We start from the raw sequence: 144,179 nt of genomic DNA on the forward strand, positions 1-144,179 counted from the left end.
ATACACTAATTGAAATGAAGAACAATTTGAAGGGAAACAACAGTAGAGTGAATGAAGCTGAGAATCAGATCAGCGATTTGGAACATAAGGAAGCAAAAACCAATCAATCAGAACAAGAAGAAAAAAAAACCAAGGGTAGTATAAGCAGCCTCTGGGACAACTTCAAGATATCCAACACTTACATCATAGGGGAGCCAGAAGGAGAAGAGAAAGAGCAAGAAACTGGAAATCCATTTGCAGAAATAAGAAAACTTCCCTAATTTGGTGAAGGAAATAGACATGCACATCCAGGAAGCACAGAGAGTCCCAAACAGGAGTCATGCAAAGAGGCCTACTCCAAGACACATCATAATTAAAATGCCAAAGGTAAAGATGAAGAGAGAATCTTAAAAGCAGCAAGAGAAAAGCAGTTAGTAACCTACAGGGGAGTTCCCAAAAAATGTCAGCTGATTTCTCACAAGAAACTTTGCAGGTTAGAAGGGATTGGCAAGAAACATTCAATGTCATGAAAACCAGGGACCTACAGCCAAGATTGTTCTACCCAGCAAAGCTATCATTTAGACTCTTAAGGGCACATAAAAAGCTTCCCAGAGAAGAAAAACCTAAAGGAGTTCATCATCAACAAAACCATTATTATACAAAATGTCTACTTTTTTAAGAAAAAGATCAAAACTATGAATAATAAAATGGCAATGATACAAATCTATCAACAGTCGAATCTAAAAAATAAACTAAGCAAAGAAGGTGAACAGAGACAGAATCATGGATACAGAGAGGGTTTTGATGGTTCCTGATGAGAGGGGAGTGTGGGGGCATGGGTGAAGATGTGAGAGGATTAAGAGATACAAATAGGTAGTTACAGAATAGCCATGGGGATATGAGGTACAATATAGGAAATGGAGTAGCCAAAGAACCTGTACGCATGACCCACGGACATGAACAATTGCCTGAGGGAGTGGTGGGTGCTGGGTGGAGGAGGGGCAAAGAGAGAAAAGTCGGGACAACTGTAATAGCATAATCAATGAAATATAATTAAAAAAACAAAACGAAGATATACTAGTCTCCAACAAGCCTATTAACCGATATTTAAAAACTTCTCTGTATCCCATCCTACTAGATTGTTTTTAGTTGTATCTCTCCAGTGTTTATTAACTGATGAGTAACGCCTATCTGTTCACCGGTGACAAAGGTGCATGTCAGAGTAGTTTTTCTGGAACAGTACCTAGTTCTCTAAAAGTTAAAAGATGTTAGATCATGAGGATATTTAGGAAAGGCACTTCAGGTTAGTAGACTATGTATTAGAAGGTGGAAAGTGGTTGAGAGAGAAAAAAGAAATGTTGGCGATAGCCAGAAGAGAGGGCCTTAAGATGGACAAGAATAGTCTATTGGAATAAAGAGAATTATCTAGTCTGCTAAGACTGATAATGAAGAGGAAAGAAAGGGTATGGGAAAAATATTTATATATTCAGAAAACTAAAAATGGAACTGCCTTTTGACCTGGCAATTCCACTGCTAGGATTGTATTCTAAGAACCCAGAAACAACAATCCAAAAGAACCTACGCACCCCAATGTTCATAGCAGCACAATTTACAATAGCCAAGTGCTGGAAGCAACCCAAGTGCCTATCAGTACATGAATGGATCAAAAAACTATGATGCGGGGGAGAGAACCAAGATGGCGGCGTAGGTAGACACACTGCGCCTCCTCGCACAACCAGAACTGGCAGAAAATTGAACGGCAAGGAAGTTCGACACTAAGGAGACAAAAAAAATAAACATTCATCCAGACCGGTAGGAGGGGCGGAGACAGCAGCTGGTGCGAGAGGACTCTTGTTGCCATGGTGGGACCGAGACTGGCGGAGTGTGGGACGAAAGGGACAGGCAGTCTGACGACTAGCAGACCCTGCAACCCCACATTCACGCAGATAAACCGAGAGGGCTGGATTCAGAGTGGTGAACAACGGGGCAGGCAGAGCGGCGGGTGGCAGACCCCACAGCCCCACATTCACGCATAGATAAACCAGGACGAACAGCGGGGAGCGAAGCAGACTGCATAACCCAGGGCTCCAGCTCGGGGAAATAAAGCCTCAAACCTCTGAGTGAAAACACCCGTGGGGGTTGGGGCAGCAGCAGGAGAAACTCCCAGCCTCACAAGAGAGGTCGTTGGAGAGACCTACAGGGGCCTAGAGCGTGCATAAGCCCATCCACTCAGGAACCAGCACCAGAGGGGCCCAATTTGATTGTGGGTAGCAGAGGGAGTGACTGAAATCCAGCAGAGAGTGGAGCAGGCGCCATTACTCCCTCGCGGCCCCTCCCCCACATACAGAGGCACAGAGCAGCGACAAGCGTTACTCCACCCCTGGGAACACCTAAAGCTTTGCCCCTTTAAGTAACAGAAGGACCAAGACAAAAAAAAAAAAGGCCCAAATGACAGAACAGATCAAAGCTCCAGAAATAATTCAACTAAGCAACGAACAGATAGCCAACCTATCAGATGCACAGTTTAACACACAGGTAATCAAGAAGCTCACAGAATTGGTTGAATTTGGTCGCAAATTAGACAAAAAAAATGGAGGCTATGCTAAGAGAAACAAAGGAAAATGTACAGGGAACCAATAGTGATGGGAAGGAAACTGGGACTCAAATCAACAGTGTGGATCAGAAGGAAGAAAGAACCATCCAACCAGAAAAGAATGCAGAAACAAGAATTTGGAAAAATGAGGAGAGGCTTAGGAACCTCCAGGACATCTTGAAATGTTCCAATATCCGAATTATAGGGGTGCCAGAAGGAGAAGAGGAAGAACAAAAATTGGAAACTTATTTGAACAAATAATGAAGGAGGCAAAGGAAATAGACTTCCAGGAAGTCCAGGAAGCTCAGAGACTCCCAAAGAAGCTGGACCCAAGGAGGAACACACCAAGGCACATCATAATTACATTGCCCAAGATGAAACAGAAGGAGAGAATCTTAGAAGCAGCAAGAGAAAAGGACACAGTTACCTACAAAGGAGTTCCCATAAGACTGTCAGCTGATTTCTCCAAAGAGACCTTACAGGCAGGAAGGGGCTGGAAAGAAGTATTCCAAGTCATGAAAGGCAAGGACCTACATTCAAGATTACTGTATCCAGCAAAGCTATCATTTAGGATGGAAGGGAAGATAAAGTGCTTCTCAGATAAGGTCAAGTTAAAGGAGTTCATCATCACCAAGCCCTTATTATATGAAATGTTAAAGGGACTTATCTAAGAAAAAGAAGATAAAAAATATGAACAGTAAGAATGACAGCAAACTCATAGTTATTAACAACCACACCTAAAACAAAAACAAAAGCAAACTAAGCAAACAACTAGAACAGGAACAGAACCACAGAAATGGAGATCACATGGAGGGTTATCAACAGGAGAGTGGGAGGGGGAGAGCGGGGGAAAGGTACAGAGAATAAGTGGCATAAATGACAGGTGGAAAATAGACAGGGGGAGGGTAAGAATAGTGTAGGAAATGTAGAAGCCAAACAACTTATAAGTATGACCCATGGACATGAACACTAGGGGGGGAATATGGGAGGGAGGGAGTGGGCAGGATGGAGTGGAGTGAGGTGGGGAAATGGGACTACTGTAATAGCATAATCAATAAATATATTAAAAACAACAATAAAAAAACTATGATGCATTTACACAATGGAATACTATGCAGCAAAAAGAAAGAAGGAGCTCCTACCCTTTGGGACAGCATGGATGGAACTGGAGAACATTATGCTAAATGAAATATGCCAGGCAGTGAAAGACAAATACCATATGATCTCACCTTTAACTGGATCCTAATCAACAAAACAAACAAGCAAGCAAAAATATAAACAAAGACATTGAAATTAAGAACAAACTGACAGTAACCAGAGGGGAGAGGGGAGGGGATAATGGGGGGAAAGGGTGAAGGGTTTACAGGAACAACTATAAAGTACACATGGACCAAAACAAGGGGGGGTGGAAACAGGGGAGGGAGGTGGGAAAGGCTAGGGTGGTGGGGAGGGGTGGAGGGAAAAGGCAGAAAACTGTACTTGAACAACAACAAAATTCTAAAGTATTTAATAAAAAAAGAATATATTTATAATAATGAGCTAATTCCTAGTGTGATGATAGTTGATGGTCTCTTCTCTGGTGCAGTGGTGAGAGCCAGATGTACATTGTTAAAAGCACAGTGGGTGGGAGAGATGGAAAAAAAAAATGAAGATAGTTGCTGTGGACTGGAGAAAGCAATAATGGCACTGACTTACAGATGATACATTGTGGCTTCAGCTGAACACACAAATTTTTAATGAATTATGGCTATGATTTTCTTTCACAGTGGGCCCTGACATGTAGAAATCTGTGGATTTGTAGCTGGAGGGAAATTAGCAGACTAGGAAAGGACAAAACTGAGAAAATCCTAGGGTTGGTAGGAAGACCAATTAGAAAATAACTATGGTCTGAGAATGCAAGAAGGGTTGAGAACCTGTATACATTCATTCATTCATTTCACGATCTTTTATTGTGAATCCATTGCTTACTGGTTGTTGCTAAGTTCTGTAATATAAAATGAATGAGAATCTTCCCTGGAGTTAAACATTGAATATCAGCAAGGTCGTCACTAATTGCTATGGAATACATGTGTACAAATATGCTTCGGAAGAGCAGGTTCTAAGTGGTGCCAAGTCTGTCTCACACTTGGGCAATAAGAGTAATAGAGAGAAGCTTAAGTTATTCAGACAGGAGGTAGAAGCAAACAATCAAATGCTATACAACAGAGAATAACTATTGACATAAATAAAGGCCAAAGGTGGTAAAAAGTGTGAGGGTTTGGGGGTGGTACATGATTATGGAAGAGATGTTTGGGATTCGGGAGATCTGAGAGTCCGTTTTCAATCTGGTCATTGGAGAAATGCTATTCCTTGAGGTTGGAGAAAGGTTATAATTTGGTGTGGTGAATAAACTCTAGAACCTTTTCCCATCAGCTTCCATTCATCATATGGACTGCAGGCACCTACCTGGAGGAGTCAAGCGAGCTGCGGGAGTCAAATGAAAGGATTAAAACCCTTGGCTCAGCAACAAACTGGCAGGGACCCACATCCATGTAGTGTGGTTGTCCTAGGACCACTATTAATATTTTTATTGATGCTTTTGGAAGGATGAATCAAGACCATCTAGATTAACTTGGTGAATAACACAAAGGCCAAAAAGAAATACCTGACTTGTGTCCTTGGTGATTATTTATTGTTTAGGTGTTCATTGCCTATCTTCTTCAAACTGGGTTCTAAGTTCCATGAGGGCAGGGACTTTGCCTGCCTTGTTCCTTGTTGTTTCCCAATACCTAGAGCAGTACCTGCTGCACATAATAGCTTCTCAGTAAGTTGTTTTATATTGCTTACACAATCAATGGATTGTGTAATGGATTGGGATAAGTGCCGTGACAGCGGTATGCACTAGTGTTATGGCAGTAGAACATGAACTCGGCCTTGGGGTTTGGGGACGCCTTCAGAAAGAAGGTGGCATTTGAGCTTGGAGAGTGGGTAGGACTCTGTGAGGTAGAATGGAAAGAGATTCCAGAAAGTATTCCAGAAAGTATTCCAGAAAGGGTGTAACACCACAAATAAAGGCAATGTATATGAAGGGCATGGTATGTTTGGCAGACAGTGAAAGGTTTATTTTTTGAACATTGATACTTTAAAATGTGGATGGTACTGGTGAACAATAAGTTTCCTTCCATACAAATGTACCTTACTTTTGTAATAGCTGTGAAACAAGGACCACAGGGGAATGCGTGTAAATTAAATTGTTTTTGAAAGACTGTGGAGTGAAATTGTTTTGTCACGTGGGTAAAATTGCCCATAGAGAATCTCTCCTGAAAAGCTTTTCCCTCCAAAGCGGACCAACATATGGTCTTGGTCTGGCTTTTTCCAAGAGATTTATTCAAGGAAGGAAGTATGAAGAAGCTGGTGAGTTGAAAGAAAAGATAATAGTGGCCAATGCTTTTAATAATGATAAAAATTAGATCAAGGGTTTAACGTTATTTAATGCAAGGAGGGAACATGATAAATGTTCACCATTTAAGGATTATCACTACCCCAACCTTTCATAAAAACAGAATAGTGGAGATGGAACGTGCAGTGACTTCTATTCAGTGAATATCTACTGTGTAACAGGTGCTTTGCAGACATTGCCTCACTTAATCCTTACAGCCTCCCAGAGAGACAGATAACCACCCTCGGTTTTACAGAAGAGCAAACAGAGGTGCAGAATGGCTAGGGAAGCTGCTGGGGTGGTAAATGGCACTGAAATCAAGGCTGACCTCTAACCTCATCCTCCTTCCCTGGCCCTATGCTGCGCTAACGTAAGAAGGTGTTTTTATTATTATTATGATTATTATTATTATTATTATTATTACTATTATTATTTAAGGAAAACGTTCTTCGTCAAACATAAAATACAATACCAAAGAAAGACACATGTCTGTGTGCGAGTGTGTGTAAATACGTGAGTTCTGGGCCAGGCCTACTGCGCTGTGAAGCAATGTTTCCCAAACAGCCCTACACCACGTTGTCTATAATTCATCCATTATAATTAACCCCGGGGTTAAGGTATTGTTTCTGAAGCCCTAGTTGAAATGCAGATATGTGACCTGGGAGGGCTGACACGATCTCTCAATTACACCTAATTAAAGAGCTGGCTCTTTGAGAACTCAACCCGGCCGGTCTAGGCATCGGTCAAGGCGGGGCTGCAGGGGCACCCCCGCGGGGAGGTCCCCAGGCACAGGAAAGCTGACGGGTGGGTGACTGATTGGGGGAATCACTGTGTAAGTCTGCAGAGGTTGGGACTGAGCCAAAAACAAAAAAAAAAAAAAAAAAACAACTTTGACTTTCATACAATTCTCTGGGGACAGAGCGAAGAACACACCTTGCCCTCTCATTCCGGGACTCTTCTGGAATCCCACTGGCGAGTGTCCTGAGGTTCAAGGTCTTCGGTCCCTCGCGGCTCCGGGGGCGTCCACCCAGGAGCAATTAAACTGGGCCACTGCAGCCAGCTCCCGGCCCTCCGCCCCCGGCCTCCGGGGCCGCAGATTTAACCCTTTCCGCACAGACTCCCGCGCGGGGCCCCGCGCTCCCCGCCGCAGCCCCGCGCCCGCGCCCAGGCTGGGGACTGGGCATGCTCAGTCGCCGCCCGCGTCGGGCTCCCGGGGAACCCTGTGCGCGCCCTCGCTCCCCGGCGGCCGGCGGTCGCCTCCTCACCGCCAGCGGTCCGGCGCGCTCCGGCCTGCTCCGCCGCACGCGACCCAGATTCCCGCCCCGCCCCCGCCCCTCCCGCGCCCGCAGCCAGTGCGGCAGCAGCGGACGCCCCTTTCTAGCCTCCGCCGCCGGGACCGGCCGCGTCGACCGCCGCTGCGGAGCGCGCAGCCGGAGCGCCTGAGGAGGGCGGAGATGGAGACCCGACTGCCGCGTGCCGCGACCCGCTGAGCTTCCCGCCGCCGCCGCCGCCGGAGCCCGGTGAGTAGCGGAGCCTGGAACCCACCCTAGAGGAACCGAGGGGCGACGGGGCGAACGCCCTTGGGGGAGCAGAGTGGTGGCGGCGACAGCGCGAGGCGCCGCCGTTCGAGCTGCGCTTCGTCTGGGGCGAAGCAGAAATGTGCGTTGGGGACCGAGACCTGAATGAAAGTGCACCCTCTCTTAGAGCGGGGGCTTTGGGGTCCTACCACCTTCGTCCTGTGCCAAAATTAACCCCCGCGGAGCGGCAGGTTGGCGCGGGAGGATGTTTGGATCTCAGCCCCGGAGCGGGTCACCTAGCAACTGAACGCCGAGGGCTCCGAGGAAGGCATTCTCCGCACAGGCCAAAACGGGAGGCGGGACGCGGGGCAGCCCCGTCCAGGGCCTGGGTGCCCCTGCCCCGCGGAGATCGCCCCGCGCGGCTGCGGGTGGGCGAGCCGGGAGGAGCTGTCCGGGCGGGCGCGCGGCTCCTGCCCCAAGTGCTGCGAAACTCCTCGCTAATTCCAGCATCTGTCTTGCCTGGGCAGGTGGAATTGAAGGCGCGGACGGGGGCGACTGCCTGAGCGCTGTCGAGAGCGGAATAGTGGATGGAGTGCGGTGGTGGGGTGTGCTGTTGTGAGTGCCTTTTTTTCCAGGTGTGGGTGCGGGCTGCTCCTCCTCACGGTGTTTCTGCTCTACCTCTCAGTGGCGAGTCCGGTAACACACCTTATGAATATTTTAGGAAAGATCTCGCAGGCTCGCTAGCTTCAGATCAAGTTTAAGGAATATGTTTGTCAGCCTTTCTCTTCTACACGCGCAGGTGGAAGCCCCGTGCTTTGAGCTTTCCGAATTTCATCCCTTTCCCACAGCAGCTGGCAACGACGCTACTAGCCCCCAGTAAGTTTTAGACTGGAAACACATTGAGTGTCATTTGGAGAGACCGGCTTTGGGCAGGCATCCAGACATTGTTCTGCATCTCTGCAGTGTGTGCGTGTGTGCGGTAGCTTGACAGCCGTCCTTAACTCGAGCTGCCAATATGGTGGCGGGCAGGTAGTGAGCTGGTGTTGGGATAAACGCCTTAATTCATTATCGTCTTAGGATATCAGGTAGTTAGAGCGGGCTCGGTCATTCTCTCCCTAGAATTCGTCTCTGGGCCCAGTCTAGTTAAAATTTTGAGAAAGGCACACTCTCTTGTATCCCTCTGCATTGGGAGGTATTTATTTCTCCTCGACTCTTTCATGGGAACAAGAAATGAATGTCTTTTCTGTAATCACTGTAAAGAACACTGAAAGAAAAACGCATTAATGTGGGGAACTTTCAGGATTGGAACAAGTTGTAGGGCCTGTTTCCTTCCACTCCGGGTTTTAACTCCCATTGCACCATCACCATTAATCAAGTACCCTGGCACACAGCAGGTTTTACTCAATGGTACCCCTTTGCAGAAGAAACCTGCTTTTTTCTCCCTTAGTGAGACAGGTATGTCTCCAAACAACCTGTGAGGAATTCCTCTGTTGGCCAAGATTTCAAGCCTCCAAAATTTACAAGATTCTAAAGGAGGCAACTCTTTCCTATTGCCAGCCCATACATGGTAAAGGCGCTTGGATTTACAGATGTTTCGCATTTAGGGGAGGCTTTTTCCAACAAAGAACGATTGCGGTTACATCACAGGCTCCACCTCCAACTGTCAGGCTGCTTCTCCCCAGCCTGTTAGTGTGGACTGCATATCTCCCTGTGCTTGATTAATGAAGAAGGGAAATTCCAAAATGAAAGGCTTATTTATTTCCCTTATTGTGTTTTGCTGGTTTGATTAAAAATATGACGTTTTTGAAAATGGTTAATTATTAGTACATGTAGCTAGGACTTAACTCATGCATAATAATAACTATGAGTATCAGCTTTCCAAGAGATATTCTTTTTGCTAAAATTATTGGTAGATGGTGTTAGAAGGGAATTGTATGAAATAGAAAAATAAATGAAAAGTTTACATAATAAACAGCTTTTCCTAAAAGATGTGACTGATATGCTCAGAGAGGTGCCCAGCTGCATGCACAGACATAAAATCAGTCCAATCGAGAAGTTTGCAGAGCTTGGATAAAAACCTCCAGGAGCTCTAAAGCAGTATTCCTTGAGTTCTCTGAGAATTTGTAGTCACTGGCAGAGCCATGAAATTTAGCAAATAAAAATACAGGTTGCCAGTTAAGTTTGAATTTCAGAAAAACAGTAAATAATTGTTTTTAGTATAAGTATGACCCATGCATTATTTGATACTTGCATATACTAAAAAAATTATTCATTTATCTAAAATTCATCTTTTACTGGGTAGTCTGTATTTTACCTGGCAACTCTAGTCACTGGAAATTTCTCATTCCTCTTCTTTGGGTCACTTCTGGGTTGAAAAATAAAGTGGAGCAGAAATGATATGCTGTTTTGCAATCTGGGACAAGCTCGGTGCTGGTTCAAGCTATTGAAAATAGCTCATGCTTAAAAGTAAGTAGTTCCAGTTCAACACATTTTTCTTGAGTACCTCGGCTTGCCAGGCTTAGTGAGAGGCACCAAAGATACAAAAATGAGTAGAAAAAGAGAGGGAGTCTACATCATGAGATGTGAGACTTGCTATGCCAAGTATCTGTGGGTCCACAGGAGTCTGAGAGGGACATTGAATTCTGCTGAGCAGCTTTTGACAGGTCTGGTCTTGAATAAGAAAGTGAGATCTTATCCTGCAAGGAAAGGAGGAGGACAAACCCATGCATTCATTTATACTTCATGGAGTGGGGCTGCAAGTTGAAGGATTTTACCTGATGGCCTCAGTTAGAGGACAGAGTGGCCTGCTGAGAATGAAGGAAGTGAGAAGGGGATTCTAAAACAAAGGTTTTAAATGGTTGCTGGTGGGAATGGAAGAGAGAGCTGAAAAGGGACAAGTGTAGGGATTGGTAAGTGGTACTTGAATGAATGTATCTCATTGCATTTTAAAAAGCAGCTGTTCTGCCTTTTGACTAATACCCAGTGTTCCTTTATGATTTTGCTACCATCCTGGTTTCCTCAGGTAAAAGGCCAAAGAATACTGGAAAACAGTATTTTAAAGTCTTCTATTTTTAAATTAAAGTAGATCGTTAAATGTAATATTTGAGATGCTGATGAATATTCAGTTGCTTGTGGCACAAATTTCTGAACAAAATAATCAGATGTTTTGGTTTTAGCAAACCTACTCCTTCAAGTAGAAAAAGATATTAAATTGCAATAACCTCCTGATTTTGTCCAGCTATTCTTAAGGAAGCAGATTCTGATGATGGAAGGAAAGTAGATTTTATAGGAATAGCACTATGTAAAAATGATCATATGCTTGTAGCACCAGAGAGCACCTATTGAGAATGTTCCAAGTGCAATTAATTTTTTAAAATCTCACACCAGTTACATTTGTGTCTTTGAAGATCCAGCAGATCCTTTCACTACTAATCAGCATAGGATGTTTCTTGAAAATCAAACCAGTATAGTCCATGTAGAGAACAGTTCCTCATTTCTTGAATATTCCAGTTTGCCAATTTCAAGCAAATGACAATTGAATGCCATTCTAGATTGCACTTCTGCCAACAACTCTTAGGGACCATCTACAGAACAGCCTCATATCTATGTGTATGGCTAAATTTCCACTTTATATTTTACAATACGTTCTTAAAATCATGAAAATTACTCTGTAATAAAATGTATAATGAAGTAGTTAATTAAGGTCTCTTATCAAATGATTATCCTTTAAAATACAGCAGAAAACAGTTCTTTTTTAAAGAAGATTGATTGATTGACTTTTAGAGAGGGGAAGGGAGGGAGAGAGGGAGAGAAACATCAATGTGTGGTTGCCTCTCATGCACCCACAACTGGGGACCTGACCTACACCCCAGGCATGTGCCCTGACTGGAATTGAACCAGCAACCCTTTGGTTTTCAGGCCGGCACTCAATCCACTGAGCCATACCAGCCAGGACAGAAAACAGTTCTATTTCAGGTATTTGTACTGTTCCTCCTTATAGTCTCTGCCAAACATGTCCTGCCTTATAATTCTGGTAGTTTATGAGGAAGAAAAAGTGATCAAAGACATTGACGTTGCTAAAATTTCAAGGCAATTAGACTATAGGTTTTATTTTCAGTGGGATTTCACCTGGATATGATTTGTTAAAGAAAGGCTTACTGCAGTGATCTGTAATAACAGCGTATGGACTATCACCCAGAGAGAGCTTTAACCAAAATTGTGTGCTCAATTCACATTCTAAGTCCTCAGTAAATACTCTGAATTTAAAGAATCTAAAGACAGTATGTTCTTGCATCTCAGGAGCTTTTAAGCCTTCAGCTCACTTATGCTAACAATGAGGGAGTTCTATTATACATCGGTTCTGTGCTCTAAAATGGAAGATATGCACACTTTAAAAAATAATATTGCACCAATAACTCCAATCCTCTGTCTATAAAGTAAACTTTAGTTGTTACTACTGTTCTAAGGGATAAATAACTTCATTCTCAATGCAACTAGACAATTTGTATACTTTCTATGATGCTTCAGATGCCAGGAATAAATTACAATTTGCTGTGTTTGATTTTTTTTTTTTTTTGCTTTTTTAGTGTAAAGCAAGAAGATTGTTGTAAATGCTTAAGGAGAGCTCATTAAGCCCCTTTAAAAAATCAGTCTCAAGCAAGCTAGTGCCTGTAGATTCAAAGGTCTTTATGTAACTTTAAACATAGTTTCCATTTTAATTATTGGAACTAGGACTTGGTTAATTAGAATGCTTGGTACAGAGCCTACTTGAGGTATTGTAACTTTCCTTCCTATTTCCCTTGTACACATACATGGTGAAAAGCTGCCATGTGTTTTGAAGGTCTCCTTCATGATGAAACTAATAATTTATTTATCCCACAGCTGCTTTTTGGTTTAGCAGATATCATCTATGACATCATAAACTCTGTCCCCTAATTTATTTTTATATCTCCAGTTGACATTATAAGTATTGTATGAATCAATCACTGGAATGTATTTACTATGCAAATACATTTCTTCCTTTACCCTTTAGAAATAGAATAAATGTTTTACCCTTCAGAATTTGGAAGCCAGATTTCCTGAAGATTCTATATTCCAGTAGAACGTTTAGATTTTAATTTCAGATTTTCTTTGGTCTTAGAATCCATTTAAATTAAAAAGAAACTTAAAACAGTTGATTCTAATCAAGAAGTTAAATCATACATTTTCTTAAAATGGTAAACATTTATCAAAGCTGTTTTAATTAAAATTTATATTATGTACATTATTAGTCATAATTTTAAAGCTAATATTAAAATACCTAGCACAGAATTTTTATTTTAATATTCTGTCTCATGTATATTGTATATGTAGCCCTATATGAGAGCGAAGGTGAAAGTGAAGACTTACAAAACAGAAGGATTGGGTTATGGTATTTGCTTCATTAAAGAGTTCTGTGTTGTAGCAAAAATTCCTCCTACTATTCCTTTAAATTGTAGATAACCTAGGGTATTTAAAATAGAGCCAGACAAATCAAATTTCTACATCTACACAATTCTTCTGGGACACATCTGTCAACTAGGCTATTGAGTAATCTTCGTGGGTGACTTGCAGAATGAGGTCTGGGATGTGCTCTAATAGCAGGGTTGATCTGTTGTGCCCAAAGGATGTTCATAGATGTGGAAGCCAATATAGAAGGTGGCTTCTGTTGGCCTGAGTCATAGCCCTTCCCTTGACCATAACATTTCTACAATTTTATTAACAATTCAGATACACTTAGATCATATATATATCAGGTTTGTTGATATCGCAAAGCTCAAAGCACTAGTGAATTTGGATGGCAATCGTGATTAAACTTGATATCCCTTATCCCATAGCAAGGGCTAAAATTAAGATTATATTTTAAAGAGAATACATGTTGGCTTCATTTAGATCCACACTCCCAATGACAGCTGCTTAACAACAGTTTGGGCTGTAAAAACTAATTGTAGTTCACTTGAGTATTAACCAACAGTACAAAGGAAATTAGTGCTGTCTTTGGTTGGATTCACAGATGAATAGAGTCCATATCAAAAAGGTCAGAAACAGACAATATAACGAACTGTACTGAATGTAATGCATTTTGGGCCACCCGTCAGGAATATAATAAGAGGGAATGCTTTTACTGGGTAGGAAGTTGGCTCGTATGACCTTAAAAATACCTCCTAAATCTCATTATGCAGTTTAAATTGAGCTCCCAGGCTTATACACGACTCTGCCAATGTCTACTTCAGCTTAGTCACATTTATGAAACATGGAACTATTTTACATCTTTTCTTGATTTACTTAATGATTACTCCCTAGATAATTAATCAGTCATCAATTAGGATAAATGCATCTACTCTGTGAGCATCACCGGGTTAAACAAGCTATTTCCAGTTATCCTTTAACTGTCTCAGATCATACTTGAAATTAGTTCAAAACTATATGTATTTTGAATAGCCATAACATAGGCAGGTGCCCAGGTTCTGAAATAAAACTGTGTAGTACGCCTAATCAAATTAGACAAAGATGAAAGGCGAATGTGTTCGCTCTGTGTGCTCTGTGTGCTCCACTCCCTCATTACTCTGCATTGTACTGTGCCTTTCAAACATAGCTGTTTGTAGTTTTGAGTGGACACTTGTCATTCCTTTTGAACACTGCCTTCTGAACCCCTTTCCTATGTTGGGGGCTCTCTCACATTATGAAGCAGAGCTCACTCCCCACTATAGGAACTAAAATCGCCAGAAGCTTTCTTTCCCAGACATCTTTGCATCATAGCCACGGGCCCATGACCCCGACTCTGCCCCAGATATTCCAGTCAGCAATGCCCCTTGACCAGTGTGAGGGCAGGGGGGTAATCAGTGGGTCCAGCTTCAGAGTCTGGACCTGGTGGCAGCAGGAGGGGTATCTATACTGGACCAGCACTGTGTCATCATTCCAAAAGTTATTTTTGGTTATATAACCTCTAAACCCAGTTCTCTAACCCTCCTGGAGATTCTGTGGGTTACCTTTAGAACAAAGTCTGTTCTGCTTAAATAGGCAGAGCTAGTTTCTGGTTTGTTGTGATTATAAACCCTGACTAATACAGGGTGCAAGCCCATGCTCACATTGACATGTTACTCACTAGGAACTGTTGAGCACAAAGCACTCTGAAAGGCACAAAAGGAAATGTTTATTTATTCTCTGAGTATTTCTGGAACAAGTCACTCTGCTTGGCAATGGGCAAAGGGTGAGGAACACAAAGCTGTTATTTCCAAATTTGTGCTATGGGGACAAGGAGGAGGAGGTGGGAGGGTGGGAATACCACTGGCAAACTAAGATGGAGGCATATATCTTTACATGGATCTCCTGACTTAGTCTAGGGATGAATGGTTGTGATAAGAAAGGATACTCTTCTGGTCAAGATGGCAGCATAGGTAAACATGGCTTGTCTCTTCGCACATGAAAAAACCACATCAAAGTTACAACTAAATATAGAACAACAATCACTAGAAACATCAGGTTGAGTTGAACGGAAGTCTGACCACTACAGAATTAAAGAAACCACACCCACTCAGACTGGTAGGAGGGGTGGAGATGTGGAACAGGCTGGTCATACATCTACATGTGGTGGATAAAAATTTGGGAGAGATATCTCAGGAGCAAGGAGTCCCAGCCCCACCCTGGGTTCCAGTGCCAGGAAGATAAGTCCCCATAACTTATAGCTGTAAAAACCAGCAAGGACTGAGACAGTGGAAGACACTGCTTGAGTCCCAAGAACTTCCTCTTAAAGTACCTACACGTGGACTTACTCAGATATTCTCCCTCTGAGCTCCAGCACGAGGGAGGCAGCTTAAAGGCACCAGTGGCATACAGGGAGGAACTGAAGTGTCTGGCATTAAAGCAAGAGCTGAGGGACAGCTTTCTCCCAGACAGAAAGGCAGACAGAGACCATTGTCCCTTTTCTGAACCTTCCCCCCACACAGCCATATAGCCAGCAGGCAGGTGCGGTATCTAAGACTCCATCAACCTGGCTAACAATGTTTGCCCACCCTGGAGATCCCCTGAGGCTCCATCCCATTCAAATTATAGGTGTTACAGTGCTATTCCATATCACTGGCTGGTCTTGGATCATGTTTTACAACCTCCTAAATCCTTTAAAATAAGCAACAGCTAGCCTTGGGGAGCCCCTAGCCCCCATACCTCTTGTTAAGTGGCCCAGGCCTAGCACTAGCAGCATCCAGCCTAGAGTCACAGCTTGGCTTTGCTTGGGAATTTCCAAGCCCAGCAGAAGTAGCAGCCATCTCATATTCCTTTATAGCTCAGGAAGGGTAGTCTTGGGCAAAACACAGGTGGGGGCTGACCTTAGCTGGCACCACCCAGGAAACCCCAGGGCCAGAGAACCCAGTAGACAGCTACAGACCACATCAGAGCACCACCACCCTTCCCCTGCACAGCTGATCCTCCACAGAAGGCAAAGGTAGGTAGTCAGTGGTCAGAGCCAATCCTTGCAGCTGACTGGCCTGAGGAAATCCTTCCCATTGATCTGCCAGTAGCAATCAAGTCTCAACTACAAGAAGTGGGTATACTCAACCCATATGAAAGGCACACCACGAGTACCCAGCTTGGGTGATAAGGGAGGCTGTGCCACTGGACCCTATAGGACACCTACTACATTAGGCCACACTACCAAGACATGGAGTCAAACCATCTGTAGCTAATACATAGAAACAAACTCAGGGAGGCTGCTGAAATGAGACAAAGAAACATGGCCCAAATAAATGAACAGATCAATACTCCAGAAAAAGAACTAAATAAAAGGGAAATAAGCAATCTATCAAACACAGAGTTCAAAACACTGGTTATAAGGATGCTCAAGGAACTTAGGACTTCAGCAGCATAAAAATTATCTAGTCAGAAATGAAGGATAAACTAATTGAAATGAACAATTTGCAGGGAAACAACAGTAGAGTTAATGAAGCTGAGACTCTAATGTTATAGAACATAAGAAAGGAAAAAATCAGAACAACAAGAGGAACAAAGAATCCAGAAAGTGAGGGTAGTGTAAGCAGCTTCTGGGACAACTTCAAGAGGTCCAACATTTTGCATCAAAAGGGGAGCCAGAAGGAGAAGAGAAAGAGCAAGAAACTGGAAATCCATTTGAAAAAATAAGAAAACTTCCCTAATTTGGTGAAGGAAATAGACATGCACATCCAGGAAGCACAGAGAGTCCCAAACAGGAGTCATGCAAAGAGGCCCACTTCAAGACACATCACAATTAAAATGCCAAAGGTAAAGATGAACAGAGAATCTTAAAAGCAGCAAGAGAAAAGAAGTTAGTAACCTACAGGGGAGTTCCCAAAAAATGTCAGCTGATTTCTCACAAGAAACTTTGCAGGTTAGAAGGGACTGGCAAGAAACATTCAATATCATGAAAACCAGGGACCTACAGCCAAGATTGCTCTACCCAGCAAAGCTATCATTTAGACTCTTAAGGGCACATAAAAAGCTTCCCAGAGAAGAAAAAACTAAAGGAGTTCATCATCAATGAAACCATTATTATATGAAATGTTAAAGGTACTTTTTTAAGAAAAAGAAGATCAATACTATGAATAATAAAATGTCAATGATACAAATCTAGCAACAGTTGAATCTAAAACAAAAACAAAAACATGGATACAGAGAGGATTTTGATGGTTTCCAGATGAGAGGGGAGTGTAGGGGCATGGGTGAAGATGTGAGAGGATTAAGAAGTACAAATATGTAGATAGCCATGGGGATGTAAAGTACAGTGTAGGAAATGGAGCAGCCAAAGAAGTCATTCACATGACTCATGGCATGAACAATGGAGTGGGGATTGCCTGAGGGAGTGGTGGGTGCTGGATGGAAGAGGGCAAAGTGGGAAAAATTGGGACAACTGTAATAACATAATCAATAAAATATAATTTTAGAAACTTTTTAAAATTTACAGAAATGAATGTTATACAAACCTAACATGTAAATAACCTTATAAAAAGAAAGGATACTTTTGGGGGAAATACTGCCTTTCATCAGTTCCAAGATGCAAGTATTTTTGTTTTAATATTTATGAAATTAGAACACACTGTTAGAATATGTCTTGTATTTTTAAAAAAGATTTTTTTAGAGAGAGGGGAATGGAGGGAGAAAGAGAGGAAGAAAGACATCAATTGGTAGCCTATCCAGAACCCAACCTGCAACCTAGGCATGTGTCCCGATCTGGCATCAAACCAGCAACCTTTCACTTTGTGGGATGAAACCCAACCAACTGAGCCACACCAGCCAGGGCAGAGTGTATTTTGCTACAATTGTTACTTTTTTTCTCCTCATCCCATCCATCATATTTTACCAGACCTACATGTCACTGATACACACCATTACATTTTTTTTATCAGTAAGAAAAAAATCTCGGCAAGTAATATTTAAAAAATGATGATGCCTAACATCATATTGGGAGCTCTAGAGTAGAAAATTTAAAAAGACCCTCTCGAGAACTAAGTCAGTCATGTAAATACTGTGGATTAAATACCAAATACCTTTTCATTGTTGTTAAACAACAAAGCTGTTAAACAGCAATAGATTTACCTCTAGCTTTTGTTTAATGAACATATTCAGATGCTAATCATCATCGCCTTGCTTGGCTATAAAAACACCTTAGTATACTTACAGAGATTATCAAATTTGTGGATGTCACCTTTTTTTGGCAAGTTTTTTATTTGAAAATTTAAAAAAATATACATAAGTAGACAAAATAGTATAATGGATCCCAATATTCAATAATCATCAACTCATGACCAGTGCTGTTTTGGTTTCTAATCCTACTCTCTATTTACCCTTATTTTATTTTGGAATATCCTAGACATGTATACTATCATTTGTAGATATTTCAGTATGTATCTCTAAAATATAGTGACTTTTCAAAGATATATAATCACAATATCATTATTACTTCCTGAAAAAATGTCTGTAACTTGTGGCATCTTTTTAAAATAAATTTTCTTTTCATTTTTATTAAGTATGTGGAAGTTTTTAAAAAGAAACTCAACTTAGATCCACTCCAGTATCCACCGATTTCTTTTTAAGAAATTTATATGACGCTGGTAGGTCATACCTCAGCTCTGTAATACCTACCTTAATTTTCCATTTTACAGATTTATTTAGATTATGTTCTAAAGTTGAAGATTTGCATAAAGAATATACTGCTGTTCTTGCCATTTCCAAACCAATCTTCAGTAAAGTCATTTCTATTCCTTTATTATTTTTGTTCACAAAGGGAGGATTCATAATTACAGTATCATTTGATTTGGGCATTTAATCAGATAATGAGCACATATCACATTGAACTATGTCAACAACTGTTAACTGAAACTGTTGCACTTTCCTATTAAAAATATTCCCGGTGCATCTTCATCTGTGTCAAATTCACACAACCTGCAACGCACAGCCTGGTCTGCTACTGTTCTAGAAGTAGTGTGGGCTTTCTGAACCCATCCACTTGTCACAAGCATGACTCTGGTTCCTTGAGCTGTAGTGTTTCTTTTCCTGTTTTTTAAAGTGTGGGTTCACAGTGTTTAAGGGTACTGGAACTCAGGAGGCTAGAAGTGCCACCCTGTCTGTGTCATCTATTTTAAATTTAAGTTTTTGTTTTTAGCAAGGTAATACTTGTACATCATTTAACACAGCATGTAATTAAAAAACATTTTAATAAAAAATAGCAGTCCTCTTACTTTAATCCATCACCATTCCAGATTTGTTTCTGAGAAACACCCACTTTAATTCTTTTACCTGCTTCTTCTTGTGTTTTCTACCTTCCTTCTTTTTAAATAATCTGCTTATGCTGCTATTTCCCAATATTTTTAAGTATCAGATCCATTGATTTTTTTCTACTATAGAAGTGAAAATTTAACTTTTATGCCTAATCTCTTTCCCTTATACACATATATTTGTCTTTCCTCAATTCTCCCAATATCATTCTTTTTGATTAAATAAATATTCCATGTTTAATTTGACAATGTAAATTTCATTTATACTGATTATATTTTCTTTTTGTACAGTTTTTGTCTTCCCAATAATTAGTAATTGATCTGTTCTTATTTGCTTGTTTTTCTATTATGCATATCATAAAATTATCCCCAAGCCCATAGAACTGCAAATATTTTCTCTATGCATTCATCCATGACAAATAATGTCAGTGCCAGTTTTTTCATGGAGACATTTTTTCCTTAAGCCTTATTCACCATCATTCTGAGAATTTCTTTCACCTTTCTCCAATATGGAATCTTCTGATTCCTGGGTCCAATGTCTTTCTCATTTTCTACCTTCATTTTGGTGGAATGCTTCTCTCAGAAGCTCCTGAAAAGGTGTGTTTGGAAGGTATACGGAAGGCTTTGTATGTCTGAAATTTTCATCCTTCTTCCCTTACACTTGATATTTTGGCTGGGTATGGAAATCTAAATTGGAAAGAATTTTTCTCAGAGTTGTTATTCTTGCTTCCATGTTCCTATTGACAAATTGGATACTTCTTGTTCTTAGCTTTTTTATTTCTTTCCCCCTCTGGAAACTTCTACATTGGGAAATTTCATCATAACATACTTTGGTGAGGATCTTTTGTTATTTAAAGAGCTGAGTATCTGTGGGCCTTTTAGATCTAGAGACTCATGTTCTTTAGTTCTTGGAGAGTTTCTTGTATAAGGTACTCATATGACCTTCTTAGCAAAATATTTCACCTAACACATACTACTATAAATAATATGTAGCCCCTGTTGTAAAAAGATAGAGATGGAGAGTTTCATACAATCAATAATCAAAATTTTGTCACACATCTGCAAAGAATCCATAAAACTGTGACATGTTAGTTAGGAACGCTTGTCTTGGAGTATAGTCTGGTTCAGTATGACATGGTTGAAATTTGTTTTCATTTGAGACAGCTCAGACCTTCTACACTGGCTTCAGAATGGCACACTAGGTTCCATGTATTAGGTCTGCAATATTCCCAGCTCCTTAAGAGCAAAGACTAAGAGCAAAGTTTTACTTGTGTCTCCAGTGCTTAGAAAGAACTGAACATAATAAATGCACAATAAATGCTTATTTACTAGCATTAAGAGCTGAGGTCTTTTCCTACCAACTGGCTGTCTAGCCTTTGACAAGTCATCGGTTGGAGAAGGTTGAGCTAGGCATCCCCAAGAGAGCTGTAGAGGAAGAAAAGGGTCAAGAATGGAACATTGGGGAGCTTCTGGCAAAGATGGAAGCATAGGTAGATATGCTTTGCTTCCTTACACAATCAAAAGAAGGATAACAACCAGTTTAAAACAAAAAACAACCAGACCTGCCAGAAAATCAAACTGTACAGACATCTGACAACCAAGGAGTTAAAGAAACATTCATCCAGGTTGGTAGGAGGGGCAGAGATGGGAAACCAGGGAGGCAAGGATGTGCAACAAAGCAGCAGCTGGCAGACAGGGTGATCCCACATTTGCGTGTGCATAAGCTGGGAGGAACAACTGGGGAGCGAGACAGACCACACAACCCTGGAAACTAAAGCTTCAAAACCTCTGTCAAAAATTGGGGGTTGTGGTGGTAGGAGAAACTCCCAATCTCAGGAGAGTCCACTGGAGGGGCCCACAGGATTCTGGAATGTACACAAGCCAACCCACCTGGGAATCAGCACTTGAAACAGCACAGTCCACTTGTGGGAAGCAAGGGAAGTGAGTGAGAGGAGGGTGAGAGCCAAGCAAGCAGCATTGTTCCCTCTCTGACCCCTCCCCCACATATAGCATCACAACTCAGTGAAGTGGGTTGCCCCTTCCTGGCGAATACCTAAGGCTCCACCCATTACAATGTAACAGGTGGGCCAACACAAAGAAATATGGCCCAAATGAAGGACAGATAGATCAAAACTCCAGAAGAAAACTAAGTGATGAGGAGATAGCCAACTTATCAGATGCACAGTTCAAAACACTGGTAACCAGGATGTTCACAGAAATGATGGAGTACAGTTGCAAAATAAAGGAAGAAGTAAAGGTTATGCAAAGTGAAGTAAAGAAAAATATATAGGGAACCAATGGTGAAGGGAAGGAAACTGGTACTCATGTCAAAGCTTTGGACCAAAAGGAAAAAATAAACATTCAACCAGAACAGACTGAAGAAACAAGAATTCAAAAAAATGAGGAGAGGCTTAGGAATTTCCAGGACAACTTTAAATGTTCCAACACCTGGAACACAGGAGTGCCGAGAGAAGAGGAGGAGCAAGAAACTGAAAACTTATTTGAACATATGATGAAGGTAAACTTCCCCAATCTGGAAAAAGCAATAGACATGCAAGTCCAGGAAGCTCAGAGAGTCCCAAAGAAGTTGGACCCAAGGTAGCACACACCAAGACACATCATAATTACACTACCCAAGATTAAAGATGACAGAATCTTATAAGCAGTAAAAGAAAAGGAGACAGTTACCTACAAAGGAGTTTCCAGAATAGTATCAGCTGATTTCTCAAAAGAAACCTTACAGGCAAGAAGGGGCTGGAAAGAAGTGCTCAGTCATGAAAGGCAAGGACCTACAACCTGGATTACTCTATCCAGCAAAGCTATCATTTAGAATGCAAGGGCAGATAAAGTGCTTCCCAGATAAGGTCAAATTAAAGGAGTTCATCCTCCAAGCCCTCATTATATGAAATGTTAAAAGGGCTCGTCTAAGAAAAAGAGGAAGATCAAAACTATGAACAGTAAAATGACATCAAACTCACAACTATCAACAACTGAACCTACAAAAACAATTAAGGAAACAACTATAACAGGAACAGAATCACAGAAATGGAGATCACATGGAGTGTTATCATCGGGGAGGGGGTGGGGAGAGATTGGGAGGAAAAGCTACAGGGAATAAGAAGCATAATTGATAGACACAAAATAGACAGGGGGGATTAAGAATAGTATAGGAAATGGAGAAGCCAAAGAATTTACCTGTATGACCCATGGACATGAACTAAGTGGGGGGAATGCTGGAAGGAGTGGGTTGCAGGGTGGAGTGGGATAAAGGGGAGGAAAAAATGGACAATTGTAATAGCATAATCAATAAAATATACTTTAAAAAAGTGGGGGAAAAAACCAGTGGAACATAGGAAAATGACCACACTTAAAAGGCGGGAAGAGGAGGAGTGGTAGATAGATGGAAAACAGGAGAACATGGAATCATGGAAGACACAAATGCCTTTTCAGAAGCAGCATCACATGAAATCATGTCAAATAAAATAAGGACAGGGCCCATACTCAGTTGGTTAGAGCATTGTCCTGTACACCAAACAGGTTGTGAGTTCCATCCCTGGTCAGGGCACATACCTAGATTGTGGGCTTGATTCCCAGCCAGGGTATATATGGTAGGTAACTGATCGATCAGTGTTTCTCTCTGACATCAGTGTTTTTTCCTCTCTCTCTCCCCCCTTTCCTCTCTTTTTAAAATCAATAAGCATATCCTCAGATGGGGATTAAAAAAGATAAGGACAGGAAAATGCAGCTTGGACTAGACCATACTGAGCCTTCAACCTAGCATTTATATGCCCATTTTTTGTGTAATAGGGAGTATTTACCACTCCTGAGATGTTTATTGTCAGAGCTGTCTTTGTAGTATAAGGACGTTGTCTTGAGCCCTGTGTATATGTGAGAATGTGTATATATGTGAATTGTATGTGTATTGAATTACGTTGTATGGATAATTAGATATTGTGACAGGGGAAGGAATCTAGAGTCCAGAGACTATGCAGTAAGCGGTTGGGAGGATCTCCTGTGAGGCTACGAAGGACGTGAGTTGCTCATATGTAATCAATCGATAACATATCCTGGAATTACTTAATTAACCTGGTTTGACCTGAATGTTTGAGTCAGGGAATAGGAATTTTCCAGTGTGATTTGCTGCAGGCCTTCAGTTCTCTTTGTCATCAACCATTGGATTCTTCTGCAGAAACAAAGCCTGGAATTTGGAAACGAGTAGGCTTCAGTCTTACTATATTTCATAAATTCTAAGGTAATTTTTTAACATCACTGAAACAAGATGCATCATAGTTCAATTAGCACCATTTTATTCTTTCTTAAGGGCACATGACATAATAGTGCATTTTACCATTGATGACATGGATGGAATACCATTGGAAAGAGTAAAATAGCACTCACTCAATTGAAAACTATTTTTTATTTGTTTTACAGCATGACTTTTTGCAGAAGCCCAACCTAAATGGTCTACTTCTCATAAGTGAATGCTGTTATCTCATCTGTGATGTCAGGGTCAGCAGTTACCTTATGAGCAGGGCACCCTGCTTGCCTCCAGGCCCCTGGGAATGAGCCAGTTTGCTTGGACTCTCCTGTCAGATGTTTTTTAGATAGATGCCCTCACTGTGTTCTGATTCTATGAAAGTGAAAATTTTGCAGAAAGAATCAGTTTAGATTGGTAAAACCATATTTGTTTATTATTTATGCAAACATAAGTACCATTTTTAAACTAAAATTTATAATTGAGAAGGTACGACATCTAGATTAAGGATTTTTGTGAAAAAGGATTAATATTTGGATTTTTCAAATTTCCTTATTCTTTTCTAAAGACGAATTTCATCAATCCTACTCTCCCCACCTTTGCTCCCACCATGAAAACAGTACATTCATGCAAGTGAACACAGTGAAAACCAGATCACTGTACCTTTAAAGCAGATCATAAGTATATTTGCAGGCAGTCCTGAGTTCTGTGGCTGGTGTGGACCTCCATTGCTATAAATCACAAAAACAAACCCTGGATGAGTATTTTATTCCTGAAGAAGGGGGAAAAAACCCTTCTTGGTTGTCATTTTGGTGAGTGTCAACAGATTATTGTTCAAACTAATCACCAGGGAAGGAAGAAAAGAAAATTCTGGAATATGGCCTCAGGGAGATTGTTATACATGAGCATTATACCTCTAACATGACATGTTGGATAGCTTGTGTGAAATGTAAATGCATAATTTGAAAGATTTGTCATTTCTTGGGAATGGTAAATTTACATATTATTTGTTCTCTCCCCTCATGTGCATACCTTTATAACAGCAAATTTCAACCTTTTTCATCTCATGCCACATAAACTCATTAGTAAAAACTCTGCAGCATGCCAAAAAATATATTATGTTTTTTGCTGATCTGACAAAAAAAGGTATAATTTTGATGTATTTATACGAGACGGCTATTGCTGTGCTGGCTGTTGTCATTTTTTTATTTGACAATATAAGCGAAAAGAGGCCAGTGTCCCTGACTAGTAAGGTATTGCATGTTTTAAAAATTTTTGCAGCATACTGGTTGAAAATCACAGCTATATTAAATATATTTTATATATGTTTCAAATGCTCATAAAAAGCCTTAGAAATATTTCTTTCCCTTCTCTTCCCTCCCCTCCCATTTCCTCCTATTCATTTCGTGTTTCATGGGGTAAGTCTGATTGTATTATGTCCTTTGAAGACCGAGTCCCTCATCTGTTTAGGTTTCCCTTGCATTAACACTGTGGTCCTTAGGTCTCAATGAAATATGAAGCATGATGCACAGTTAACCAATATCTCAATTTGCTAATTCAGATTTATTTATTTTTTTAATAAATAAATAAATTTTGAATCTGATATGTGGTCCACCTGATTTAAAAAGACTGATCTTCTTTTGTTATTTTGTGGGCCAACTCAGCCAGAGCCCAGCCCCTTACGTTGCAGGTAGTTGAGTAGCTACTTCTTATTCAAAAGCCGCCTGTGCCCTTGCCTGGTGTTCCCACAGCAACATGCTTCCTGATGAGAGCTCAGGGTTGTTCTAGAGAACTTTCTCTAATTTCTTGAAAACCATCCACAGACATCCTTACATGCAGAGCACAATAGCGAATTAATGGGAGCTATAAGATGAATTCATCACATCTTTTTTTAAATATGTATTTTATTGATTATGCTATTACATTTGTCCCATTTCCCCCCCCTTCACTCCCTTCCACTCTGCACACCCCCTCCCACCCGCATTCCCCCTCTTTAGTTCATGTCCATGGGTCATACATGTAAGTTCTTTGACTTATACATTTCCTATACTATTCTTAACCTCCCCCTGTCTATTTTCTACATATTATTTATGCTTCTTATTCCCTGTACCTGTTCCCCCTCTCTCCCCTTCCAATAACCCTCCATTGATCTCCATTTCTGTGATTCTGTCCCTGTTCTAGTTGTTTGCTTAGTTTGTTTTTGTTTTTGTTTTAGGTTCAATTGTTGATAACTGTGAGTTTGTTGTCATTTTACTGTTCATATTTGTTATATTCTTTTTCTTGGGTAAGTCCCTTTAATATTTCATATAATAAGGGCTTTGTGATGATGAACTCCTTTAATTTGACCTTATCTGGGAAGCACTTTATCTGCCCTTCCATTCTAAATGATAGCTTTGCTGGATGCAGTAATCTTGGATGTAGGTCCTTGCGTTTCATGACTTGGAATACTTCTTTCTAGTCCCTTCTTGCCTGCAAGGTTTCTTTGGAGAAGTCAGCTGATAGTCTTATGGGCACTCCATGTAGGTAACTGTGTCCTTTTCTCTTGCTGCTTCTAAGATTCTCTCCTTCTCTTTAATCTTAGCTAATGTAATTATGATGTGCCTTGGTTTGTTCCTCCTTGGGTCCAACTTCTTTGGGCCTCTCTGGGCTTTCTGGACTTCCTGGAAGTCTATTTCCTTTGCCAGACTGGGGAAGTTCTCCTTCATTATTTGTTCAAATAAGTTTTCAATTTCTTGCTCTTCCTTTTCTCCTTCTGGCACCCCTGTGATTCAGGTGTTGGGACATTTAAAGATGTCCTGGAGGTTCCTAAGCCTCTGCTCATTTTTTTGAATTCTTGTTTCTTCATTCTTTTCTGGTTGGATGTTTCTTTCTTCCTTCTGGTCCATACCATTGATTTGAGTCCCAGTTTCCTTCCTGTCACTGTTGGTTCTCTGTAGATTTTCTTTTATTTCACTTAGCATAGCCTTCATTTTTTCCTCTAGTTTGTGACCATATTCAACCAGTTCTGCGAGCATCCTGATTACCAGTGTTTTGAACTGTGCATCTGATAGGTTGGCTATCTCTTTGTCACTTAGTTGTATGATTTCTGGAGCTTTGATGTGTTCTTTCATTTGGGCCATTTTTTTTTTTTTTTTGCCTCATAGCACCTGTTAAGTAGTAAGGGGTGGAGCCTTAGGTGTTCACCAGGGCGAAGGAACCCTCATTGCTGGGTTTTAGTGCTGTATGTAGGGGAGGGGTCGGAGAGGGAGCAATGCCCCTTGCTCCGCTCTCTGCCGGTTTTCAGTCACTTCTGCTGCTTCCCACAATCAAATTGGGCCCTTCTGTTACTGTTTCCCAGTGGGTGGGTTTGTGTGTATTCTAGGACCCTGTGGGTCTCTTCAATGAACTCTCCTGTGAGGCTGGGAGTTTCTCCCACTGCTGCCTCAACCCCCACAGGTGTTTTCAACCAGAGGTTTGAGGCTTTGTTTCCTCATGCTGGAACCCTGAGTTTCGAGGTCTGTCTCACTCCCTCCCCGTTCCTCCCGGTTTATCTGTACACAAATGTGGGACTGCCCACTCCACCAGCTGCCGCTTCCCCAGTCCACCAGCCCCTGCCTTGCAGTGAGTCCTTCACTTGCTGCTTGTCTCCACTGCTCCTAATGGTCTGGGCAAATGTTTCTCCTTTAACTCCTTGGTTATCAGACTTCCGTACAGTTCTATTTTCTGTCAGTTCTGGTCATTTTTTGTTTTTAAATTTGTTGTTGTCCTTCTTTTGGTTATGCGAGGAGGCACAGTGTGTCTACCTATGCCTCCATCTTGGCCAGAAGTCTTTGTATGTCTTTGAATTCATCACATCTTAAATCACCTTGGCTTCAGTTATCAGAAGTTTTGGCCTTTGTCAGAATAGTTGCCTTTCTCTTCCATTTTACCTCCTCCACCTAGATATAGCCATGGCTGAAAAAGGGTAGAAAAAGAGAAGCATATATCAGTTTTTTCAGTAGTCTGAAATCACTACCTGACTGACAGGGATGTCACTATTATGATTTCATTATACTCTAGCAGGGCACAAGTATATACAGTGAGACCATTCAAAAGGAAAACTGAAATTTCCACACAGGTTAAGATAATTTACTTGGAGCTTATTATCATCATCACAAAGTTTTCTCAGTTGCCTTTAGAAAATATTTAAAGTGTCATAGTATAGTAAAGACACACGATAAATGGAATCGAACCAAATTAGTAACAAGTTTTCTTCTGATACCCAAAGAAGCTTTGGGGCAATCTGATTTTTAGGGGAGAAAACTATAAAAATTATTGTTTATAGATTTTATGGTTCCACATATTATTGTTTTCTTTTTCCCACCTAAAATGAGACTAGTCCGAACTGAGAAAATTAAATCAATGGCAAGTAATTTTGATATTGCTGATCTTGAATTTATCATCTGCAGAGTAAAGTTGTGTGTGCTTCCCTCCTGGAACTGCTAAATAAATTTTTTAGTTTCACTACTGCTAAAAAATGCTGCCCAAACTTTTACTTTTTTAATCTAGATTCAGGGGAAGGAAAGTAGAAAGTGTTTTCATCTTCTGATTATTATTAATCGCACTAAATTGTATTTTGAAGTTGACCCATTTGAATCATTTTCTCCTTGTGGTGTTGTAGCATGGAAAGAAAACAATAACAACAAGAAGAAATTAGGGAAATCTAAGAGAAAGTGGAACTTATTTTGCTTTTCAGTGAATTCAAGAAAACTCATTCAGGTTAGTATATGTCTTCTAAGTAGATTTGGAATACTTTTCTAACCAGTAGATATATTTTATATTTGGTTAAAAAAAGATAAACAAATATTTTTTCTCTACAAAGGAAAAGGTGTAATGTATTATGAAAGTTAAAACATAGAGGTAAAGTGAAAGAAAAATAAGGGAAAATGCTGATTTGAAGACCCTGTCACTCTGACTAATGACTCGGAGTAATTTGGGGAGAATGAAAGCACCACACTAATAGCAGAGTGGACCAGGAGCTTGAGTTTCATTAGATTTTCTAAACTCAAGGGAGCACTAGATTTACACGGGGCAGGGGGGTAATATTTTTACTATTAATTATTTCAGAATTACACTGCCAAGGATTCTTATCTCCTTGGAAATGTGGCCTCAATAAGAATATTTAAAACCCACACTTTTAGGCTCTATAATATAACTTCTTTCCATGAAATTTTATTGTTTAAAAAAATTCAGATCTCTAGTACATTTGCTTCAGGAAAGGAAAGAGGTTAATTTTTAGTTAGCCCTTCAGACACACTAACCCTTGTTAGACAAGAGTCCTCCAGCTACCTCCCAGAAGAGCACTCATAGGTTTTGAAGAGCAGGTATACACCCAGGCCTGGATTATTCCCAGCACTGCAGTTTAATTTGAACTGAATACACAGTTTATTCCCTTTGTTCTTAAGTTAATTCTACATTTTACCTCTGTGGTTTCCAGAGGCAGCACAGGAGAGTAAATGATAACACTGCCTCAGGAGCCAGGCTTCAAGGGTTTGAACCCCAGTTCTGCCCAGCACTAGCTGTGTGACCTTGGAAGCTTGCTCAGTTTTCTCAGCTCTAAAACAGAGATAATTTTTATTCACTTCATAGGATGACTGTTAAGTGAGTTATAAATAAAGGCCATAGAACATTGCCTGGCACATAGTAAGCACTTTGTAAATATTAGCTATTATTCACAAGACCTTAAGCTGAGACTAATTTTTTTAATTAAATTTTATTTTTAAATATGCGCTATGAAACATTTTTTTTAAAACAGGGATAATCTCAAATTAGGCAGATTTTAAAAGTGGAATAGAATTTACTCCATGGGTTGTCTTTTATTTATGTATTAACATTATGAGTCCACAAGCATTTTGCTTATTACAGGGGATGCAGTCCCCTGTAATTCAAATTTAGAATTTGAAGGGCTACATAGAAAATAGCTTTTCTCATGTCCTGCAGGGATTAAGATTTTAAAGAAAGGAGTTCTGTCCCCTCTAATTCATTCCCAGGGATGCTCAGTAGATAGATCAGTTTCTAAGACATAGGGTCACCCTGTGGTACTTAATAGAAGAGCTGCAGGGGACCTCTTACTCAAAGGAGGCAGGGCAGCTTCCCTGAGGCCAGGCAGATGCTTTCAGAAGTAGCAGACCACTCCCTGCTGCCCGTTTCCTCCCACACACAGCACTGAAGTGTCCATTGATCCCTGGAGGTGTTTGATCCATCAGGCACCATCATTTGATCCTTCCCATGGGAATAGGTCAGGGCGGTGTCCCTGTACTCACAGAAAGAAATTAGTACAGAGAGGCTGAGTCAGGAAATCCAGGTTTATTTACAATCAGATTCTTTATTTTGGTTAAAAGGGAGATCTGTCTGGGTTGTTTTTCCTTTCAGTGGGGAGATTTTTAGTTGGCTTTATTAGTGGTATTAAAGAAGTGCATTTCTCTAAAGGTGTGCAGAGTTCATTTAAACAAATCCGAATTGAGCCCTCAGTGTGCTAGACGTTGTATAAGCCCCTGGGGCTTCCCAGGTACCCTCTGGAGCTTGCAGTGCAGAGAGTAAAGAAACATGAAACAGATCACTGTAGAACAGTAGGAGAGATTTTAAACACAGCTGATAATTCCGATGTCCTCATGGTTACAGACCCCTCGGAGAGAGGCAGTTACAGGGAAGGGACGGCACTCAGAGCATTTTCATGTTGTCCTTGCATGCTGTGAAGCAGGTAGCATTAAAGTTCATGTCTGACCACAAAAGAACTAAACTTTATGTAAATAATACCTCAATAAATCTAAATTAACCCCAAAGTTAGTATCTACATTTTTCTTTATTTTAAATTTTTTTTAAATTTCTTTTTATTGTTGTTCAGGCAGAGTTGTCTCCACTTTCCCCACCACCACCCTCCCCCACCCCACCCACCCCTACCTCCCACCCTTAATCCTACCCCCCTTTGGTTTTGTCCATGGGTACTTTATACCTGTTTCTTGACAACTGTTCCCCTTCTTTCCCTCGTTTTTCAATTAATGAGACAGATATAAACACAGCAAGTAACTTACATTTAATCCAGTTAATGTCAACAGGCTCTGTGTAAAATACTTGAGCATTCTATCAGGGCTACTGTCTCGTTAGAGCATTGGGCAGGCAAGAAGGAAACTCAACTTTTCTCTGAACTTAGGCCCTTCCCAGCCACTTGAGAAATGCTGCTTCGGCTACGAAGGAGCTCTAACAAAGAGTAGATGAACTCAGCACCAATCACGGAAAAACAACTCAAAGGACATTTCTTATCAGTGTGAGTGGCTCAGAGTGTCATTCGTTGCACACCAGCTATGATTTGTTGCATGGTCCTGTCTTTTACTATCTAGTTAGCAGTAAATAAGACATTAACAAATGTGCCTGGTTTTATTTTTATTTTTTTATCCTCACCTGAGAACATTTTTTCATTGCTTTTAAAGAGAAAGGAAGGGAAAGAGAGAGGAAAGGAGAGAGAAAGAAACAACAATGTGAGAGAGAAACTTCGATTTGCTGCCTTCTCATATGCACCCTGATCAGGGAAGGAACCCACAACCCTTGGGTTATTGGACAACACTCCAAACAACTGAGTCACACCAGCCAGGGCACAAATGTGCTTCTTTTAAAACAAAGCTATATTTTAAAATAAAGTAAGCAGTAATTCTTTTTGTTTTTATATCAAAAATATTTAGAGAAGTTATTTAATACCCAGTGAGCAGTGAGTTAAATAGTATTTGCACAGGCTCTTGTCTAACACCCAAAGCCATTCTTGGTGTGTCCTATTTGGGGGACAATTAGAATTAATTGTTGTCTTTGTTTCCTGTTTGGGAGACAGTAAATTGGAACTAATTGTTATTTTCTTTCCCTTCACTTTTCCCATTCAATCAGTAAGTCCAAGTGATCCTACTTTCCAAATATTCTCTACCCCTGTTCACTTCTCTCCATCACCACTATCATTGTCCCACTTTAAGTCTTAACTTGCTGACATTTGTTTTAACAGTTTTCTAAATGATTCATTTAACAAAATGACCTTTTACTTTAGAGAAGGATATAATAAGAAGGCAAAATAGTAAACTAATAATGAGTACCTTGAATGTGTATTACATGCCTGTAATCCTTTGAGCAACCCTACAAGGTGGTAGTAATTATTTCCCATTTAACTGGAAGAAAATGAAACCCTAGAGAGGTTAAGCAGGTTGTCTAAAGTCACTCAGCTCGTGCTAGATTCCATATGTGAACTCTGTCTCCAAAGCTTGTGCTCTTAACCACCATGCACACTTTCTGCCATATTTGCCCAATTTTCTTAAATTGTAAGGCTCCCCTGTGCTATAAAATATGTTGCATTACCCAGCATAATGCTGTGCACATAAGCGGTGAAAAAAATATTTTTTTAATGTATAGACTCAGGAATCTCTATGTAGAAGGCAAGAAGCTGAAGTATTATGTTATTTCATTTACCCCCATCATTATTAAGTGGGTTTTTTTAGGTAAATGAAGTTTTCTATTTAAATAAACTTAAATCATTTAAAGAGTTTTCTTAAAACATTGGTAAAGTCTTTCTGAAATGCATTCCATTCTTTATGGCCTCAGTACTATGACAATTCTAATTTAATATTATCCTAATGACAGGGAACTAGTGTTATGAACAAGTGTGTATATGCTGCTACTTTAGTATTTCCTTCTGTGCTCTGCTTTTTTTCTACTTTATTATTTTATTGTTTATTCTATTACAGTTGTCCCAGTCATTTTTCCCTTTTGCTTCCCTCAACCCAGCCCACCCCTCTCTCCCACAGTCAGTCCCCTCTCCATTGTCTGCATCCATGAGTCATTCATACATGTTCTTTGATTAATCCCTTGACCTTCCTACTACCTTTCCCTCGTCCCCTCCTACAGCTATGAGTCTGTTCAGTGTTTCCATGTCTCTGGTTCTATTTTTCTCATTATTTTGTTCATTAGATTCCAGTTATAAATGAGGTCATATGATATTGGCCTTTTACCGACTGGCTTGTTTCACTTAGCATAATATACTCTAGTTCCATCCATGCTGTCTTGAAGGGTAGGAGCTCCTTTCTTTCTGCTGCAGAGTATTCCATTGTGTAAATGTACCACAGTTTTTTAGTCCACTCAATCTACTGATGGGCACTTGGACTGTTACCAAAATTTGGCTGTTGTAAACAGCACTGCCATGAACATAGTGGTACATAAGTCCTTTTGAATTGGTGTTTTGGGATTCTTATATTCCCAGCAGTAGAATTCCTAGGTCATAAGTCAGATCCATTTTTAAATTTTTGAAGAAATTCCATACTGTTTTCCACAGTGGCTGCACCAGTCTGCATTCCCACCAACAGTGCACTAAGGTTCCCTTTTCTCCACAACCTCTCCAAAACTTGTTGTTTGTTGATTCGTTAATGAGGGCCATTCTGACAGGTATAAGGTGGTATCGCATTGTGGTTTTCCTTTTTTCCCCCTGAATTTATTTATTTATTACCATTTTAAATATATTTTATTAATTATGCTATTACAGTTGTCCCATTCCCCCCCCCTTTATTCCCCTCTGCCCTCCACACCCCTTCCACTGGCTTCCTCCCCTGCCCCCCTTTTTTTCATGTCCATAGGTCGTACATATAAGTTCTTTGGCTTCTACATTTCCTTTATTATTCTTACCCTCCCACTGTCTATTTTGTACCTACCAGTTATTCTACTTATTCCCTGTACCTAATCCCCCTTTCTCCTCATCCCCCTCCCCCACTGTTAACACTCCCTGTGATCTCCATTTCTGTGATTCTGTTCCTGTTCTCGTTGTTTCCTTAGTTTGTGTTTGGGTTTTTTTGTTTTTTTGGGTTTTTTTTAGGTTCAGTTGTTGATAGTTATGAGTTTGTTGTCATTTTACTGTTCATGGTTTTGATCTCCTTCTTTTTCTTACATAAGTCCCTTTAACATTTCATATAATAAGGGCTTGGTGATGATGAACTCCTTTAACTTGACCTTATCTGAGAAGCACTTTATCTGCCCTTGCATTCTAAATGATAGATTTACTGGATAGAGTAACCTTGGATGTAATCTTGCTTTTCATGATTTTGAATACTTCTTTCCAGCCCCTTCTTGCCTGCAAGGTTTCTTTCGAGAAAGCAGCTGATAGTCTTCTGAGTACTACTTTGTAGGTAATTGTGTCCTTTTCTCTTGCTGCTTTTAAGGTTCTTTCCTTATCTTTAATCTTGGCTAATGTAATAATGATGTGCCTTGGTGTGTGCTTCCTTGGGTCCAACTTTTTTGGGACTCTCTGAGCTTCCTGGACTTCCTGGAAGTCTATTTCCTTTGCCAGATTAGGGAAGTTCTCCTTCATTATTTGTTCAAATAAGTTTTCAATTTCTTGCTCCTCCTCTTCTCCTTCTGGCACCCCTATGATTCAGGTGTTGGAACATTTAAAGATGTCTTGGAGGTTCCTAAGCCTCTCCTCATTTTTTTGAATTCTTGTTTCTTCATTCTGCTCTGGTTGAATGTTTATTTCTTCCTTCTGGTCCAAACTGTTGATTTGAGTCCCAGTTTCATTCCTATCACTGTTGGCTCCCTGTATGTTTTCCTTTATTTCACTTTTCATAGTCTTCACTTTTTCCTCTATTTTGCGACCATACTCAACCATTTCTGTGAGCATCCTGATTACCAGTGTTTTGAACTGTGCATCTTATAGTTTGGCTGTCTCTTCATCGCTCAGTTGTATTTTTTCTGGATCTTTGATGTGTTCTTTCATTTGAGCCTTTTTTTTTGGTCCCCATGGCCTCTCACTAGTAAGAGGCAGAGCCTTAGGTATTCGCCTGGGCAGGGCAACCCTCATCGCTGTGTTGTGGTGCTGTATGTAGGGGAGGGGTCCAAGAGAGAGCATTGCTGCTTGTTCTGCTCTCTGCCGGTTTTCAGTCACTTCTGCTGCTTCCCAAAATCAAATTGGACCCTTCTGGTGCTGATTCCTGGTGGGTGGGTTTGTGTACATTCTAGGACCCTGTGGGTATCTCCAACAAACTCTCCTGTGAGGCTGGGAGTTTCTCCCACTGCCACCTCAACCTCCAAAGGTGTTTTCAGTAAGAGGTTTGAGGCCTTATTTCCCTGCAGTGGAACCCTGGATTGTGCAGTCTGTCTCACTCCCCAGTTGTTCCTCCCGGTTTACCTGCACACGAATGTGGGACTGCCCACTCCACCAGCTGCTGCCCTGCTGGGTCCACCAGTTGCGGGCTTGCTGGGAGTCCTCTCTGCCCAGCTGCCTGTCTTCACCCCTCCTAATGGTCTGGATGAATGTTTCTTCTTTAACTCCTTGGTTGTCAGATTTCCATATAGTTCATTTTTCTGTCAGTTCTGGTTGTTGTTGTTGTTTTTTAATTTGTTGTTGTCCTTCTCTTGGTTTTGCAAGTAGGCACAGTGTGTCTATCTACACCTCCATCTTAGCAGGAAGCCACATTATGATTTTAGTTTTCATCTCTTTGATGGCTACTGACATTGAGCATCTTTTCTTATGTCTTTGGGCCATCTGTATGCCCTCCCTGGAGAAATGTGTATTCAGGTCCTTTGTCCAATTTTTTTGGTTTGCAGAATGTTGCCCAATCCAGTGAACCACACCAGTCAGGGCTCCTTTGTCCATTTTTTAATTGGGTGGTTTTTCTTCCTGATGTTGAGTCATATATGTCCTTTATGTATTTTGGAGATTAAACCCTTGTCCAGTGTATCACTGGCAAATATATTCTCCCATACAGTCAGTTCCCTTTTCATTTTGATGATGGTTTCTTTAGCCATGCAGAAACTTTTTAATTTGATGCAATCCCATTTGTTTGTTTTTTCTTTATTTCCCAGGGCTATGGTTTTAATTAACCATCTATCTTTATGAAAATGAAGCCCAAATCTTTGTCTCCAATGGGAATTTATCTCCTGACCTTTAGATCTGTGTACTACCACTTGACCCTATAAATTCAAAATGCTCCCAAAGACTCCCAAATACACCCAAACCCCAATTCTCCTCCTTCAGAATTCTGTGTTTTGCTGAAAGAATCTATTGTCTCACCCATCTGTGGCAGCCATAAACATGGGTATAACATTTGACTCCTCCTGTACCTTCACCAAGCAATTCCCAATCAACCAACAACAAACAGTCTTACTGATTTTACTTTCTAAATATATCTCAAACCCCATAACACTTCTGTCTCTGTAAATTGCCTTATCCTGCATTATTATGTTTGCCTAGACTATTATAATGACCTTCTAAATGATGTCACTCCCAATAATTTTAACCCAATTTATTCTCCATACTACAATCAGGGTACATTTTTAAAAACCTCACCCAAGGATAGGTTTATTGATTTTAGAGAGATGAAGGGAGAGGGAGGGAGGAGGAGAGGGAGGGAGAGAGAAACCTCAATGTGAGACAGAACCATTGATCCATTGCCTCCCACACATGCCCCAACCCGGGGTAGATCGCACACAGGCTAGGCGTGTGCCCTGACTGGGAATCAAATCCAAAATGTTTTGGTGAATGGGATGACACTCCAACCAACTTTATATCAGTATGGAATCTTAGATACTTATTTTATACTTTGAGTTACAATCTGATACTACTGTATTTGGAATTCAAATCATTCCGGCTTTGACTGTTAGGATTTCTTTCAGTTGGCTCCTGAGTTATTGGACATATCTTGTCTTTTATTGGACACTGCTCGTCTTTTGAGCACTTCCTTATTTCTGGTACAAGAAAATACTTCAGGATCACCTCGTATATTCTCTGCCCTATCCCTGTAATCAGCCATTTCTCCAAGGAGCTCTGGTTCCTTATATTTCAGAATATTTTAGAAACTATAATCTGGGCTTTGGGTAGACACTAACAGTTTTTAGTTAAAATTTGGATTTATCTTTAAAAGCCACAAAAGTATATAGAATAATGTATATTCCTACTACTGAAAATGAACAAATGTTGTTTTTTCCCTTTATTTTGCTTAAGATATATTTTAAGAAATAAAACTTATCAGATTGAAGGCCAGTTTTCCCTTCCCCAATCTTAAACCTCTCCCTGTCTCCCCAGAAGCAACGACAATTTTAAATTGATGTGTACACTTCTTTTTCAAGCATGCATGGAATATTTACAGAAACAAACACGTGTTAAAGAAAAGACTGGCTTTTGGGTTGAGTGGCCAGTGTTTTCTGGGCTGTTCTGGTTGATAGTTTTGTCTCTTCCCTCAGCCATTTGTCCATACAACTCAGTCTCTAACATTGCCCTTGCAGCTGGTGTTCCATTTATCACTTCTCTCCTGCAGTAAATTGTCTCTGCTATTGTTTCCAGCCTCTCTTTTCTCTAGTCTGTTTCATCCCAGCTTTGAAGGCAGTTTCTGGTGTCCTCCTCATCAAAAGGGAGAAGACAAATAACCTGGTATTACAGACTTTGTAATAACTTTTTACAAAGCAAATTGTAAACTGAAGAGTGCTAGACAAATAAAAATCTCACTGTTCTATTCACAGTGCAAAAAAAAATGGTGGGAGGGATGAAGCATATTATTCATTTGCTTGGAGTAGTTGGCTCTTTAACAGCAATTTTTAACTTGAAGACATTAGCAGCTGCTTCTAGGTATTTTGGGTTCTAATTTGAAAGTTTGGGGCTGACAGATTGAAGATCATTGGGTATCTGGAATTTGGGATCATTAATTTTATGGTTCTTCATTTTTATTTTATTTTTTAATAAATACTCTTCTTCCATATATAGTAATACCCAAAATAGAGAAAAAGCTTACTATTGAAGACTTGCTCATAAAACAGATCATTTCTCCAGCAAGTGACTTAAAATGAAAGGCTAATTGCTAATTATGAAGTGAAAAGCTTTAGCTCTAATCTCCATTCATAGAATTGAGTTTGCTTCATGGACAGTTTGGTTGTTAATGCCATATATGTAACGTTGTCCACTTACTAAGGTAAACAGAAATTGGGGGGTTGGGATTTCCAGCCCCCCAATAGTAAATATATCTAATTTCTTCCCACAGCTTGCACTTATTTTGACAAAAGCAAACCTGAAAGTAATTACTTGAGGACCATTTGGATAACATCTGGATTATCAAAACAGGCACAATGAAGCACTTTCTGAGGTAAGTGTTTCTAGTTCCGTAGACAAGCCCTCTAACATGGAGAAACTTCTTTGCCAATTACGGCAGTATTTCTGTTCACTATTTGTGATCCAGTAGCCAAGTCTCACACTGTATTTTGGCTAAGAATACTTTGGTCAGGAGGTTCCTCTGCTAACTCCGTGTGCACATGGATGCTGAAAGAGAACACTTACAAGTGATAGATCACAGGCGATTACAAAAGCATGTGGGCACAACAGCACGGGGCAGGGAGTGCTTCAGGTGACCATGATGTTATGTGTCTCTGAAGAGTGGCATGCTGCTGGCCTTCAAGTTGAGGTCTGAGGATTAGTAGTCAAATAATCAATATCACTTGTGTAGAATCATTTTCCTGAAATAAGTCATTTTAAATATCCCTTAATTTAGATTTTGGTTGGCTGGCCAATTCATACAGGTCGTTTTTAAATGTTCCTTTTTGGTAAAAATAGACATTCCAAGCTTCTGCTCTTCCTGCCTCAGTGATGTCCCTGAAACCTGCATTAATTGTTGACTCCCTAAAGACGGCTGTGCCGAGTACGTGTTGGGGTGATCTTGTTTTGTTCTGAAAGCCACTTGGCTGGATCTGTAATTTTAATTATTTCAAGAGTATTGACCACTATTGGGACCACTATATTGACCACAATATATTAATGAAATTGTCAAAGAATTTTTACATTATACTAAAATATGACAAAAATAAACTTAGTCTTGCCCAGAAAATTAGGGGGAAAAAAACACACTTTCCAGAATATTGAGTTTCTTTCCCTCAAGATGGAGGCCTGTCTCTATTATGCATTCTTGTCCCTTGCACTGGCTTCTTTTCTCTGAGCAAATAATTCACGAGCTGTTTCTTTTATGTAATGTTTTAATTCTTTCAGTGGCTACAATTTAAGATTTTTTGTTTTCCACTGGTTTTGTTTCACCATTGTTTCTGAAGCAACTAGATCAATTTGTGTGGGATTCACTGTGTTTTGGTGCAGCTACTGATGTTTACTGGATCTTGCAACTGTGAAGACCTCCCTGGAGGTCACTATTAAACTGTTCATAGGTATTAGCATTTATAAGCATACACTTTAGCCTGTTTATCTCAGCTGAGTAAAGGACAGCATTTGAAAAATCACTAGATTTGCCAGCAAAGTATTGGATCTGATAGGTTTTTGGTTGCCATGGTAATAAACCCATCTGTTTACACATTCATGAAAAATTGGTATGGATGAATCCTGCATGTAAATGTGGTGCATTTTAGTCACAGAATAATGTTAACTGAAAACTCTAGTGTTAGATGAAGCTTAGACATCAGGAGCTCCGTTCATGGAAGGGGAGATGGTAGTGGTCAGGTTTGTGCCAAGACGTGTGCTACTGGGTTTCTTCAGTGTCTTACTGGCTTTAGAAAAATTCAAGCAGCCTCAAAACCAGCCATTTTAGGAGGAATAGGATCATTTGTTTCTGTTAGTTTTTTGTTAAATTGAACAGGTGTAACACTGTTTGGTGCAGATGATGGCATTTTAAAATTAAGTTGTATTTGATGGTATAGAACTGGTATGGGGAGAATCTTCCACTGTAATTTCACGTAGACTAGCAACAAGGATAATGGAAACAGCACATCTGTCAGTTATGTGTTTTAGTGCAAATTTTTCTCTTTTAACTTGGCACATATATTTTATAAATATTACTTGACAGTGTTTATGTGAAACTGAGGCTACAGTAATAGATTACACATCAAGAAAGAAACTTGAGGGTTTTCATTGAGCATTGGTTTTGATAATAAAAGGGAACACAGTCATTGCCCCTCAGACGATTATTACTTTTGGCTTTAGTTTTTGTTTTTAATGCTGTTAATTAAGTTATGTGTGTGTATGCATTATATGTTATATGGAATTTGGAAGGTTAAGAGGGCAAGGAGTAATAATCCTGCATTACAAGTTGTATCAGATAATTTAAATTGCCTTTTATTCCCTGTAGTCCGTCCCTACAGATGTTGGACAATTTGGCAGTCTTTTTATTTGAACCAAAGAGAAGGTTATGCAAACATAGCCTGGATAAATCAGGTGTTAATTCCTGAACTCAGCAAATATATTATGTAGAATAAGGAATTGACTTTCACTGAGAAAAATTCAGCATTATTTAAAAGCCCACAGAGTGATTAAGCTGTCAGCTTCTGAGTTGCTCCAGAATGAAATGCTCCATGTACAGCCACAGAAGAAAGGAGATTAATCATAAAGAATCTAGGTTGTGGGAAAGAATGGATTTTAATCCACATTTACGGTACCCACATGGTACCCACACTCTGCTCTCTCCAGCTTACTGTTACCATCATTTACATTAATGGTATAGCTACTCAGAGTATAAAGGAGTGAGAATATATTTGATGTTTGTTTTTTAAAAATTACATGAGGTATTAGAAATAAATGCTATAGATTAGTACCGCTGGCTGAAGGATGTATTTTGAATTGACAGTAGAGATAGGATATTAGGTAAGCACACCATAGTCATCCAATATGCCTTTAGCCAGGGTCTGCATTAAAAGAAAACCAGGGTTGAAATAGAGAAGAAAGTGTGTCTCTGTATTATCAGAAAAAGAAAGGGCCCTTTTTAAGCCCCAAATAGAACTGAGGCATAGGGTTTAGTTTATATATTTTATTAATTTTAACTCAGTTGATGTATATAATAAGAAGTCCTAAGACTTATACTGAAGATCTTTTCCCTTGATAGGATTTACTTATTGAGGTTATATTTTTAAAGCCACCAGACATTATTAATTTTGAAAATTTCTAATACAGGGAATCTTTTCAGTCACCCATGTAAGTAATTGTTTCCAACAGTCCTGGCCTCAGGATCTCCGTTTCTTGGCCATGGACACTCCCCTGCCTACTTTTCTTCCTGAAGCAGGAGAGAAGAAAAGGAAGTGTCTGCCAAACTCACACCTCCAAGGAAGACACTGAGCAATACAGCAGACTTGTACCCAAGATCTGGCTGTGAAGCAACTGAGAGGAAAAAAGTATTTTTCTATTATAATTAGGTAAAAAAGGCTTCCAATGAGCAAAAATATCTGTAAATTGAGTTTTAGAAGTTATTCACCCTGCCTTAACATCTCAGTCCACTGATTCAGTCAGTAAGCATTTACTGCTAACAGTTGCAGTGCTGTGCCACATTTTAAATTATTATTTTCTATTAATAACAATTGTAAGAAACTAGTAATTAATATCCCATCTTACAGTATAGGGCACACAGGCTTAGCAAAGTTAAGTTACTCACCCAAGGCACACTCATATTTGAATGCAGGCCTGTCTGACTTCAAAGCTGTTTCTCATTTTTTCTGCGTTGTTACTTCTTCAGTGTGTGTCTACTGTGGCTGTGGTGGGCAATGCAAAAGTGAATATGAGGTGGTCTCTGCTCCAGGGTAACATACCTCCTGGTAAGGAGATGAGGCACACACGTGCAAAACTAAGACATGAAAAGGAATGTGGTTAGTGACAGTCTACAGACATTTTGTGACAGCAATATTTGGGGCTTCACTGAGGTGATATTGAGGGAAGAGGAGGACTAGGATGTTCATATTGTTAAACAAGAATAGAAGGTGTGGGAGGTGGAGAGGACACTGTCAGCAAAGCCTGAGAAAGTGTGACCAGCTGCCACAAGCAGCAAGTGGTTCAGGTTTGTTGATTGTAGACCATGTCAGGGTGAGTAGAAGATAAGATGCAGCTATCAAGTTAGGGACAGTTCTTGGACACCTTTGTAAGCACAGGAAACCTAAGGTAGACCTTTAAGAGATGGAAGAATCAGATGAAAAATCATTTTCCCTTGCACCATATATCTAGCCTTGCCACAGAGCTAGAAATCTAGCCCATTCCCTTCACCTTACAAATGGGAAGGCAGAGGCCCAGAGAAGCAAAGTAGCTTGTCCACAGTCGTACAGCTCATAGCGGCAAGTTGACCCTAGACTTAAAGTCAGACTTCCAGACACTTCCCTTTTTAGTTAGGCAGTATTTCCAGTCAGCACCCACCAATTTCCATTACTGTTGAGGAGTAGAAGGTTCAAGGTCATATAGTTGTTCCAGGATTTTATTAGCATTACTTGAGGCATTAACTGAGCTTATGAGATGTAGAAGCTAAATCCTGAAAATGGCGTTATGGTCCCAGCATCCAAATACCACTCTCACTCTAGACTGATGCATTTATTCATAACTTTTTCTTTTTTAGGGCACACACACACATATATGTATGGAATCCACACTGTATACACACAACTACACATATATCTACACATACACATATTTTAACTTATTTTGTTCCCTGAATTTAAACAAAAACTTTGCACACTCTTGTTGAAACATGTTAACCTGAATAGTTTTCCAGGCAATGTTCTGTAGGTGACCCCACCGCAGCCTGCCCATTGCCATCAAGCTGCCATCACAGACTGATGTATTTAGAGCTTGATCACCAGCACCCCGGCTCTCCTGCTCCTTGGTTTTCCTTCAGCTTTTCAGGGACAGCCCCTGGACACTTCACTGACCATTCAGTCCCTCCCACAGAGCATAAGATAAGTCAAAGCCCTGGACACTCAATAAATGTTGGTTTGAATTTCATTCCTTTAACTACTGTATTTTTCACTTGGTTCGGAAGTGAGTAAGGCACGCTGATTTTCCTCCCATTCTCGCCTCCTTGTCAGGATAATCAGGGACTGGCTGTACTGTCCAATCTCAAAAGAAGGCACTCTCTCCTCTGCCTCTGTCGCATTCTAAGCAATTTCTTTTATAGAATTATCACAGTATTTGTACTTTTTGCATTTTTTGGTCATTTTCCTAACTAGAGTATAAATTCCTTTAGACAGAGATGGCGTGTGGTTGTGATAAGTTCTTGACTCATGGTTGCTTTTCCCTCACCATAATCCCCACGCTTTTCCTCCTATACTACAGCCAGTCTTCTCGTTTTGTATTTGTTCAGTTCAGTGAAGGAATGAGTAAGGTATTTTTCAATGATCACTTTCAATTTTTTCCACAATGCATGGGAGGGAAGTATAAGGGGACTAAATGGTAATGGAAAAATGTAATAAAGATTAAAGTCTATCTCCTTCAACTACTGTAGGTCTTTAACTCAACAGAAATTAATTTATCCATAATACTGAGAATATCCTCTAATCTGGTCCTGATGATATGTGTGTGTGTATACACACGTATTTTTAACTACATTATATAGTGTATCTATAATACTAAATAAAAGACCCATTCCTTATTCCCCAATAGAGGTTTTTGAGCTCATTATGGATGATTACTTTATTTTATTTATAGATTTATTTAATTTTGGCTTTTCAAAGTATTTCTATTTATGAAGAAGTTTATATTTCATATTACATTTAAATATTTTTTAAATGTCTAAATGTAATGTGTTTGCTGCTTCCTTTATAAATAAGTCAATTAAAATATTATCCAAATACAAAAAATATGATTTTTAAAAATAAAAATTGTAAAATGTATGTATTTAAACATCAAATTTTTAATTGAATTGTGATATAATTAATAAATTAAGATAAACCTGTGCTTCCTTTTCTTTGAAAGAAAAAAGATAAGCCATTAATTACATTTTTACTGTCAGCTCGTGCTCTCTAATTCCTCAGAAAAAATTTGCCTGGAATGTAGAAACAGTGCCCTTTGCTAAAGCAATAGAATTTGGAATCATATCCATGATAGATTTACACCCAGCACTTTTCAAAGCCAGTGTGGTCTCTTCGGATAAAGAACAATGGAAAAGACTGCAGGGCCCCCACATGCCTGGGCACAATGGAGAATATATACTCGTCCTTCCAGAGACCCACAAACAGTTTCTTTGTGTGATTTCACAATTCTAGTTCATGTATCAAGTCTTCTGCAGCTTCTCTTTCCAGTAGGAAGCTCATTATAGAGAGGGTTCCATTTACTAGGCTATTTGGCAAGTAAATTTCCACTAGAAGGCTAGTGCCCCTAATTAGAAACTTCAGTAGAGCAACTGAAGTTTTTAAGATAAAATATTAATATATTTGACCACAAAACAAAATTGGGCTCTCATCAGAAGTAACTGAAATTTTTTAAAAAGTAATTTTAGAAAGTGAATGAAATGCTAGAACTGTTGAGCAATTTGCTATTGTTCTTCATGGCCATTTGGATGAAAAGTATTTTGTTTAGGAAACTGTGGTTTGAACAAAGAACTGTGATTATTTTGTACATTTCTTATTTATTACAGGATTTCTTCAAGCAAGAATTAACTTTCATTAGCAAATTCATTGGAACTGTTCAAAATAAACCACTTTTCTCTTTATTATCCCAAAAGAAGATGTCAGAGTCACAAATTTAAGATGATGGAGTAGTGTTGCATTACAGGTATCCACACCCCTTCACCCCACAGGCAGGAGGCCACATGGTTCTAGGTGCATCTCCCGTTTCAGAGGTTCCATCCCTGCTGAATGGATTCTTCTAACAAAGCATAAGACAGGGACTCGTTTTTATTTGGTAGCAGAGATGTGATCCATTTTGAATAATTTACAGTGGGTGACTATTCTGGTTCAAGCTAGAGAATGAATGTTAAATAATAAAAGTGATCATATTGTCTTTAAGAAGCGTACTGCTGTGAGCTCAGCCATAAACTTCACTCTGCAGCATACTGGTAAATGGCAGTAAGAGAGTATATTGGAAGTAGAAAATGTGTAAAGAGCTCTTATTATTACATAAGAATCTACCAATGCTTAAGCAAGTCATTCAACTTAATTTCATTTTCCTTCCTAGACTCTAAGTTCCTCCTGAAGTAACTCCTTTTGGAATACTATCAAAAAAAAAAAAAAGCTATGATTAAACAAATGGAAACAATACAAAAAACTCTGTCTATTCAAGTAGTTATTAAAAATAGGAAATTGTGATCAGTATTTTCTCCTCATAGTATTGAAAATTTGATTGTTATTCTAGCAAATGTAGCACATCTTTTCAGTAGTGAGTTGAGAATCTGCCAGCAGAACTAAGAAAATTAAGTCTAGTGTTATGAAGAAAAAAAGCAAAATATTCCCCTAATTAAAACTAAGCTTATTAGTTTGATGATTCAGGACAGGAGTTAAAAACACAGCTACAGGATTTGGAAGATGGCGGCAACATAGGTGGGAGCGGAAACCACTTCCACTCAGCGCCAGGGAAATACCTAGCTGATCTGAGGAGCAGAGCGAACAGCCAACAGTACTCCAGCATATACGAAGATTAGAGACCAAAGATAGAGGACATTGAAAGATCTGACGGTGCGACAACAAAACCTGGAGTGCTGAAAAGACTAGAGTTAGACCGTGTTAAACACATAAACGTCAGCTCAAGACCAGTGAGCACAGGAGAGTAAGGAGACAGCACCACCGAATCCCATTGGCATTCTACCATAGAAGTTCATATCATAAACCCAGGGATTCAGAACAAAGCAATTTAAGAAGCAGAGGCCAACAAGAAGAGCCTCACAAACAATGGGAAGACAAAGAAACAATTCCCAAATGAAAGGAAAGGAGGAAGTCTCAGAAAGAATGCTAACCGAAAAAGAGGCAAGTCAACTATCAGATACTGAGTTCAAAGCAATGGTCATCAGGAAGCTCACTGAGCTCTCTGAGCTCAAAGAGAACTACCAGAAACTACAAGGAAACTACAATGAACTCACTGCAAACTATATCAACATGAAAAAGGAAATAGAAAATATCAACAAGAGCCAAGAGGAAATGAAGAATACAATTTCTGAATTGAAGAACACAGTAGAAGGAATTAAAAGCAGACTTGATGAAGCAGAGGATCGGATCAGCGAGCTGGAGGATAAAGTAGAAAAAAACACCCAGAAGGAGCAAGAAAAGGAAAAGAGGCTCAGAAAGAATGAAGAGGCAATAAGGGAAATGCAGGACAACATGAAACGTAACAATATCCGTATAATAGGAATACCAGAAGGAGAAGAAGAAGAGCAAGGGATAGAAAACCTGTTTGAAAAAGTAATGATGGAAAATTTCCCTAATCTGAGGAGAGAAAAAGTCACCCAAATCCAGGAATCACAGAGAGTCCCAAACAAGAGGAACCCAAAGAGACCCACTGCAAGACACATCATAATTAAAATGGCAAATTTCCAAGACAAAGAGAGGATCTTAAAGGCAGCAAGGGAGAAAAAGGAAGTAACATACAAGGGAGCCCCAATAAGGTTAGCAACTGACTTCTCAATGGAAACGCTCCAAGCCAGAAGAGAATGGCAAAAAATATTCCAAGTAATGAGAACCAGAGGCCTCCAACCAAGACTACTTTACCCAGCAAGGCTCTCAATCAAGATAGAAGACCAAATAAAGAGCTTCCCAGACAAAAGAAGTCTAAAAGAATACAGCTCCACCAAACCAGCTCTGCAAGAGATGCTAAAGGGACTGCTTTAAGGAAAGGAAGGAAAAGAGAAAGACAGAGGAACACAGGTAGGAAATAATGGCAATGAATAACTACCTATCGATAATAACCTTAAATGTAAATGGATTAAATGCTCCAATCAAAAGACATAGAACAGCTGAATGGATAAGAAAACATGACCCACACATATGCTGCCTACAAGAAACCCATCTCAGGACAAAAGACTTACACAGACTGAAAGTGAAGGGCTGGAAACAAATTTTCCAAGCAAACGGACAGGAAAAAAAAGCAGGGGTAGCAATACTCATATCAGACAAAATAGACTTCCAAAGAAGGGCCATAAAGAGAGACCCAGAAGGTCACTTCATAATACTCAAAGGAAGAATCCACCAAGAAGACATAAACATTATAAATATATATGCACCCAACATAGGAGCACCCAAATACATAAAGAAAATCTTGGAGGATTTCAAGAAAGATATTGACAGCAACACAATTATAGTAGGGGATTTTAACACCCCACTATCAAAAATGGACAGGTCTTCCAAACAAAAGATTAACAAAGATATTGTGTCACTTAACAATACCCTAGAGGAAATGGACTTAACTGATATATACAGAGCTTTTCATCCCAAAGAAGCAAAATACACATTCTTTTCAAGTGTCCATGGATCTTTTTCAAAGATAGACCACATGATAGGACACAAAGCAACCCTCAACAAATTCAAGAAAATTGAAATCATATCAAGCATCTTCTCTGACCACAAGGGTCTGAAACTAGAAACCAACCCCAAGGGTAAAAACCCAAAACACTCAAAATCATGGAGACTGAATAGCATGCTATTAAACAATGAATGGGTCAAGAACGAGATTAGGGAAGAAATCAAAAACTTCCTGGAAACAAATGAAAACGAACTCACAACAACCCAAAACCTATGGGACACAGCTAAGGCAGTCCTGAGAGGGAAGTTCATAGCAATACAGGCCTACCTTAAGAAGTTAGAAACAGTTCACACAAACAACCTAACCCTACGCCTACAAGAACTGGAGGAACAACAACAAAGACAGCCCAGAGCAAGCAGAAGGAAGGAAATAACCAAGATCAGAGCAGAACTAAATGACATAGAGACTAAAAGCACAATTGTAAGGATCAATGAATCCAGAAGCTGGTTCTTTGAAAAGATAAACAAAATCGACAAGCCTTTAAGTAGGCTTATCAAGAAGAAAAGAGAGAGGATCCAAATAAACAGAATTAGAAATGAAAGAGGAGAGATTACAACTGATACCACAGAAATACAAAGGATCGTAAGAAATTACTATGAAGACCTATATGCTAAGAAATTTGAAAACCTAGATGAAATGGACACATTTCTAGAAAAATATAATCTTCCAAAACTGACTGAAGAAGAAGCAGAAAACCTGAACAGACCAATATCAGCAAAGGAAATTGAAGCAGTCATCAAGAAACTCCCATCACACAAAAGCCCTGGACCAGATGGTTTCACAGGAGATTTCTACAAAGCATTTAAGGAAGAACTAACCCCTATCCTTCACAGACTATTCGAAAAAATCCAAACTGATGGAAGACTCCCAAACTCTTTTTATGAAGCCAACATCATCCTAATCCCAAAACCAGATAAAGACACAACGAAGAAAGAAAACTTCAGGCCAATATCGCTGATGAACATAGACGCTAAAATTCTCAACAAAATATTAGCAAACCGCATCCAGCAATATATTAAAAAGATCATCCACCATGACCAAGTGGGATTCATCCCAGGGATGCAAGGATGGTACAATATTCGCAAATCAATAAACATAATACATCACATCAACAACAGCAAAGACAAAAATCACATGATCATATCAATAGATGCGGAAAAAGCATTCGATAAGATACAGCACCCATTTCTGATAAAAACACTCAGCCAAGTGGGAATAAAGGGAGCAGTCCTCAACATAATTAAGGCCATATATGAGAGACCTACAGCCAGCATCACATTCAATGGACAAAAACTTAGAGCTTTCCCACTAAGATCAGGAACAAGACAAGGATGCCCTCTCTCACCACTCCTATTCAACATAGTATTGGAAGTCCTAGCCACAGCAATCAGACAAGAAAAAGCAATAAAAGGCATCCAAATTGGAAAGGAGGAAATGAAACTGTCACTGTTTGCAGACGACATGATAGTGTACATGGAAAACCCTATAGACTCCACTCAAAAACTACTCGACCTAATAAATGAATTTGGCAAAATAGCTGGATACAGAGTCAATACCCAGAAATCAAAGGCATTCCTGTACACCAACAACGAAACTGCAGAAACACAAATCAGGAAAAAAATCCCATTCGATATAGCAACAAGAAAAATAAAGTACCTAGGAATAAACCTAACCAAGGAGGTAAAAGACCTGTACTCAGAAAACTACACAACACTGAAGAAAGAAATTAAGGAAGATACAAACAAATGGAAGCATGTACCATGTTCATGGATTGGAAGAATTAACATCATCAAAATGGCCATACTACCCAAAGCAATTTATAGATTCAATGCAATCCCTATTAGAGTACCCATGACATATTTCACAGATATAGAACAAACATTGCAGAAATTCATATGGAACCATAAACGACCTCGAATAGCAGCAGCAATTTTGAGAAAGAAGGACAAAGCAGGAGGTATCACAATACCTGATATCAAACTGTATTACAAGGCAACGGTAATCAAAACAGCCTGGTACTGGCATAAAAACAGGCTCATAGACCAATGGAACAGAATAGAGAGCCCAGAAATAAACTCAAATCTATACGATCAATTAATATTTGACAAAGGAGGCAGGAGCATAAAATGGAGCAAGTCCTCTTTATTTCTACAGCTCGAGTCATTTTGAGACTTTGAACAGTACCATGAAGTAGTAGGCACTGACATATTAAAAATAAAAGTCAACATAAAATACAAATTCACATGCCAGAGACATTGTGGAAATATGCATGATTGGTGATGATATACTTCATAGTCTGTTGAGGTATTATTGGAGTGAGATAGGGTGTGCAATTAAAAAACTTTGATTAGCAAGAGCCAAGCACAAACTTGTCAAAAGGTGGAATTTGGGGAAGGTTTAAGTCAGAGGCTGGAGAAGAACCAAAGCTCAACATGCTAGTCAGTGGGCTGATAAGGAGGCCTTCTAGCAAGTCCAAGAAGTGTTGGAATTGGTCAGCAGAGAAGACAGGGAACCACACAACCAAGTCCTCAAGGAGGACAACAGTACCTAAAGGAGAGCAGAGGGAAGGAGAAAAGAATGGAAATATGGAAGAAATAGCCAAAGTGGGGGCACTAAGGATGCGCTGGAAGTGAACCAAGGTGAGCTGAGAGGCTGTCCGCGGTGGCAGAAGGAGGACAGTTGCTGTGGCCCATTCTGTCCCAACGTCTAAGGGAGAAACAACTTCTAGAAACTACTTTAAAGCTACTGATTTATTTTTAAATTGTTTTTAGGCAAAGCTAGGAAAGGAAGGGATTCCTGTGCCTTGCACTTAGTTTGTTGGAATTCTTATTTACTAGGATAGGGCATTCTGGAGCTGCTTGTAGTCATATAAGTGTGTCCTCATAGGCCTGGGCTTACCTCCCAATGATGAGTTTGTAGCTACCTCAAATAAAATGACATGGGGTCAGACAAATGGAATAGTGTGTAAACCAGAAGTCTAATGGCTGATTTTCTTCTGGGCTTCTTTTCTTGCTGGTGGTGGCTGCTTTCTGTTCTCTTCCAGAGTTCTAGTGGAAGGGTGCTGTCTTTTGTTTTTGACAGAATGCTGATCCAGGTGTGCCTGTATTTTTACTGTAAATTTTTGTGGCGCTGCCTGAAATTTGTAATGAGGAAGCTGACCGGAAGATGTGAACTACAGCGGATCTGTTACAACACCAAGCCTGGAGCTTCTAGAACCATGAAGATCGGTAAGCATGAAACAAGGAAGTAAGCAAAATGTAGGCCTGGTGGCACTGAGGATACAGTGTTTTAGTTCAGCATAGTAATTTTAAACCAAATGTAAAGGATAATTTTTAATGATTTTTAAAATTATCTCTTTTATAGAAACATCACTGAGGGATTCAAAAAGTAAGGTAAGCAAAATTGATTATATATTTTTCAGCAACTTTTCACTTGGAAGCTTCCCTCCATCATCAAAAAGTAAAAATTTCAAGAAACAAAATATACCATTTGCTATAAAAACTAATAAAAACTGAGGTGGCTGTCTCTATGGAGTACACCCATGCCTTTCCCTATCCCCCTTCTTTCCCCTGGACATTCTCTTTCCTCTCTTCTCTCTCTCTCTCTCTCTCTCTCTTTCCCTCCCTCCCTCCCTCCCCCTCCTCCCCCCACTTCCTCCCTCCCTCCCTCTCTCCTAAGAGAAAAAAAAATCTGAAAAGTAAGAATTGCCTTTGCTTTTAGCATGGAAATGGCTACTGCATGTGAATTTTTTAGGCAGATGTAAGATATACTTACTACCCCACTGTTGAATCATCCTTTTCTATACCTCTTCCCAAATCATAAAATAAATATTCCTTGAAAATAAGAGTGACATTAACTCTCAATATCCAGATCATTTAACTTTATACTCAGGATTTTCCAAGAAAATCAAAGAAGCTACTATTCTAGTTTTTATAGCACATAGTAAAGCATCCACATAAGAGAGAAAACCTATTTTTTCAAGATTCTTGAATATTATTATTTAATTTTGGCACCCTAAGACTATATCCCCCATGAACGTCACTCAATCATAGACATAATGCCCAGTAACAATGGAAACCAGGTATGGTGAGAGAGGAAAAGAAAGTATTTCAATGTAAGTAGTTTAAAACAGATGAAAATGGTAAAAAAAAAAAAACCCCATTATTTCTATTTTATGTTATTACCTTAACCAGGAAAATTGCACTACCATCATCATGAAAATGTCAAATTTACTAGAATTAAAATACTAAATTTTTTTTAGTTTTTTAAACTGAGATCAATATTTACTCTAAGTTTAGTTTAGTATCTTCACACAGAAGCTTCAAACAAATACTCGAAGCCCCTATCTAAATAGACCCCACTTAAACTCTGGTGTTCATGACAAGGAAAATGATTGAGACATGTTTTCCAGCTGTTGCAGACTTCAGTGGGTGTTCACCCTGATGCTATTGAAAAAACTATAGAAGACATCATGGAACTGAAAAAAATTAACCCTGACATAAATCCACAGTAAGAATTATTTTTACTATTTTGTAAATATAGAACACAAGTCATGGCTATGCATTTATTATTTATATAATGCACTTGCTGTTTCTCTCTGTCTGCCTCTCCCTTTCAATCTCTCTCAATCTCTCAACCTCCCCAGTCCCAAATCATCTGCAATGTTTTGACTTTCAGATGAAGAATAAAGAAAAAGGGTGCCTTTTTCATGTTTGTAAATAGCAACAACTTTGAACTTTTTGTGATTCATGCTTATGCTTTGAGGTGCAGAGAACGTAAGAAATAAAATGGATGCCTCTGGTATCAATTAAAGGGAGTCTATTTCATCAACAGCCTCTTCATGCAGTTCAAATTGCAAATGTGCCCAGGCTGATTATGCTCCATCAGCTTATGACAGGCTGAACATCTTGGAGACAGTTGCTACATGCCTGTCAAGAAGTCAGGCATGTGTGGGAGGGAGAGATGGTTTTTATATGAAGACTTTAGAACTTGGTACTTTATTCATCTCATCTTGGAAGTATTAAAATGCACTTGGCAATGTACATGACATTTAAAATTAGCTTTATATTTTCCATTGGGAAGAGGAATTTTTCAGTAAAAATTTAGGTTAAGGATATTGGGTAGAATAAATTCTGCATGCAGATATATTTAGAGACAGTTTCGGTAGGTAACTGTCTTTTAGATATTCATGAGAACTTCAGGTGTTGTCACTGAGAAAGGCTTTTAATTGCCAAAGACTGGGAGCTATAGTTAAGGGAATTTCTGAGTTCATTTTACATATGTCTGTCTCTTGGAAGTATTCTAGGTACTAGCTAATTGGGTCTCATCACAAAACTCCATTTCTATGTGGTCTCTATAGCATTCTTCTGCACATGCCAGCTAATTAGCTGCCTTTTTCTTATTCAGCCATTAAAGGTGATTTAATTATGCAATAGAAGTCTTTTTGAAACCTTTTGACATACATTTTATTTCTCTGGAAAGGTGATAATAAGACAATTTATTTTAAATTAAGTTGAACGAAAAATTTAAGACTACCATTAGGCATGAAGGATCTACTAGACTTATAATCACATTTAGAGATTTTATTAATTTAATAGCAGGTCTTTTCTGTCGCTTCTGTGAAAGTTGTATGTTTCATTCAAGAGCATTTCCTTGCCATCTATTCTTTTGATTGTCTTTAGGAAAATAAAACCTTATTGGTAGTAGATTATATTTTACTATTTTTTTCCTATACTGACATTCACAAAATGTGATTTTTTTAATTTAAATAACTTTCTGGAAAAAATAAGAAATAGAGAGGGCAAGGGGAAATATTTTATAATTTATCAAGCCATTACTACTATTAACTTCACTTTGTTTTAATTACATTTTTTTCAAGTGCTGCTTACGCTGCTGGTAAAAATTACTACAGTAAAAATTGAATTTGACTCTCTTGTTCTCTCTTGTTTCATTTTTCCCCCTTTCCTCTTTCCCTCAGAATTAACTCTTTTCAGTCCTGCACTGTTTTCCTGGGTGACCAGTGCCACTGTTCACTTTTCCTATATTAAAATACCCAATTTAGTTTTTGGTGCTATGGTAACAAGTAGGGATAAGGGTCATTTAATTGAACATTCAGTTTTATGTAAGTTTAGTATTCTGGGTTATCTGACACTGCCCTCTACATCTGGGGTAAGTACACATCCTAAGACATAATTTTCTGTTGCCCCTACTTTAGTCTTAATTTTCTATACATCTTATTCCTCTCTCCCCCCAAAAAAGATGATGATGACACTGTCATTGTGATTATAATGACCATCACAACAAGAATGTTCAAACTTAGTGAGTGAATCAGGGATAGGAGTATATGGGAGAGTAACTCTTGGGTTAAATCATATGAAATTGCCAACATTCAACTATTTTGAATCATAAAAGCTAATGACTGTAAAGAATCTAGCTGAAATAAATAAATGTGAAATAAATATTTCCTTTAGATTTTAAAATGCCAGCAAATGAATGTAGGAGAATAATTTATGTGACTGTAGTTTATATGAAAAAAGAATCTTGGTGATGAGTTAGCCATCTGTTTAATAAACCTGTTACGTGACTTCTAAAAGAAACCCTGTTTTACCTTCTAAGTTATAGGCAAGAAACAGCATTTAGACAACAGGAATTAATGATCCTCCAGGTGTCACGCTTGCCAGCTTGCTTTCTGTCCCAGCCATGTGTTGTAATGGGACTGTTAAACACGTACATTCAGAGAAGACTGAGCAACACAATAAAACACCTCAAAACTATGCTGCATGAGAAGGAATTGAAGGAACAGAGGTTTTTTGTTTTTAACCCTGGAGATGAAACTAGAAGAAAGAATCACTATCTTAAAATAAATAGACATGGGAAATGTGGAAATACATTTGCTCAGAGAACAGAATTTGAGCCACTTGGTGATAAGGAAAGTGGATTTTGTTTCAGCCTAAAAAAGTGTTCAGACAACTAGAGGAGTTGAAATGGAATGGGAAACCTTGTAAAGTAGTGAGTTCTTTCTCTTAGCATTGCCTTATCTGTTCAGGAATGCTCCCAAACAGAGAGGTATTTTTGTTGTTTTGAAAATTTTTTGCTCCTAAGCACCTGAGAGCTATTTCCTCCCTCTGCCACTATCTCTAAACACCCCCCCCAAAAGTGTTCTGATATACCTACCTAGCGGGGGCTACATGCTCCCTAAGAACTCATTATCACCTTTGTTTTCTACATTTCACAAGTCACCTGCATAAAACGCTCCCATGTTTTTTAAACCACATTGTTGCACATGGCTTAAGAAAAGGCCAGAATGAGAGGGAAGTTTCAGCCAAGTTCTACAACTGTCCATGAGTTTCAGTAAGAAATTGTGCTTCTGTTAGATCCTATTTGGGCAATTTCCTATGTATTGAATGAACAGGAAAAGTCCTGTTGTGCATATATCAAGTGAACAAATGCCAAAGTATGTTTTGTCTTTCTTCATGTGTGTTTCTTCTTTCTGAACACCTTAGGTTGGGAATCTCTCTTCAGGCTTGCCTTCTGCAGATCGTTGGGTACAGAAACCTTATTGCAGATGTGGAAAAACTGCGCAGAGAACCCTATGATTCTGATAATCCCCAACATGAGGAAATGCTTTTGAAGGTTAGTCCTCAAGCACATTCTAGGCCTTTGCTTGGGTCAGCTAATGTCTGCCAAGCCCCTGCTATGTGATAGGCATTCCGTCATCTATTTTCAGAAGTTAATTTAGAAAACACTTTAGATTACTAGTTTAGTTCTAAAGGTTGATTTAAAATTTTTCTCTTAATTTTTTAATTCAAAATTCAGTGCTTTGAGGTAATGTTTTATTAATGTTTCATAATATACCATCAGGTCATATAAGATTCCTAAGGTCTTGTTTTGATAGCCAGAAGGAGTATTTAGAATTGCATATTAGTCTTCCAATACACCAGATATAAATCTTTATCTCCTCTTCTAATACTCTGCAAGTTACATGAATAAATAATCATCAATAAGGTCTTGGGTAATTTCCCAAGAGGGCTATTACTGAAGCAGAAACCAACTTCATCTTCTTTGATGTCTATTAGAAGTCGTAAGTGGAAATCCCAGGTCACTCTTTGACAAAGGCTGTTTCTCCTATGGCTTCCAACACAGTTAAACAATCTAAACTTGAGCCAAATGTGAAAGCCCACAAAAATCACCTCTGATGCTTTCTCAGGTTACAAAAGAAAATTGGCTTTGCATCTAAAGTCTCACATGGATTTTCTAATGAAAACTTTACTTCTAACATCTGAACCAGAAAGAAAAGTAGGCTTTACCAACTAGTTCATTGCCTGTGTCTCATCCATCTTTGTGACCCCATGTCCAGAGTAGTGCCTAAAATTTAAAAAGGCAGTAACAAAATTGGAAGAAAACATTTGTTTAGCTGCCCTAACTTTATTTTATTGAAAAATGCCAAGGCTTCTGGCCAAGATGGAGGCGTAGGTAGATACACTTTGCTTCGTTGCACAACCAAAAGAAGGACAACAATCAATTAAAAAAAAAAAAAAAACCCAAAAAACGAGAGCTGCCAAAAAAAATCTAACTGTGTGGAAGTCTGACAACCAAGGAGTTAAAGAAGAAACATTCATTCAGACTGGTAGGAGGAGTGGAGAAGGGCAGCCAGGGTGGAGAGGATGTGCTTCAAAGCAGCAGCTGATGGGCCCGGAGGGCAAGGCGGCAGCGTTGCCGGAGGGCAATGGCGGACCAGGTAGTCCCACATTCGCGTGCAGATAAAGCGGGAAGAACAACTGGGGAGTGAGATAGACCACGCAACCCAGGGTTCCAGAACCTAGGAAAGAAAACTTCAAAACCTCTAGCTGTAAAAACCTGTGGGGGTTGCGTTGGCAGGAGAAACTACCAGTCTCACAGGCAAGGTCGTTGGAGGGGCCCCCAGGGTCCTAGAATGTACACAAGCCCATCTACCCTGGAATCAGCACCAGAAGGGCCCAATTTGCTTGTGTGTAGCGGGGGGAAGTGACAGCAAGTGGGCCGAGAGCCCAGCAAGCAGCATTGTTCCCTCTCTGACCCCTCCCCCCCCATATAGCACCACAAGGCAGCAAAGTGGGTCATTCTGCCCTGGCAAATACCTAAGGCTCCACCTCTTACAATGTAACAGGTACACCAAGAAAAAGAAATATGGCCCAAATGAAAGGAAAGATCAAAACTCCAGAAAAAGAACTAAGTGATGAAGAGATAGCCAACGTATCAGATTTAGAGTTCAAAACACTGGTAATCAGGATGCTCACAGAAATGGTTGAGCATCGCCACAAAATAAAGAAGTGAAGGCTGTACAAAGTGAAATAAAGAAAAATATATAGGGAACCAAAAGTGAAGAGAAGGAAACTGGGACTCAAATCAACAATTTGGACCAGAAGGAAGAAATAAACATTCAACCAGAACAGAATGAAGAAACAAGAATTCAAAAAATTAGGAGAGGCTTCGGAACCCCTGGGACAACTTTAAATATTCCAACATCTGAATCATAGGGGTGCCAGAAGGAGAAGAGGAGGAGCAATAAATTGAAAACTTATTTAAAAAATTAATGAAAGAAAACTTCCCCAATCTGATGAAGGAAATAGACATGCAAGTCCAGGAAGCTCAGAGAGTCCCAAAGAAGTTGGACCCAAAGAAGAACACACCAAGACACATCATAATTGCATTACCCAAGATGAAAGATAAGGAGAGAATATTAAAAGCAGAAAGAGAAAAGGAGACAGTGACCTACAAAGGAGTTTCCAGAAGACTGTCAGCTGGTTTCTCAAAAGAAACCTTACAAGCAAGAAGGGGCTGGAAAGAAGTATTCAAAATCATGGAAAGCAAGATTACATCCAAGATTACTCTATCCAGTAACACTATCATTTAGAATGGAAGGGCAGATAAAGTGCTTTCCAGCTAAGGTCAAGTTAAAGGAGTTCATCACCACCAAGCCCTTATATGAAATGTTAAAGGGACTTAACATAAGAAAAAGAAGGAGATCAAAACTATGAACAGTAAAATGACAACAAATACAACTATCAACAACTGAATCTACAGAAACAAAAACAAACTAAGCAAACAACTAGAACAGGAACAGAATCACAGAAATGGAGATCACATGGAGGGTTAGCAGCGGGGAAGAGGAGTGGGTAGAATGGGGGAAAAGGTACAGGAAATAAGAAGCCTGATTGGTAGGTACAAAATAGACAGGGAGAGGTTAAGAGTAGTATAGGAAATGGAGAAGTCGAAGAACTTATATGTACGACCCATGGACATGAACTAAGGTGGGGAATGTTGGAGGGAGGACTGGTACAGAGCAGAGGGGGATAAAAGGAAGGAAAAAAATGAGACAACTGTAATAGCATGATCAATGAAATATACTTTTAAAGAGAGAAAAATGTCATACAAGTTGTAATTTTAAAAATGTATCCTGTTGTGTTTTTGTGTGAAGGAGTATGTGTTTTTGTGTATGTAAGCACTTAAGCAGATGACTCATTTGTCTGTACTAATTACTGCTAGATCTGATGCAAAGCATTAAAAATTAAAGAAGCCTCATTCTTAACAATAGTTTTCTTCTCCTTCCCTCTCTTCTGCTTAATTTTAGCTAAGCTATTGACTGAGCTTCATCTTTTATTGCCTCATTTTTTCATTTATAATACAGGTAGTAGAGTTCAATAAAATAATCTCAAGGTGGGAATTAAGAGGTGAAAGAAAGAGCCCTAACCCACGTGGCTCAGTTGGTTGGGCGTCATCCGCAAATCAAAAGGTCCACAGTTTGATTCTGGGTCAGGGCACATGTCTGGGTTGCAAGTTCAGTCCCCAGTCGGGGCAACCAATCGATATTTCTTTCTCTCTCTTTCTCCTTCCCTTCCCCTCTCTGTAAAAATAAGTAAATAAAATCTGTTTTAAAAAAGAGGTGAAAGAAAGAGAAGTTGGTATAATTAACAGACTAACCACAAGCACCTGAACAATTTGTTAGAATGGCTGAGGTGCCCACTGAATCAGTGACGTTTGGGCACTTGCCATGCACCATCCTAGTTGATCTGTTGTATGTGTGCTGGCACATAGTAGGTTTTTAACAAGTAATGGGTAAATGCATGAATTATTGTAGTTCACTAGATAGTCAAGAACTTTTGTGATGTGACTTATCTGTTAACATGACTTAAGCACGTATATGTGATCATTTTTTATTGTCACTGCTATAAGATGTAATGAAAGTGATGGTTCATGTTTACTTCAGAGGTGAGCAAACAATAATCATTTTAATCCAGCTCTGATTCACACAGCACATTATAAGCCAGGACGGTCTACTTCTGTGTTAGGCACTTTGAAAAAAAGCATCTTTTCTTCCCTTAAGTGGTTTGCAATCTAGTTAGGGAGATATGGCGCATTTGTAAATATCACTAAATCTTACTATAGAGCTCCCCACAAATACCTGTTGAGTGTTTTCCATGCCAACTGCCTTATTCTAGTCGTTTTCTCCAACTTGGGCCTCTAATGCTTCCTTCCTCCCATCTCCTTAAATACTACTGGAGTGATTATCTAGTCATGTCATTCTCTATGTTAAAAACTTCAGGCTCCCTATGTATAAATAGTAGAAAGCCCATGCATCTTAGCACACATTCTGAACCCTTTCCAATTTATTTCTTTAAGCTGTTTTCCTACATCCCCATCACGTACAGCGCATTTCCACCGTGCTCTGACATTCACCCTGGCCCAGAATAGGTTGTGCCATCCCCTGTGCCCAGGTATTTGTTCGTGCCATTGCCCCTGTTACCTATTATTTTCACAGCAGAAGCTGCTCAAAAATTTTAAGTCCTTACTCACTGAATTTAGAAATCTTTTCTATCCTCCCCAAGCAAACTTAGTAGTAGGGTCTCTATTCTCCTCTTTATATAAATCACAAGTATGATCATAATAAAATCAGTAATAATAAAACATTCACTGAGTGTTTAGTATGTGCCAGTCTTGTCAGTAAGTGTCCAAATAACCTTATGGTGAGATACTGGTATTAACCCCATTTTTAGGTGAGGAGGCAGGCTTGGCAGTTATGTGACCACCCAAGCTCACACAGTTAGGAAGGGTTCTACCCTGCTCTGCCCCACTGCCTCTTGAGGGAGCCACCATGTCTTGTTCACATTTGTATTTCCAGAGTCTGGCCCATAGTTTGTGTTTAACTGTCTGAGCTTAGGGTTCTTCATCTTTAAAATGGCTAATATCAACTGTGTTACCTACTTTATAGAATTGTTTAGACAAAGGGTCAGCAAATTAAGTCTGTGGGCCAGCCCTGGCTGGGTGGCTCAGTTGGTTGGAGTATAGTCTCGTGCACCAGAGGGTTGCAGGTTCGAGCCCCAGTCAGGGCACATAACCTAGGTATAGTTTCAATCACCGGTCAGAGTGCATACTGGAGGCAACCAATAAATGTTTCTCTCTCACATCAGTGTTTCTCTCTTGCTCTCTCTTCTCCCCCTCCCCCAACTTTCATCTCTCCCTAAAAAAAATCAATCAACATATTCTTAGTTGAGGATTTTTAAAAAAGATAAAGTCTGTTGACTGATTTTGGCCAGCCTCCCTTTTTATTTATTTATTTATTTTTTAATTGTTATTCAGTTACAATTATCTGCATTTTCTCCCCATCCCTCCACCCCACCCCAGGCAATCCCACCTCCCTCCCCCACCTCTACCCTCCCCCTTGATTTTGCTCTTGTGTCCTTTATAGTAGTTCCTGTAGACCCCTCTCCCCACTATCCCTTCCCCATTCCCCTCTGGCTATTGTTACATTGTTCTTAATTTCAATGTCTTTGATTATATTTTCTTTGCTTTTTTCTTTTGTTGATTATGTTCCATTTTTGTGAGTAAAGTTTTGTTGAAACACATTCATTCATTTGTATACTACCTCTGGCCACTTTTGTACTACAATGGCGAAATTAAGTAGTTGTAGAAATGACCATATGGCCACCAAAGCCTAAAGTATTTACTATCTTGCCCTTTACAAACAAAGTTTGCTGACTCCTGGTTTGGAAACTTTCATATATTGCTATAATGTTTAATTGCTTTGATTTGTAAACATAGGAGACCATTATCAGTGTTCCTACTTAAAGGATAAAAAAAATTTGGATTTTATGATCATTTAAACATAGGCTGGAATGAAACTGAATAGTATCACTGTATATTCATGTAGCACTATCCATATGAGTTATTCAAATGGACATTTCTATTAAATATTTATAATGAAATTGATAATAAAAGAAAAATTTTATGGGGATTCATGGCTTAATAGGAAAAATATAACCCAGAATTAAAAGATGTTCTCATATTGGCAAGAGATAGTCTCCTGGAGACTTCAGTGAAAAGCTGCTTTTGAATGACTGGGTGGGTGAATGGCCTTGCCCTTTCTGTTCTGTGGCAGACCCGAGACAAGACAGAAGTGTTCAAATAAGCTTGCAGTAAAGGTTCAGCGCAAAAGAGAGCAGAATTAAACAGAGCATGGGCCCTGATGGATAATAGTCTGATTCAGCATGCTGCTTCCACGTGGTAGCCTGTCATCTGCCAGAAAATCCCCCTTTTTAACTCTAATCTCCTGCACTTGGCAGGTGGCTTTGTAATAACTCTACTCCCATCTCACAGTCTTAGATGGCCAGCTCCTCTGAGGCTCCGACCAGAGGCCCACCACTTAAGTTCAGATTTCCAGTCTGCTTCCAACGTGTAAGAAATCACCTCCCACTTCAAGAGCATCTGGCCTCTTACTCTTAATTTTTTCAGATACTGGCCTATCTATCAGAAAAGAATCCAGTAATTCAAGCATTCTTACAGGAAATATATACATGGTAGCATTTTGCATGAGTTTTTTTAGCATAAACAACTTCCATTTACCAAGAAAGTACCCTTATTAAAGCAGTTAGGATTAAGAACTTAATAAAGGACACTTTTTAGCCATTAGTCTAGTCTGTCTTAACTTATAAAATTATTAAAATGAAATTTCTTTTAAAAGCATTTTATTTTTTAAACTTTTCACTCTCCCAAACTGAGTATTCCCCCAATGAATGAGGTTTATAACTTACCTGTAGAAATAAAATGCTTGCTTTTGCTCTTTTATTTCACTCACTTGATGAAACCAGATATATTTAATTATGTAGGGCTCTGAGGTTACTTCAAATTATTATCCACATGAATGTGATGGGATTTACAATCTGTTTCCTTTTTTTTTATTGTTGTTCATGTACAGTTGTGTCCATTCCCCCCCCCAACTCCCCCCCACCCCAGCCATCTCCACTTCCCACCCTTGATCCTACCCCCACCTTTGGTTTTGTCCATGGGTCCTTTATACAAAAAATGTTTTCTTTTCATTTATTTTTTCATTGTGGTATTAACCAAATTAGTTCCTCAAGGAATTTTTAAAAGAGACCTTTCTTTCTAATTTTTTAAATACTCTTCGGACGAACTCAGAAGTATCTCCTGTTTTGATGAATGCACTGGCAAATTCTTATGTGGATAATAAAAGAGATTTCTTGTGCCGATGTTTCATATTTTGCTTTCAAGTATGACATAATTTACTCTGAAATTTTTCTCTCACTCTTAGATTGAATTTACTGGTTATGCTACTAAGATAAAATATTGTATCCTTTGAATAACACATAATTTTGGATTAGTACCTAAAATAACTTTGACGAATTACAACTCTTTTTTGTTAGTATTTCCTGTCGTTGAACATTGTTTTGTACTGTGTCAGATATGTGACATTTCACTGTAAAGCAAAGTGTTTATGTATTCCTGTTGTGCTTAAATTTTAAAATCTACATAACATAGAACAAACAGTTTAGAAGTTGAATTATGTTGAAATAGTAATAAGGAAATTTTACATTTATTTTTGTCTCTGTAGTGAAAATATAATATAAAATATTATTAATATTCTTAAAGGCAAATTTGCTTACATGCTTATCTCTGTTTATTAGAACTAATAGAGCATTACATATTTGTACAGCTGTGATTGTCTCACTTTCTCCAGTAATGATATGTGTTAAACATATATTTCTATAGAAAACTTAGAAAAATAGAACCAATTTCTTAAGCAGTGGAGAACATGGTGCTCTGAATTTATATTTGCCCATTAATATTTGTTATAAATACAAATTGTTATAATTGAAACATTTTTAGGTAACTCTTAAAGATAATAATATATTTTGAGGTTATTCATGAACATTACTGACCTTCTTTTGTTTAGCTGTGTGACGTTTATTCTCACCTCATTCTAGATGAACCCTAAGAAATAAAACTCAAGTCTGTCTATTTTTCTTTTTGTTAGTAATGCTGCTAAAAGGTTTGCTGTAAAATAAGCATTTTCTAAGGATTTGAATAATGCATGGCCTCAAAATTTTCCCTGTTCTCTCCTTCCCTTCATTATTTTCTATATTTTTGGAGATCTCCAAACAGCTTCTGTGGGAGATAAATATCTGATTACAAATTAAAACAGAAATATTTAAAACACTAAAATATGAAAGCACATATTCCATTGCTTTCAGTGGGGTGATATGGTCACATGTCATACAGTCTCTGGAAAATCCCACTATATATTCATGAGAAGAAGAGAACGAAAAAACAAAAACGTATTAGTTTTATTATGAAATAATTTTTACCTCCCAGACCCTCAGAAAAGGTCATGGTGTCCCTCCAAGAGTGTTCATACAATATTTTGAGAACTGCTATTATAGAGAATTGAAAGATGGTCAAATCTTTAATTGTAATATGTTTGCATGTATTCAGCTGCTGCAGAGTTCCTCCTAATGATGTTGTTTACAAAATCTGAGCCAATAGGAAAGAATATTTATGTGTGTATACCAACAGGCTAAGTTTCCTTCTTTATTCCAGCTGTGGCAATTCTTGAAGCCCAATACTCCACTGGAATCTCGGATTTCTAAGCAATGGTGTGAAATTGGTTTCCAAGGTGATGATCCTAAAACAGATTTTCGAGGAATGGGACTTCTTGGACTGTACAATTTGCAGTAAGTAAAATGAAGACCGGGTAAGTATGAAAGTCGTCTTGTCTCCTTGTCTTGAAATGACACAATGGAGTTATTAGGTCCAAAAGCCACTTCCAGAAAGACTCCAAGAAAACATTCAAGTCCTCTGAGAAATAACTCAGGTTTGGAAAATTTAAAAAGCTACTACCGTCTTACTTTTATCTGGCATGAATTTTACTTTTAACTTCATGGATTCTTTTAAGCAAATCTCAAATTTATTTATTTTATTTTTTATTATGAAAAAATTTAAGTATATACAAAAAAAGAATATTATTAAAGAACTCCCCTTTTACTAATCACCCAGATTTAGTAATTATCAAGGTTTTGAAATACTTGTCATGTTTGTTTTTTGGAAGGTAGAAGCATGTTAATGAAATTTTATACTGTTTTTCATTTCACTCTTAAGCTGTAAAAAAATCAACATTACCTTCCATTGACCCAAATGCCATCACAGCTAACAAAATTAACAATATTCCTTCGTGTCCTCTATGTTCAGTCCACATTCAAATTACCAGTTCTCCCCAAATCTCTTTTTAAAGCTGGTTTGTTCTAATCCAATTTTAAATAAGATCTCCACATTGTACTTAATTATTATGTCTCTTGGACTTTTTTAATTCAAGCAGTTTCTCTCCCTCTGCCCTCTCCCTCTGCCCCCTCTGCCCCCTCTGCCCTGTCATTAACTTGTTCAAGACTCCCAGTCAATTATCTTGTAAAATGTCCCATGGTCTAGATGTGTCTGTTTGCATTTATACCCATCCCTTATATGACCTGAAAATAGTAGGTGTTCAGAAAGGCATGAATCAGGTTGGCATCACAGTGAGAGGCCTGCCTTGTCCCCACTTTCATTCCCAGGCTGAGATGGGCCAGAGGTATCACAGTCCGGTGGCCGCATTGTAAAGTCCCCATTAGCCCTTTGTCTAATCACGTCCTCCTTCAGTGGTCTTCACTGAACCAATGACTTAATTATGCAAAAACTTTCTCTAATTCATTATTCTTCCCATAGTTGTTGGCTGGAATTCTGTGGAGATTCAGTTTCCTTTATCAACTATGGTTATTTGGTTTCTCTGAAATACAGGCAGGACAGATGTTCACTAAATAAGTTGACATTTTTTAGCATGAGGACTTGGTGCCCTAGTTCCCATGTTAGTAATCGAAAAACTTTTTTAGGCTTCATGTATCCTTTGACACATCCTATTAGTGAGAATAGTGATACTATTTTTTGAAAGAAATTAAGCCTTACTCAGTCATTTTTTTATGGCACCCCATTTCCTCCCTAGATCTTTACTTTTATATTAAATTTTAGAAGTTTTATAATCACTCATTATTGTATGAAATTCTTTAAATGCTACCCTATTAGAGCCCTGGCCATGTAACTCAGTTGGTTGGACCATTGCCCCGTACACCATAATGTTTCAGGTTCAATCCTGGGTCAGAGCACATTCTTAGGTTTAAGGGTCGATCCCTGGTTGGGGTGCTTATGGGAGGCAACCGATTAATGTTTCTCCCTCTCCCCCACTTCCTCCCTCTCTAAAATCAATAAACATATCCTTGGGTGAGGATTTAAATAAACAAATAGATACTACATTGTTATGTGATATAAATAAACAAAAAGTATTGATAAATTTGATGACAAAGGTGGTGTTACAAATTAATTGGTAAAAGATGGCTTTAGAATAACTAGAGCTAGGACTTTTGGCCTTCCAGTTAGAAAAATTAAATTCAATCTATACCTTACTCTGTGATATAAACCATAAAAGAAAAATCAATAATCAAAAAATTACACACATTAAAATTGAAAACTTCCATAAGATAAGCTACCATAAATAAAGTGAAAAGACAAGCCAAGACTGACACTCACATAAATTATAAAGGATCCATATCCAGGACTATATTATTCTCTACAGGGTTATTTGTCTTTATTTGAGGACATTTTTACATATACTGAACCAAGAAATATGAACAGACAAGACATAAAATAGGAAACCTAGACGACCAACAAAAGTGTGAAACAGACTCAATTTCATTAATAATCATGGCCATGTGTTGTGAGGGAGACTCTGTCCAGCAGAGCTCCCCCAGCCACTGCGGATGATACTAAATCTACCAAGACATGATCTGCTTGGGGAGGAAAGGTGGCCAATCTCTCAGAGGAATAGGCCTTGAGCCTGTTCCTCAATGGGCTTTTACTGGGTTTAATTTGCATAGGAATACAGGATGTATAGGTAAAGTTCATCTATCATTGTCAGGCAGTAAGGATCAAACAATAGATAACATTCAAAGAACTCTGAGGGCTTATTCTGAGTCAGGGTCAGATAGATAGAGTGATGCCAAACGGCCATAAAACTTTGGGAAACAAACTCATTTTATGCCTGGACCCTTATCATTTAAATTGAGTGTATTCTTAGCAAAGCACATTTCACAGGATTTTATGCAGTCTTCTTAGGTCTGATTGCCCCAGAAACCGCCTATTCCAGCACAGGGCCACACCCACCTCTAGCATTGTTTTAGGCTTAAGTCAGGTGGAGGATTCAGGCAGCCAAGAGATTAGGAGACTTTTTACAGACAGAATGAGGACTCAGGCTATGACAAAGCCGAGGGGTGAGGGTCCATCACCCCTTTCCTATAGTCCCCTAAGTCCTTCCCTGATGGCCCCTTTGTGACTGTGCCTGTCCTAGGTTGCCCCTCCCTTGAGGAATCTTACCCATCATTGGCTATACAGCCATCCTCCAGGGGCCAAGCAGGGTGAAGTAAAGGGGGCAGAGGTGGTGCCCCTGATGGGAGAATAAGTTTTGTCTCCTTAGTGGCTTATGGTCCCAAGGTCTTTTTACTCAGCTTTAGCCATGGGGGGTTACAGCTTCTGAAACCAGGCAGGGAGGTTCCCAACAATATGTATTAAATTTGCTGACTTTGGTTTGAAATTTTCTGAGACAAAATTCAAGAGCTCATTTTATTATTTAGATTTATGCAGAAAATATATTCACATGAAATTAAATAACATGGTATAGTTTTATTTTCTAGAAAACTTCATTTCCCCCTTTTTCCCCAGAATAAAATTTTATTTATAGCATCTCTAAGCTCTATATTTTCCATTGTTCTCAGAATTCAAATACCCCATGAATACTCTCCAAGAAAAATGCCTTTGAAACACATACTCTATCCTCTAGACTCCTTTCTGTGCCCTTGGCTGTCACAGCCCCTCACCAGGTCCCTTCTCTTTTCTGCCTCCTGAGGGGCCTCTTTCTGCCCCCTCATTGATAACCCCTCTTAATAATGATATCTTTGGCTCTCTGGGGGATGGCAAAGTTCATAATTACATTTTCAGACCTACTAGAATCATTCCTAAATCTATATTGAGTTTTACAACTACTTTATTATACTGTCATTGTATTTGGAAAATTCTAGGGAAAGCTGTTCTCTGGAGAAGCTGAGACACATGATAATCTTATGCTAGTGTCCATCTCTGAATCCAAATGGCCTCAAACTGGATTAAAATGATGTATTCAACAGGCATGGAGTTAACGGTTTTCTTTCCCTCCAACTGTAGGTATTTTGCGGAAAGGGACAGTACAGCTGCTCAGCAGGTCCTCTCTGACTCTCTTCATCCAAAATGCAGGTAATTATTGAAAATAAAACATGGGTTATGCTTTGTGAATGAGGTAGAATTAACTTCATCTTCTACACGGATCTGTTGATGAAACTCTTAGAAGTCAACCCACCAGAACTGAGGCTTAAAGCTCCTTCAAAGCAACCCTCTGACAAATTCAGAATAGGATGGTTAAAACTTCGGGTACTTATTTGCATTGGCTATACATGCGAAGGGTTATTAATTTAGCTAGCATGAGGTAGATTCCCTTAATTACTATAAAGTTCTGCCTTGCAAATACTATGGAATGACTTGCATTTTTAAAGTATATTTGCACATTTACACATTATGCTATATGATTGCCTTAGGGTTCTCTGTACAGATTTTTTTGTTGATATTAAATAGAATCATAGGCCTGAAATATGCTGTTTTTTGTGAATTAAACTGATATAACCTACCAAAAAAAAAACCTTCAGGTACTTATGGGATTGAAGATATAAAATGGAGCTGTTAGAGTGAGATACGTATTTAAAGGGACTGATAACATCACTGGTGTCCAGGAAGACTGATGAGGCGGGCATAGAAGAAGGAGAGAGCAGAGTCTGGAAGAAAAAGTTCAGAAACAAGAGAGTATGATGGGGGAGTAGAGGGGAGAAAAAGTCGTGAAGTCGGGGGCTCACTGAAAAAGCCTGGAGTTGCTCAGGCTTTTTAAAAAGTAAAATTCTAGATTCTAAATTATTTGCATTTTCATTTACTTTTCTACATTTTTTTTCTTTAACTGATTACATGAAGGGATATCACTAAAGAGGAAATAAGGTATTTTTTCTTTGCTTTTCTGTTTTATTGCTTTTATTTTCTTTTGAAATATGTATGAACAATAATTTTTAAAGAAATGTAAATTCAAGAAAATTTTTCCATAAGCAAGCATTTCCTATCTTTTAATTTAAAGTAGTTTTTTATATTTGGGCTCTGTTTTAGGGAGAGAAAAACTGGGTTAGACCAACCGGATAGAAAATGTCAAAAACCTTTTCTACAACCATGGCTATACCTGGTTGGAGAAACGTTTTGAACACATCTAAAGGCTGATCACATCTCCACACATGCTCTGACCCCATCTACTCCCCAGAGAGCGACATTTTATTTGGGAATTATGTTGCAGAGAACGAATTTGCTCTTCTATTAATGTATTTCTCATTTCATTATTAAATAAAATAGTTACATATGCTTTAGTCATTCTTCTTATAAGGAGTTCTGCTATTTTGCAATTATAGTTTTGTATCACTTTTTTCTCCTCAGCATGCCAAGTTCCTTGTTAGTTTTCATGTTGTCTGACGAAGTCCTAAATTTTATTATTCAGAAATTCAGAAGCAGGTTGACTTTGGGGCCCCCCTCCCACCTTACTATTATACTTATTCTAGCTTCTGTTGACTAAGGTTCATTTAATTACACTATACTTCTCCAATTTATGTTTATAATATTTCACAAGATTAAATTATTTTCTTTATCTTTCATTTACTTTGGAAAAACACTAAAACCACTTAGCTCTTTCTTGATATAGCACATGGTTAAAATTGAGCTATTTTAACTTTTAACTAGGTTTTCTGCATCGCATGTTTCTGTAATGCAGAGAGACTCTGAACTCCCTCTAATCAGACTGACCTCGGGGTGTATGTGCACCACCAGGTGACATTTCCTGGAGGAGCATCGGCCAGGAGACATGACTCCTCCATGGCCCTTGGGAAGAAACAATAAGCTTAAAAAATATTTTTGATTAAGCATTGGAGAGGGATTCATTTTGTCTATCGGCCGTTCTCGAGAAAGGTTTTATAGTTTCATCTGTGTCAGCATCAGAGAGGACTTGGTGGTTCGTGGGATCCCTCCTATTAAGGAGAGACTAGCGTTTGCATGTGTGTGCACACGCACACAAGGCGTGTAGATAAAACTACCATGCTTTGTCCCTCAAGCTACAGTAAAATTGACTAAGTGGAGTTCAAGCACCGATCACTTCAAATTGTTAGTAAATGTCACTGAATACAAATCAGAGTGTTTTGAAAATGTTACTGTCCTTCACTAGCCTCTGCAGGAATTATACATTGACCGATTGTGATATAAACATAGGTTCTGTCAGGCCCTGGATATTGCGGGTGTTCAACAGGGAGAAGCCTATGTGCACTAGGAAAACTCTCCTGTCTGTCTTTCAGCAGGCATTATATATTATTATTCTTGAAAACATCCATCCATTGAGTCCTGAAGTAACTTGAGGGATAAAAGTAGGTTCGAGTTTAAAAGGAGAATTTTGACTGTTAGGTTTTTTGTTTGTGTGTGTGTGTGTGTTTCCTGAAGAGAAGGATTCATTCTTTCAGGGCCAGGATATTGTGTAGATAATCAAATGAGTGGAGGTCATTTGGCCTTTTCTTCTATTTTCAATGCAGATAGAGATTTAACATATATGGAGAAATTATCTATTTACAAAGCTTTGTTAAAGAGAAAGTAGGTGCTTATAAATTAATTTATACAAAGTTTCTTAAGTTTCAAACAACTCATTTTAATTTGAATAGGAGTCTTTTAAGATAAAAATCTCTGATGCCTCTTTGGCTGGCTAGTTGGTTGGTTGGCAGTTACACTTTAAAAAGAGGCAGCATGTTTTTGTTTTAACACGAATTAAAGACAGTTACTTTGAATTATAGATAATCATTTACAGAGTAGAAAGTATACATAGTTAAATATAAGCTTTGTATTGTGTTTTTGTGGTCTTGTGCTGTGTGTATTACGTGTTTGTCTTTTAACACAGTGTTTGCAGTGTGTATAGAATATTCCTACTTGGATGGAAGCTAAATGCTCATAATAACTCTAGTTTTTAATTTTATTTAGTTCAAATGATAATCAATTCTTTAGTCTGGTCACACTGAATGAAGGTCCCATTAGCCACAACGAAGAGCGGAGCATGGTTTCTACTATAAGATGTTAGCCGCAGAGTGGGGTGAGGATGGGGGGTGAGCAAGTACACACAGTAATGAAATGCAAGGCAGTGTTTTCAGAATGCTTCTATGAATAACCCTTTCTTCAAACAGTCTTATTCAGAAGCTCAAATTATAAAATGGAAGGAAATGGAACCGCTGTGGTTTAACTGTCCTAGCTTAACCAGAGGAAATACCATAGCACTTATTGAAACAGAATTTTTTAAACCCACATAGTATTCTCTCCTCCTCCCTTCCTTCTTTCATTCCTTCCTTTTGTTCACTAACTCAATTATTTATCGATAAATATTTATTTGGCATCTATTGTGTGCCAGACATCACAAGCAAGGCTGCGTAGGATAAATGCCATGAGATAAAACCAAACATGGGGAATCGGGGGAGAGTGAGGTGGGACCTAGTTAGAGGGGAGGGGATACCAGAAAAGGTTTCATGGAAGCTATGTCATTTGGTAAGTAATGATAGTTTAAAAGAATATAAAAGATAGCATAAAAGAATAGTGTTTGGCCTTTAGGGCTGTCTCCCACTGCTAAACTAAAGTGAACAGGGGATAAGTATCACGGCTTTAAATAATTCCATTTCTGAGCTCCATATAAATTGAATTGTAGCTTTTTAATTGATGACATTTTCATTGGTTTGTGTTTGATAACTGAGTTACAAACATCTCTGCATTTAGTCAACAGTTTTAACATGAATATTAAAAGAGAACAAGTACCAATTAGAGATTAAATCTTATTATTTATTCATTCACTCAGCAAATTCAGCAAAGCAGAATGGGAGCAGAAAAGGATGGACAAAGCAATTGGGTGAGTGTGGGATTTCATAATAAAGACTGTCAGTCTGAAGCAGGACAAAAATGTCCCAAGAGCCCTGTGAGAGATGACAAAAATGAAAATCTACTTGTTCTGATGAAAATATATAATCCAATTACATTTGTAAAAGAATCTGTTATGTTTATGGATATCTTTGTATTTGTATGATTATGTATAATTACTTTGCCTGTCGCCAACTGCAAGATTTAGAAAGTTATAACCATATGGAAATCATTTTCAGAAGTCCTCATTTAGAATTTATTTGTTAGTTTTCTTTTAAGGATTTCTATCAAGTATCAGGCTACTAGATAAAAATTTACTTTATATGTTATTTATTTTTATACTTTTTTAAGATTTTATTTATTTATTTTTAGAGAGGGAAAAGAAGGGAGGGAGAGAAACACCAATGTGTAATTGCCTCTCGAGCACCCCCTACTGGTGAACCTGGCCCACAACCCAGACATGTGCCCTGACTGGGCATGGAACAGGCAACCCTTTAGTTTGCAGGCTAGCACTCAATCCACTAAGCCACACCAGTCAGGGCTAGAAGTTTTTGGGTTTTTTTATAATACCCATTTCATCTAAAACATTTTGAACAGAAAACTCCTTTTTTTAATATGCTACCATGACAGACATGTACAAAAGGGAGTAGAAAATATACCCTGATCGTTAAGATACTTATTTGTATTTTTCCTCCTTTTAACAATAATATATGATTTATGCCCTAACCAATGTGGCTCAGTTGGGTGGGCATTGTCCTGTAAAGTGGAAGGTCATCAGTTTGATTCCCAGTCAGGGCACATGCCTGAGTTGCAGGTTTAGTTCCTGGTTGGAGAGTGTATGAAAGGCAGCCAGTCAATGTTTCTCTTTCACACTGATGTTTCCTATGTCTTTGCCAGTATAAATAATGCTGTAATCAATATCCTTGCATACGAAGCTTTGTCAGGGTTTTTTTCCCCTCATATATTTGGAAATGGAATTACCAAGTCAAAGTACATGAACCCTCAATTCTCCTTCTGATAAATTACAAAATTCAGCGTTTCAATAAGGTGGAGAAGGAAGGAAAACCTGCCACTCTAATAATATAGTAATTAAAAATCAGATTATTGTATTTTTAAATCTTGTTTCCCATATGCGACACAAAATTGGTTTTGTGGTTTCCCCTTAACAGGTACTCCTTTGCAATCGTGGGCATCAACATAACTGATCTGACATATAATCTACTGGTGAGCGGAGCTCTAAAAACTCATTTCTATAACATCGCCCCAGAAGCTCCAACATTGTCTCACTTCCAACAAACATTCTGTAAGTGTCCTGTTGCTTAATTATCAATGTAGTTTTCTATAGAACACTCTAGACAAGCATTGAAGCTGAGATGTCTTTGAGATTTAGTTGCTTTGGGGACTTTAAATTTCCTCTTGTGGTTTTGATCTTTGTTGTTGTTTTTCTCCTTTGAAAACCTACACTTATATTTTCAGGCATTATGGATTTATCATCTTTCCCAGCCCTTGAATGATACCCAATGTACCTGTTTCTGGTCAGACTTAAAGACATCATGGGTTACTCCCCTTGATCCAGCATGGCCTAGCACTTGAGTGCAGACTTTGACAACAACTTGAGTTGACTCCTAGATCAATGTTTACTAACCTCACTAAGCCTCAGTTATCTCGTCTATAAAATGAGTCTTTTCCTTATAGAGCTGCTATGAAGATAAAATGAGATGATGGATAAAATATTTTTCTTAGCTAGCACCATAGTTAGTGTTCAGTGAATATTAGAAAGAGGACGTATTGGTTTAGTGGGTGATGCTGATCTAGGTCTCCCCCATAAAGTTGTCCAGCAATATCACTCTACAGTCATGCTTGTAGTCACCAAGCCCTACCTGTGTGCTCAGAGCTTCCCGGTCAGCTTTTAGTTCAACGAGCTTTTTATTCAGTCAAAAATATTTATAGACAGCCAGGTTTTATCAGATGCCTGAGTGTGATGGTTAAACATATATCCTCAAATTCTTTGATACTCCTCCCACTGAGAAGTAAGGTTTATTTGTCCCTCTCACGACTTGTTTCTGGGCTGACTGGTTGGTTGACCAATGGAGTGTAGAAGAACTGACACTATATGACTACTGAGACTAGATCAGAAAAGGCTTTTGCCTGGTTCTCTGGGACTGGCTGCCTTTAGAGGCATGAGCCACTATAAAAGGGATCTGATTCCTCTCGTGAGGAGGTCCAGGACACCACACATGGAGCAGCCTATGTAGGTGATCTGACTGACAGCATCAGATGAGGTCCCTACTGATATCCAGCATCTGCCACCACACATGTGAGTAAAGATGTCTCGAAATAGTTCCTGCCATCTTGCTGTTAAGTCACCTCAACCTTCAGGTCTTCCCAGTTGAGACGCCACACATTGTAGAAGATCCCCTCCAGTGAATGCCCTTCCTGAATTCCTAACCCACTGAATTCATGAGTATGTTAAAATGGCTGTTTTAAACCATTGGATTTTGAAATAATTTCTTAAGCAGCACTTGAAAACAAGAACAGTAAGGAAAGCTTCAAGCATGAAAGAGAGTGCAAAACAAGCAGGAATAAAGCCACTAGAAGGAAATAGAAACAATACAAGGAGAAAATAAGGCAAAAATCTGTATCATTAATATCCCCAAAGTGATAAGACATTGTAACTATGAAACAAGAACAAGATACTATAGGAAGAACATACCGAGAACATAAGACTCACATAGAAGTTAAAAATCATGAGACTTCTGGTCGAGATGGTGGTGTAGGCAGACTTGGCTCACCTCCTCGCACAACCACATCAAAATTAACTAAAGTATAGAACAACCATCACTCAGAACTGTCAGAAATCAAGTTCAATGAAGTTTGACAACTACAGGATTAAAGAAACCACATCCATCCACACTGGTAGGAGGGGTGGAGGTGGGAAGCAGGTTGGTCACATACCCACATGTGGTAGATGAAAATTCAGGAGGGATATCTCAGGAGCAAGGAGTCCCAGCACCACACCAGGCCCCCCAGCCCAGGGAGGGAGTGCCAGGAAGATAAGTCCCCACAACTTGAGTTGGTGGAAAAAACTTCTGAAACCCCAAGCAGTTGCTCTTACAGAACCCACATAAGGACTCACCTACACAGACTCACTCCCTCTGAGCTCTACACCAGGGTGTAGCAGCCTGAAAGTCATCAGAAGTATACAGGGAGAAACTCAAGTGTCTGGCATCAAGGCAAGCAGAAGCCATTATCCCTTTTCTGAACCCTCACCCCACAGAGCCACAGAGCCGGCAAGCCGGTGCCATACCTGAAATTCCATCGACCTGGCCACCACTGTTTGGCATACCTTGGAGATCCCCAGAGACTCAGCCCCATCCAACTTACCCTCCCAGCCAAGCTGCTAATCCATAGGGACGGCTGGTCTTGACTCTTGCTCCACAGCTTCCTAAATCCTCTCAAACAAGCAACAGTTGACCTCAGTGAGTCCCAGGCACAGCACTAGCAGCAGTCAGCCTTGATTCACAGCTTGGCTTCACCTGGAAATCTCCAAGCCCAGCACAAGTAGCAGCCTTTTCAGATTACTTCATGCTCAGACCAGGTGGCCCTGGGAGGAACAGAGGTGGGGATTGACCTTGCCATGCACCACCCAGGAAATCCCAGAGCCTGCCCACCCAGTGGCAGCTACCAACCATGTCAGAGCACCACCACCCTGCCCCCACACAGCTGATCCTCTGTGGAGGGCAAAGGTTGATAGTCAGTGGTCGCAGCCAATCCTTGCAGCTGACTGGCCTGGGGAAATCCCTCCCATTGACCTGCTAACAGCAATCAAGGCTCAACTACAAGAGGAGGGTGTACTCAGCCCACATGAAAGGCACACCTCGAGTACCCAGCTTGGGTAATACAGGAGGCTGTGCTACTGGACCCTGCAGGTCACCTACTACATTAGGCCGCACTACCAAGACATGGAGTCAAAGCACCTCTACCTAATACGTAGAAACAAACACAGGGAGGCTGCCAAAATGAGGAGACAAAGAAACATGGCACAAATGAAAGAACAAATCAAAATTCCAGAAAAGGAACTAAACAAAATGGAAATAAACTATCAGATGCAGAGTTCAAAACACTGGTTATAAGGATGCTCAAGGAACTTAATGAGGACTTCAAGAGCATAGAATAGATCCAGTCAGGAACAAAGGATACACTAATTGAAATAAAGAACAATTTACAGGAAAACAATAATATAGTGAATGAAGCCAAGAATCAAATCAATGACTTGGAACATAAGGAAGCTAAAAACAACCAATCAGAACAAGAAAAAAAAAAGAATTCAAAAAGAAAGAGGATAGAATAAGCAGTATTTGGGACAACTTCAAGCCTTCCAACATTTGCATCATAGAGGTGCTAGAGGGAGAAAAGAAAGAGCAAGAAATTGGAAATCTATTTTAAAAATAATGAAGAAAACTTCCCTAATTTGGTGAAGGAAATAGATAATGCAAGTCCAGGAGCACAGAGAATCCCAAACAAGATGGATGTAAAGAGGCCCACACCAAGACACGTCATAATTAAAATGCCAAAGGTGGAGATGAAGAAAGAATCTTAAAAGCAGCAAGACAAAAGCAGTTAGTTACCTACAGACTGTCAGTTGATTTCTCACAAGAAACTTTGCAGGCAAGAAGGGATTGGCAATAAATATTCAAAGTCATGAAAAGCAGGGATCTACAGCCACGATTGCTCTACCCAGTAAAGCTATCATTTAGAATCAAAGGGTAGATAAAAAGCTTCCCAGAGAAGAAAAAACTAAAGGAGTTCATCATCACCAAACCATTATTATATGAAATGTTAAAGGGACTTATTTAAGAAAAAGATCAAAATATGAACAATAAAATGGCAATAAATCCATATCTATCAACAATAGAATCTAAAAGACAAACTAAGCAAACAAGAAGAACAGAGACAGAATCATGGATACAGGGACTATTTTAGTGGTTGCCAGATGGGAGAGGAGTGTGGTGAAATGGGTGAAAAGGTGAGGGGATTAAGAAGTACAAATGGGTGGTTACAGAATAGCCATGGGGACGTAAAGTACAGTATAGGAAATGGAGCAGCCAAAGAACTTAAACGCACGACCCATGGACATGAACAATGGTGGAGGATTGCCTGAGTGTGGGGTATGCTGGGGGGAGGGTGCAAAGGCAGGGAAATTAGGACAACTGTAATAGCATAATTAATAAAACATAATTTAAAATTAATAAATTAAAAAATTAAAAATCACATAACAGAAATGAAATCACCAGGAAGGATTAGAAAATAAAGCTGAAAATATTCCTAGAATGTAGCAGAACAGTGTAGATGAAAAATAAAAAATAAAGGTTGGGCCCTGGCTGGTGTGGCTCAGTGAAGTGCCAGCCTGCGAGTCAGTGGGTTGTCAGTTCAATTCCCAGTCTGGGCACATGCCTGCGCTGCAGGCCGGGTCCCTGGTGGGGGGATTTCAAGAGGCGACCACACTTCGATGTTTCTCTCCCTCTCTTTCTCCCTCTGTTGCCCTCTGTCTAAAAATAAATAAATAAAATCTTTAAAAAAATAAAAATAGAAAAAAAAGGTTGAGAAATTAAAGGACCATTCTAAGAAGCCTTATAACTGAATAACAGAGGTGCCAGTAAAAGAGGAGTGAAGCTAAAGGGTAGGAATCAAAGAAATAAAGAAAAATTCTCAGAAGTAAAGGATGAGTTTTTATATATTTAAACTAATAAGCACCAGCATAATAGATTAAAATAGTATCACACCAAGGTCAATATCATTGTAAAATTATGACATTGGCAAAAGATTATTCTAAAAATCTTCAAAGCTATTATATAAAGAATTGAGAATCAAGATGACATTGGACTTTTTAACAGCAACATTGTATTCTGTAAGCCAGAGGGTGAGGAATAAATACCATATGATCTCACCTTTAACTGGAACATAATCAACAGAAGAAAAAAGCAAACAAAATATAACCAGAGACATTGAAGTTAAGAACAATCTAACAATAGTCAGGGGGGAGTGGGGAGGGGAGTGAGGAGAGGGGATTACAGGAACTACTATAAAGGACATGTGGACAAAACCAAGGAGGAGGGTGGAGGTGGGGGAGGGAGGGGGGGTTCAGCTTGGATGGGGTGGAGGGATGGGGAGAAAAGGCATACAACTGTAATTGAATAAAACAATAAAAACAGTAACAAATAATAAAAATTTAAAAATAAATTTTTTTAAAAGACAGTGAAATAAACAATTTCTTCAAATATTTAAGAGACTGTTTTTTAAAACCTAAGGGAATATGATTTCCAATTTAGAATTCTATACCCAGTTTAACTTACCAATTAAGTATAGGAATATAATGAAGACATATTTTTTTTTTTTAATTGTTATGCAATTACAGTTGTATGCCTTTTCTCCCCATCCCTCTACCCCACCCCAGGTGAACCCACCTCCCTCCCCCCTCTCCACCCTCCCCCTTGGTTTTGTCCATGTGTCCTTTATAGTAGTTCCTGTAATACCCTCTTCCCACTATCCCCGCCCCCACCCCCCACCCCCGCCCTGGCTATTGTTAGATTGTTCTTAACTTCAATGTCTCTGGTTATATTTTGTTTGCTTTTTTCTTCTATTGCTTATGTTCCAGTTAAAGGTGAGATCATATGGTACTTGTCCCTCACTTCCTGGCTTATTTCACTTAGCATAATGCTCTCCAGTTTCATCCATGCTGTTGCAAAGGGTATAAGCTCCTTCTTTCTCTCTGCTGCGTAGAATTCCATTGTGTAAATATACCATAGTTTTTGGATCCACTCGTTTGCTGATGGGCACTTCGGTTGCTTCCAGTACTTGGCTATTGTAAATTGTGCTGCTATGAACATTGGGGTGCACAGATTCTTTTGGATTGGTGTTTCAGTGTTCTTAGGGTATAATCCCAGCAGCGGAATTACTGGGTCAAAGGGCAGTTCCATTTTTAGTTTTCTGAGGAAATTCCATATTGTTTTCCACAGTGGCCTCACCAGTCTGCATTCCCACCAACAGTGCACAAGGGTTCCCTTTTCTCCGCATCCTCTCCAACATTTGTTTGTGGATTTGTTTATGTTGGCCATTCTGACTGGTGTGAGATGATACCTCATTGTGGTTTTAATTTGCATCTCTCTGATGGCTAGTGATGCTGAGCATCTTTTCATATGTCTCTGGATGAAGACATATTTTTAATGCAATGTCTTAAAACATTTTACCCTTCTGTAACTTTATCAGGAACCTCCTAAAATATATGTTTCCACAAAGTAAAAGTGTAATCCTAAAAGAAATTAATTAGGTCCAGAAAGCATAAAATGTCATAGAAGAGAAGTGAAGAGAATCTTCAGGATGAAGGTGAAGACAAAGCCCAAGATGATATCTGGGCAATAGTCTGAGAATAATAAATCCAGAGCTTAGCAGGTCAGAAGTCTCTGGGAGAGTCTCTTTGAAGAATATGAAATTGACAGAATTAAATTACTTTTCCCAAGGCCCTCACCAGATTTTAGGAAGAGCAGCAATCCCCCTATAGATTGAGGTGTAGGCAGAGGCACTCGGGCCTTTGTAGTGGAAGAAAGCAGTGCTTTGAGTTCATTGTTTCCCCATCAGACATGATCAGTTCTGCCTGTTTCTTCTGTAATATACTTGCAATTACCTGTGTCCTTGCATATGTCCCCGCTGTCTACTAACTGAATGCAGTGAAGCAAAACCAAGACACATTCAAGCAACAACAAATACACTGCAGGCTTGGATTGGAAGGCCAAATTAGAATTCAAAACAGGTCTTTTATCCAGGTGAGAGAATGTAAGAAGGTAATAATAGCTCTGTTAGTCTGTCTTTACAGTGACTCAGCGAGCTCTGCACTGCCAAGGCAGTGCTCCTCAAAGACTGCGTTTAATCTGAAGCTCCACTGACCTGAAGCAAGCTCAGTTGTAATGAGCAGAGGGAAAGGATAATGGCCAGAAGAGGAAAAAGCATTGTTTTTCTTTGACCTTCAAAAGAAAGATCTATTCAGTAGAAATAAGAACCAGAGGAAGAGAGTAAACCAGAAAGCCAGCTGACATCAGGTCCTGGCTCCCAGCCTCCAGCTATAACTGTTTAATTGTGCCCCATCCAAGTAGTTTTTTAAGCCGAGCATCCTTACCTATAAAATGAAGATATACCAGCATTACCTACTCCATAAAACTGTTTAGAGAATTAAGTAAGAGACTATAAACAATAGCCTGGCCTGTTTCCTCCCTCTACTTTCCATGCTATTTTGTTAGCTTCCTTCGCTAATCAGTAATGATCTGGAATTGTCTGCCTGGCTCCCTCTCCAAAAGACCAAGAATTGGGGAGCATAAAAATTCTATCTTGTTCTTGTATCTTCACATATTTGTTCATTGAAAGATGGGCCAATGACCAAATGACCAAACAGATTAATGAACATTCTGTAATGTTATATAAATGAGTGGAGGTTTATGATTATAATATATACCCTGGAAGCCATGCCACCATTTCTGCATTTGATTAAAATCATGTTGTACAGTCTCTAATTATTTTCCTGATGAGGCAGACAGAGTCCCAGGAAATCAGTCTATAAGCTCTGCAGCTTGACTTTTGTAGCCTGAAGAAGAAGGATCCTGAGAATGGAGTCAGATTATTAACCACCCTCACCTCTGCTCTTATCCTTGTCTGTCTTTAAAACTTTTCAAGATGTTTTTCTGTATGTGTAGTTTTGCATGTAAGGTAGGAAAATAGGGAAACCAAATGGATCTGCATTCTTCTAAAACTCTGTACTACGCTAGGTGATCTGGAGAGTGAGTTGTCAGTTAGTTTACCTGCACATTGTGGAAGAGTAGAAATTTTTATGTACATTGTGAAAAAGTGAACCCTTCATTAAAAGATAACTTTGCACAGTGCTTATTTATTATTGTCAATAGGAGTAGAACTCACAAGATAGTAATGAAATGCCTTTTTTTTTTTTTTTAGAGAAAGAGGAAGGGAAGGAAAAAGAGAGGGAGAGAAACATCAATGTGTTGTTTCATCTCAAGCACCCCCTACTGGGGACCTGGCCCGCAACCCAGGCATGTGCTGTGACTGGAAATCAAACAGACAGTCCTTTGGTTCACAGGCCAGCACTCAGTCCATTGAGCCACACCAGCCAGGGTTAATGAAATGCCTTTAATTCATCATGGATGATTTTAATTCATAATATTGGAAACCTGACTCTATATACAACACAGCTTAGATGTGTTTATTTGAGCTCAGAGGCCAGGTCAGGAAAATTATGTGTGTATTTTATATAGCAAGGAAAGAAGAAATTATAAATGATCGCATATTTCATTTAGAACCATAAAAATTATATTTATTTAAAAAGCCAAGGGAACTTTAAAAAAGAGTGTTTTTTAGACCAGTGGTTCTCAGACTTGAGTGACATGAATGAGACTCATCTTACTGAACTGTTATGTCTGGTTGAATCGGGGAGGGTCTGCATTTTTAAAAGGGACCCCCATGCCATTCTTAGGATACCTTTAAGAGTTCACAGAGTCCCTGAGATGGATGAATGATTGCATTGTTTGGGATAAATAAGACACTGGGATTAGAGAAAATGAGTTTCTGTTGCTGTGCGCTGAAACAACCACGATGGTAAACAGACACCAACTTGTGACATGGGAGAAATGGTAAGGAGAAATAAGGATGCTTAACCTGGAAAAGAAGTAAGCTCAGGGCATGAAGGGCACTTCAAATACTTGAATTGGAGAATCATGGGATTTGTTCCAAGAAATACAAGGCAACATAGTTTGGCTCCATGAGAAGAGCCTTTTAAGAATCAGGTTCTTGGAATACCATTCAGCCTTAAAAAAGAAGGAAATGTTACCCTTTGCAACAGCATGGATAGACCTGGAGAACATTATGCTAAGTGAAATAAGCAGTCAGAGAAAGACAAATACTATATGATTTCACTCATATGTGGAATCTAATGAACAAAATAAACTAACAAACAAAACAGAGACAGACTCATAGAGAACGGACTGACAGCTGTCAGAGGGGAGGGGGCATTGGGAGGCTGGATGAAAAAGGTGAAGAGATTAAGAAAAAACTCAGGCAACAGTATGGTGATTACCAGAGGGAAAGGGGAGTGGGACAGGTAGAAGAGGGGATAGAGGGGATAAAAGGTGACAGAAGGAGACTTGACTTTGAGTGGTGAACACGTAGTACAGTATACAGATGGTGTATTATAGAATTGTACACCTGAAACGTGTGTGATTTTATTAACCAATGTCACCCCAATAAATTTGAAAGAAAAAGAAATAGAGAAAGGAGAAGAAGAAGAAAAAAAGAGGGAGGGAGGAAGGAAGGAAAAGATCCATCCTAGAAGTCCTATTTAGGACCCACAGAGAGAGAGAATACACCTAGATACTGGTAGGTTTCAAATAACTTCACTCTCATCTGAACTTTTTTTCCTGAAAATAAATTCCTCAAATCCAATGGGAAAAGAAAAAAAGAATCAGGTTGTTCATCCATGGAACAGACTACTGTCAGTGTTGCCACCAGAAGAGTTTAAGGCTGGATGATGCCTCGGTGAATCCCAGCATCAGGTGGGAGAGGTGTGGATGGACGGGATAGGTCCCGGGGTCACCGCAGGACATCTCTGATCTGGGTCTCCTCAGATGGCGTCGGGTTCTCATGATAGTGTCTTGTGCAGCCCAGAGGCATTTGGATGAGTGTTAGTGTGTGTCCCTGTCAGAGATGGTTATGTTAACTTGCCTTAACACTAATTAACGTAACGTAGTAATGTGTGCAGAAGGGCCAAAGACAGTCTAATCCTAAAAGAAACGGAGTGGTCAAATCCCCAAAAAAGCAATATAAATTCACTCTCTCCTTAGTCCCCTTCCTCCTGTAGTTGTGGAGAGACCATATGCTTAAAGACACACAAAACACCTAACAGTGTAAAAGGATGAGTAATCAGGTGAGTTTGTGGAAGTGGACCAACATCTGGCAGTGTATATTGGGTTACATGGAAGCAAAGGTCAATTCTAATTTTATATTATAGTAAGATATGAATAAAGATTTTTTAAATTCTGCTTATGAAACTATGTTAAAGGTTTTCTTATAAGTAGTTACCAGAAAAACAAAAGGTATTTAATTTTTTTATTTTTTTTTATTGTTGTTCAAGTATGTTTGTTCCAAAATTCTCTTCCCATGCCCCCTATCATCGCTACTGCTCACTCCTTTCCCACAGAGGTGAAAAAGCTAAGATTCAAACCAGGTTTCTGGTTCCAGAATCCTTGCTCCTACGTTCTACTGTCTTCTAATATTAACACAAAGAAAAGCTTGTGTAATGTTGGGTTTTCTTTTTTTAACTAGGATTATTTCCTCAAATATTTTTGTAATATATAAGGACATTTGGCCTTGCAATAGGTTTACTACATACAGATATTTATTACTATATTTTTAAAAAGCTGTTCACATATCCATCCTGAATGTGGTGGAGGGAGAGAACACAGTAGAGAAACAGGGCACAAGGAATAGATTCTCATATAAAACACTTAACATTTATTCCAAAAATCTCCCAATCCAGATCATTCATAGATAATGTTTATGAGACATAAAAGTATTTGAATATGAAATTATGCTTCAGAGCAAGGAAGTCTTATTAACAATTTCATGTAGTTTAGTGACCAGTCTGTTGTTTAGAGTTGATTTACAATTTTTATTTTCTCGTAATAGATTGTCAGAATGCATTTGTTTAATTTGTCAGAGTAATTTAAAACTTAAATCAAGTATCAAGAGAAAAAAGGCTGACTGGAGTAATTCTGAAAAATTAGACCATTATGTTAATGTAATCAAGAGGGAAGGATGAGGTAGTCGCTGTCGGCCTTTCAGAATATCTTCCCGACGTGATTCACGTGCGAGACATGCAGAATGGATTTGTATTCCTGCTTGAAAGGAGTGAGAGTAATTCCAGGGCTAATTGCAAAAATCTTGCAGATTAGTAGCTCCTACTGCACTGGTTTCAAAGAAAAATTTTTGACAGGAGTATCTGAATGGAATACTTTTATTTAAATGCTCTGATCACTTCTTTGAGCTCCACGTGGCTGTTATTTGGCCTCACCTCTCTTTGAGCCATTCAGGGTGATTTTGAATGCGATTAAGAATTTTTTTCCCCTCCTGCATTCTTACCACTGTTTTATCTCTACCAGGCTATTTGATGCACGAGTTTCATAAGTTCTGGATTGAAGAGGACCCCATAGACATAATGGAATTTAATCGCGTGCGGGAGAAATTCCGCAAGAGGATCATAAAACAGCTGCAGAACCCAGACATGGCGTTATGCCCACACTTTGCTGCCTCGGAGGGTTTAATCAACATGTAGTCGCCCACGCTGATTTCAGTGGATGCCCCAGAACACTGCCTCATTGTCTTGTTAGGTCTCTGCTTTGTCCCAGCTCACACACTGAGTGCACACAGTGATTGTATGCATGCCTTTTGGTACCGTATTTTCATCTTTTGGTCATACTTACCAGGTCCCCAGATGCCCCTCTTTCCGGAATACCTGTCAGCCAGTGCCTGCCCGTGTTGTGGCATTATGCAGTGTTACATCCTGCGCTGACACCAGGCATGGAAAGAGTTTTCTATTTTTTTAGATCGTTTTCCTCCCTCTCATAATTCAGCATTGAAGAACTGTATTTCTGTAGCTGTATTTTGTATGTAAGAGATTTACCTGAATTTTATTCTGTGGAAGCCTTTTAATTTATTGATATGTTTCATGATCACTGCTGCTAGCTTTTCAAGCCAGGTTCATGCTTGGGACTCATTCCAATAAAGTATAAGACTTTAAAATAATACAGACAGACAGACACATGAAAAGCCAAACCATTCCTGCAAACACAGCTGCACTTCATGAAAACGTAACGAGGCTTACAAGGAGCAAATTTAGATAGGTATTTTCTTGTTTGAATTATATTGTAACTTATCCTCAAGTCTGTCATGGTCGTTTAGATATCAAATTATTTTATTCCCATAATTTCACAGGCTTGGACGCCTAAATATGCCTATGATGCTTGCAGCCTCAGAAAAGAAGGGTGCACGTGCACGTCAGAAGCTGCGAAAGGACTTTCACTGCCTGCCTCTTGCTAACACAGAGTTATACCCTGGCACTGTTCTGATCCAGGCATCTTTGCTTGGGGAACCGAGTGCTGACTGGTTGGTTTTCTCTGTCAAGAGGCAATATTAAAAAACAATTTGTAAGAAAATGTGTTGCAAGAGAGGAATCTAAGCTATGTCATTCTGCAATATTTCTTGGAAATAATGACCTTGTCTTGTATTGATAGAAGAAGTAAATTGCTTGGAAGACGGAAAAGACCAAATCATTCCAAAACTGCTGAAAATCATTTAAAAAACCATGATTTGTTTGGAATTATGATTGTAGTCTGTTGAATAGTATTTACCATGGCATTTCATACCCATGGTATTTTATATCTTCTATCAATTTTAGTATTATTAGATATTTGTGTAATCACTTGCTTATTTAAATGAATTTGAGTACTGCCTGTCAGTTATATGAATAAATTACATGTCATTCTACTGTTAATGTATAGTGGGTTCCATTTTAATATCTTTGTGCTAATACAGCTTCTGAATATGCAAATATGTGAGTGGGTAGAATATCAAAGACAGACAACCTGGGCTGAATATAAATCATGCCATCATTCAGAGCAACCAGGAATAAATTAGATTGTGTCATGATCTTGAGGCCCGGTGCTGCTTTAATGAAAGAATAATATCCACCTTTTTCTTTGTAGCTTCCTATAAAGACTGGTTTGTCTGCTGCTAGACAACTGACAAAGGAAACATTAATCTGCCTGTCATTTCCCTGTCCATTCTGGCTCCTCTGGGGTTTTGCTATCCTTTCCCTCTCGGCTCTGTACCAGGCGGCCGGCAGCATTTTGCGTCGCATCCATTACAGCCCTTTGCCCCTCCCCAGAGTGGGGAAGGAAGGGGTTGGTCCTCGCATGATGTGCTTGCGCCTTGAGTAATGACGAGAATATCTATTCCTCTCTGGAGGAGGTGAGAAGTTGTGAACCAGATAAATGGCCCGTCTTGGGAGCCCTGAATTTCTCCTGCAGTTGGGACTGCCCCAGAGGAAAGCATTATTCCACGTGCAGTCCAGCCCTTGTCAGCCACCTGCGCGCAGTTGTCTCCTTCTCTCTGCTGCTGCCCTGCACCGCTGGCGGGGCTTGACAGTGTGGAGCCTTTACACCAGCGCATGCCTTCCCTTTTCATGTACACAGAGTTGACAGTAACAGCGCTGGGAGTTTCCCCTTCCAGGTCCTTGAATGATTTCTCTCTGTTGTATCTGATCATGGCTGCACAATTTTAGGATTAAAAACTCTGCCAGTTCCTTCTAGTTCAGAGTATTATTAGATTTTCTACTCACACCTCTTTGTGGAAGATGCATTCTACCTAGTAACATGAAGTGAGATAAAAAGAAAAGCAGAAGGTTTAAAAAGCATTAAAAATGTGTGATGTGTTTCCCTTGAGCGTTCTTAGCTTGCTTTTGTGTATTCCATTAAACAACAGTTGACCACTTAAAATGTAAATGATACAGCAAACCTCTTCCAAGTTTTCCAAAACACTACTTGCTACGATAAAAACACATTCCCGTTCACACACATTCCAGTTCACACTACAGGGAAACAAAACTCGTCGAAGCACCATTTCTGAAAATTATGACTTCAGTCTGACTTTCCTTCTTACAATCTTGTTATTGTATTGCAAAAATATCATTTGCTTGATAACCCACCATCTTTTCTATTTGAAAAGAAGTTTAAATATGGGGTGGGCAAAAGCAGGTTTATAGTTGGAATACAAATAATACAATAAATAATATATAATAATACAAGAATAAACTGTGTTTTGCACACTCACAACTGTAAACCTGCTTTTGCACACCCCTGTATATGCCAATTCCAAATGATAGGTACTCTTTCAATGTATCTTCCAGACTGGAACACTTTTGAGAGAGGAAGAGGATGTTATTAAAATTTCTTTAGGACAACAGGGTAAACTGGGGCAGTTTGAGGAAACTGAGCTGTTAGGTGATTAAGAGAGACCTAGAGACTTAAGTAGGAATAACCTACCCACAACTCAGTTAGACAAACACAACCCAATTTCTTCACTTTCTAACCTCTGCAGGAGAAGTACATACACCATAGGGACATAGACATTGTGGTAACCAGAATACTACCCAAATTCTTTTCTTAATATTTTGTTGTATTTTTCCCATTCCATTTAGCCCTCTTATGCCTCCCTACCCCCACAATCACCACACGGTTGCCCATGTCCACAAGTCCTTTCTCCTTTTTGCTCATCCCTCCAGCCCCTACCCTCCCTCCCACACACACCCATAGCTGTCATCCTGCTCTCTATTTATGAGTCTGCCTCTATTTTGCTTGTTAGTTCAGTTTACTCATTAGATTCCACATATGAGTGAAATCATAAGGTATTTATCTTTCTCTGACTGGCTTATTTCACTTAGCATAATGTTCTCCAGGTCCATCCATACTGTTGCAAAGGGTTTTACGGCTGAATAGTATTCCATTGTGTAAATGTCCCACAGTTATTTTATCCACTCATCTACTGATTGACACCTGGGCTGTTTCCATATCTTGCTGATTATAAATAATGCTGCAATGAACATAGGTGTGCTTATGTTCTTTCAAATTAGTGTTTTGGGCTCCTTCGGATATATTCCCAGAAGAGGGATCACTGAATCAAAAGGGAGATCCATTTTTAATTTTTTTTGGTATCTCCATACAGTTTTTCACAGTGGCTGCACCAGTCTGCATTCCCACCAACAGTCCAAAGAGTTCCCCTTCCCCACATCCTCGCCAGCACTTGTTGTTTGTTGATTTATTGATAATAGCCATTCTGAGAGGTGTTTGGTGATATCTCACTGTGGTTTTAATTTTCATTTCTCTGATAATTATTGATGTTAAGCATCTTTTCACATGTCTATGAGTGCTCTGTATGTCCTCTTTGGAGAAGTGTCTATTCAGGTCCTTTGACCATTTTTTAATTGGATTGTTTGTTTGTTTTTAGTTTTGTAAATTCTTTATAAATTTTTGATATTAATGCCTTATCAGGTATATCAGCAAATGTTCTCCCATTCCATGGGTTGTCTTTTTATTCTGTTGATGGTTTCCTTCACTGTGCAAAAACTTATTAGTCTTATGTAGTCCCATTTGTTTATTTTTTCTTTTGTTTCCTGGCCTGGGGAGATAAAGCTGATAAAATACTGCTACAAGCAGTGGCTGAGATTTTACTGCCTATGTTTGCTTCTAGCATTTTTATGGTTTCAGGTCTAAGATTTAAGTATTTAATCCATTTTTAATTTATTCTTGTGTGTGGTGTATGAAGGGAGTTTCATTTTTCTGCATGTATCTGTCCAATTTTCCCAACACCATTAATTGAATAAACTATATTTTAGCCCATTGCATGTGCTTGCTTTCTCTGTCAAATATTAATTGACTGTAAAGATGTGGTATTATTATTTCTAGGTTCTCCAGTCTGTTCCTTTGATCTACATGTCTGCTTTCATGCCAATACCACTGTGTTAAAACCTTATATTACAGTTTGACGCTAGGTACTGTGGTTCCTCCACCTTTGTTCTTTTTTCTCAGGATCTCTGTTGCTATGCAGGGCCTTTTGTGGTTCCATATATATTTTTGGAATATTTTTTCTAGTTCTCTTGAAATATGTCATTGGAATCTTGATAGGAATTGCATTGAATCTATAGATTGCTTTGGGTAGCATGGACATTTTAATGATGTTCATTTCTTCCTATCCAGGTATGTGCTTCCGCTTGTTTGTATCTTTAATTTCTTTCTTCAGCGTCTTATAATTTTCTTCTACATCCTTGGTTAGATTTATTCCTAGGTATTTTATCCTTCTTGAAGCAATTGTGAATGGCATTTTTTTCATAATTTCCCTTTCTGTTAGTTCATTATTGGCATATAAAAATGCACCTGATTTCTGGATATTAATTTTGTATCCTGCTACTTTGATGAATTCATTTATCAGTTCTAGTAATTTCTTGGTGGAATCTTTGGGGTTCTTTATGTACAGCATCATGTCTTCTGCAAATAAAGATGGTTTTACTTCTTTCCAAATGCCTTTTATTTCTTCTTCTTGTCTGATTGCTGTGGCTAGGACTTCCAGAACCATACTGAATAAGAGAGGGGAAAGTGGACATCCCTGTCTTCTTCCTGGTCTTAAGGGGGGGACTTGTAGTTTTTGCCCATTGAGTATAATGCTGGCATTTGGTTTGTCATAAATGGCCTTTATTATGTTTAATTATGTTCCCTTTATTCCCATCTAGCTGAGAGTTTTTATCATAAATGGGTGCTGGATTTTATCAAATGCTTTTTCTACATCTATTGATATGTTCATGTGGTTTATCCTTCATTTTGTTTATGTGGTGAATCACATTTTATTGATTTGCAAATGTTGTGCCAACTTCGAATTCCCAGAATAAATCCCATTTGATCACATATATGATCTTTTTGATGTATTGCTCTATTTGGTTTGCAAATATTTTGTTGAGAATTTTAGCATCTATGTTCGTTGGGGATTTTGGCCTATAATTTTCTTTTTTTGTGTGTCTGAATCTAGTTTCGGAATTAGGATAATGCTAGACTTATAAAATGGGCTTGGGAGTCTTCCCTCCTCCTGAAAATTTTGAAATCTTTGAGAAGGAGAGGTGTTAGCTCTTCTTGGATTGTTTGGTAAAATTCTCCAGTGAAGCCATCCAGACCACAGCTTTTGTTTGTTGGAAGTTTTTTGATTACTGCATCAATTTCACTAGGTGTAATCTATCTATTCTGATTCTCTGACTCTTCCTGATTTATTTTTGGAAGATTGTGTGATTCTAGGAATTTATCTACTTCGTCCCGGTTGTCCAATTTGTTGGCATATAGTTGATCATAATATCTTCTTACTGTCCTTTGTATTTCTTTGGTATCAGTTGTTATTTCTCCTCTTTCATTTCTGATTTTATTTTTGGGGGTGTCCCCCCTCTCTTTCTCTTGATGAGTCTGGTTAAAGGTTTGTCAATCTTGTTTATTTTTTCTAATACCCACCTCTTAGATTCATTGATCTTTTGTATTATGTTTTAGACTCTATTTCATTTATTTCTGCTCTGATCTTTATTATTTCCTTCCTTCTACTCAGTTTGGGCTTTGTTTGTTCTTTTTTAAGTTCCTTTGGTGCAAAGTTAGATTGCTTATTTGACCTTTTCCTTGTTTCTTGAGATAGGCCTGTAATGCTATGGATTTCCCTCTTAGGATTGCTTTCCCAGTGTCCCACAGATTTGGGATTGTTGTATCCTCATTTTCATTTGTTTCAAAGTATCTTTTGAAAGAAATCTTTTGATTTCTTCCTTGATCTCATTGTTGACCCATTCATTGTTTAATAACATGTTATTTAGCTTCCATGTCTTTGTGTATTTTTCAGTGTTTTTGTGATTGATTTCTAGTTTCATAGCATTGTGGTCAGAGAAGATGCTTGATATGATTTCAGTCTTCTTAAATTTATTGAGACTTGTTTTGTGTCCTAACATGTGGTCTATCCTAGAAAATGTTCCATTTGAACTTGAAAAATATGTATATTCTCCTGCTTTGGGGTGAAACGCTCTGAAAACATCAATTAAACCATTTGATCTAGTGTGTTGTTTAAGGCTGCTGTCTCCTTGTTGATTTTCTGTCTGGAAGATCCATCCATTGAAGTCAATGGGGTGCTAAAATGCCCGACTACGACTGTATTTCTGTCAGTCTCTTCCTCATGTCCACCAAGATTTGCTTCACGTATTTAGGTGCTCCTGTGTTGGGTGCGTAAATGTTTACTAGGATTATATTCTCTTGTTGGATTGTTCCCTCTATCATTAGGTAGTGTCCTTCTTTGTCTGTTACTATAGCCTTGGTTTCAAAGTCTATTTTTTTGGATATAAGTACTGCTACCCAAGCCTTTTTATCCTTTCCATTTGCATGAAGTATCTTTTTCCATCCCTTTATTTTTAGTCTATGTTCATCTTTCAATCTGAGGAGGCATCCTATATATGGGTCTTGTTTTCTTATTTACTCAGCTACCCTGTGTCTTTTGGTTGGAGCATTTAAGCCATTTACATTTGAGCTCATTATTGATAGATATGGATATTGCCATTTTATTTTTAAGCTGTTTTCCTCTTTTGTTCTTCTTCTTAAAGCAAGCCCTTTAACATTTGTTGCAATACTGGTTTGGTGGTAACTTTAGCTTTTTCTTGTCTGGGAAGGCCCTTATTTCTCCTTCAATTTTAAATGATAGCTTTGCTGGGCAGAGTAGCCTTGGTTATAGGTCGTTGCTTTTCATCATCTTAAATATTTCATGCTACTTCCTTCACGCCTGAAATGTTTCTGTTAAGAAGTCAGATGACAGTCTAATTGGAATTCCCTTGTAGGTAACTACCTGCTTTTCTCTTGTGGCTTTTAGGAATCTCTCCTTGTTTTTAAGTCTTGTGATTTTAATTATGATGTACCTTGTTGTAGGCCTCTTTGGGTCGGTCCATCTTGTTTGGGATTCTCTGTGTTTCCTAGATTTGTGTGTCTTTTTCCTTCACCAGACTAGTGAAATTTTTGGTCATTATTTCTTCAGACAGGTTCTCAGTCCCTTGCCTTCTCTCTTCTTCTGTTATTCCCATGATGTGGATGTTGTTACACTTGGTGTCCCAAAGGTTTCTTAAGTTCTCCTCATTTTTTTAATCCCTTTTTCATTATGCTGCTGTACTTGGGTGTTTTTTTCTATTTTGCCTTCCAAATTGCTGATTCAATCCTCTGCTTCATCTAACCTATTGTTTATTCCTTCCAGTGTATTATTTATTTCAGGTATTGCATTCTTTTTTTTTTCTGACTGGACCTTTTTTACTGTTATGACCTGTTTTACTCTTATGGCTGTTTTCATGCTGTTGAGTATCCTTATAATCATTACTCTAAACTCTATATCTGATCAATTGCTTCCCTCCATTTCATTTAGTTCTTCTCCTGGAGAATTCTTTCATTTGGGGTCTGTTTCTTTGTCTTCCAATTTTTGCTGGCTCTTTGTATTTGTTACTGTGTATTAGGTAGATCTGCAAAGACTGTGCTTCAGACCTATGTCAGATGCTGCCAGTGACTGGCCCTGTGCAACCTGTTTGAAGCTATTAATGATCCATAGCTTGTGGCTCCCTCTGCTGGGCTTTGGTGTGTGCAGAAAGAACCAGGTTGTGCAGCAAGGGTGGCTTTTACCAGCACTGGGCCTGGGGGAGGGTCAGCTAAAGTCTCAGAGCTCCCAGAGATCCACCTTTGCCTGAAGGCTTTGTTTTAGGCTTTGTCTCTGAAACAGCCTCCAGCTCTACTCTTTAACAGCCAAGTTTAAGCTCCACAAGGTGGGGCAAGAGTGTTTCCAGTGGGCAGGGCTGTTGCTTCCCCGCAGGCTGATGCCATTTGGAGAGGCGTGCTCTACCTGAGAAAGGTGGCTTCTGCAGTATGGGGAATAGCTCAGCACAGGGATTCTGGAGGCTGACCCTTCAGCTCTCTCCCCAGAGCCACCAACCCCAGACTTGCCACATGCATCTTTAGTCCACTCTTACCTACTTCTTCCAGAGCCTGGAGTAAGTGCCTGCAAACAAGAGTTTGTACATTGGCCCTTTTAGAGGCTCTTTGCGTCTCTAGTCTTCTGTCTGTGATAGACAGAAACCCCTCTGTTTTTCACAGCCCGATGTTATTTGGGTTCCTTCCCCAGCACTGGTGCTGTAGGCTGGGGAGCCCAGCTTGGGGTTCAGACCCCACACTTCTCAGGGGGAACTCCCCAGCAGTTAAAAATCCCACTAGAATTAAGCTGCTGCCCATGGGAGCCTGTTTGGAGTTCTGCTCAGGCCAGAAGCTTTAGGGCCTTTCGTTGGAAAGAGAAACACGCTGGACTTTGGACTTGTGAACTCGTAAATAAAACATTCCTTTCATGGTTGAAGTTCTTGTGCCCCATCGGCCTGACTGAGCCTCCAGGGCACTGCTGCTCACAGACACACCAACGGACAGGATGCTGTCCATTACGGAGCCTTGATGCTCCACAGAAACCCCAGATAAATGGTTAGACGGGGGTCGGGACAGTGTTACAGAAAATAAAATATTGACTCGGTACATTTCTGTTATTTTATCTCTTATGTATTTAATCTCCAACATGCCTTAGGAAACAGGCCACAGAAGAAAAGTTTATGGCAACTAGGACAATGTGGCAAAGAGAAGAGAAAGCTAAAATTAAACCTGTAAAACCACAGCTAAACCCCCTCTGTCATACAAGGTGAGTCAAGGAATCTCTTCAGGATTGCCACCTGCCACACAAGGGCCCGGATGAATTCCACAGCATCACAAGGCATGGGTTTGGCAATAGACTTTACTAGGGAAACTTCTAAAGCAAGAATCAGCAAGAGAAAAGAAGGTACGAATGCTTGCCCTTGTCCCAAGGCACACCAGGGCCTGTGTGCTGGCTAAACACACAGTAGGTCTGAGTTCAGGGGAGAGCCCCAGCCCACTGTTGTTCTCCCTTCTTCTAGGGCAAGCCTGAAAGAAAGCTTAGCAGAGGGGTGATGATCTGATGGGCCCACTCCGGAGCCAGGCAGTCTGGATCTGGCTGCCTGCTGGTCGGAAGCCACATGGGAGCTTTCACTGCTCTGCCCCTGCACACTTTGGGGTCTGAGGGATGTTGCCATGGAGGCGGAAATCTCTGGTCTTAAAAGGGGAGCTGAACTTGGATGTAACCCTTCTGCTGGGAGAGAGATGAGCCTTCAGACACAGCGGGTTTGTCCCAGCAGCCCAGAGACAGCTTGGGAGTTATTTTCTGACAACTCTCATATCACACCCATACACTTACATTTTAGAGGTAGTAGCTTTTCTGTGCGGAGCGTGTAGCAATTACAGAGGGATAGGCACATCAATAGCCTCAAGGTACATGATGCAAAGATAACTTTTGGTCAAGTTATTACTGCTTCTGTAGAGTATGGCGGGACGAGGCTAGCAGCCTGATGGCGTGTGTTCCAGGGTACGGGCTGCTGGCGCACCTTAGGCCAGTGACTTGACTTCTCCAACTTTGCTTTCACCATCCGTAATGGAAGAATGATAATGACAGCTCCCAGATTATTGTAAGAGTAAAAATCAAATTAGCAATCATTAATTAAAGCACTTAGGAAACTCTAGAGTACTAGATAAACACGTTTGATTATGATTTTTTTTATCCATTTGGTGTTTGGCTATGATCTTAATCTAATAGAAAATTCAGCTACAAAATTCATCCTTGTAGCCCATGTCCCTCATCACTTCAATTCAGCAAATATTTATTGAGAATTACTTTTGTGCCAGGCATCATGCCAAGTCTGGGGATGAAATGGGGAAGAAGACAGTGTTCTTTTGTCCTGGGCCTCATAGTGTAAATCCGCTTGCTTCTCCAAGTCTGGTCTTTGTGTACCGACATTGTTAGAAACGAATCGCTGCATTGCCTACCTCAGACCTGCCAAAGGGGAATCTTCAGTTCATCACTCACTCTCTCCAGGTGCTGCGTGTGCACATTAAAGTTTGAGAAGCAGTGCTCCGCAGGGTGCTGACCTGGTCCCTCCACTGAAACTTAATAAGGTTTAGTCTCAGCTGTCAATGGTTTAGAAATAAATCAAACATTCCTTTGTTTTCCCTCAACTTACTTTGTCAGGATCATTTGACCCTGTAGCCATTTCTAGCATGTTCTGCTGTCATCCACCCAGAGGGGCAAACAGGAATTGAAGGGCTACTTTGGGCTGAGTGTTTGTGACCCCCAAAATCACATGTTGAAATCCTACCCCACAATGGGCTCGTCATTAGGAGGTGGGGCCTTTGAGGGTGATTAGGTGATGAGGGCAGAACCCTCGGGAATGGATTTAGGGCCCTTATAAAGACACGAGAGACAACCCAGGTCTCTATCACACAACCCTGTGCTATATCTCACCAGTTCAGGACTTAAATTCTATATTTTTCAGAAAAGAATCTAAAAGAAAATATACCAAAATGACTACCCTTGGGTAGCAGAATTATGTTGTTTTTATTTTATACATACCTATGTTTCTAGATTTTCTCCCATGAGGATGCATGATATCTACTACATAATCTGAAGAAAATAATAAGTGCTTTTATTTAAATAATAAAATAACACCCTATGACACCAAAAGAATGGCCTTGGGAATCTAAATTCATGGGTGTTCTGAGGCAGGAAAGAGGAGCCTGTCTTGGATAATCAGGCCCAGTTGCCACTAGGAGTGGGAGCCGGCCCTGGTGGTCTTCCCAATAAAGGTCTTGTCAGAGAGCGGCTCCCCGGGCTGGTGCCGGCCGCAACACTCCTTTTGCTTGGCCATTACCTTAGTTTCTCATCATCTCACTGGCTCTCAGAGACCACTAGTTATGTTGGTTTTTCTCTTTTAAAAAATCGTATCAATAATAACTTCAGGGACTGAAGCAAAAATTCCAGATGGTGCATCCTCTGCCAACACTTCGCAACCCCGAATAATGGCACCATGAATATTTATGTCTCATTATCACTGCCTCAGGGAATGACAGTTCCAGCACAAGTGACCGTATTCATTTCCCTCTCACTGCTCAGCTCTGAATGTGCCGTTTTGGTTTCCTCCAACTCAGCAGCTCCACACACCCTGCAGCGGGTTTGCTTATGGTCCTGTTACTAAGGTGGAATACCCCTCAAAAACATGTTTTCCTTTCCTGTGCAATAGAGGGCTAGAGAACCATGCATTCCCGCACCCACTCATCAGCAAATGTTCACTGACCACCTGCTGTACATGTGCAGCTGCCAGGATCCAAAGAAGAATAAGACATGCTCCTTGCCTGCAAGTCTCGTCAGGAGGTAGACACATAAACAGTCTACCTCTTGACAGCGAGGTGAGTTTGATGGTTGGCACTAAGTCTTAGGTGCTGTGGGAGATGCCACTGACAAACCACATGAACGAAGGTGAGAAGAGCTCAGTCTGTGGAGTGTCGCAAGCAGGCCAGTGTGTCAGAGAGCAGTGGGCAGCAGATAAGAATGGCCGTGAAGGCTTTACTGAAGAGCAGGGACTTGAGGAGTCAAAAGTAGAACAGCAGGGTTATTGGGAGACTGGTAGTGCAGTCCAGGTAACACATCTGGGGTGACCAAACTGGAGTTGTGGGGGTGAGTATTAGAAGAGAAAACAGATTCAGAAACTATTTCAACTATTAAATGAGAAGGGATCGGTTCCTGATTGATTGCAGGAGGAAGAGTATGCATTTGGAAACGTTGGGATAGGAGTATGAGTATGGGAGTGGGAGAAGAAGGCACCAATAAATCGAAAAATTTCTAGACTATTTTATGGAAACTTTATCAATTTAAAATATGAAATCTTCCCATCCAGGTTCTTGTTATTTCTTTCAAATATTCAATTTTTTTTCTGGCCCCTCAATAACATTTTGTTATTTCCTTCATATGGGTCTCACTTATTTCTTACTAAGTTTATACATAGAGGTTCGTTTCCTATTTCCCTATTGCTATTGTAAATTGGCTTTTTTTTTTACATGATATTTTCTCATTGGTTGCATCAGTTAAGTTTTATTTGGTTGCAAATGGCAGAAAATCCAAGTCAAGCTGTCATAAATAATAGTAGCATATATTGAGTGCTTATTATCACTAGATGTTGATCTAAGCCCTTCATATGAACTAATCTTTGAATTCATTTAAAAGATGTATTGGCTCATGTAAATGAAAAAATGAGTCCTATATCTGGCTTCAGCTGCAGATGGATCCAGCAGCTCAGAAATCATCAATGGGATGGAGTTTGTCTGCATCTCTGGGCTCCACCGTGGCCATGCCTGCAACGGCCCCCACACTGTGCACTTTTAGATTCAGGGCCTAGCGAGGGGCTTAGCAGGGAGCCTGCTGCAAACAAACCCAGATACTGAGTCTTTAATTAGCCCAAGTTGAGACATGTGCGCATCACGGTTAGTAGGGGAAGTGGTATTTGATTCACTAAACATGGTCCTGTGCCCCTCCCCCAAAACTGCATATACAGGGAACAGGGGAGGACTCATTCACTCCCAAAGAAATCAGGTGTTTTTGCAAGGAGGAGAAACGGACATGGAGGCAGGGTAGCAAAGAGCAGCCAGTGTTTACTCCATTGGCTACTATTCTGTCGATTACCATTATCACCTTGGATTAAAACTACACACACCCCTCTATATTTGCATACATGTTAAATATATAAATATATATATTTATATATGTAACAACCAACCAGAATGGATGGTTCCAATGTTGCTTTAACTTGGATGTTGTCCCAGATTGATTGCACTTGGAGCCCCAGTTTTCTTACTCCCCTGAATCTGATCTCTCTGCCCTCCCCGTTGACACTGGGCCTGGCCTTGGGCCTTGCTTTTGCCAATGAGAAAATACCAGACTTGACACAACAGAGGTTTGAAAACCTTTGAGTTGCCTCCTCCTCACTTTCCACTTCGCCACCATCAGGACAACAAGCTTGGGCTAGCCTGCTGCTGGACCGTGTGGAGGAAAGTCCAGATGTCCCAGCTAGGCTGTCCTAGACCAACCGGCCCAAGTGATCATCCCATTGACAGCAAATCCATGAACAAGCCCAGCCAAGATTTGCCAGATCAATCTAGACATGGATTCATGAGAAATAATAAATGGTTGTTTTAAGCCAGTAAGTTCTGTGACGGTTTATGATGTAGCAATAGGTATCTGAAACACACTAAATTAGGGTTCCTGGACCAATTCCAGTATGGGTGGGTATTCACCCAACACCAACAAACAATTCTTTGACACTTAATTTCAACACTATCTTTCCAGAGACAGCATCAGATTCCACAGATTAGGGTTCAGTCCCACAAGACTGCCCCCCTTGAACACACACACACACACACTTCAGATACCAGCGGCAAACCCAGGGTGCCTGTGTTTCTGACCAACTGGCTATAAATCAGAGGTTCCCACAGCCCCCTTCTTGGGTTTGATTAATTTGCTAGAAAGACTCTCAGAATTCTGAGAAACGTGTTACTCACTAGATCACTGGTTTATTGTTAAAGGATATAACTCAAGAACAGCCAGATGGAAGAGGAGCATAGGGCCAGGTATGGGGAAAGGGGCACAGAGCTTCTATGCCCTCTCCAGGTGCACCACTCTCCCCACATCTTCACCAATCTAGAAGCGCTCTGAAACCTATACCCTTAGGTTCTTATGGAGGCTCCTTACCTCCCTGTGGGTCAGGAGTGGGACTGAACTTTAATCACTTGGTTGGCTCCATTGGCAAAGAGCTCCCATCCTTAGATGCTTTCCAAAAGTTACCTTATAAACAAAACAGAAGACATATTCTTCACTCTTAACACTTAGGAAATTCCAAGAGTCCCCAGAGCTGTGAGCCAGGAATTGTGGAGGAAAACCAAATACATATGAGAAGTATATCTGATCACATAACACCCACATGTATTTCTTATAAATCACAATATCACACCTGCTCCATTTATGTCTAATATGATAAAGTTAACAAAGGCAACAAAGCCCAAGACACTAATGGGCTAATTTGAGTAGTTAGGAAGATAACAGGAAAGAGATGCACGCATGACTATGGCCTGAGTAGGTTGCTACAGTGGGCACGCTGGCAGCCTGAGGCCTTGGAGAGCAGAGGCAAGAAGTACGGAAAGGCAGAAGTTGCAAAGAACAGTGTTGATGAATGAAACCAGTCAACCTACAAGTTTCCATTCACACATTCGTTGAAATCTATTAGGTGATGCAATGGTCTGGGCCCTTGGGCAAAGATAAAGGAACTGAGGAGAGAAGACTCATATGGGGGGAATGAGAAGAGCGTAAAGATCCTTGTGATATGATCAAGTGCACACTGGAGAGAGGCAGGAGCTCAGCAGGGAGAAACGGGAGAAGGGAGACGAGACAGCACTGGGGTGCAGAAAGACTGAAGGAGAAAACTGAGCCATCTTTTCCATGAAACGAGAAGAATATATTCCCCAGAAATTTAGAAGCTCAAATTTACATTGCAAAATTGTAGTTACATTGCAAACCATTTTTTTTTAACCTGGAAAAATTGTCTAATGGCTATGTGCTAGAAGAGCAAAGCAGAGAGTTGAGATCAGGGAGCATAGGTTTTCTTCCGCTTGACCTCAGGCAGGACACGGACTGTCTTTGCATCTAAGTTTCCTCATCTTTTATAAAATGAAGACATTAGGTAATCTCTAACATTTCCTTCTCTTCTAAAAGTCTCCAACTCTATATGAGAGAAGCACCCAACTAAAAAACAGAAAATGATTTCTATAATAGTTCATCTACCTTAAATTTTGGTCCAAGAGTCAGCTCTTCACCTGGAAGCTAGAAGAGAAAAAGCTGGCCAACGGTCATTTAAAAGCTGAGAATGAGGGAGAGATACATGTCAGGCTTCAAATGTAGAATGAAAAAGAATAATCCTTTGCTTTTTTCCAGAACTGTTTGGAGTCTCCCAAGTGTAATGAGGCCTCTGTCTACCTCTCTAAAGGTGTGAAAATGATCAAGTGGCTTTCTCCCCTCGGAACACAAAGCCTCGGCATTCAACTAAATATCTCAGTGTTTGATGATGTAAGGGATGCTACCCTAATATCAACTGTCATTGCTCTATTAACACTTGCAGGGGACCAGATTATTTAGCTTCCAACACCCACCCCCAACCTAATCGCACGCCAGTTTTCTTGTGGGAAAATAACTCTGACCCGCATGTAGTCTTGGAAAGAGGAAAATTATTGGAAACCACTTCCCATAATAGCAGATAAAGGACTCAGATCCTCCTCCCCACTAGCCCTGGGAGGAGGGGTGGGAGGAAGGCAAAGGTGGTTCAGGTTACTGAGTTTAGCCAATAAAGCACCTCTGAGGACTTTGAGTCAGCTGGGTGAGGGTGGGGTGTTATTCTTTCCAGGTGTTGCCCACCTAACTCTTCCTTCCCCACATGCATATTGAGATTTCCGTGGGTTTTCATCGATTCTACATGTTCCTCAGCCAGTTCTTCAGCCTCCCATCTACTATGTGAGCCCCCTGACATCCTACCAATAAATTCCCTTTAGATTAAGCCATTCCGAGTCAGTGTCTGTTTGGTGACTGAGGACCCTGACTGATACAATTACGTTCCCCCGGAACCAGTCTTCACATCAGTCAGTGCTGTGCTGTCTCTTACTTCCTGTCCCTTTACATACTGTTTCCTCTGCATCATGTGCTCTTCTTCCTTTAATAATAATTGACTGTTTTTTGCATTTTTTATGGAGAGTCTGTAGGATAGCAGTTTAAAGCACAGGTTAAAATTCCAATCTATCCACTTATAAAATATGTAGCAAGCTAGTTGTTAACACTTTTGGCTTCAGCTTCTTCATTTGCAAAATGAATATTATAGAAGCATCCACATCGTAGGATTGTTAGGAGGATCAATGACTTATATTGCCTGAGAAATTCAGTAATATATTGAATAAGATAATGTCTGGTAAAGGCTATATAACTGTTTACTATTGTCATTACATACCCGTACTTTACAAAAACTTCCCTTTGGGTTGCACTCCAGGAGCACGGCAGACTCGATTTCACGTCAGGGTCTGACTGACTCTACTGCCTGCCTCAACTCTGGTTTCATCTCCTCCAGAAAGCTCTGAAACCGCACATCGGGGCTCGGGGGCTCTCTGGTGCTCCCACAGTTCAGCTCATGTCCTGTCCTGCCATCGTGCTTTCACTGAACTGTAATGGTGCCTCTGAATTTCAAGCTAATTCAAGGCAGGAGCTGGGCTTTCGCACCCTGTCAGTACCCCACACAGTGTCTACTACACGAGTTCTCCGCAGAATGATTGAATGAGTGAAGGGAAGAGTATGAAAAGAGTATAGAAACAAAACGAAATCATTTTCATCTTCACCTCGGCTTTGCCTAGAGTCAGGTCCGAATCTCTGATTCCACACAGAGTAGTGCAGAGATTCGTAAGCAGTCAGCTTACTCTCTGTGGGCAGCCATACCCCAAAAATCAAATCAGAAGGCCACTGAGCCTGAAAAGCATTTGTAACTTTTAAGCATGTAACTTACCTTCTAGAAATCAGTCCCTAGGACATAATCTGAAAAAAATAAAAGCTTCATAAAAAGAGATGTTCATTTATTGTTGCTTTAAAATGAAAACAACATAAATAATTAAAAACAGTATAGTGGTAAATAATAAGGTTTTAAAATATTAATGACAAAAATAATATTTATAGCTAAATTTATTAAGTACTTACACTGCAATATAGACTGTTCTACGCATGTTAAATGTATTAACAGCCCTCACAACAATGCTATGTATGAGGGAGGTATCACCATTATCTTATTTCTACAATTGAGCCACAGAGATTGCCTAGGTTCCTTTACACAACCAGTATGAACAGTGAGAAAAATAAGTGCTATCATGGGGAAGAAGAAATTTATATTATAATTTAAGTGAGAAAAGCAGTATGTTCATTTAGTGATCAAAGGCTGCTAAACACATAACATGTATACAGACACTTACACACAGATAGTAAGAGGAGAAGAGAGAGAAAGTGGGAGAAGGAGGAGGAAAGAGAATAAACATACTGCACAATGGAAAGTTGGGGCAGGATGGAGGACCTGGGTGATTTTTCTTACTTTTCCCCTTCCTTTTCCTTAGGCAAGCTCTATGAGGGCGGTAATTTGTTTCATTTTATGTTTTACTATATCCCTAGGGCCTAAAACAGTGACTGGCCCATAGGAGACACTCCTTAACTGTTTGTTCAGTAGATGAATACACGGCCTGGCTGGTTGGTTGGAGCATCATCCTGTACACAAAAAGGTTGCAGGTTTGATCCCCAGTCAGGGCACACGCCCAGGTTGAGAATTCAATGCCTGTTTGGGGCATGTTTGATGTTTTTCTCTCTCTCTCCTCTCTAAAATCAATGAACATATCCTCATGTAAGGAATTTATAAATAAATAAATGTATTTTCCATAATGACTAGTCTTACTTTTATAAACAATAAAACTTAATTTCTGGAAAATATGATCTTGGAGATACAATGGCTCGGATTGAAGATTGACATTAATCAAGGAACTTAGCTTCAACTCTTCCTCTCCCTTGTCTCACTTCCACATCCAGTTAGGCCCCAAGTTCCCTCCAATCTAAATAGAAACATCATTTAGATTGATCCGCCCCACCCACTCCCAGGGCCAACCCCATCCCTCTGTCTAATTCAGGCCCTGTGATTTCGGATATGAACTATTTCAGTGGGTGCCAAATGGTTCCCCCACCACAACTTTCTCCCATCAATCTATCCTCCGATTCATTGTGAATTTAACTTCCCAATGGACTCCATCATCATGTTTTTCCATTGCTTAAAAATCTTCTTTGATTCCTCACAACCCATATTTCTTCATGCAAAAAGATATATATAACTTCTAGACAATATTTTTATCTTCAAGGCATTTGGAACAATCATAGATGAGGCTCTTCTTGGAATGAATGGAACTTAACATAAGGAAGAAATTTAGAGACCATCTAAGTTAATTTGTAAGTGCACATATTTAAATTCAAATCCTTAAATCTCTAGGCAAAATGAGTTGGTGAGGGCAGAGAATAAAAGAGGTAATCTTGACCTAACTTGGCAGACTAGGGTGAAGTAATTAATGTAGTTTCTATTTAAACCCACATAATCTTAGACTGTTGCCTTAACTGCTTCAAAGGCACCTTGCCTTTAATCTCTCCTCCCTCCAAACTCTGTATCATACCACTACCAGAGATATCTTTCTAAAACCCAAATCTATGTCATGCCTTTGAAAGCTTTCCATTCATACAAAATAAAGTGCATACTTGGTATTCAGATGGTGATAATCTTTTGTTATCTGACCTCTGCTGCAATAGATTGAGTGTAAACATGTCTCCAATTCTTCACCCCTCTCTGTTTCCCCAGTTTTTGCAATTCAACTTTGCAGCTCCTCCCAGCAAAGGGTAGAGTCTGTTTCCCCAACCTTTGAATCCTGAATGGCCTTATGACTCTCTGGCCAATAAGGTGTAGCAGAAATAACAGAGTAGCAATACCAAACCTAGGTCTCAAGAGGCCTTGCCCACTTCCACTCACATTCTTAGAATCCTTCCCTGGCCTGGTAAACAAACTCAGGGTAGGCTGCTAAATGATGAGAGACACATGCCGCAATCACCTCTATCCACCTGGCCAGCATCCATCCAACCACCACATGTGTGGACGAAGCCATCCTAGGCAAGCCATCCCCCAGCCTACCCAGCAGGTCACTGCAGAGATATGACCATGCCCAGCTGAAATCAGCCGTGTCTGGCCCAGATCAGCAGACTCCACAACTGGCCTCTACGCTCACAAGCAATTATAAATACTTATTGTTTAAGCCACTCCATTTAGCATGATTTGTTACACAGCTATAGCTAACTGAGACACCAAATTGCTTCCCAGCTTCTCCTCCCACTCCCCACCTTGTACCCCAATATTCCTTCACCCAAATTACTTGACATTGCCTGAGTATCTCACGATCGTGTCTCACTGCCTTTGCCATGCTATACCCTCTGCCTAGAAGGCCCTTTTCTCTTTCCTGTCTTGTGAAAATCTACTCATCATTCAAGATTGAGTTCAAATATCAGTCTTTCTTTCATGAGGTGTTAATTGAAGCTAGGCACTGAGGTTTCAAAACTGAGCAAAACACAGTCTTCACTCAGTCAGCTCACACTTGAGGAAAAGGCAAACACGCTAACAGCTATCGTCACTTTCTTATTCCTTTCCCTAACTCCCTTAGATAGACTTAAGTCTTTTCTATTTCTTCCCAACCATTGTCATTCCTCAATTACAGCACTTCTCACTCAGCCATAATAACAGTACCGAACATGAAGAAATCTTATGCAGAAAGATGATGTTATCAAGGAAAACCCTTAGCGTGGTGCATGAAATGTAGTAAGTGGGAAATAAATGTCAGCAGTGGTGACCTTGAGTTAACACTTACTGTCCCTCCCGCCCACCCCACTTGACTGCATCTAAGTTTCTTGAGAGCAGGAACTGAGCCAAATTCATTATTATGCCTGAAGTGCTTAATGCATATATGTGCCTACCACATAGTAAACACTCACCAGATGTGTATTGAACAGGTATCACCAGATGTGTAAGAACTGAGCACACATACAATCATCTCAGAGGGGTCAAGGGGCCCTGGGTTCTTGTGTTATGCTGGAGCGCCCTCTGCTGTGTATGAGTCCTTCACACACCTGGGTGAGACTCAGTCCAAATAAAGCTGGAAAGGCTCATTTCAACCCACCTCCTCCACCAAAGGCTACTGCTCCCCTCCCCACTGCTGTGCATGGGGTCATTTGTTTTATAGATGCCACCATCATGTTATTGTTTTCTGGAGAAACAGAATATTTTGGCTCAGATTTTATACCTTGTTTAGGTCATAAATGTGTTTATAAGAAAATAAGGAGGCATATTCATGATGATTATTCTTGCTGTCTCTCATCCAGACCCCAACCCCCCCCAACCACACACACACACACACACGCACACGCACTGATCAGTGTGAGACTTGATGAGACATTAAGCTCTCAAAATTTATCTTTTAGAGAGAGATGGCGATGCTTCATCAGACTCAACCTAAAAATCATAATTACATGTTATAATTTATCTAGAACCCACTATGATTGGATACTTTACATGCACTAACCCTACTTTTTCCACCACCTTCTGAGGTAAGTAATATCTCCAATTTTAGATTAGAAAAATGTGGCTCAAGGAGTTTACTTGTCATAGGTCAAACAGTTAATTAATGACTGAGTCAGGATTAAGTCTAATTGTTGCCAAAGCCAATGCTCTTTCCACTATGCCTGTCGCCTCTCTTCTGAGGAAGACGCCGTGGAAAGAATCCCTCTGGCACCTCTCAGGGAATAGGACACTGTGTCACCAGGAAGATTTTCTAGCCGAGACCTTTGTGCCTATGATGAGTCACACTTAGATCACATTCCTTGAGAGTGGGAAAGATATCTGCAAGCAGCTGGTTTTAGCATCTGAGAGTTGTAAAGAAAGTCCTCAAGGAAACCATCCAATGCAATGATACTGCAGGAAATCTCAGAGGTCATATATGCTATTTATTCCTCCCCACAGCTAAAATTTTGACCCTCGCTGAAATTTTCTTTCCACCTTCAGCCTTAATGAAGGCTAAAGTGTTTATCATTAAATAACCATAAGAAGGATACTGAGAGACTCCACAGGCTTCTGATTGCAGCACCTGTGAACCCCATTTTGCAGGTAACTGCACTATTAGAAAGTTGAGTTTTAAGCAGAGGGGCCTGGACATCTATCCAAAATAAAGTGCCAACATATTTTGCAGCCCATAGCAAGAGAAACCTGGACATGAAGAACCACACAGCAACACACATTCAGTTGTATACATGTCAAATAAAATAAACTCTTGGGGCCACAGCCTAAAAGAATCAGATTTTGCCCCTTTTTCTGAGAGCTATGAAGAGAGATTCCAGTAAAGGAATCCATGTATTCAGAGTTGCCGGTTGAAAAATGTTGGCCTAAACATCCGGGTATCCGGCTCCTCACCCTGGCATTACCACTAAAAATCATGAGTAGTTGCTTAACTTTTCTGAGCCTATCTCCCCTCTATAAAATGTCACTGTTGAATCACGTATCTTTGAGGTCTCCTCTAGCTGAAACATTCCAGAAACCTTATTGGAGGTCTGGTATTCAAGAGACAATTACATCCGCCATTTGAAATCAGCTCCAAATTATTGTAGGATTATCTGTCCTGCCCTCTGTTGAGCCTTATGCCTGCAGCATGTGGTCAAGTTTACACGCCATCTCTGGGTGCCGTCCAATGTGAAACTTTTATTTGAAAGGATTCTACATTCTCTATGTCAAAGGTTTTCACTACATTAAAACATATATACTGGCCCCTGGCCCCTCTTTCCTTGTATTACTCCATGAAACCTGACCATACAGATATGGCAATGGAGGCCTGGATCTCAAACATTTGAAGACATAAGATATTAAAACTAAAAGTAATGAAATATGTCTGCATTAGTCAGGGTTTTCCAGAGTAACAGAACCAATCATTTATCCCCAAAAGAGAAAGTAAAGTCCTTGAGTGATGTTTACTTTTCTCCTTCATATCCAGCAACTCAAATACTACAATGGAAAATAAACAATACGTGTACTTAAATACTATCACATAAAGTCAATATATCTCATGTCACATGAGAAGGGAATAGGAGAGGGAAGAAAACAAAGATAATTTTATATATCAAATGAGATATATGATTTTATACATCTTTGTTTTCTTCCCTTTCTCACTTTCTCCTCATGTGACATAAGATATATTGACTTTATGTATTTTGTACATACATACACGGTGGGGCAAAAGTAGGTCTACAGTTATTCACATGGAAAATAATGCAATAATCAATAAATCATAAGACAAGAATAAACCCTGTGTTTCCAGTACTCGCAGCTGTAAACCTACTTTGCCCCACCCTGTATGTACAGCTACAGAGGCCTTGCGCGCCTGTATACAGGTACGGACACTCAAACGTTTCCATCACAAAACAAAGAGGAATACTCACGAAAACTACAGGCCACTCTTCTGTAACTGGTCGCGCGGTCATAGCTGGTATCTGTAACCCCCTTCTTCCACTATCCATTCTATGTTTTCTTGTTGATGAAAGAAAAACAATGATTTCATTAACACGGCTAGATCTTTTGGTAGAACATCGCTTTACCAAAGGGTTCTAACTGCCTCAGGGCAACTCCAGCCAAACAAAATTTGAATAAATTTATCTCTTCAGGGAAAATATAAGACATTATAATACAGGGTTATAACCAGTTGTAATTAAAGTGGTATAATAACATAAAAATTCATGGTTTATAGTGGAGTTCTGTTTTGATTGGTACCGATATAGAAAAAAACTTTTGGTATTTTTTTGAGTCATCATAGCTAATATTCAAAAGAACACTTGCCAGTTGCAAATAAAAAATGGTGCTTATTGAAACATATGTCCTGCCATTAGGTGTTATTACCTTATTTTTTCCCAGCAGAGAAAAAATAATCTCCACCGATGAGTTGCTCATGAGGTCTGTGCAGCCAGGTCTGAAGCTCCGGGCTTGCCCCACTTTCTTACTATGGACAGAAGGTCTTTTTGTGTCGGGGGGGTAATTTACAGATTAAATACAGCCTCAACTGAACATTTACATTAATCATTATGGTATCAGAATAAGCATATTTGGGACACTAAAAAGACCAGGAAAAGAGGAAAAAGAGAACATGGAACCAAATACAGAGATCTTAAGAAAAATGTATTTTGCTATATGCATCTTTTTCAGGAAGAGAATGCTTTATGGCTCAGAGACCAACCATCAATAATACTAAATGTCGGATATGATTTTAATTTGTCATAAGTGACATTCAAAACAAACTGGTCCAAAACCATCGTTAAAGTCCGTGACATATGGTGCAATGCATTATGTATCTCAGGTTGGCAGGCGTTCAAATGGCATATGGCTGTTTCTCATCTTCAAAATCAAGGTTTGGTGGTATTATCACATGTGACAAAATCAGATCTCACAAGCCGAGCTTCCCGCTAAGACTCTGTTAGTCCGCATCGTGAGTGCAATCCAGTCGTTCTGACAGGGTGGGGCTGGGAGTGGTAACTTAACAAGAAGGGCTCTGCAATGTCGCCTGATTCCAAGTGGCACTCCGCCACCCACAAAGACATCTCAAAATTGATTTTAAGATACTCTGAAAGCCTTGACATTCTCGGCGGAGATAAAAAGTTCAACGGGGGTGCAGTAAAGGACAGGAGCAGCTTTTGTGTTAATTTGACGGATAATCACATGAAACCTCTGAAGAGTTGAAAAGTTTGCCATTGTGAAGACAAATTAACTTTGGGACTTGGCAGGATGTATGTGCGTGAGTGGGTGGTGGGTACCGCGATGCATGCCATCGTTGGAGACACAGCACGTGTTGAAAATAGACATTTTTTTTTCTTCTGGCCTTTTAAGGCTATGGTAGAGGAGTATAAAGTGGTTAAGTGGTTGGAAGAGAAGCAATTCACAGCTAGACCTGGGTCAGACCGTGTGGGCTGGAGCCCGGGAGCCCAGCTGCCAGCCGATATCACATCATGCAGACCCTACTGCTGCGAACGCTCATTTTCACCACCTACCTACGGAGAAAGTAGCCGAGTTCTGAATTTTTTTAAATGAGGTCTAAAGTAAAGACTGCTTTACGCTGATTTTCAATCTTGGCTTGCAGTCTGACTGCTAGGAGAACATGATTTGGAAAGGTTATTAATATTTAACATTCTTAAAGCTATTAAATTTTGAATGACAGTTCCAACTTTTCCTGTGCAAATATATCAAAATAGAACTCTTGGATGCAAACTAATAACACCATATAACTTCATGGTTAAGAAAATTAACTTTTATTAAGGATAGCTATAGGTAAGGTCAGAATCTGCTTGTAAAAAAAGCGTACTAGTTTGGGAGAGAATATACGGTTCCAGTGTGGAAACTGACCGGGCACAGGGCAGTGGGGGGTGGCAGGGAGGGCACAAGGAGGGCTTTCCCTGGAGAGATGCGAAAGTAGAAGAATGTAAATCTGTAGTTCAAGAAGAGGTGGCGAAAATTCTGTGAAAATAGAAATATGTCGACTTAGAACGGCCTGTGTCGGAATCCTTGATAATGTTAGAAATGCAAGCCCTGGGGCTGGCGTTGGAGGATGCTGTAGATTAATGGTTCTCAAACTTCAGTGAGTAGAAGACTCAGCAGGGGAGCTGCTTTATCATGTAGCAAGCCAGACCCCACTCTCAGGGAGATTCCATTTCGGTAGGTCTGTAGTGGGTACAGGAATCTGCAATTGAATAAATGTTTTCAATATTGTAATCAAAGTGGTCCTTGCACCTTGAGAAATACACTCTCCTCTTCAGGAGAAAAAGAACCTGAGATTCTTCTATCCCTTACCCCTGCTTTCAAAACAAAAAAAGGGCAGGGGGAATTCTCTAGTTACACAGTGTTTTATTTTCCCTCTTAAAAGAGATAGCATTGAAATATCAGCAGCAGCATTACCTATCCACAATCCTTAGCACTTTTTAGGACCTATTATGTTCCAAGCATTGTAGATGCTTTATTTATGTTATAGTAATATTAACTAGCAGTTATTGAGTATTTACTAATTGCCAGACGCTGTTACTCAATTAAACACAGGATATCTAAATAATATCTACTATCTAACTTTCTTCCTACACAGAAAGTATTATTCTCTCTCTCTCTCTCTTTTTTAATCCTCACCCAAGGATATGATTATTGATTTCAGGGAGACAGGAAGGGTGGTGGGCGGGGAGAGACATTGATGTGAGAGAGAAACATCGGTTGGTCAGTTGCCTCCCTTACGTGCCCTGACCAGGTGTCAAACTGGCAACCTAGGTTTGTGCCCTGACTGGGAATTGAACCTGAACATTTTGGTGTACAGAACAACACTCCAACCAAGTGATACCCGGCCAGGGCTTATTCTCTGTTTTTACAGTGAATGAAATTGTGGTTCACAAAAGTTTAATAACTTGTCTGGGGTTACATATTAATAAACAAAATACAGCCTGTGAATTCAAAGCCTCTGCTTTTTTCAATGCTTTATTTTAAAACGATCTAAGAAGTGTGAGAGGAAAACATCTCCATGTGGCAAACCCCTGCGGTGGTGTATAACTAGCTGGCCGAAACTGTAGATGGAGCTGTCACTTCCGCTTACCCCCTCCCTTCAGATAAAACTGACGCGTTGAAAACAGCTTACTTACCATCACCATCCTCGTCCCTTCTGATCACTGACTCCTGGGCTTTGTTTCAAACTCCTGAGAGACAGAACTGTGTGAGTTGCGCATCCCATATGACTGAGCTGTGAAGAGACTAAAGTATTTATTTGCCTGCAGGCCTCTGACACAGACCATATCTTTGGCACTTTCTGCCCAGAGTAAAGGAACATTCTTCTGCCCTGGAATCACTTATGTAACAGCACAGAGGAGCAGCCGTGGTGACTGAGTTGGAAAGAACGACTTTACCTCTCAGCTCTGCCTCTCACTAGCTCTGCGATTTGGGGCTGGTCGTTCGTCTTTTCTGAGCCTTAGTCTTCTCACTTTTAAGGTGTGAGTAAAAATAAATACTTCAAAAGACTAAAGAGAATTAAATAAAATAATTTTCTAACACACAGGAAGTGTATAATAAGGTTTGTTTAAGTACTTTTTTAAATTCTTACCTGAGCATACATTTATTGATTTGAGAGAGAGAGAGAGAGAAACATCGAGAGGTTGCCTCCCTTACATGCCCCAACTAGGGATGAAACCCCGCAACCCAGTTATGTGCCCGGGCTGAGAAATAGTCTCAACCTTTTGGTGTATAGGACAATGCTCCAAACAACTGAGCAACCCAGCCTGGGCTTAAATAGTCTTTCTATAAATGAAATTTTAACCTAACTTTACACAGCTTGAAAAATGGAAATTTCTCCAGTATCACCTTGTTTGTAAATGAACTAAATAGTATGCTCAACACATCGGGCTTCGATGAGTCCGTGATAAATAAACATCGTCAGACTGCTCAGGGTGGTGATAGACGTACATCAGCACCGAGCATATTTTATAAAGAGGCAAACTGCACTCAGGAAAGCTGTTTCTACTACCTAATGTTTGCAAGGTTCGGTTGCTCATTTAATGTAATAGGACTTTCAGAACTACAGATTCCATGTCCCCTCTTTATTACACCGCGGTCAGCACAGATCATGTACCTCATCGTGGAAAGAGTACCTGCCGCCCTGGCCAGGTTGTTCAGTTCGTAGGAGCGTTGTCCCATGTTTCTCTCTCCCTTCTCTCTCTCTCTCCCTCCCTCTCCTCCTTCTCAAATCAATAAATATACATACTCAGGTGAGAATTTTTTTTAAAATGAGTACATGTCTATTCCAAACATAGACCTAGCCAAGCATCTATTGACGTGTTTAATAGATACTTATCTAATGATGGACCAGCTAGGAACTAAAATTTAGCATTGAAGAGAGTCCCATAGACAAGCAGCAAACGTGGGAGAGACAACGCATCGTACATACAATGTAACAAGTGCTATCGACCTGTTGGGCTTGAGGCTCAGAGAAGGGAGTTACCTGGGGATAACTTCTAAGAGATCATAACACCTCATGCAAATTTTAACAAGTGAATTAGCCAGAAAAAGAAAAGGAGGACAGTTTGGGCAAAGGGGACAGGTACGCAAGGCCGCAGCACAGCATACCTGGAAACTAAAAATAGTAGGAGACGGTTGAAAAAGGGGGTTGGGTGAGGCACGTGGAGCAAGTAGACCGAAGAGACACTGCAGACAGACATGGATCAGCTAAGAAAGGTCTTCTGTGCCAAAATTATTTGAAAAGACATTCTGAAAGCAGAAAAATAATAAAATATTATTTTTATTATTTTCTATTATTTTATATCTACCATTCTCCTAGAATGCAGATATAAATTATTCAGAGGAAAGGGGAGCAGAACCAATTAATTTATTTTGCCCATAAATACTTTCTGGGTGGGATTTCCAGATGGTAACAGACCACCCTGCCTGCTGAGGAAGACTCTGGGACCCCCTCTGAGAATGGTATGGGTCAGGTGCCCAGATGGTTGTGGAAGTAGGTCAGGACGACAGAAAGAGCTCTGTCTTGGAGGAGCAAAAGGGACAGCTCAGCAATAAGAAAATAATAGAAGTGAAAGAGGGATGTCCTCTGAAGATGCCTTCCAGATTGATTGGCAGCCCCAAATTAAAAGAGAAGAGTGGAAGCGCTGCCATTTTATGACAATTGTCACATACCCTTGTCTGAGTCCGTGGAGCAAGAGAGGAAATGTGGTTGCAGAAGCTGAGCAGGTCCTTTGGGGCTCTGCTCTTAGAGTCGTGGCTTGGGCGTGAATTACCTGGGTAATTATTTATGCCTATCAGAGCAACTATAGGGCACTCCTTGGGAGAGGAGTTGGTGACCAGATAGGGCGTTGAAACTGCCAGAAACTGGTAAAACCTCAGGTTTTTTCTCAGTGTAAGAAAATACATAAAATAAGATGTTCCAAAGGATGTCCAATTTAGTAGTGAGTTCAGGGAAGAGTGGTAGAAAGCCTAAACCAGAATTACAGGATAACCTCTTTTTAAAATGTTAATGTTTCAGGGTTCTTAGGGTACAATCCAAAAGAACCCATGCACCTTAATGTTCATAGCAGTACAATAGCCAAGTACTGGCAGCACCCCAAGTTCCCATCAGTAAATGAATGGACAAAAAACTATGGTACATTTACACAATGGAAATCTACACAGCAGAAAGAAAGAAGGAGCTCCTACCCTTTGTGACAGCTTGGATGGAACTGGAGAGCATTATGCTAAGTGAAATAAGCCAGGTGGTGAGGGACAAATACCACAAGATCTCACCATTAACAGTAACCTAATCAACAAAATGAATGAGCAAGCAAACTATAGCCAAAGACACTGAAATTGAGAACAGGCTGACAGTGACCAGAGGAGAGAGGGGATAATGGGGGGAAAAGGGTGAAAAGTTTACAGGAACAATTATAAAGAACACATGGACAATAACAAGGCGGGGTGGAAATGGGGGAGGGAGGCGGGGAGGACTGGGGTGGTGGGGTGGTGGGGTGGGGTGGGGGAAAAGGCAGAGAACTGTACTTGAACAACTATAAAAAAAATTTTTTTAATGTTAATGTTTCATTGGCATTGCAATATGAGCAGTTCAACTTTAAGATGTGCTGGGATCTCCGCAGCCCAGGGCTTATGGCAAAAAGAGACCATCACTCAACAGAGAGCTGCTCAAAGGTAACATGGTAAGTGCGGGAGAGCTGCCCTGGCTGCTGTCGATAAAGACGGCCAGGTGTTCCAAGGCCCAGTATCTAGTTTCTGTGCAAGCTCAAGCATGGTTTGGACAGTTGTTGATGGCAGGAGGTCTCCTCCAGTGAGAGAGACGTGATGGTGAGGGACCCCAGAGGTGGCCCAACCAGGAGATCAGATGCGGCCGGAATCTTGACATCTGCCCTTGTGTGGCATCACTGCTGCCAGTGGCTGGAGAGGCGCTCCAAGCTCCAGCTAGACAGATATTTTCCATTTTCTGAATTTGTCATGTTCTCTGACCTTTGGATCTTTCTTCATGCTGTTCCCTGAGGTCCCAAGAAATGTTATACATAAAAGGAGGTTTATAAGTCAGACTGGAATTTAGCCATTGTGACTAGAACTCCTGAATGTGGAAGAAATTAGGCATCATTGCTAGCCACACAACTGAGATTGCTAATGGACATCCTACCTGAAAAGGTGGTCCCTAAATGTGGTGTATTAACGATTCCTATCAGTAGATCCCATCACAGGAAGTTAGGAAGACAAAAGCAGGAGACAGGAGGTGACGACTGACAAGCAAAGAGAAATTCCATAGAGAATTACAACGGTTACCTTTATCTAATTAGGCTCTCTAAAAATGTTAAAGAATATGAGGGTAAAAACGTACAATCAAATGGTTCGGGGATCCCTAACAGCGCATAATTTGGATGCAGTCCCCCACAGAGATTAAGCTGATGCTTTTGTCATCCTAGCTTCACCACTTACATCTGGTTCTGTAAGAGAGGTTTGTGATCTTCAGTTCTCATATCTGCTAAGTGCATAATGTGTAGAAATTGCCTAGTCCAGGATTTCATATGCAGTATATTCAAAAAATGATATGTGTAAATGTTGGCACAAGAGCTCAGACCTGGGTGAAGAATGTCACTTGTTTTGTTCGTTCCCCTCCCTACCACTATACACACATCTTCTCGAACATCAGCAGATTCTCTGAGGGTTCTATTGTTCATTTGCTTCGTTTTTTTGAGTGAGGAAAAGACTTGTACCACTTGCCACGGGACCTAGAGCCACATGCCTGTGTGTAGGTGTGCCGCACGCCGAACCATTAACAACTGCACATCCGTGTGTGCAGCCTGGCTCTGAAATTAGGAACAAGCCATTGAAGACCATATACTGCTATTTCCCAACTTTGGCCGGAAACCTCTCAAAATAATGACACTTTTTCCTTTAACTGTAGTATCAGGGTTCTTAATCCTGGCTACATTACAACCACCTGGAGTCCTCCCCACAAAAGGATTTAAGCCCATACCAACTAAATTAGAAATAGGGCTCGAGCTTGGGTTTCTAAAGTCCCAAGTGATTCTAACATGCTAACCCATGGGCAGACAATGGACCACAGCGCTGGCATCACTTAGGAGCTTGTTCAAAATGCAAAATCTCAGGCCCAGTCCAGACTGAATCAGAATCAGAATCGAATCAGCATCTGCACATAAAAGAGAGCTCCTAGTGATTCACAATCACATCAAAGTTTGAGAAGTACTGGTAGGTGCTGGTGATTCTCAGCTCTAGCTATATAATACAGTACTCTAGAGGACTTTGGAAAAATGCATATATACCCCCTAAGTTTTTATTTAAGTAGTCCGAATGGGACCCAGCACAAATGTTTTGAAAAATCCCCCTTAAGTGCATAAACTGTGCACCAGGGCTGAGAACCACAGTGCCCATGCCACAGTGATAGGCTGCCTCTCAGCAAGGAACGCCTTCAGGAGTGGGCTCCGACAGCTGAGGTTTATTTGCTGGGGCAAAATTCCCTTGCCCCGTGGTCAGAATTGGCACGAAGAATAAATCTGGTCTGTTTATGTGGGGTGTTTTAGCAACATGTGTAAGGAATGTCTATTTCATATGTCTGTTAGGAACCTTCACGTACATACGTATTTTCTATTTTCCTTCTTGTTGTAACTGTAGTTTATTCACGACTAGTTCTACTCGCATAACAACAATAAGCAAACTGGAATAACCAAACTTGGAACGTGACTCGTGTTCTACTTTTACTCACTGGTGAATAATGTTAAATATTTATATTAAAACAAACATGGAGCTATTATAGGATAGAATGTACATTTTTGTGAAACTGAAAGAGAATACACAGGCTTCAAAGAAAGTTTGTGTTTTTGGTGGACCCCTCAGGCTCTGCCCCCAGCCTCTTAGCAGGAAGGATTCACTCTGCCCTTGAGACTAGTTCAGAAGGAAAGTTGGAGGAGCACCGAGCCAATGGAGTCATTTGAAATGGGACACTCTTAATTGACTCAGTTCCAAATCCTCAGCGCTTGGAGCATCTTGGCTTAGCTCAAATACTAGAAATACGGTAACATTTGTCACTTCAATCCCAGCCAAGGGTCAAATGCAGAATCACAAATAAAAGCTAAAATAAATTCTAAAAGTCATGTTTGTGGTTGACTTAACTTTATTCAACGATAGCTGTGGCAGGGGCTGACGAAGACTTCCTCTACCACTTCCTTCTTCTGGCCGGATGGTCTAGCGTGCGGCTGCAGACACTGTGGGCTGAAGGGGTGTGTGGTGAGACAGCGTAGGGCTTTTTACACTTCTACGTCATCACGAATCCAGTTTCAGTTTAACCTCATGACTTATCTAAGTTGGGGAATAAATCTAATGTTCGCTGGCAAACGCTGGGCCGCCCCTGAGAGCAGCATCTTTAGAGGACACACAACTGATCCTAACACTGAGGCACCTCAGACACGGTGTGTGCGGGTCAGAGGTGCCTCGGGTGCTGAGAGAGGCATCCCATTGCAGCACAGAGCAGGCAGCTCTGGAGCGTGGCAGTCAGTCCCAGGAGAGTGGCATGTCGTCTCACTGATAGGACCGCACAATGAGCCACATAAGGATAACCGTAATCAGGACAATGGTGAAGTTGAGACACAGCTCCCGGCCGGATCGCTCCATTCTCAGAGTGGCTCAGTGAGAACCAGGGGCAGACTTCTGAGGGCACACCGAAGACCTCCTGCTTGTCCTCACCTCCTGACAGAAAGTAACAAAGAAAACATGGGAAGATCAATGAGCACGCCTTCCTCAAAGGAAATAGAAACACTGTGGAAGAGGACAGTGTATGGCCTGAATTATGTGTCCCCAAAATCTGTATGTTGAAATCCTAACTCCCAATATGTAAGAATGTGACCGTATTTGGAGACAGGGTCTTTCAAGAGGTAATTAAGTTAAAATGAGGTCATTTAGATGGGCTCTAATCCCATATGCCCTCCATCCTTACAAGAAGATTAGGACACAGATGTGTACACAGGGAAGACCATGAGAAGACAGGGAGAAGACAGTCATCTGCAAGCCAGAGAGAGAGGCCTCCGAAGAAACCAGCTCTTCCACATCTTGATCTCAGAGTTCTGGCCTCCAGATATAGCTTTGGACTACAGCTGTGACTATTCCCGGGTCTCCAGCCTGCCCGCCCACCCTGCAGATTTTAGACTTGCCAGCCTCCACAATCCCATGAGCCATTACAGATAGATAGGTAGATAGATAGATGATAGATAGATGATAGATAGATAGATAGATAGATAGAGAGATGATTGATAGATAGATGATAGATAGATAGATAGATAGATAGATAGATAGATAGATGATAGATAGATAGATAGGTGATAGAGAGATAGATGATAGAGAGATAGATAGATAGATAGATGATACATAATCACACATCCTATTTGGTCTGTTTCTCTGAGGAATCCTGACTAATACAGACAGACTGCCTTTTCTGCCTGATGTCAAAAAGACCAATATAGTCCTGATTTTTTTCCTGTAATGATTGTATTGGTACTTTTTTAATATATATATAGAAATCTCTTTTAAATCATATCCAAATTATTTTTTTAAGATTTTCTTTATTTTATTTTTTTAGAGAGGGGAAGGGAGGGAAAAAGAGAGGGAGAAAAACATCAATGTGTGGTTGCCTCTCACGCACCCACACTGGGGACCTGGCCCACAACCCAGGCATGTGCCCTGACTGGGAATCCAACCTGTGACCCTTTGGTTTGCAGGCCGGCACTCAGTCCACTGAGCCGCACCAGCCAGGGTGTGTATTGGCACTTTTCATAAAATGTAAAATATTACTTTTTTCTCTCTCCAACTTCAGTATTTGTGCGTATGTGTGTGCTTGCTTTGTTAACTTTGTACCAGCCAGCCAAGTCACCAAAACAGAAAAAAAGAAATGTTATGTTTTACTATTGTTCAATTGCTTTGAATTACACACAGAAGCAGGGTATCATACTTTTGCAGGTTTGGAGTGGCTGCAGGCCTCCATCTAACCCTGCTGAAAGTATGAACTAGTTTCAACATCTGTTTGGTCTTTTATAGGCACTGTGCTGGGCACAGAGCCTAGTGGAGTCAAACCAAAATCCCTCACATAACAGGCACTCAGTCCAGAGAGCAAGTGTTAACCACATGGCTACTTCTATTTCAACAAGGGCTTGTGCCAGCTATTTTTAGTCGGATCTAGGATGTGCTTAGACTGTAAACACTTCAAAGAGCAGGGATGGCATCATCTTTAAAGTTTGTGCAGACAGTACACTGAGGAGACCACACTCTGAGGACCTACGTAATGCAGTCAAACAAAACGTCGCCTTCAGCGTGTGGCATAATTGACACTTTGTGTATGAAAAGCGGATGAAATTAAAGATAAGAGAATATTTTAGATACTTAGGACAAAGTTGCCTATAGAATGTAAAGTTTAGGGGAAAAGGGTGTTTTTTAATTTGCCAAGGGTGGGAGTTCAGGGGGCAGAAAGGGTTCTTAGCAAGCTTGCAGCCTGACTAGTATTTATAACCATCTAACCTGACTGAATTATTAATTATAATTACTATACTTGATGTATTATTATTCAAATTGTTAATTTGATCAAATAATAAACCAGCTGAATAATCATTTTTCATATTATTTCATTGTTAGTATAACATACACGTTGAAATCAGATGGTGTCAACCAGTATGTTGTTGAATCTCGGTTGAAAATAGGGCCAGAGATGATTGACGTACGTTTCATTTTCCTTTTAATTCTTACCCATCTTTTAATTCTTACCCAACCTGCATGAAGGATATAGTAGATTGACAATGAAAATCTTTCTACAAACACTTGCCTGAAGTAGAAAGTGAACAAAAGAAAATAAATGGATAAAGGAAGTAGAGAGAAGGTGTAAAAACGCACACAAGAGCAGGGGGACAGGAAGGTGATGAGTCCAATCACGGAGCCTGGAGGCGTAGGCATGAGAACCAAAGACAGACTTTCCCTTATGAATTTATTAACATAATAAAATCCTGGTCCAAATACCCCCTTATTTGGGTAAGTTCTGAAGAAATACCGAGATATGCAAAAAATACGAGACTGTTTCTAATGATCAGAACAATTTAAGGTGGGCAAAATAACACTCCCACCAAATCTGCTTCAGATTAAGCTCTTAAATAAAGGGCATCACGGAGAGTGTCCCAACAGGCACACACTGGGAAAATGTTATTGAACGTCGTCCACAGCTTTGGTCATGCGACCTTCACAACAACTCAGGCCAGTATTATTGTGATTTTTATCTTAGATTACCGCTAAGAAGTTACAGGCCTTTGGAGAGAGTCTAAATTGTGTCGTGATGCATAGCAAGTTAGAGGCAGAGCTAGAAGTGGCAGATTAGAACTAGTTGCTGGAATTGTGATTACCCCAAGGCAGTGATTACAAGAGTGACTTATTCCTGAAATTAACTGCCCTGGCTAAACAAAGTTAGTGTAAATTTTCAACCACTTTGAGAAAACAATTTGACATTTTTTATCAAGGTTGATAATGCTCATTCCCTACTATCCAGCGATCTCACCTCTACTCTGGAAACTCAAGCATGTGTCTACCAGGTGCTTCCCCAAGGGTGTTCACAGCGATGTCTCACAACATCTCCAAGCTGGAAACAACTCAAGTGTTTATCAACAGTACAGTGGATGATGAGTTGTGGTATATTCCTATACCCGAGTGCTACTGAATGAAGAAAATATGTGAACTACAACAATCCTCCACAAAATGGGTAAATCTCATACATATAATTGTTGGGCAAAAGAAGAATTTACAAAAGAAACATAGACTATGCTTCCATCTATATAAAGTCAAAAGCAGGGAACTTAATCATGGTTTAGGAGTGCAGGTGTAGATGATAAAAATATCAAGAGAAGCATGGACAAGATTGTCTCAGCAATCAAGATTGTGATTACATACGGTGGGGCAGAAGGTGGGGTGACCAGGATGCACTTATGGGGTGCTGGCAATGATCTGGTTCTTGATCTGGGTGATAGTTACATAGGTGTTGCCTTATAATTATTGCTAAACTGTGTATTTTATGCACTCTTTACATTTTTCATCAGTCTCTGAATTGAAAGGCTATCCATCACACTTCTGTATTTCCTGTGATCTACCTCATACTCTTTCTTGCACTTTGATGGCACACTTAAATATTTGTTGTTTTATATAGTTTAAATGAACAAAACACAGAGTTAGGGTGAGAATTTCCAATGAATCCAATGCAGTCAATACCTGCTCATTGTAAGGCATAAATGTGGCTTAACTTGCACATACATTTATACCAAAGGTAGTCAGAAAGTCATATCAGCAAACTTCATTTTTCTGCTGTGAAGCCACGAAGACAATTTTGGCTTTATTTTAAATTTTCCCTTGAGTCAACATCACACCATCTGATGCAAAGTGATTGCCATATGGATGAAAGAAAAACCAAAAACACTCTGAATAAATTGTTTGATATTGACTTTCTCTGACTGGAGACTAAGCAGAGAAAAGACAAACTTTCTTCCATGATACAAAAAAATTGTCCTTAAAGCAGAGGAGAGAAAATGCGTATTATGAGGTGAAAAAAAGGAAAACAGGAATCAATAATAGTCCCCGTATATTTTAAGAAACACTGTGTACAATAAGCACTGCCTATTTCATTAAGAAACATAAACATTCTCTGCCTTTCTCATTTGCAACTTACACCCCCCCTCCCCACACACACACTGTTCCCTGATTTGGGTCAACAACATACCTGCTGTGGTAGGCTTCTCCTCTCTCCCCCTCTCTTTCACTCTCTCTCTCTCCCTCTCCCTCTCTCTGACTCAGGCTCCAACTCCTGTGGGTCTCCTGGGCTGTGTGGAGTCCCGGACTCTGGGCAGGGCCTAAAGTAGCCCCAGAGAGGTGGCAATCACTGTGATGTCACTGATGAAACATCTCAAAGGAACAACCTCCAAAGGTTTCGGGCTATTTGTGTTTAGTGGAATGTGGAATATGTTGACTAAGACTCGGTACCTTTGGCTGATAATTTGTATTAACACCCAAGGGACTTAAAATCTTTTCTTTCCAGTTGACTTTTGCTACAATTGATGTGGGTTTTAATTTTATCTTTTATACCTTCATGAATATCTCTAACATGTTTTTAAAACATCATAAGCCAAGAGTGAGAGACTAATGTTAACAAACCAGGGCTGCATTTTGCGACCCCCCGTACTTAGCACGCTTGGCTGTAAAATGGGACTCCATTTCACTACCCATATCTTTAGCTCTTTACAATCTGAAGAGTTCTTGCCTTGCACACACACCAAAATTCAACAGGCATCTTTAGCTCCTTCGAAACTGACTTTGGTCCAAGCAGTGAAAGTTATCTCCTCAGTCACCTGCTCCACACACCTTTCCAGCTAAGCTGTATGTTGCAAGTTTACACATTAATATACAGTTTCATCTAAACAGCTGCGGAAGCCATCGTGTATATATCACTGTCAGTAAACTAATACAGCCGCAAACTCGTACAGCAAAACTCAGGCATTTGGATGGATTGGACGTAGAAGGAGAACTGGTCAAAACCAGTGGAAAACATGTTATATAGAATACATATCAGAAAGAAATAGAATTCTTTGTATTTTTCTTACACTCTCTTAAGGTTGAGTGTAACTCTCAACTACAAGCACTGACTAAAACTAGACTGGTGAGATGAGTTTGTAATCGGTACTCCAGATGTGTGGAGGTAAAGGGGCCTCTGAAATGTCTAACTAGACTTGAAAGCACATCAGTTAAGCACTGTAAACATGACCGCCAAAAGCGTTTCATCAGCAAACCCCTGCTTTACAGTTAATAGAGCAAATCTCCCCTCTGAATTCACCATTTGGGTCAAGCAAAATAATGCATCCCCAGAAGGCACAAAATTTTCATACCTCAGAGACATTACTGAAAGACTTCCCGTTCCACATCTTCATTTCAATATAAGTCCAATGAGGGGTAATCTTAAAACAACATTCTGTTGCCACATGCCTCGTAAAAAGATAGCTTGCTGAAGTGACAAACAGTATATAATAATCATAGCCAAATCGAACACTGGCAGCTACTTGTTGCCATCTGGCAAACTCCTCGAATGTAGTCAGATTTCTGTCTTTTGCCTCTGAGCCCTTGCCAGATTGTTTCAAATGCTAAGAATGTTTTCCTAGTCATCAAATGACACCTGTCCCTTTTTTACACTCAACATTATTTTTGGTCCAATTAAAAATATATATTACTGTAAAAATTTGAAAATATAAAAGTATAAAGAAAATTTAATTACCTTTAATTTCACCACCCAAAGGGAAAAAAATCTTTATGTTACATTTTTATTCATGTTGGAAGTTGCACAGATACAATCTCAAATTCCCAAGATATCAATACTTTTGGTAAAGGAATTTGATACTTGAAAAACCCTTTCCTTTAATTCATGTAGAATCAAATTATTTATACTATACCATGTGTTGGTGTTGCATTTATACCATGTGTTGGGACAAGTATTTATTTTGTCCATGTAGGAATAGGAATTAGCTCTACAATATTGAAAACATTAACTATAATATGGAAATATTAACATACCACAAAACAGTTCACCAATCTGTCGGTTTAGTTGAGTTGGTCAATTTCAATGTAACTTAGGGGGAAAACCTTATTGCTTATTCGTGAGTCAGTTCAATTTGTCTATTTAGTTGTCTGCTTAAGTTTATCCAACATTGTACCAGGGACTGTTGTGCCCAATACATCGACAAATTCCCAGATGGAGACTTCAGAAGCTTCTGCATTTTAGTGGTTTAGCCAGTGATGTAATCAGAGAGTGGAATTACACCAGTAATTTAGCTTGTCATTAGTTTGACAGAACCCTCTCCAGAAAACTATGCAAGCCACCCGGAGTCACGTGGCAACTATTCAAAGGCCTAAGGGAGAGTAAACCTGAGGATCTGCCAGTCCATTAAAAAACTATTGGGGGTGGAGGGATCAAACAAGGAGGAAAGAGGACTCAGGGACAAGTGTGTTGATGGCAGAGCGGAGGGCTGTATAAGGGGGATAAATCATAATGGGAAAATACAATAAAAATAAAATAAACAAAAACATTTAAGATTAAAAATTTAAAATATCAACATTGCTGCTTCTCATTCAAGAAACTGAGAACAACAAGATTTTAAACCTCAGTGCCAAAGCAAAATCATCCCTTTCAATTGTGCTGATTTACTTAATTGTGCTGATGCTTTCCTTTCTGCGAGCAATTCCCGTGACTGAACAGCATTTATTCCATATCAACTTTCTTTCAAGGTGTTGTTCTGCCCATCATCAAGAGAACATACTAAATAATCACCGACATTATTTCTATGCCTATTAATCTAGAATTTGGCCAAGGGCCGAAAATATCAAGAAAACAACATTTACATTGACATTGGCATTGAAGGTCTAATTGGCATTTATCTCCTCCACCCCCATGACCACCACGTATGTTCTTGGGAGCAATTCTCTGGGAAGTGAAAAGTGAAGACCTCACGTCAGTCCGTGAATTCTCCGGACTGTGACACAGTGGGAGAATTCAGCAAGACCTTCCTGAAAGGCGGTAAGCTCTTGGTACCCCACAGTAACAAGTATGGTGCCGTTCTCACCCTCACATCTCACATCCAGCTGGTCGTGAAGCTGCTCAGAAAGAAACAGCTTTCTGCTGGTCTGCACTATTCCAAACACATGAGCACGAGCCCAGAGAAAGAGGAAACCCTATTTTCTTGAAGTTTCTCTCCCTGTCTTTGAAAAGTTAATGATTATTATCAGTATCCTTAACCACTTGTGGCACAAGTGTGATTTTTGTCTCAGTAAGTGGATTTTAATTTCAAAGGAGGGGCAATTTCTTGTATTCCTTCTGTTTGTCTAGCTGTGCATTGAACCAGTGAAGAATCATAATAGTCGCTCTAGAGTGTACATAGCGAGGGGCTTGGCTTGAGCCTCCTTCCATCCTGTCTCCTACTGAGACGTGGATATGTCTGAGCGTGCCTGGCGAACATGAGTAGAGGAAGTTGAGGTCAACATCAAATCTGCTAGTAAAAGGACCTAGAAGCCACCCGGGAGAGAACGCTCAGAAGGGAAGTGATCAAGAAGACAAATGTGCTTCAGCAACAGGGAGAACAGATCGTCATTCCATTACACATAACACAAATTCACTGTGTCAGTCCAGGTTGTGTGAGAAGCAGATGCTAAGATGGGACTAAATGTGCAACAGGAGAATGTATCATTAGGGGAAATGCCTGTGAGGAAATTATATGGAGAGAAGGGGGAAACAGAGAGTCATTAAACGGCAAGACAAAGAAGAAAAGGATGATTGGGTAGAAACATCGCAGACTGCAGTTCAGTTCTAAGGAAAGCCTGAGAAGTCTGTTAGGAAACCTCAAGTGAGAGTCACCTGTCAGAGGTGTCCTATGTCTCCCAAGGACTGGATTGCTTGTGGAAAGCGTCGCCTCTGTTCAGAGGTGCCTACGACATGAGAGCACAGCAGCTGGGGTCCACCTCAGTTACTACGCTGTCAGATCTAAGAGGCACACCCTTGTGGCCACTGTACCCACATACTACCCCCCGGTTTGTCCACAGCTTGGAGACTGGGTTCTAGGAGAAGAAGACAGCTATGGATAAAAACTCCATAACTCTTTTAGCAATTAACCTCAATCAACAGGATATAATGCTGACCAGGAGAGAGAGTTCCTTCCTCTCCTTGTGCCTTGTCACGGACCTCAGCTCATCCGTGGAACCAGCAATGTAATGGCATGCTGTTGAAGGGTCACATAGCCTGGCAGAAGCAGCAATACTGATTGAGATTTATTTGACATTTATATTAAGCTGTGCAGGCCTTAACTAGCAGCAGAGAGGAGCTTGAGCTAAAGAGCAAGAGAAGGGCAGGCACTGTGTGTTCTCTACGCGTGTGTGTGTGTGTGTGTGTGTGTGTGAGCACATGCGCAGCACGCCCTGAAGTCTCGGGAAATAATCAGGAGGAGCACGACAGGGGCGTGCAGTTTTGCATAACAGGTGCAGCAAGAGCCAGAAAAAGTCATATGAGTCCTTTTTACAATAACCCATTTTAGTCCTGGATTGGTGAGGTGACACCTGTTAACATCATTTGACTTAGAACCAATTTAATTCCTCTTCTCTGGAACAAGTATATTTCTGCTCTATAATAAAATTCTGCAAGCCAACAGCTTTCCCTCAGAGCATTAAACATAGCTACTGTGGGCTGGGGGCGGCGGGGTGGGGGGGCGGTGGAGAAGCAGCCAAAAATATGTTTACTACTAGGCTGATGCCATCTGTCCTCAAAACACTCTCAGCTTTCAGACTGGCTTTATTTTTCTGATGGGAAGTAAGGATTCCGCCATCTTTGATGTGCTGTTACCAAACTGTTCAGGGCGATTCTAGTCAGACACTCCCACTCAAAACATTCTGTTCCTTAGTGAATTTGATCAGGGGTATTTTCAATGAATCTCTTTTGAAAATCCGTCAGTCAGAATAACACCATTGCAGTTTTGCAAAGAATAATAGGAATCAGACAAAATTGCATATTGTTCTCAGTGTTTGTCTTTAGCCTCTGACTATTAAAGCAGAGAGAGCAGCGCCGTGAAGAACCATGAAAATCTATCTCTGCTCTCTGTGAAAGTAATGAGAGAACGGAAGTGCCTAGATGCAGCAATGTGGAAGATTAGCTGGATGCGAGCTACAGGCTAGGTTTCCTTTTCGATGAGAGATGTGCTACCTCTGAGGGCAACTGGATACTTGCTCTGCAGCCTGGGGAGTAACCTAAGCTCTTACACGTTTACAGTAAGAGAACGTGGAGTTGCCAGGGCTAGTATTTGTGGATTTGAGCACCGCATCTGGGAGAACTGGTTCAGGACTACTCTCTCTAGCCTGCCTTGTGCCAGTTCCTGCCCTCGTTTGCCAGTGTAGAACTGAAAAGGGGGCCCCTTCCTCAAGTCAATTATATCTGTGTCACTTTGGGGATATACCTTTTTTGCTAACAAAATCCAACAGGCTAATACTTTCTTCCTCTTCTTGTATTTTATTCCTCTTTTGCTAGATGTTGCAAGACTCACCAGGCACTCACATGTCAACCATCCCCGCTGAGTACCAACATAAGACATCCCTCCCCTTGCAGCCTCTTCTGCTGGGTGCCACAGCTTCTGACCACTGGAGGTACCAAATTTACGCTTACCCGTAGAGCAAGGTGAGGAGTGGAAGTGAGGAAGTATGTATCTTTCTGTGCGTCACACCCTGTTGAGGAGTACCGAAGAAATAGTTCTTTATCACGCTGGAGTCTTCCCAGGCAAGAGTTAACAGGGTAGTTAAGCAAGAGAATGCAAAGAATTAATAGACATCTTATCTCAATCCTACTTCTTCCCTTCCACCTCTAAGATTTCATACTATATCAAACTTTCCTTTTCTTAGGATGGATAATCTCTCAGGAGGTGTCTAGGTTCCCAGAGCAGATCAACTGTTCTCTGGCCTGTTCCATCCTTACATAAGGTGCGTGCTGACGTATGTTCAGATGCAGCACTAGATACAGCTGAGGCTGAAGCTGAGGCCCTACTCCATCAGTGTCCCTGGACAGATAGTGCAACACGTCATCCTTTCCAGCAATTATCTTTCCATTGGGGCCAGAGTGGAAACTGGCTTCTCTGCACCCTGCATATAATTTCTATCTTAATGGTTTCCTGTAGCTCCCAAATTAAATTCAAAATCTTCAGCTGCGGAGGCAAGGCCCTATCATGATCTCACTTCTAAACTCATTGCTTTCCTCTCTAGCAATCCCAAACTTGCGCTCCCTCCGATGTTCTCTCCATGTGTGCATATGCCATTCCTTTTGCTTCTAAGTTTCTTCCTCTCCTCCCCTCAACACCTCCCACCTTTGTTTGATGATTAACAATAATACTTGCCCTGGTTGGTGTGGCCCAGTGGACTGAGTGCCAGCCGGCAAACCAAAGGGTTGCCGGTTCGATTCCCAGTCAGGGCACATGCCTGGGTTGTGGGGGGATTCCTGGTGGGGGATGCTGAGAGGCAAGCACACATTGATGTTTCTCTCCCTCTCTGTTCCCCTCACCCTTCCCCCCTTACTGAAAATAAATAAAATCTTTTTTAACAAGTAATACTTGATTCAAGCATCACATTCCCCGATCCTTGGGGCTGAGATGGGAGGACCTCTGAGATCTGTGTAGCCCTGTACACCACTGATTTCACTCTGCTGCATTCATGTCATTGCCTGTCTCCCCTCTTTAAGAACAGGATTTATCTCTCCACCCTGTAGACACAGCCCCTAGTCATGTAGTGCAGAGAATGTAGTGGGCACTCCATAAAAGTTTGTTGAATGAAAACATGTCTGAATGTAAAGCAATTGATCAATTAATAACTGTTCCACTCTGGAGAATCATAGGCTAATGGATATTTTTAAAATAAAACTCTCACCTTTCATCAATGTACGTGAGAAAAGATGGTGCTGTAACAAGACCTATAGTAACTTGAACTACTCACGATTTCTTTAATTAGGAACAGCACATTCTCATCTTCCCCAGCGACCAGATCTGATGATTGGCATGTAACATGCTTTAAAGGGGTGATTTTTCTCTGCTGTTGAACTTGAGCAGCAAACAATGTAATTTGTTGCAGATGGTTTTTGAGAACATTAAAAAATTTAGAAATACAAAAAATAATTAATATGTTCCTTCACAGTTTAACAATTCTTAATACCTTCTGATGAAACAATATCATATTGTTTCATGTCTTTATTAAAGAAGAGAATTAAAATACTATAGATAAAGCTGAGATCTCACTGAACCACAATTCCCAACCCTGTGCTCCTTCCCACCTCCCCGGATAAAACAGGTGATCTGCGGGTGGTCAGCCCTTTCAGAGTCAGCATCCAGATTACACGAGCCCATAGGTGGGTTTTACTCTTTTTCCCCCTCTGAAACAGTTTATGTAAAATAGATACCTTTTTTTTTAAGGTTTGCAACAACTTGTCCATTAAACTATGGTATGCAGGCCTGGTTATGTTTTTGAAGATTTGGAGGACATTTTCAACCACTGATTTCATGACTTTTCATGATTATAGATTTTATTTAATAAGTTTTCCATTTGTTCTTAAGTCAATTCTGGCAATTTATTATATTACTAGAAAATTGTCCATTTAATCATTTTGTAATTTTGTTAACACCATTTTTCATTGTACTCTCCTAGATCTTTTTCAATTTCCTCTTTATCTATTATGTGCCTCCCTTTTTAGAACTTTTTAACCACACAAAAATAGAAGAAATAATACCACAAATTCTGTTTTAGCAATTATATTTTGCCAATCTTGTTAATTTCTTCTTATCCCTATCATTTTAATTTTATTCTGTTTCTCTTTGTCCTTTTTTTCTTTCCTTATTTCTTCTAGAATACTTTAATGGAAATCCTAGAAATCATGATTATTTCATACTAATTTTTAATTTACAACATTGGGGTTTTTGTTTTTTTCAGTCCGGTAACACTATTTTTAGCATCTGTATAATTTGTTATATATATGTCTCTCTGGACTGTAGATGGCTGAATTTTTTTTTTATTTTATTTTATTTTTTTTAAATATATTTATTGATTATGCTATTACAGTTGTCCCATTCCCCCCCCACTCCACTCCATCCTGCCCACCCCCCTCCCTCCCACATTCCCCCCCCCCATAGTTCATGTCCATGGGTCATACTTATAAGTTCTTTGGCTTCTACATTTCCTACACTATTTTTACCCTCCCCCTGTCTATTTTCCACCTATCATCTATGCTACTTATTCTCTGTACCTTTACCCCCCTCTCCCCCTCCCACTCCCTTATTGACAACCCTCATGTTCTAGTTGTTTGCCTAGTTTGCTCTCGTTTTTGTTTTAGGTGTGGTCATTAATAACTGTGAGTTTGCTGTCATTTTTACTGTTCCTATTTTTTATCTTCTTTTTCTTAGGTAACTCCCTTTAACATTTCATATAATAAGGGCTTGGTGATGATGAACTTCTTTAACTTGACCTTATCTGAGAAGCACTTTATCTTCCCTTCCATTCTAAATGATAGCTTTGCTGGATACAGTAATCTTGGATGTAGGTCCTTGTGTTTAATCTTGGGTAATGTAATTATGATGTGCCTTGGTGTGTTCCTCCTTGGGTCCAGCTTCTTTGGGACTCTCTGAGCTTCCTGGACTTCCTGCAAGTCTATTTCCTTTGCCAGATTAGGGAAGTTCTCCTTCATTATTTGTTCAAATAAGTTTTCAATTTTTTGTTCTTCCTCTTCTCCTTCTGGCACCCCTATAATTCGGATGTTGGAACGTTTCAAGGCGTCCTGGAGGTTCCTAAGCCTCTCCTCATTTTTCCAAGTTCTTGTTTCTTCATTCTTTTCTGGTTGGATGTTTATTTCTTCTTTCTGGTCCATACCATTGATTTGAGTCCCAGTTTCCTTCTCATCACTATTGGTTCCCTGTACATTTTCCTTTGTTTCTCTTAGCATAGGCTTCATTTTTTCATCTGTTTTTCGAACAGATTCAACCAAGTCTGTGAGCATATTGATAACCAGTGCTTTGAACTGTGCATCTGATAGGTTGGCTATCTCTTCGTCGCTTAGTTGTATTTTTTCAGGAGCTTTGAAGTGTTCTGTCATTTGGGCCATTTTTTTTGTTTGTTTGTCTTGGCACGTCTGTTACTTTAAGGGGCGGAGCCTTAGGTGTTCACCGGGGCGGGGTAATGCTGGTGGCTGCGCTGTGACGCTGTACGTGGGGGAGGGGCCGAGTGGGAGCAATGGCGCCCGCCTCACTGTCCTCCGGATTTCAATCTTCCACTCCGATACCCACAATCAAACTGGGCCCCTCTGGTGCTGGTTCCCGAGTAAGTGGGCCTGTGCACGCTCTAGGCCCCTGTGGGTCTCTCCAACGACCTCTCCTGTGAGGCTGGGAATCTCTCCTGCTGCCGCCCCAACCCCCAGGGGCGTTTTCAGTCAGAGGTTTGAGGCTTTATTTCCCCGAGCTGGAGCCCTGGGTTGCGCAGCGGTCTGCTTCGCTGCCCGCCGTTCGTCCGGTTTATCTGTGGGCGAATGTGGTGCCGCAAGGTGCTACCCGCCACTCTGCCTGCCCCACTCTCCGCCACTCTGAGTCCGGCCCTCTGGGTTTATCTGTGCAAATGTGGGGCCGCAGGGTCTGCTAGTGCTCGGACTGCCTGCGCCATTTGTCCCACATTCCGCCAGTCTCAGTCCCGCCACAGCCACGCGAGTCCTCTCCACCCCGGTGCCCGTCTCTGCCCCTCCTACCAGTCTGGATGAATGATTATTTTCTGTTTCCTTGGTGTCAGTCCCCCTTGCTGTTCGATTCTCTGTCAGTTCTGGTTGTGCGAGGAGGCGCAGTGTGTCTACCTACGCCGCCATCTTGGTTCTCCGAATTTTTTTAATTTAATCTGAGTGTATATCTTTGAATAGATAGGTTCAACTTATTTATATTTATGAGATTGTTCTGAAATATTCCTAACAACTTATTTTATATTTTCCACATTTTTCATTACTAGCTTTTCCTATACTGCCTGGTCTCATAAAGTTGTTTTTTGTTTTGTTCTCCTGTTCATTTTCCCTCTATTGACTTGGAAATTATATATTCTATTTCTATTCTTTGAAAGATGAACTCAGTAATTTAATATATATTTAAATATACATTTTGCATTAAAACCTAAACTTATTCAGCATTCTGTATCTTCCTTCTAAATAGGAAAGGGGAATTAGAACCTTTCATTTCCTCTGATATTTTCTACTATTCATATCATTATTTTTTTTGAAATTTTAATAGTTTTATTGAAACATAAGAAATGATTCTTTCCTTTTTCTTAAGTATTGAAAGTAATTTTATTTTAAGGATGAACATCTAAGAAAAAATATTTTTCTACATTAGCCTAACATAAATTATCAATCTATAGTTATACATATCTTTTCAAAAATTTAAAATTATTAGTAGAGAAAATATTTTTCATAATAAATGTTATAGTTTTAAAAGTCTTGAAACAAACAAAAATACACAATATGGAATAACTTTGCAGGCATTCCTCTATTTTTCTTTTTAATTTTCCCCTGTCTATTTTCTACCTACCATTTATGCTACTTATTCTCTGTACCTTTCCCCCCTCTACCCCCCTCCCACTCCCCTGTTGATAACCCCCCATGTGATCTCCATTTCTGTGGTTCTGTTCCTGTTCCAGTTGTTTGCTTAGTTTGCTTTTGTTTTTGTTTTAGGTATGGCCGTTAATAACTGTGAGTTTGCTGGCATTTTTACTGTTCCTATCTTTTATCTTCTTTTTCATAGGTAACTCCCTTTAACATTTCATATAATAAGGGCGTGGTGATGATGAACTCCTTGAACTTGACCTTATCTGAGAAGCACTTTATCTTCCCTTCCATTCTAAATGATAGCTTTGCTGGATACAGTAATCTTGGATGTAGGTCCTTGCGTTTAATCTTGGGTAATGTAATTATGATGTGCCTTGGTGTGTTCCTCCTTGGGTCCAGCTTCTTTGGGACTCTCTGAGCTTCCTGGACTTCCTGGAAGTCTATTTCCTTTGCCAGATTAGGGAAGTTCTCCTTCATTATTTGTTCAAATAAGTTTTCAATTTCTTGCTCTTCCCCTTCTCCTTCTGGTACCCCTATAATTCAGATGTTGGAGCATTTAAAGATGTCCTGGAGGTTCCTAAGCCTCTCCTTATTTTTATGAATTCTTGTTTCTTCATTCTTTTCTGGTTGGATGTTTCTTTCTGCCTTCTGGTCCACACTGTTGATTTGAGTTCCGGTTTCCTTTTCATCACTATTGGTTCCCTATACATTTCCCTGTTTCTCTTAGCATAGCCTTCATTTTTTCATCTAATTTGTGACCAAATTCAACCAATTCTGTGAGCTTCCTGATTACCAGTGTTTTGAACTGTGCATCTGATAGGTTGGCTATCTCTTCGTTGCTTAGTTGTATTTTTTCTGGAGCTTTGATCTGTTCTGTCATCTGGGCCACATTTTTTGTCTTGGCGTGCCTGTTACATAATGGTGGCGGAGCCTTAGGTGTCACTGCACTGTGACGCCACTGTATGTGAGGGAAGAGTCCAATAGGGAGCAATGGCGCTTGCTCCACTCTCTGCTGGTTTTCAGTCACTCCCTCTGCTACCCACAATCAAATTGGGCACTTCTGGTGCTGCTTCCCGAGTGGGTGGGCTTATGCACGCTCTAGGACCCTGTGGGTCTGTCCAACGAACTCTCCCATGAGGCTGGGAGTTTCTCCTGCTGCTGCTTCAACCCCCAGGGGCATTTTCAATAAATGGTTTGAGGTTTTATTTCCCCACGCTGGAGCCCTGGGTTGTGTGGTCTGTCACCTAGCCCACCAGCTGCTGCCTGGCCAGCCAGCTGCAGCTTTGCCTGCCCTGCTCCACAGTCCACCACCTTGCTGGGTCCACCAGCCACCACCTTGCCGTGAGTCCTCTCTGCCCCAGCTGCCCATCTCCACCCCTCCACCGGTCTGGATGAATGTTTCTTCCTTAACTCCTTGGTTGTCAGATTTCCATACAGTTCGATTTTATGTCAGTTCTGGTTGTTTTTGTTTTTAAGTTGTTGTTGTCCTTCTTTTGGTTGTGCGAGGAGGCACAGTGTGTCTACTTATGCCTCCATCTTGGCCAGAAGTCTCTATTCATGTCATTATTGTTTAGATCTTTAGTTCTATGTTTTAATGTCAACGTTATTGTAATTATTACTATTTATACAACCGATACTTATTAGATTTATCCAGATACTTTCCAGGTTAATTAGCACACTCAAGATTCTTGTATAACACTTCCTCCTTCTGGCTTCACTTTTTTCTTGCTGAAATTTATCTTTCAATAGTTTTTTCTTTCTTTTTTTTTGAGCTACATATTATCAGTTTATTTTTATTCATTTTTTTTCTTTTATTGTTGTTAAAGTGCAATTGTCTCCATTTTCCCACCACCACTTTCCCTCTCCCACCCTCAATCTTTTCCCCCTTTGGGTTCCATAAAAGTCTATGGGTAGGAAGCTTTCTTAATCCTCATATAGCTTTAAAAATGCACTTTCTTTAGACTTCTTAAATAATTTTTCTAAGTGTCAGGTTTTATGTTTACATTTATTTATCCTCAGTACTTTGAAGTAATAGCTGCATTGTTTTCCGGCTTTTATTGCTATTGCCGAGGAAGAGGTCTACTATTGATCCGGTTGATGTATTATTCTAGGTAATCTGTGCTTTTTCCCTAGTGACTTCCAAAATTTTAACTTTGTTAATGCTCTGCCTCCCATATTTCTTCCATTGTACCTTCCATATTTCTCAAATTCTCTTCTATTTTTCACATCATTGTCTTTGCATCCTAGGAGGTATTTTTCTGTTCTATTTTCCAATTCATTAACTCTCTCTTTGGCTCCTTCAAAATAACTATTTAGCTCATTCATTATATTTTTGAATTTGGTGACTATATTTTATTTCCAAGATTTTCAATAGGTTCCTTTTCTTTTAATGTTTTTAAGAGATTTTATTAATTTGCTTTTTTTTTTTTTTTATTGTTATGCAATTACAGTTGTATGCCTTTTCTCCCCATCCCTCTACCCCACCCCAGGTGAACCCACCTCCCTCCCCCCTCTCCACCCTCCCCCTTGGTTTTGTCCTTGTGTCCCTTATAGTAGTTCCTGTAATACCCTCTACCCACTATCCCCGCCCCCACCCCCCACCCCCGCCCTGGCTATTGTTAGATTGTTCTTAACTACAATGTCTCTGGTTATATTTTGTTTGCTTTTTTCTTCTATTGCTTATGTTCCAGTTAAAGGTGAGATCATATGGTACTTGTCCCTCACTTCCTGGCTTATTTCACTTAGCATAATGCTCTCCAGTTTCATCCATGCTGTTGCAAAGGGTATAAGCTCCTTCTTTCTCTCTGCTGCGTAGAATTCCATTGTGTAAATATACCATAGTTTTTGGATCCACTCGTTTGCTGATGGGCACTTCGGTTGCTTCCAGTACTTGGCTATTGTAAATTGTGCTGCTATGAACATTGGGGTGCACAGATTCTTTTGGATTGGTGTTTCAGTGTTCTTAGGGTATAATCCCAGCAGCGGAATTACTGGGTCAAAGGGCAGTTCCATTTTTAGTTTTCTGAGGAAATTCCATATTGTTTTCCACAGTGGCCTCACCAGTCTGCATTCCCACCAACAGTGCACAAGGGTTCCCTTTTCTCCACATCCTCTCCAACATTTGTTTGTGGATTTGTTTATGTTGGCCATTCTGACTGGTGTGAGATGATACCTCATTGTGGTTTTAATTTGCATCTCTCTGATGGCTAGTGATGCTGAGCATCTTTTCATATGTCTCTGGGCCCTCTGTATGTCTTCCTTGGAGAAGTGTCTGTTCAAGTCCTTTGCCCATTTTTTGATTGGGTTGTTTGTCTTCCTGGAGTGGAGTCGAGTGAGTTCTTTATATATTTTGGAGATCAGGCCCTTGTCTGAGGTATCGTTGGCAAATATGTTTTCCCATATTGTTGGTACTCTTTGTAATTTGGTGCTGTTTTCTTTAGCCATGCAGAAGCTTTTTATTTTGATGAGGTCCCATTTGTTTATTCTTTCCTTTATGTCCCTTGCTTTAGGGGATGTGTCTGTGAGGATGTTGCTGCGTGGAATGTCTGAGATTTTCCTGCCAATGTTTTCCTCAAGGACTTTTATGGTGTTACGGCTTATATTTAAGTCTTTTATCCATCTTGAGTTTATTTTCGTGTATGGCGTAAGTTGGTGATCGAGTTTCATTTTTTTGCACGTAGCTGTCCAGATCTCCCAACACCATCTGTTGAAGAGGCTGTTTTTGCTCCATTTTATGCTCCTGCCTCCTTTGTCAAATATTAATTGATCGTATAGACTTGAGTTTATTTCTGGGCTCTCTATTTTGTTCCATTGGTCTATGTGCCTGTTTTTATGCCAGTACCAGGCTGTTTTGATTACAGTGGCCTTGTAATACAGTTTGATATCAGGTATTGTGATCCCTCCTGCTTTGTTTTTCTTTCTCAAAATTGCTGCAGCTATTCGAGGTCGTTTATGGTTCCATATGAATTTCTGCAATGTTTGTTCTATATCTGTGAAATATGTCATGGGTACAGAGAGGGGAAGGAAGGGAGAAAGAGAGGAAGAGAAACATCAATGTGTGGTTCCTCTCATGTGCCCCCCCACTGGGGAACCGACACACAACCCAGGCATGTGCCCTGACAGGGAATCAGCAATCGGTTCACAGGCCGGCACTCAGTCCACTGAGCCACACCAGCCAGGACTCAATAGGTTCCTTTTCATATCTGACTTTTCTGCTTTCATAATATCCTAACCTTGTTTTATGGATGATAATTTTGCCTTGTGGGAATTAGGTTTTGATTTTTGTGCATTCTTCTTTGGGGGTGGTGGTGACAGTTTTAAAGTTGAAATTTCTTCCAGATTATTCTGTTAGCTCTCTTTCATGGTTATGAATTTTCTTATTTATGGATTCTATAGACTGTCTTTTCCTGACACTGAGTGTCCTCAGTTCTTTTTGTTCAAAAAATAATTTTCAGGACTTCTCCTCTATTTGCCTGCACGTAAGACAGAGTTAGGTACCTCATGCTTGTCTCACCAGTTTTTTCATGCAGAAACCTGTCTCAGCTTCCAGCTTGGACAGAACATTTCAGATGGATAGGTGAATTTATTTCCCTGTCTTTAAACACATGACACACAGGATATCTGAATGCAAATTAAATAGCCCTTGTCACCCATGCTGAAGAAAAATAACCTGATCTCCACCCTCATCATGACGGGAGCATGAAGGCCTTGATGTCCTTGCCCTGTTTCCAATCCCAGCTCCCTGAGAACCACGTGCCTGTAGACCCCCTCACCTCTGTCGTTTTCCTCTCCGCATCTGTTCAGAGTGGTTACCTCAGTTGTTTTTTTAATGTGATTGTATATAACATTTAATATTTTATCTCTCATCCAATGTATTTAGAACAGAAAGTAGAGATTTTTGCATGTACTCATTCTGTCGTACTGACCCAGAAATTTTGCTTCTATTTTTTAAATAAATTATTCCTGAAGTAAACAACAAATAGTAAACTTTTATGAACTTAAAAATCAAAAAACTTTTACCCAATTATCTGACCATGACATACAAAGGTAGATAAATAATTTTTTTTCGATTTTCTCATTATGCTTAATATTATATGAACAATTGAGATAATAACTGTTATCATGACATCTGATATTTTCAAAGTATGTGGCTTCTTCAAAACACTTGAAACTCACAAAATTCCTGGAGAAATAAATACAGTTTGATTTATTATCTCCATTTTTCCAATGAGTAAAGTTAAATAATCCACACAACTAGTTAAATGGTCAACTCAGGATGCAATCTTAACGTTTATATATAAAAACAACACTTGCGGTTATTCAAAGATATATATTCCAGATCAAGTGCTCATTTCACTAGATAAATGATACCCAAATATTTAGAAAATATTTTTAATATATTTATTGATTATGCTATTAGTTGTCCCATGTCCCCCCCCACTCCACAACATCCTGCCCACCCCCTCCCTCCCACATTCCCCCCCTATAGTTCATGTCCATGGATCATACTTATAAGTTCTTTGGCTTCTACATTTCCTACACTATTCTTACCCTCCCCCTGTCTATTTTCCACCTATCATCTATGCTACTTATTCTCTGTACCTTTCCCCCCCTCTTCCCGTCCCACTCCCCTATTGACAACCCTCCATGTGATCTCCATCTCTACGGTTCTGTTCCTGTTCTAGTTGTTTGCTTAGTTTGCTCTTGTTTTTGTTTTAGGTGTGGTCGTTAATAACTGCGAGTTTGCTATCATTTTTACTGTTCCTATTTTTTATCTTCTTTTTCTTAGGTAACTCCCTTTAACATTTCATATAATAAGGGCGTGGTGATGATGAACTTCTTTAACTTGACCTTATCTGAGAAGCACTTTATCTTCCCTTCCATTCTAAATGATAGCTTTGCTGGATACAGTAATCTTGGATGTAGGCCCTTGCGTTTAATCTTGGGTAATGTAATTATGATGTGCCTTGGTGTGTTCCTCCTTGGGTCCAGCTTCTTTGGGACTCTCTGAGCTTCCTGGACTTCCTGCAAGTCTATTTCCTTTGCCAGATTAGGGAAGTTCTCCTTCATTATTTGTTCAAATAAGTTTTCAATTTTTTGTTCTTCCTCTTCTCCTTCTGGCACCCCTATAATTCGGATGTTGGAACGTTTCAAGGCGTCCGGGAGGTTCCTAAGCCTCTCCCTATTTTTATGAATTCTTGTTTCTTCATTCTTTTCTGGTTGGATGTTTGTTTCTTCCTTCTGGTCCACACCATTGATTTGAGTCCCAGTTTCCTTCTCATCACTATTGGTTCCCTGTACATTTTCCTTTGTTTCTCTTAGCATAGGCTTCATTTTTTCATCTGTTTTTCGAACAGATTCAACCAATTCTGTGAGCATCTTGATAACCAGTGTTTTGAACTGTTCATCTGATAGGTTGGCTATCTCTTCCTTACTTAGTTGTATTTTTTCTGGAGCTTTGAAGTGTTCTGTCATTTGGGCCATTTTTTTTTTTTTTTTTTTTTGGTCTTGGCGCATCTGTTACTTTAAGGGGTGGAGCCTTAGGTGTTCACCGGGGCGGGGTAACGCTGGTGGCTGCGCTGTGACGCTGTATGTGGGGGAGGGGCCGAGAGGGAGCAATGGCGTCTGCTCCACTCTCCACCGGATTTCAGTCCTTCACTCCGATACCCACAATCAAACTGGGCCCCTCTGGTGCTGGTTCCCGAGTGGGTGGGCTTGTGCATGCCCTAGGCCCCTGTGGGTCTCTCCAACGACCTCTCCTGTGAGGCTGGGAGTCTCTCCTGCTGCTGCCCCAACCCCCACAGGCGTATTCAATCAGAGGTTTGAGGTTTTATTTCCCCGAGCTGGAGCCCTGGGTTGCGCGGTCTTCTTCACTCCCCGCCGTTTGTCCGGTTTATCTATGCTCGAATGTGGGGCCTCGGGGTGCTACCCACAGCTCTGCCTGCCCCACTCTCCGCCACTCTGAGTCCAGCCCTCTCGGTTTATCTGTGAGCGAATGTGGGGCCGCAGGGTCCGCTAGTGCTCCGACTGCCTGCACCATTTGTCCCACACTTTCCAGTCTCGGTCCCTCCACAGCCACTCGAGTCCTCTCCACCCCGGCTGCCGTCTCCACCCCTCCTACCGGTCTGGATGAATGTTTATTTTTTATTTCCTTGGTGTCGGACTTCCTTGCCATTCGATTTTCCATCAGTTCTGGTTGTGTGAGGAGGCGCAGTGTGTCTACCTATGCTGCCATCTTGGTTTTCTTTTAGAAAATATTTGTTGACAAAATGCATACTGATAAAATGTTTTCATAGCTTTAAATGAATTCATACTACACTAAATTCTGTAGCATCAACAAATGTTGAAAATAGTAATAAATGTTATATATTCAGTTCATAGGTTATTCTTGGTATAAATAAGAATTCACAAGTCTTGATGGTAAGTCCATAGCATACAAGCATTGGATAAATCTACATCTTTCATGGAACATCCTCAGTCTCCAAAAATTTCATCAACAATATTATATAATGAAACTCTACCGGAATTTCTCAAAAAATTAGAAGAGTCTTGATATAATTGATTATGGTGGAATCCAAAATGAATCATTCAATGGGAATACAGCTATACAGATACAGGTATAAAGAATGCAGGTATATATAAGAAGACAGAAATATATAAGAAGGTCAGTAATATAAATATATAACTTCTTATAATTCCTAGAAAGTAATAAAATTAAGACAAACAGAAAAAAAAATGTTAGACAAAATGGGAGACAAGAGAAAATATTAAATCTACCACCCCTTTTCCAAGTCTGGTAAGTCTTCAATCATCTACTAATGATTAAATGATGTTAGAGAAATATTTCTTCTTAATATAGCCTGTCCTTGAAGTCATTACGGGAAGGAAGATTTGCTGATAAGGGCCAATACTTTCTTTTGTGAATATATTACTTGGTTGTCAGAGATTGAAATAAGGTCTGGCTGTCATGTTTAGAAAAACTATATATGGGGAGAACCAAGATGGCGGCGTAGGTAGACACACTGCGCCTCCTCGCACAACCAGAACTGACAGAAAATCGAACGGCAAGGAAGTCCGACACCAAGTTGATAAAAAAGAAACATTCATCCAGACCGGTAGGAGGGGCGGAGACGGGCAGCGGGGGTGGAGAGGACTCACGTTGCCATGGCGGGACTGAGACTGGCGGAGTGTGGGATGAACGGGGCAGGCAGTCTGACCACTAGCAGACCCTGTGGCCCTACATTCACACATAGATAAACTGAGAGGGCCAGACTCAGAGTGGCGGAGAACGGGGCAGGCAGAGCAGCGGGTAGCACCCTGCGGCCCCACATTCACGCGTAGATATACCGGGACGAATGGCGGGGAGCGAAGAAGACTGCTCAACCCAAGGCTCCAGCTCCGGGAAATAAAGCCTCAAACCTCTGATTGAAAACGCCCGTGGGGGTTGGGGTGGCAGCAGGAGAAACTCCCAGCCTCACAGGAGAGGTCGTTGGAGAGACCCACAGGGGCCTAGAGCGTGCACAAGCCCATCCACTCGGGAACCAGCACCAGAGGGGCCCAATTTGATTGTGGGTAGTGGAGGGAGTGACTGCAATCCGGTGGAGAGTGGAGCAGACGCCATTGCTCCCTCTCGGCCCCTCCCCCACATACAGCGTCACAGCACAGCCACCAGTGTTAACCCGCCCGGGTGAACACCTAAGGCTCCACCCCTTAAAGTAACAGACGCGCCAAGACCAAAAAAAAAAAAAAAAAAAGGCCCAAATGACAGAACACTTCAAAGCTCCAGAAAAAATACAACTAAGTAAGGAAGAGATAGCCAACCTATCAGATGCACAGTTCAAAGCACTGGTTATCAATATGCTCACAGACTTGGTTGAATCTATTCGAAAAACAGATGAAAAAATGAAGCCTATGCTAAGAGAAACAAAGGAAAATGTACAGGGAACCAATAGTGATGAGAAGGAAACTGGGACTCAAATCAATGGTGTGGACCAGAAAGAAGAAAGAAACATCCAACCAGAAAAGAATGAAGAAACAAGAACTTGGAAAAATGAGGAGAGGCTTAGGAACCTCCCGGACGCCTTGAAACGTTCCAACATCCGAATTATAGGGGTGCCAGAAGGAGAAGAGGAAGAACAAAAAATTGAAAACTTATTTGAACAAATAATGGAGAACTTCCCTCATCTGGCAAAGGAAATAGACTTGCAGGAAGTCCAGGAAGCTCAGAGAGTCCCAAAGAAGCTGGACCCAAGGAGGAACACACCAAGGCACATCATAATTACATTACCCAAGATTAAACGCAAGGACCTACATCCAAGATTACTGTATCCAGCAGAGCTATCATTTAGAATGGAAGGGAAGATAAAGTGCTTCTCAGATAAGGTCAAGTTAAAGAAGTTCATCATCACCACGCCCTTATTATATGAAATGTTAAAGGGAGTTACCTAAGAAAAAGAAGATCAAAAATAGGAACAGTAAAAATGACAGCAAACTCACAGTTATTAATGGCCACACATAAAACAAAAACGAGAGCAAACTAGGCAAACAACTAGAACATGAGGGTTGTCATTAAGGGAGTGGGAGGGGGAGAGGGGGGGAAAGGTACAGAGAATAAGTAGCATAGATGATAGGTGGAAAATAGACAGGGGGAGGGTAAAAATAGTGTAGGAAATGTAGAAGCCAAAGAACTTATAAGTATGACCTATGGACATGAACTATAGGGGGGGAATGTGGGAGGGAGGGGGGTGGGCAGGATGGAGTAGAGTGGGGGGGGGAATGGGACAACTGTAATAGCATAATCAATAAATATATTTTTAAAAAAAGAAAAAGAAAGAAAAACTATATATGGAATAAATCTTCACAGGCAATTTGGTTGCACTAAAATATAATTACTAGCTAGAAGTATCTCCACACAAACTTTTTACTCAAAGAGATAGCTTTTTTCTCTCTTCAAGAATAAGACAATTACTAGCATTATTTTATGTAATAAAATTAATTTTTCTGATTATAAAGGTAATACTTGCAGGTTGTGGATAAAAGAGAAATATTAGGAGGGAGCAACATTAACCACTATTAATATTTTGCCACTTATCATCTAGTCTTCCATACTGTATGTTTTCCATATCTGGGAGCATAAGGTCATATACTCAGAACAAATGAACAGAGGCACACTACAGGAAAAGACCTGAATTAGTAATGGTCAGCTTCATGGAGTCCCTGTGGAGGGGACCTGAGTGGAGGAGGAAAAATTTCTCAACTTCTTGATTTAATCGCGTCCAAAAATTTTTACATCTTACTAAGAAAAAAATGAAATTCAGTAATAAAACTATATAATGGGGAATAAATGAGGGAAAAGCCTGTTCTCTTTATACTTAATCTTTTAAATAATATTCTTATGGCCCTAAATTTTCACAAAATTGTAGAAGCCATGAGTTGAGAGATTATTTTTTTCCAGTCTCCATAGGTGAAGAAATTAACACAAGAGAAGTTAAATGACTTGACAGCAAAACCACATCTCTAGCCTCTTTGACTCATATGCCCACAGGTTCATATTAATTTATTTTGAATAGTTAAATGGCATGTGTATTTTACTGATCCAAGCTGACATTAGTCTGGATTTGGCATCCGCAATATTCTGAATCATTAAGAGCTTTACCCAACAGACAAATTTAAATTGTCCCTTGTTGTTCTCTTTCATAGCATTCTGTTCTTTCCCTAGATAGCACTTACCACAGATTTTAATTACTTATTTACTTGTGCTTATTTATTGTTTTCACCCCGACCAGACCCTAACTCCACAGAGCTAACACATGTACACATTCTGTTCTCCATTACATACCCAGGGCCCGGCATAGCGCCTGGAACAGAATGACCGCCCAACAACATGCAGTCAGGAGGTCATGAAGTTGTTTACTGTGGTTTCTCTTCGTGGCCTGTCCTCTCATGGGCACCCAAACTACCTCCATTTATAGAGCACTTGCTATGTTGTAGAATTCATACTATGTAAGAAGCAAATAATATGTGTAAATTTACTTTAATTTCATAAATTATCTATTTTATTATCTCTGTTGTACAGATGAAAAAGACTGAACCTGGGAGAAGTTAGTTACATGTCAAAAGATCAAAGACCTAGTAAGTGGTAGACACAGGGCTTAATCTCAGGTTTAATAACAGGGTCTAAATTCTGAACCTTTATGCTATCTGGCTTCTAATTTCCTGGCTTCGACTGACGTCCAAGATTCAGTAATAAGAATAGCTACACTTTATCCTTGAGTTAAATTTTTTCTGGGCTTCTGGGTTAAGATACCAGATTGAACATATGCATCTAATTTTGCTCTCTCTCCAAACCCTACTAAAATGACAGCAGAGAGGTTTTTTTTTTAAGGAATAAAGTCATAAAGATGAGGAGAATGGAAGAGGCGAAAGCAGCAAATATATTTGGAAGGTGTAAAGCAAAAGGATGAGTGTAACTGACTTAGCAAAGCTAAGAAAGCTGAATCTTAAACTGGTAGTAGGGAATGCCAAGAGCCAAAGTGATTTACACTGTACAGATGGTTGGCAGTGGACATGAAGAGTGGAGTAGCTAAAATAAGAAGAATTAGTTGAGAGCTTTTCAAGAAATCGTTAGGTCCCAAGATCCCACCAGGACCCCCACGCAGCACAGCTGAGAGCTGACCTTCCTCCACCTAAGCAGCACACTGGCGTTTTATCCCCTGGAGAGAGTCTCTATTCTGGGAAACCCAGGCACCTTTAAAGGCAGAAGTATCCTACTGAAAGGGGGATTTAAATAAATGTGCATTTGAATGGTGAATCCATCTCCTATCCGACCCCTCTTCCTCTTCTCAGGTTCCAGACGAGTGGAAGCTAAGCCTCACTTGAACCTCCAGGCAGAAGATAGGAAGGGCCTTCCTGAGGACTCTGCACAGCCAGAGGGAAAAGAATGCTGACTTTGGAAGTTCCCCAGGGAAACACCTCCAAGGGCTCATCTTACAGAGAAGTGCACAATCAGCAAGCCTCACTCAAGTTCTCAGAGAGTCTTAGCAGTTTTTAGTCCTGTGTACTTAAGTATTAACAAAAACATGGAAGTTAGAGTCCAAAATAAACAGAAGAAAAGCACTTGAAGGAAACACATTATGCAGGGAAAAGAAAAAATGCAAAGAAGATGAAAGTAGATGGTTTCCAACTTATAAGCAACATTGAAAGCTAGAAGGCGATGGAGAAAATACTTCAAAATTCTGAAGAAAAACTGTCCAACAGAGAATTCTATGCCTGGTCAACTATCAATCAAGTGAAAGGGGGAAAAAAAGATATTTTCAGACATGGTTGGTTTCAAGCAATTCACCTCCCATAATTCAGCCCCAGATGTTGTTTGTGCTCCACACAATGAGGGGGTACCCATGAAAGAAGACATGGGATTCAGGAAACGGGACAGACCAAGGAAATACCAAAATAATCGTAAAAGGGGCATCATCTCCAAGTCCCGTAGGTGTGCCTGGAATAAAGGACAATCAGTCCACACTGGAGTGGGTCATAGCATTTTCATAACTCTAATGTAAACAATGCATATTGGCTAATAAAATAAAATGTAACTCAACTGGGACACCAAGGAAAGGCTGGTTTTTAAAAAATGAAGTTATTTCTACTATAGTGAGAGGTTGCTATAGTGCTTAAAACTGAAAATTCAAAGAATAATACAAGGACATTATTTAAAATGTGTAAGTAAATGGGAAATGAATCAGCAAAAAGGCTTCCAGGGGGAGGAGAACTGGAGTGAGTCCAGGACTGCTTGGTGTCTTGTAAAGCTGTTAACCACTTTACACTACTGCATATATGAATTTTAAATTGAAACCAACAAAAAGAATTTTAGTGTAGGTAAATGTTTTAATGGTAAAATATGTTGTCTCTCCCTCTCTCTCTTCCTCTCATTATAAACCTATGCCAGCCCCTCCAGCCAACCACCTGGAGAGGAAATTGGGCTGTTTTAAACACAGAAGTTGACTTACTCTGGTATATCAGTAGAAATCAATTAGACAATAAAGAAGATGATTGCCTTTCCAGCACTCTATATAAATGGGTCCAAAGCTTGCTGAAAATGGAAATTCTAGTTTTCTCATGAAACAATCCCTTTGACAATTTCTTTTTTACCCCCGTGTAACCCTGTATTTATTTCTGCTGATCTTCTCCATAAAAGCTGTACATAATTGTAGGTGCTGATTTATGAGACTCCTTCCAGCCTTTACTCCAGTTATATTTGTTTATCCTGTTATTTCCCTTGACAGATCCTTGTGTTAATATTTGACCCATGAGAAAGGTGTTCAGCCAAAGAAAGTCCTCAGTGTTCAGTCAGTGGCCTGAAACAGATGGTGAAGCCCAGTCAGTGCCTTAGGGAACTCAGATTACATTTCCAAGGCGTTCTCATATAACAGCCGTGTGCCTTTGATCAAAATGCTGAGACACACCAACCCTCACGTCCTCCTCTGCACAAAAACAGTCAGGACCCTGTTTTCTTAGATCAAGGAAAGCCATGCCATCTGCTCCATAGGTCCTCATATGCTGTAAATACTCACGTTCCCAGATCTGCAGAGAGACAGGATGACCTCAGCATCCGCAACAGTGCCTTGGCACATAGTATGGGTTCAATAAATATTCGTTGAGTAAATTATCAAATAAATACACTGATGCTCCATCTGGCATGCCTTTACTTTTCTCGGATTAACACAGTCCTGCTCATCCTTCAAGATCCGGTTCACCTATGCCTTGTACACTTTCTCTGACACACTCACTCTCCTCTCCGTATAGCTGTAATTGAACAGATTTCTGTTGCTTGGTCTTATAACACAGTATTGCAGTTACTTCGTTACATGTCTGTCCTCCCTACAAAACTTTTAATTTTGGGAGATTGAAGGCTTTGCCTCATTTATCTCTGCATCCTTGCTGCCTTGCATAGTGCCTGCGTATTTATTTATTCATTCAGCAGGATTTGAGTTCCTGCTGTGCTAGCATGCTAGCTGTGTTCCAGGCACTAGAATGTGGCTGGGCATACAGTAGTCAACAAGATATGAGGGTTGCGGACAATTACAGTAAGTGTGGTAAGTGAAATGACAGAGGTTGTGAGTGCATTATGGAAGCCCAAGGGAAGGGCGTCACATTCAAAATTTGAGGAATCAGGAGAAGCCTCCACAAGCAGACTTCCCATAAAAACAAAGACTATCTGAGGATTATACAGAAGTTAGCCAGAAAGGGTAAGAATGAGTGCTATGGGAAATATAGCTGACTTGGGGAACGGAAGAAATGAAAAAGGAATGGAGAAACAGAAGAAAGGAAAGATTAGAAGAAGGGAGAAAAGGATGAGGGGGAGGAAGGAAATCATGGAAGACATGATGAAGGGAAGGAGGAAGGAACACTGTAGTACCTTATTTGCTTTGTAGGACTTCTTGGTCAGGTAACCTTACCGAGAGGCCTAAAATTGCCAGCTACCCCATTTCATTTGGAGAATCTGTTTTCACCCCAGTCACAAAAGCACGGGCTACTATAGAGCTGAAAGAGACCATCATACCTGGCTCTATCCCTCTTATTTTACAAATACAAAGACTAAGCCCCTCAGAAGTTAATAATAACAATATTTTGCTTTTATCACTCATCTTACAAAGCATTTTCACTGCTATCCAGTTTGAGCCCAATAGCCCTGTGAAGCAGCCTCATTTTTCTTTACATGTCAAGAAACTGAGGCTCAAATGGAATTAGTGGCAGAGCTGGAAGCCAGGTCTTCTGGTGTCATATTCAGCGCTCATTGTGCCACGCCTCAGCTCCTCTACCAAAGTCACACCGTTAGGAGAAGAGCCAGCAGCAGACTTAACTCCTTCCAGAAGGCAAGAGCGTCCCGACACCTGATACAGACTGAACACCGCTAATTATCACACTGTGTCCCAATTACAAGAACACTGAATGACTTGACCAATAGCCTGGGGAACACTGAGATAATTGGAGTTTACTGGGTCTTGCCTTTACTTGGTGTCAGGTTATAATAGGTCAGCCTTATTATACATTAAAAATGCTAATTTTGATGATATAAATGTATATAAAATCAAGACTTTATAAATAAACTAAAAGATAAGCCAGACTGGAGAAAATATTAATTGTATATAAAAACAAGGAAATAGCATCCATAATTCATGGAATTCTTGCCAGTCCATAAGAAAGACTTATAACCCAATAGAAAAACGGACAAAGGATATGAATAAGCATTTTATTAAAAAATGAGAAGACTTAATGGCCAACAAACACATGAAAAATGCTCACTGTGAATCGAGAGATGCATAGGAAAACAGTAAGATAAACTTGAAGATGGGACAACAAAGAACTCCACTTTGGAAGGGAATCGGGCAGTACACAGTCAAATCGTAAATACTCTATGACCCAGCAATTAGTTCCATTGCTAGACACATAGACAGACAGACAGACTGACAGCTAGGGAATCACACACACACAAAGGTATGCAGAAGGAGGTTCAGTGAAGTAATGTTTGCCACCAAAATTTTTAAAAAGCAAATTTCAGAATGCTATATACCATGTGACCATTTTTATAAATGAGAATAAT

The 144,179-nt window shown here is 40.0% G+C and overlaps 2 protein-coding genes, 1 long non-coding RNA gene and 1 pseudogene across 6 annotated transcripts; 1 reads left to right on the forward strand and 3 right to left on the reverse strand.

Annotated features, from left to right (window-relative positions):
* The first annotated feature begins 7,235 nt into the window (after positions 1 to 7,235).
* Positions 7,236 to 84,893, forward strand: ELMOD1 (ELMO domain containing 1). Of its 3 annotated transcripts, XM_071221479.1 has the most exons (13): positions 7,236 to 7,510; positions 37,528 to 37,629; positions 43,861 to 43,997; positions 49,815 to 49,960; positions 50,097 to 50,125; positions 51,145 to 51,242; positions 54,236 to 54,365; positions 62,604 to 62,737; positions 66,300 to 66,368; positions 67,131 to 67,154; positions 70,069 to 70,119; positions 71,297 to 71,430; positions 82,340 to 84,893. In XM_071221479.1, exons 4-13 carry the CDS (start codon positions 49,816 to 49,818, stop codon positions 82,510 to 82,512), a joined length of 987 nt encoding a protein of 328 aa, XP_071077580.1. In that variant the 5' UTR covers positions 7,236 to 7,510; positions 37,528 to 37,629; positions 43,861 to 43,997; position 49,815; the 3' UTR covers positions 82,513 to 84,893. The 3 variants fall into 3 exon arrangements, with proteins under 3 accessions (XP_071077580.1, XP_071077579.1, XP_053781581.1); XM_071221478.1 differs by lacking the exon at positions 43,861 to 43,997 and having other exon boundaries at positions 7,237 to 7,510; positions 82,340 to 84,892; XM_053925606.2 differs by lacking the exons at positions 43,861 to 43,997; positions 67,131 to 67,154 and having other exon boundaries at positions 7,238 to 7,510; positions 82,340 to 84,889.
* LOC112314264 (rRNA N(6)-adenosine-methyltransferase METTL5 pseudogene) lies at positions 18,545 to 20,754 on the reverse strand (annotated as a pseudogene).
* A 21,810-nt stretch (positions 84,894 to 106,703) lies between the features above and the next one.
* LOC123480810 (uncharacterized) lies at positions 106,704 to 110,167 on the reverse strand. Its single transcript, XR_006656928.2, has 3 exons — positions 110,089 to 110,167; positions 108,051 to 108,104; positions 106,704 to 107,113 (listed from the first exon to the last, which is right to left on the reverse strand). It is a non-coding gene; the product is annotated as an uncharacterized lncRNA (long non-coding RNA).
* Positions 110,168 to 113,139: 2,972 nt separating this feature from the next.
* Positions 113,140 to 119,461, reverse strand: SLN (sarcolipin). 2 transcript variants are annotated; one of them, XM_071221628.1, is made up of 2 exons: positions 119,343 to 119,461; positions 113,140 to 114,135 (listed from the first exon to the last, which is right to left on the reverse strand). In XM_071221628.1, the coding sequence occupies exon 2, from the start codon at positions 114,058 to 114,060 to the stop codon at positions 113,968 to 113,970; it is 93 nt and encodes a 30-aa protein (XP_071077729.1). In that variant the 5' UTR covers positions 114,061 to 114,135; positions 119,343 to 119,461; the 3' UTR covers positions 113,140 to 113,967. The 2 variants fall into 2 exon arrangements, with proteins under 2 accessions (XP_071077729.1, XP_045060020.1); XM_045204085.2 differs by lacking the exon at positions 119,343 to 119,461 and adding an exon at positions 118,184 to 118,296 and having other exon boundaries at positions 113,143 to 114,135.
* Between the last annotated feature and the right edge of the window lie 24,718 nt (positions 119,462 to 144,179).

This window comes from Desmodus rotundus, chromosome 5, assembly GCF_022682495.2.
Source record: "Desmodus rotundus isolate HL8 chromosome 5, HLdesRot8A.1, whole genome shotgun sequence".
In the NCBI taxonomy this organism is placed as follows: domain Eukaryota; kingdom Metazoa; phylum Chordata; class Mammalia; order Chiroptera; family Phyllostomidae; genus Desmodus; species Desmodus rotundus.

Bases quoted from the DNA above. Each gene is read 5' to 3' on its own strand.
- ELMOD1 (XM_071221478.1), top strand. The intron at 50,126-51,144 runs GTAAGCAAAATT...CATGTTTTCCAG, and splicing joins TGAGGGATTCAAAAAGTAAG to CTGTTGCAGACTTCAGTGGG. The intron at 62,738-66,299 runs GTAAGTAAAATG...CTCCAACTGTAG, and splicing joins CTTGGACTGTACAATTTGCA to GTATTTTGCGGAAAGGGACA.
- SLN (XM_071221628.1), bottom strand. From the start codon at position 114,060: ATGGAGCGATCCGGCCGGGAGCTGTGTCTCAACTTCACCATTGTCCTG.